General features: G+C 36.3%; 5 protein-coding genes and 1 pseudogene across 6 annotated transcripts; 2 read left to right on the top strand and 4 right to left on the bottom strand.

Moving 5' to 3' along the window:
• Window positions 1–26,504: 26,504 nt before the first annotated feature.
• LOC144998356 (putative sugar phosphate/phosphate translocator At2g25520 pseudogene) lies at window positions 26,505–27,939 on the bottom strand (annotated as a pseudogene).
• A 25,925-nt stretch (window positions 27,940–53,864) lies between these two features.
• Window positions 53,865–54,740, top strand: LOC145046120 (uncharacterized). The gene is made up of 2 exons (XM_078994403.1): window positions 53,865–54,170; window positions 54,414–54,740. Exons 1-2 carry the CDS (start codon window positions 53,865–53,867, stop codon window positions 54,738–54,740), a joined length of 633 nt encoding a protein of 210 aa, XP_078850529.1.
• Window positions 54,741–60,724: 5,984 nt separating this feature from the next.
• EMB3142 (nuclear pore complex protein (DUF3414)) lies at window positions 60,725–72,095 on the top strand. Of its 2 annotated transcripts, none has more exons than XM_078958140.1 (43): window positions 60,725–61,005; window positions 61,363–61,458; window positions 61,550–61,624; window positions 61,713–61,817; window positions 61,937–62,047; window positions 62,545–62,704; window positions 62,835–62,920; window positions 63,000–63,122; window positions 63,204–63,416; window positions 63,517–63,606; window positions 63,690–63,851; window positions 63,957–64,073; window positions 64,146–64,454; window positions 64,530–64,819; window positions 65,643–65,762; window positions 65,850–65,970; window positions 66,049–66,246; window positions 66,353–66,471; window positions 66,554–66,704; window positions 66,816–66,928; window positions 67,008–67,089; window positions 67,173–67,259; window positions 67,331–67,408; window positions 67,499–67,684; window positions 67,774–67,866; window positions 67,948–68,061; window positions 68,147–68,317; window positions 68,542–68,597; window positions 68,698–68,770; window positions 68,849–69,039; window positions 69,126–69,252; window positions 69,328–69,405; window positions 69,500–69,664; window positions 69,787–69,957; window positions 70,035–70,175; window positions 70,252–70,395; window positions 70,478–70,585; window positions 70,699–70,794; window positions 70,926–71,063; window positions 71,156–71,256; window positions 71,391–71,510; window positions 71,610–71,730; window positions 71,818–72,095. In XM_078958140.1, the coding sequence occupies exons 1-43, from the start codon at window positions 60,865–60,867 to the stop codon at window positions 71,908–71,910; spliced, it is 5,634 nt and encodes a 1,877-aa protein (XP_078814266.1). In that variant the 5' UTR covers window positions 60,725–60,864; the 3' UTR covers window positions 71,911–72,095. The 2 variants fall into 2 exon arrangements, with proteins under 2 accessions (XP_078814266.1, XP_078814265.1); XM_078958139.1 differs by having other exon boundaries at window positions 70,690–70,794.
• Window positions 72,096–76,045: 3,950 nt separating this feature from the next.
• Window positions 76,046–77,849, bottom strand: LOC144998353 (uncharacterized). Its single transcript, XM_078958138.1, has 8 exons — window positions 77,693–77,849; window positions 77,365–77,492; window positions 77,163–77,250; window positions 77,002–77,084; window positions 76,756–76,794; window positions 76,539–76,609; window positions 76,342–76,456; window positions 76,046–76,257 (listed from the first exon to the last, which is right to left on the bottom strand). Exons 1-8 carry the CDS (start codon window positions 77,736–77,738, stop codon window positions 76,189–76,191), a joined length of 639 nt encoding a protein of 212 aa, XP_078814264.1. The 5' UTR covers window positions 77,739–77,849; the 3' UTR covers window positions 76,046–76,188.
• A 121-nt stretch (window positions 77,850–77,970) lies between these two features.
• Window positions 77,971–80,224, bottom strand: LOC144998352 (peroxidase superfamily protein). The gene is made up of 4 exons (XM_078958136.1): window positions 79,997–80,224; window positions 79,743–79,922; window positions 79,358–79,520; window positions 77,971–78,513 (listed from the first exon to the last, which is right to left on the bottom strand). The coding sequence occupies exons 1-4, from the start codon at window positions 80,204–80,206 to the stop codon at window positions 78,092–78,094; spliced, it is 975 nt and encodes a 324-aa protein (XP_078814262.1). The 5' UTR covers window positions 80,207–80,224; the 3' UTR covers window positions 77,971–78,091.
• Window positions 80,225–99,580: 19,356 nt separating this feature from the next.
• Window positions 99,581–101,826, bottom strand: LOC144998345 (SPX domain-containing protein 1-like). The gene is made up of 3 exons (XM_078958131.1): window positions 101,380–101,826; window positions 100,267–100,393; window positions 99,581–100,178 (listed from the first exon to the last, which is right to left on the bottom strand). The coding sequence occupies exons 1-3, from the start codon at window positions 101,680–101,682 to the stop codon at window positions 99,727–99,729; spliced, it is 882 nt and encodes a 293-aa protein (XP_078814257.1). The 5' UTR covers window positions 101,683–101,826; the 3' UTR covers window positions 99,581–99,726.
• Window positions 101,827–144,179: the final 42,353 nt, after the last annotated feature.

The raw sequence follows: 144,179 nt of genomic DNA, 5'->3' as shown, positions 1-144,179 counted from the left end.
AAAGATCACAAAAATAGTTTTCCCCGAGTGTGTGTACGATCACGTCGGCGCCTTCCCACGGTCCTCGCTAGTACCTAAAACACATAACACAACAACTGTAAGCATAAATTCTTAGTGAGTTTCCCCAAAATACAACCTACGCACATACGCCTTTCCAGGCCCTGACCTTCCGGTCCATGTGTCTCAGGGGACTTCCGTCCCGACTGGTTAAACCTTCCGGTCCTACCCACGTCAACCTTACTGTCCACATTACAACGCCTTCCGGCCCGTAACATATTCGCCTTCTGGCCCATAACATAACGCCTTCCGGCCCATATCAAGCATATCATACATGGCACATATAACGATTAACTTGTCACACATAATGCATATATCTCATATCATATTCGACCTTCCGGTCACACAGTCATACCCTTCCGGGTACAGTATAGTGAGAAGACTCACCTCGTATATCTCGATAACTCGCGAACCCTGGAAATCACTCGTGCTCGAACCCCCAAGCTATAATCCTCCTATAACATCATATATCTCTAATTAACACTTTTACCACTAAGGTTGACTATCCCTATCAAGTCAACACTGGTCAACTCTGGTCAACAATCAATGGTCAATTTGACCGGACTCGGCGAGTGCACTAGAGCGACTCGGTGAGTCTAAGCGTTTTCACCAACTCGCAAGGATTTCCCTTTGACACATCGAGTACTCCCCTGACTCGACGAGTTCCACCTGGTCATGAATCGCAGGGCCACCGCGACTCAACTCGCCGAGTCGCAAGGACAACTCGGCGAGTTCCAGCTCGACTCATTCCACCTGTCAATCCCTCTCTAACTCCTTGTGACTCACTGAGTCAACCATAACTCGGTAGGACCACTCACTAAGTGGTTAAGGACAATGTTCATGCTACTCGCCGAGTCTGTTCTTCAAACTCGGCGAGTCCATGCCATGCATCGACTTAAACTTGCTTCTGAGGTCAGATCTGCTCCATAAACTCATATATCTGGCCCTCCTAAGCTCATTTATCACGTAAAGTCATAGTCTTGGCCACCATGCAACACTTACAAGGTTCTTTTTGGAGAAATGACCACTAATATGGCAACCCTAGCCTCCAACCCAAAAGGAAGGACATAAAGCATAGCATTTGGGACTTTCTGGACCTGCTAAGGTCCAGATCTAGGTACCATATCTCCATGGGACCTCTCACACTTCAATTACAAAGCAAATAAGGGAAGAAGAAACCCTAGATTTGACCATATCAACATAAAAACAGAAATAAGCTCTGAAAGATACCTCAAGAAGCTTCCCTTGGCGAAATGGAAGTAGATCCAAGCTTCCAACTCTTCTAGCTTGACTTTCCCCCGTCCTTTCTTGCAAAAACACACAAATTTGGTGAACAATAGCCTCTTATCTCACTCACAGGAACCCTTAGCTGCTTTGGTGCTCTCAAGGATCAAGGTGGCCGCAATGAAGGGCCATAAGGTCCTTTAAATAGAGCTTAGGATCGGAAATGTAGGGTTTCATCAAACTGCGCGGACTCGCCGAGTCCAGGCGCGAACCCGCATCCAGAACCGCGACCCTACTCGGCGAGTTCGAGCTCCAACTCGCCGAGTCCCCTCACAAAACACCAAAAATATGCGAATAAAAGATACCTGAAAATCCGGGCTATTACATCTTATCTCTGATCGATTTCTCAATTTGATTTTGATTTCCTAAAATCCGATTGGGAACCTGTGAGTACCGATTCTAAGTCCCTCAATATCGACTGTGACTGCGAGTCCAGAACTTTGATTCCAATTTCATGAATAGCGAAGAAATATCGGTTTAGTTTAAGAAATCTGGATGATTCTTGAAGGTTGGGGGAAAAATTTTGATGATGAACGAACAGTTATCGAATTTTCTATAGTTACGTATTTGAGATTGAAGGTTATTACGATATTTACAAGTTTGCCACCGTATCTTTTATGCTTAGATTAAATAAGTGACTGAGAATGATTCTCCCATTCTCAACCTTTTTTATTCTCTCAATTGAACCCACCTATATATATATATATATATATATATATATATATATATATATATATATATATATATATATATATATATATATATATATATATATATATATATATATATATAGGTGGATGTGCTTCGGTCATCAGAATTTCGGTATCTCTGGTTCGGACGTCACTACCTCGGTAGAGATGGGTCGGTATCTGCCGGTTCGAGCATCTACGGTTCGGGCATACACGGTACATCTCTACTTTGGGCATCTGAACTTCGGCCATCAATACTTCGGTCATTTGTTCTTCGGTCATTTGTGGTTCGCTATTTATGGCTTGGTATACATTGATCGATACTCATTTGTAATCGTCACCTACAACTGAAAGACTAGCATCGTCGATTGGTTACTTTATCCGGTCGATTAGTTACTTCAAATCATGAGAACCGTCAATCTCCATGTCCAACCGACGACCTTCAATCTCCTTGCAGCCCCGTTGACAGCCTCATCATATATAGCCGCAATCGGAGATTAGACTCAACCAGGGCCTAAGGGAGAAGCTAACCAAATCTAAAGTAAATGTTAAGCCACCACGTTCTTCTGCGTATTCCTCATAGCTAACAAGGGCTGTTACCAATTCAAATGCATTCTGATTAGTTAAGCAACAAAAATGCATTTTCTCACCTTTATTTCGCTTCCTAAGCCCGATAACTCAACCTACGTGTTCTTCCGTCCGTTTACTGAAGTAGATAGTGAAGAAAGGAATGCATCCAACTAATGTCCAAACTAAAAGAATGAAGGATGAGTAATGCACAAAAGATGCTCGATGGAATGCCTGTGGGAGTAATTTTGATTATTATTGATTATTCCACCTATCGCCCTAAGCTGTAAGTGGTAATGTATCTGTCGGATAATATGCATCGAGCACATGTGCAACCGAGGTTGGGCATCTCTACTTCTATCTTCTTCTTTTTCTACTATATTTTATCAGCTTCCATACTTCAAACCTGCGTACACTCGCTGTTTATTTAACTACATCAACATGTAGATCTTCCTAGAGATACATCATACTTCTTTAGTTATTCTGGCGTTTTTTTAATTTTACCACAACCTCAAATGAAGCAATGAAGAATCGATTTCACCAACCAAAAGGGTCTTGGTTCTTTTTGACTCCACCCAGCGAATTCAAAATAATCCAACAAAAATCGAAAATAAAGGAATTCATGCATTTACCTGTCATCGTTGACTTGTTTCCTACTGGTCCAATATTATAACATTTATAGTCAAGCGGTGGCTTGACAATATTGATTTAGATCACCAATTTGATTCTCAGTTGCTACATTCTAACTTTAGTTCAGATACCAAACGAACATAGAAGCTTTAGCTATATTCCATGTGAGTCTCTGCGCACCTTCGTATATTCACATGTCGAAGCATTGTAAGCTTCCAAGCCTTGGTTACCAGATACATATACACCTTCCTATTTCACATATACATGGTTTGGTTAATTCAGTCTTCAAGTCACTCTCGACACTGACATCATATTTGCAACTTCAAAATATATGAATATTAAAGTTAAGACGGTCGTTTACAAGGTTCTCTTACCGATCACTCAAAAACATGAAAAGGTCTATTACTTCCTAAAAATATATGTTCATTTAATTGTTCATTTCAAAATGCTCCACTCATCTATGTTTAAGCGCACAAAAGAAAATAATTTATTGGTATAGAATGTATTATTTTATTCATGACTATACAAACGCGCAAAGATAGATACGAGGCATATACAATGAATTAATTCAACTTTCAAAATTACATTTATGAACCTCGTTTGATCATCACCGAATTCATATTACTCTCATATGATACAAAACTGGAAAAGGATAAAGGCACAAATGAAACTTTTGTTTATGCATTTGTTTGTTTATAATGTATACATGTCAAGACCTGATTGTTTACATTGATATTGTTTGTAATGACATATACAAATGAACAAGACACAAACATGTAAAAGCAAACCAATAAGCACGAAGCATTGCAACGATCAAGATTTTTAAACCGCTTTGGCGTTAGGTTGTTCACATGATTCGCCGGGTTCTATATAAACGAACATATATATATGCTTCCGGTCTTACCTAGTCTTATCCAAAGAGAACCTCTCTCCAAAGAACCCTACTAATGGCTCAGAATAAACTTTTTGTTCGACCAATGCATCATCCTTCTATGAGTTGAGTTAAGCTACTTTCCGATAAAGCACTTCATACTTCAAACCATGTACCACACCACGAAAAAATTTAGGTACAATTTTACATATTCTGCATGCGAAAATTTATGATAAACAAATATAAATTTACAGGAATATAATGTAAATTGTATCACATGTTTGTCACAAAAAGAGGATTTTCGTGTGGATTGACAATATGTTATATTATGTTATATTTTGTTCTGTCATAATTGGTCACATGAATCACAACTTTGGATTGGTTTGACCGGCCATCTTTAAGTTTAAAATGGATGATATGGTTCGTTAAACACTAATTTTCGGATCGGTTACATATTTTTAGTCCATTCAACGGGACTCCGAGGTTGATCAAACTTGATATCACCTCTCATAAAGCCTAAGTGAAAACTTAGCACTACGAACCATAAGCCAACGTCATATTTATTAAAACGAATTTTACGAAGATAACAATTATCGAAACAACGACTACCGCAACTAGTCGAAAAATAATCGGATAACAAATATAAAAACGACTAGTATCGCAACTAGTCGAAAAAGCTATCGAATAATATTGGGCTACACCCGATGTCATACAATTGCTAAAACGACTTTTATTGAAATCACAATCGTCGAAATCAACACGTGACGAATATCGACGAATTATACATGTATAAACGAACATTGTGCTTCGTAATATCCATAGAAACTGAATGTTGATGTTGTGTGTAAACCAACATTAATTTATTGCTTGGCAACATTCATAAAAAACGCGAAAACAATATCTATCATATTAACAACTTTCAAAACGAAATTTATTGAAATCCATAGAAACTGAATGTTGATGTTGTGTGTAAACCAAAGTCTGGAACTACTGCTAACTAAACGGGTCGGTATTGTGGTCGTAGACCCGTTCCTACTAAAATGAAAAGTCACCTCGTAACGTTGGTTGCTGAGATGCTATATCTGAAACTGGTTGACTGCTGCTCCGGAACTCCCCGGCTACAAATTCCATAGATACTAAATCAAATACTGATAACTGTTCTCAGGGTAAAATAACTAATTTACCCCTGGTCAAAGTCAACCTCCTGGTCAAAGTCAACTTTCAGTTAACCGGACTCACCGAGTTTGGCCGCCAACTCGCTGAGTCATTAACATCTTTTCTAATCCTCTACTCGCTTCAACTCGTCGAGTTTGGCAACAACTCAACAAGTTCTTTTTCCGAGTTAACATCGAATCTAACTTCATCCGACTCGCCGAGTTGTATGAACAACTTGTCGAGTTCTCCTTCATCATATGAACACGTCCAGACTGTGACTCGTCGAGTTGTATGAACAACTCGTCGAGTTTGTTCTTGAGGCAAGAAGATTGCCTTGGACTCACCGAGTCACGGAGTGGACTCGCCGAGTCTCCTGCATGCCACTACTATACAGTCACTTCTAGTCTGTCTCAGTGCATCCAATTCATAGATTTGGGCTTCTAGGGCTGGTTTTGCACGTAAAGTTTCCAACTTTACGTGCATGCACACGTGAATGGGGCTAAAACACCAAAATCATCCAACACTAAGCACTTAGGGTTTGGAACAAGGCTATATTTGCATAAAGGTAGCCATATTGAGTTTCTAGAGCTCAATAACATCCAGATATGTGGTCTCCATCCTAAGGAGAGCTCAAATCTCGAGTTTGAATCATATAAGGCTCCAAAAGAGATATAAACAAGCAATAAAGAGGGTTTAAGGAAAGAATAAGCAAGGTAATAACTTTATTACCAGAATATAAAGCAGATGGAAGCTAGTTCTTGGATCTCCTTCCTCTTGTATTGATCCTCTTTCCTTCCTTCTCTTCTACAACTCCCAAGCTATCACAAAACACTCAAGCTCACCAATGGGGATTAGGGTTTTACAGAGAAATGCTCTAAAGGTACTGGAGGCTGGGGTAGGAGGCTATAATGACGTTTAAATAGGGTGCAAACCCTGGGATTTAAGGTTTCATCCAGACTAGCGGACTCACCGAGTCTGGGATACAGACTCGTCGAGTCGCCTACTAAAGACGCGTGCAAATCCCGCCTCTACTCGACGAGTTAGGCTATTGACTCGTTGAGTACCTCTTAAGAAAGGAAAAATACTTTATTTAAATTACATACCAGAAATGGGGCGTTACATCTTAAAACCTAATTATCTTTGTCCTTTTTATCAACGGTTGTGTTGCAAGGAAGATTCCTCTTTCGAAGATATTCGTGGTCACAATGGTGTCCGTCTACAGTGGGGAAGAAAATCCATTTATTTTTCATTTCTTTTTGTGTTTGGTCACCGGTGGTAATGGTTCCTAACATTTTCTTTGAATTTCAGATTTGTAGTTTATCGTCTTTTGGTACCTAATTCTCCGTCGACAGAGATTCATCCTCCTCCCCTTCCACTCATCTGGTCGATAAAGGTTTGTTTTTAATTTTATGTTTATTCTAAATCAATTGGTATTCTATACAGTAGAAGGTGCTTCATCTTCCTCTTCCACTTATCAATTGTTTTTGTTTATGCTTGTTTGAGTAATAATGGTTTATGATCATCAGATGTGTCTATTGCCATGATCATCAAACCTGGGTCGATGGTTGATTTTTTTATTGCAAATCAAAACGTGAAAGATCCCTATTTTGTTAACTATGCATAGGTAAATTCATATTAAAAGTTTGTGTGGTGTCAAATCAAGAAAATCGTACAGTAAAGAATCTGAGTGTGAAAACCAGCCCTACCAATATTGAATACAAGATAACAGGTTTGAGTGAGAAGACATGCAATGAGAAAATGTATGCTTTCTTTTTATGTTATGTGTTGGTATGATGGAATCATAGAAGGAATGGAATGGGTGATTCAATTGGAATGAAAAAAAAAAAAAAAACTTTTGTTTTCCTTAATGGAGTGGAATTGACCATTCCTGAATCCATTTGATTCTTTCCATTTATGTAATTTAGTGACATTGTTTTTAAAAACAAAACTTTGTTATTTTAAACAAAGAAAAAATTACTTTTATTTAGGATTTAGTGAGCTATTTTTATGTTTATTTTTTATTTCTGTAAATAAAAGTTTGTTAATTACAATTAAGAGAATTATATGAAAATGCATTCCATCCCAACATGATTTTGGAATGTAATAAGAACTGATTCCATCCATATGTCATTTTATAATATCATTTTTTTTTCTTATAGATAGATATAATAGTTTTTTGTTTTGGCAAAGGAAAATACCTTTCATTGAATTTCAACGAAGGTTGAAGTTTCTATATATAGTTTTTTTTTTAAACTAAAACGACGCTCAAATAGAAGGTAATAAATAGACCTGGCAATCTGTGTGTGTGTGTCGTGTATTCGTGTCAAACACGAAGTAACACGACACAGATTTGTTAAACACAAACACGAATTATAAAACGTGTATGGGGTATCAAACACGAACACGAAACATAAAAAATTCGTGTGACACGTGACATGACACGAAGAAACACGGTTTTTAACCGTGTTACACGGAAACACGAATAAACACGTTTTAATGCCTTTTTTAAACCTAGTGTTATAAACTAATTATTGACTCTTAAGAAATTGGTCCCTAATATTTTATAAATATAAAATTTAACCCTAAAGTATATATGTGTATATAGTTGTTATACGTGTTAATAGGTGTCACGTGTCAACACGAATTTGTATCGTGTCTTATACGTGTTTAAACAGGTAAATTCGTGTTTGATATGTGTAAGACACGAAACACGAATTTAAAATACGTTTCAGACACGAATAAATACGAAGCACGAATTTCTAAAATACATATTCGGAAAACTCGTATCGTATTAATCGTGTCGTGTATGAAATTGTCAGGTTTAGTAATAAATGAATGATTTAAATACTAAATATGGCCACAATTTTTATCACTATGAATTTAAAGTACAAGATTAATATACACATTTATATAGCTTTTTGACTTTATAAACAAATACTTTAATACTACATCATTTGATTCCAACCTATCTTGATTATCATGTATTCGCCAAATAATTTATATATTTTTCTAACCGTAAATTGAACGGAAGGAAGTTATATGAAATACATATTTCATCCTGATGTAAAAAAGACACATTTTTGTAAAATGTGTTTTTAATTTTCAAATACCCTTATGTTAGTTCTTGATTTTTTAAGTATAAGGGTATACGGGTCATAAAAGATTACTACATGTGAATAATGGTTACAACAAAGTATTTTGTTGCCATGATTTTCAATAACGATTCTATAAAAGTACTTTATTATATTAATCAAGTTTGTCAAATATAGCATCTTACTGTGATTGTGTAATAAGAAAAATATAATCTGGTAATAAGAATGTTTGTTTCAACACCATCTCTACACACTTATTTCAATATAAAATAGAGTAAATTACACGAATAGTCCCTATAGTTTGGAGTGATTTGTAGGTTTGATCCTTAATTGTTACTAAGTATGTGTGTATCTTAATGAATTTTGTCTATGTTAACACATGTTTTAAGCGGTTATTTATATTTTTCAGAATTATAAATTTGCCTACCAAATTAGAGATGTTATATCCATTTCTTTTAATGTTTTTTATATTAAAACAAATTTCTAACTAATCATATAAATATAAATTATTTTAGATATAATCAAAATTAGTTGCTATATAAGTTTTACTAACCATTTAACAATGAAAAATTTAACATACACCTTGATAATTCATTTGATTTTAATTTGTGAACCTCTTTGTTTGGCAACAAAGTTATCGGTGGCTCTTTTAATATCTTCTAATTGGATTTTAAGATGTTGAAGCTTCTTAATGAAGTGCATTGATTTTCGATCAAAATATAAGAAAATTCAAATCTATGTATTTTAAGCGATTGCAAGTACTCTAATACTTAAAAGGATATTTTTATATACATCTAGAATACCAAACTTCACCATTTTGTTTTCACTAACAACAAATGTTATTCTTAGTAAAGTCCTTTTTAAACAATGCAATGCTTCTATTCGTGTGATAAAATATCTTATTATACAAACACTCCTTATCAAACATCAAACAATGCAACTGCTTCTATTCATTTAATAAAATATCTTATTATACAAATGTAAATTGGATACTCAATGTATGAATTAAATTTAAAATAAAATTTTAAACTTAACGATAAAACATATATCTTTGTAAATTAATCACTTTTTATAAATATTTAATTAGTCATTATAATTAATATTTTTTTATTAACCGTGGTTTCCATATATATATATATATATATATATATATATATATATATATATATATATATATATATATATATATATATATATATATATATATATATATATATAGATAGAGAGAGAGAGAGATGTGCTTCGGTCATCAGAATTTCTGGTTCGGACGTCACTACCTCGGGTATCTATGGTTCGGGCATACACAGTACATCTCTGCTTCGGGCATCTGAACTTCGGTCATCAATACTTCGGTCGTTTGTTCTTCGGTCATTTGTGGTTCGCTATTTATGGCGTGGTATACATTGATCGATACTCATTTGTAATCGTCACCTACAACTGAAAGACTAGCATCGTCGATTGGTTACTTTATCCAGTCGATTAGTTACTTCAAATCATGAGAACCGTCAATCTCCATGTCCAACCGACGACCTTCAATCTCCTTGCAGCCCCGTTGACAGCCTCATCATATATAGCCGCAATCGGAGATTAGACTCAACCAGGGCCTAAGGGAGAAGCTAACCAAATCTAAAGTAAATGTTAAGCCACCACGTTCTTCTGCGTATTCCTCATAGCTAACAAGGGCTGTTACCAATTCAAATGCATTCTGATTAGTTAAGCAACAAAAATGCATTTTCTCACCTTGATTTCGCTTCCTAAGCCCCATAACTCAACCTACGTGTTCTTCATTCCGTTTACTGAAGTATATAGTGAAGAAAGGAATGCACCCAACTTATGTCCAAACTAAAAGAATGAAGGATGAGTAGTGCACAGAAGATGCTCGATGGAATGCCTGTGGGAATAATTTTGATTATTATTGATTATTCCACCTATCGCCCTAAGCTGTAAGTAGTAATGTATCTGTTGGAGAATATGCATCGAGCACATATGCAACCGAGGTGCGGCATCTCTACTTCTATCTTCTTCTTTTTCTACAATATTTTTATCAGCTTCCCACTTACGGTCTTCACATACTTCAAACCTGCATACACTCGTTGTTTATTTAACTACATCAACATGTAGATCGATTTCACCAACCAAAAGGGTCTTGGCTCTTTTTGACTCCACCCAGCGAAGTCAAAACAACCCAACAAAAATCAAAAATAATGGAATTCATGCATTTACCTGTCATCGTTGACTTGTTTCCTACTGGTCCAATATTATAACATTTATAGTCAAGCGGTGGCTTGACAATGTTGATTTGGATCACCAATTTGATTCTCAGTAGCTACATTCATGACTATACAAACGCACAAGGATAGATACGAGGCATATACCATGAACAAATGCAACTTTCAAAATTACATGTATGAACCTCGTTTGATCATCACCAAATTCATATTACTCTCATATGATACAAAACTGGAAAAGGATAAAGGCACAAATGAAATTTTTTTTATGCATATGTTTGTTTATAATGTATACATGTCAAGACTTGTACTTACTTCTATTGTTTACAATGATATTGTTTGTAATGACATGTACAAATGAACGAGACACAAATATGTAAAAGAAAACCAATAAGCACGAAGCATCGCAATGATCAGGATTTCTAAACCACTTTAGGTTCTATATAAACGGACATATATAGGCTTCTAGTCTTACCCAGTCTTATCCAAAGAGAACCTCTCTCCAAAGAACCCTACTAATGGCTCGGTATAAACTTTTTGTTTGACCAATGCCTCATCCTTCTATGAGTTGAGTTAAGCTACTTTCTGATAAAGCACTTCATACTTCAAACCATGTACCACATCACGAAAAATTTTAAGTACAATTTTACATATTTTTCATGCGATAATTTATGATAAACGAATATAAATTCACAGGAATATAATGCAAATTGTATCACATGTTTGTCACAAAAAGAACACTTTCATGTGGATTGACAATATGTGATATTTTGTTCTGCCATAATTGGTCACATGAATCACAACTTTGGATTGGTTCGACCGGCCATCTTTAAGTTTAAAATGGATGATATGGTTCATTAAACACTAATTTTCGGATCGGTTACATATTTTTAGTCCATTCAGCGGGACTCCAAGGTTGATCAAACTTGATATCACCTCTCATAAAGCCTAAGTGAAAACTTAGCACTACGAACCATAAGCCAATGTCATATTTATTGAAACGGATTTTACCAAGATAACAATTATCGAAATGAATACCACAACTAGTCAAAAAATAATCGGATAACAAATATAAAAACAACTAGTATCGCAACTAGTCGAAAAAACTATCGAATAATATTGGGCTACACCCGATATCATACAATTGCTAAAAACAACTTTTATTGAAATCACAATCATCGAAATGGAATATCAATGAATTATACATGTATAAACGAACACCGTACTTCGTAAGATCCATAGAAACTGAATGTTGATGTTGTGTGTAAACCAACATCAATTTATTGCTTTGAAACATTTATAAAAAAACGTGAAAACAATGTTTAGTGAATTAACAACTTTCGAAACAAAATCTATCGAAATAACACTTATCAAATCGACAGTAAACAACACTGAATGGGCCCATATACAATATGAACATACATGTTTAACTTTTCTATGATTAATAATTAATCGAAAGTCATGGTTAACACCGTAACTAACCAAAATCATGACTCGCGCTATAAGTCGTTGTAGTATAAGTCTGAAGCAAGACCGAACAATGAATAGCTCCTACTTCAGACTGGGGGGGGGGGGGGGGGGGGGGCTTATTAGACAAATCCCTTTTTAAGGAAATTCGGACATTAGTTTTTTCGACACATCAGTCGTATGTGACACCTTCGATTTACTAAAGCTTCATGACGATACGAGGTCATAAGAATAAATGTTAACAAAGTTGGTATAAATGTAAACTCGTTTACATGTACTTGAAGACATTTGATTGCATATGCATGCTACGATAAGTCCGAAGCAGGACTAGACATCGACTCGCTCCTACTTCAAACTTGGGGACTTGTTGATATGTATATCTCATCGACCTTGTAGGGAGTTTGGTCACTTCTAGGAAGTTCGACCAGTTCTAGGAAGTTCGGTCACTTCTAGGAAGTTCGATTTCCGTCACTTCTAAGAAGTTTGGCAGTTCTAGGAAGTTTGGTCGGTTCTAGGCAGTTCGGTCGGTTCTAGGAAGTTTGGCCGGTTTTAGTAAGTTCGACCAGTGTTGGCTTGCTCCTTCCTGAGGCGAAAAGTACATCTGATTATACTATATATACACCTCTCAATACACTTCAAATTAGGTTCCAATTCTCTCTCTCTCTCTCTCTCTCCCCCCATATAATCGGGTTCCTTCCACTCAAAGGATCCGACCTCGTTTCGTATCGATACTAACTTGACCTTCGGAGGCCGCTCCCGGGACGCAAGTCCTGGGGCGGCTCTAACGATCTCGTTTGTGAGTGTAACAGGAATCAAATCAGGGCTCGCTAGCGGCAACCAAGCAGACATCCAAGATATCGACTCATTCAGCCCCGTGATGATTTTTATGTTACACCAGTATTTATTTTATGTAATATATGTTTTTTATGTATATAAAAATACGTTTCCATATAATACGTTTTTACGTTGTTATAATCCTAAAATATACCTTTATGTTATGTTAACGTCTTTGGAAATATAAACCAAATTTGCCTTTAGCTAAGTGGTTTAGGGTTTTGGTTGACGAGGGCGTGGGGGAGGAGGTCCCAAGTTCGAATCCTCCTCCCTTCATTTTCTTCATTTCTTCTATTTAAGACAAATTACAAAAATGGTCCATGTGGTTTACCAAATATCACGAATTGAGTCATTGTTATACTTGAAAAGACCAAAATACTCTTATATTTTAGGCATGTGATAAGTCATAATAGCTGAAAATGGACGACGTGAGTAAAAATGACCTTTCATGCAAGTTTTGTAACTACAAGGACTATTGTAACGCCTGTGTTTCTGGGTTTGCCATTTTTAGCAATGTAATGGTCTAGGTTAACCTTTGTAACCCGTTTTGAAATAATAAGATTGTATTATTTGAGTATTATGTGTTTTGTGCTTAATTGCTTAATTATGTGGTTTGATTAATTAAGAATAAAAAAAAGCATCAAAATTTAAGTGTAAAATAAACTTGATATCTTTAGATAATGTTGTACTAGTTGAAACAAGGTTTCCGAAGATATAAAGAATGCCGAAATCCGAGTTATAACGAGGAAGTTATGACCTGTCGAAGTTTCGCGACAGAACCGGCACCGCTGATTAACGTAAAAAGTGAAATTTACGTTAGAGCGATATTTAGCCTTAGTGATCTAAACGAGAATCGAAGATCTCGTTGTTAGTATCAAAGCAATAAAAAGTTAGGCGAGAACGGACGTCAAACGAAGAAGTTATGAATTTATAACGAAAATTTTTGTCCCGGCCTATTAAAAATAAATAATAAAAAATAAAGTCAAAATTAGCCGATGGAGTCTAAACAAAAGTTGTAGAGCGTAGTCTCACCTTTCTGTGGATATAAAGAACGTCAAAAACGGAGTTCGTATGATGAAGATATGAATTTCCAAATTTTATTAAATAATTTGTATTTATTTTTAATTGAAAATTCGGAAGCATTATCCGAAGACGAGTCACAAATCTGATCCGAGGTACGCGCCGTGTACTCGAGTACGCCCCGCGTACATCTAGAGTGTCGACACGTCGGATGACGCATGCAGTGACGCATTTCGGAAGCAGTACGCGTTGCGTACTACAGTACTCCCCGCGTACTCCGAGGCTCCAGCCTCCTATAAATAGGATGCGAAGGCAGCCGAGTCTTTTGCCAATTTCTTCTCTTCTCTCTCCCGTTTTGCATCGTTTTGCGTGCCAAAAATACCCCGAAGCCCTGGTAATATTCCCGAGTCCCGAGATCCCAAAGATCCCGAGAAGTGCGGTTTCCGAGCCGAAGCTCTGCCCGCGAGAAGTTCGATTTTTGTAGAGATCTTCCAGATCTGCTGAGGATTACTACTTCTGCAAGCCGTAGTGCTGTCCGATCATCTTTTGATCAAGTGAGTGTGTAGTTACTTTCTTCTAACGCATAATTATGAAGTATTTTATATGAAATACGTGTTATGTGTATAATTTTGTTGTTATGTGCGTGAATGTATATTCAATCTCATACATCTGAATTGTTTTCTATGAAATACGTGTTATGTGGGTATGCCTCATCTATTATGTGGAATATGTATTGAATGAAAATGCTATACAGGTTTTAAACTATGTATAAAAATATATATTTTATCTACTAATATGTTGGGTAGAACATGGGTAGATAGTTGGTGTGTAATAAACAGATGAGAGACCTCGATGTTGTTGTTGTTGTTGTTGACCTAGTTATTCAGCGGAGTATGGATAACGACCACAAACTCCTTCTAGACAGTCTCGTGGAACGCTAGCAGGTTCATAACCTGTAGGTGTTGTGAATGATGTGTTCACCGGTGTACTCTATCCCCCTCATGGTTGCCTTAGGATATCTATTGTTGAGGAAACCCCTTGGCTGTAATGTCCGTCCCGATGAAAATCCTAGATTAGGTCCCTCGAGATAGATGTTGTTTTAGGGACGTAAAGTGAGGATAACGGGAATGGGTAATCGGGATAGTGATTGGTTTGTGAAATTAAATATAATTTATTTATTGTGGGTTGAAAACCCTATATGCTCACCAGGCTCCCAAGCTTGACCCACTCAGTTTTATTTGTATTGAAGGAAGTGGCGCAAGGGCGTAAAATGGACGAACCATCAAGTTGTTTTGTTTACAAGTCTGTATATGTATATATTTGTTGAATGACTTGTAATGTTATTGTTTATGCTTAATGGTCTGTATCGGAACATGACACCCCGAGTTTTAATTATATAATGAAAATGCATCTCTTGATGAAATGCTTTGATAAATATTATTTTATCATGTTTTGTTTTGGGAACAAATTACGCAACTCTTTCAAATCAAAAGGATTTACTCTGAATTTATTTTAAAAGCATAAATGAAAAGCGGTCTTTTATGGCCGTGATTTTGGGGATGTCACAGTTGGTATCAAAGCATTAGTTTAAGCGAACTAGGAATTTGTAGGATTTCTAAACTTAAACTTAGAATGCTAAGTGGAATTTGAGATGTGTGTCTGTTGGATTTTAGACACAAGCACTAGTTTATTTTAGGAACGTTGCCTAAAATGCTTTTATGTGCTAAATGTTATATGTTGCCATATATGATATTATTTGTTCGGATCTACGGTTTGTTGCCAACCGGATCTGAAGGTTTATGTGTTTAGGATTCTAAGCGTATGTATACGATATTAGAACTAGCATGTAATCGTTTCGGAGTGATAAGGATGATTTGAAATCTATCATGAACGAAGATCTAAATTTCACCTTATTCGGTGTGTAGATCAAAAATGGTGAGAACAAGGAGTGGCGTTGGAAACGCGGATGAAAACAAGAATCAACCGCCAGTGATTGAGCAAATACCTATTGTAGCAGCAGCACCAGAACAAATCACCATGGCTGGAGTACAAGCCATGATTCGGGCTATGTTAGCCGAACAAAGGGAGGAGATGCGACAAATGTTGCATAATAATAGGGACGAACCTATCATACCTATTAAGGAACCTGAATTGATTCCCGAGCAATCGGAAGAAGGGAACAATAGTCGCATTTTGAGTCAAGTTGGGACTCAAGAAGAACAAAGGAACAATCCGGAAAGGAGAAACAACAACGATGGGCGAATGTACAAGAATTTCTTGGGCGCCAAACCGCCAAGACTTTCTGGGAGCCCAAAGCCTGTTGAAATAATGGATTGGATCTCCGAAATGGAGATGGTATTTGAAAGTTGCGACTGTAGCAACAAACAGAAGACTGTCTTTGCAGTCAGACAACTGAAGACTGGAGTATTAAGTTGGTGGAAGTTGTTGGCAGATACTATGCCACAAGGGAAAGCCTTGAAAATTTCATGGAAGGAGTTCTTGGAACAGTTAAGGGTGCAATATTGTTCAGAGATAGATCTTATTGATCTGAACAATGAGTTCCAAAACTTGAAGAATGGGAGGATGAGCGTAGACGACTATGCTATGGCATTCACTGATGTAACATCCTGAAATATCAAGAGTAGAGTTGAAGGGCTAAAAGAGTAAATTGGCAAAGAGTGACTCGGCGAGTAGAGTCGCGACTTGGTTGCGTGTTAAGTGGCCGACTCGGCGAGTAGGCACTGAGTGGAGAAAACCCTAATTCTCGGGGTTGAGCCTTATATAAAGATCACTATGTTTTCCTCCTAGCCTCTTTATCACCCCTTGAGCCCCAGAAAACCCTAAATCACGGAGAAGCACCATTGTTGAGTGGATTGGAGCTTGGAGAAGTAATGGTTGAAGAAATTTTGGGAAGATTGAAGGCTTGGAGCAAGGGGCTTTGCTTGAATTCGAATTTCATTGCAGTTGGGGCATCACTTAGAGGTAATATCTCGTTATTGACCTGTTGTTATGTTGTTTCTTCATTTTGGGGTTCGTGAGAAATTGTCTATGGATGAAATGGGAAGTCTAGAGGTTAGATCTGAGGTCTCTACCTCAGATCTGGAAGGCAGAAGAATCAGAGAGCATGAAAGTCCCTGTGTTGGAGTGTTTAGTGAAGCTTACATGTCCCAAACCCTAGCCCCAATGTGCAAACAACTTAGATCTCTTTGGATTCACGTAAAGTTTGCCACTTTATGTGATGGATGAGTGGTAGGAGACTAGATCTATGTTTTGGATCAATTGCATGGCCTGAGACGCTTCTGTATGGATTCAGACCGGTGGTACTCGACGAGTCACATGGGGCGACTCGACGAGTTGCTTGAAGATGGCCTGGAACTCGACGAGTTGGAAGAACAACTCGGCAAGTAGGTTGAAGATAGCCTTGGACTCGGCGAGTCTTGTCGAAGAGTCCCAAATATTCTCTGGTTGAGTCGAGAATCGGTGAGTCGAGGGATGACTCGGTGAGTCGTGTGCGAGTGGACTCAGAGTTGTTGGACTCGGCGAGTCTCGGGGTGACTCGGCGAGTTAGGTCGCAGATTGAGTGAAGTTCTGATTATGGGAACTCGACGAGTCACAGGGTTGACTCGGCGAGTAGGGTCAGTCAGGGGTTGACTTAGACTAAGGACTTTGATTTCAACCAAGGGTTGGCCGTTGACTTTTAGGGTTTGGTCAGCGATGTGGCCTTTGGGCCAAGAGAAAGGTAAAATAGTCTTTTACCCATAAGAGGGTGTTATGAGAGGATTTATTCTAGTCTCGAGAGTTATATTCACGAGAGTATTTGCCTTACGTGTTAGGCGATGGCGAGTTCGAGATTCAAGTGTGGGGATATCTGCTTTCTGCTTGCCAGGTGAGTCTTCTCACTATACATTACCTTGAGTAGGTAACCAGAGTTATGTGATCAGAGTATTTGTATGCTATATGTACGTGATGTGTTGTACTGCATTATTTCTATGTGATTTATATTGTGCATGTTTATAGAGTTGGAACCGGAAGGTTCCCAGAGTTAGAACCTGAGGGTTCACAGAGTTTGGGTGCATGGACCCATAGAGTTATAGCCTCGAGTGGCTAATATGTGTTATGTGTGGTACTTTGGGGAACTCACTAAGCTTCGTGCTTACAGTGTTTTGTGTGATGTTTTTCAGGTTTTTTTCAGTATCACGGGACGGCACCGGCTTGATTGTACACACCAGAGAAAGAGTCATATTTTGGAGGATCCTGGTTTTCTATGCAAGTGAAAATGGAGTCATGTTTTGTAAATCGACTATGAATGAGATTTTAAACAAGTGTTTCTAAGAATAAAATGATTATTTTAAATGAAAATTTTGTCTTGAAATTTACGGTGTTACAACTGAGAAAATGAAATTATTTCCGTACCTAGTGCCAACGGAACTCTCCAAGATTGAGAGGTTTGCTAATGGACTGCCTGCCGACTTTGGTCCGACAGTCAAGATGGCAACTACTCTGAAAACGGTTGTTCGTGCAGCTAAGAATGTGGAGGCCTAGCAGAAGGAAAAAGGTCTTGAAAGGATAGAAGTTGGTGAGAAGAGGAAGTTCGATGGAACTTCAGGGTCTAATAAGAAAAACAAGTTCTCGAAGTCTGGTTCGAGGGGAAGTGGAGGCAAAGCGAAATGGTGCGACAAATGTAAGAAGAAGCATCATGGAAAATGTGAGGTAGTGGCCACATGCTACAAGTGTGGAAAGCCAGGTCTCTATGCTAATGAATGTACCCTCACTAAGAAAGTTTGTTATGGTTGTGGTGAGGAGGGACACATGTCGAGGGACTGGCCGAAGAAGAAGGAGGCAGCTAGACCCAACATTCCGCCAAAGCCAAAGGCGAGAGCATTCCAGATGACACTGGAAGCTGCTAAAGATGAAGCTGATGTCGCTTCAGGTACCTTTCTCGTTAACAATTTTCCTACCCAAATTTTATTTGATTCTGGAGCCAACTACTCCTTTATATCGCATGAATATGGTAGAAAACTAGCCTTGCCTGTTGATAGACTAGGTAATGCCTTATTCGTCGAAGTTGCTAGTGGCAAGTTTGTACCTGTTAGCCATCGTATGAAAAACATCTTAATTGACTTGAATGGGAATAAGTTCCGCGAGGAATTATTGCCTATCGAACTTAACGGTTTCGACATCGTGTTGGGAATGGATTGGCTCAGCGCCAATGATGCCGAAATTTTATGCAAGAAGAAGATTGTTAAAGTAAACCCGCTTGGAAAAGATTCGTTTATGGTGTATGGGGACAAACGCCGAGTAAATTCTGGAATCATTTCTCTAATTAAAGCCAGAAAATGTTTGACCAAGGGGTGTACATCATACTTAGCATTTGTGATCGATGCTAAGAAGGAAAAGAAGGTAATGCAAAATATTCCTGTTGTGTGTGATTATCCGGAAGTATTTCCCGAAGATCTTCCTGGATTACCGCCTCATCGACAAGTGGAATTCCGTATTGACTTGTTACCAGGAACCACGCCAATAGCAAAAGCACCTTATCGATTAGCACCGACGGATATGAAGGAGCTGATGATGCAACTTCAGGAGTTATTGGACAAAGGTTTCATTAGACCTAGTTCATCACCCTGGGGAGCTCCGGTGTTATTCGTGAAGAAGAAAGATGGAAGTATGAGAATGTGCATTGATTACCGAGAGCTGAATAAGGCAACAATAAAGAATAGATATCCATTGCCGAGGATTGATGACCTATTCAATCAACTACAAGGTTCGAGCTATTTCTCGAAGATCGACCTAAGGTCAGGATATCATCAGCTGAAAGTAAGAGAGCAGGATATAGAGAAGACTGCGTTCAGAACTAGATATGGACACTACGAGTTCTTGGTTATGTCGTTTGGACTAACCAATGCTCCGGCAGCATTCATGGATTTAATGAATAGGGTTTGTAATTTGTTCCTTGATAAATCTGTGATAGTGTTCATAGATGACATTCTGATTTACTCAAAAAGTCAGGAGGATCATGGCAGAAACTTGCGAGAAGTGTTAGAAGTCTTGAAGAAGGAGAAGTTGTATGCTAAGTTCTCCAAATGTGATTTTTGGATTCGTGAAGTCCAACTCTTGGGTCACGTGGTCAACCAAGAAGGGATAATGGTTGATCCAGCGAAGATCGAAGCTGTGATGAAGTGGGAACAACCGAAAAGTCCCACGGAGATCCGAAGCTTTTTAGGATTAGCCGGATATTACCGAAGGTTTATCCAAGGCTTTTCTTCGATTGCTACTCCATTGACAGCTTTGACCCACAAAGGAGCTACTTATGCTTGGAGTGAGAAGCATAAAGAAGCATTCGAGAAGCTAAAGAAGAAACTATGCGAGGCACCGATACTTTCTCTACCCGATGGAGTTGAAGACTTCGCGGTTTATAGCGATGCGTCTGGGGTTGGATTGGGTTGTGTTTTGACCCAAAGAGAAAAGGTGATAGCATATGCGTCTCGACAACTAAAAGAGCATGAAAAGAACTACCCGACTCATGATTTGGAGTTGGCAGCGGTAGTTTTCGCTTTGAAAATATGGAGGCATTACCTCTATTGCACGAAGTGCAAACTTTTCACCGATCATAAGAGTCTCCAATATCACTTTAATCAGAAGGAATTGAATATGAGGCAACGACGCTGGCTGGAATTACTTAAGGACTACGACTGTGAGATACTTTACCATCCCGGTAAAGCTAATGTTGTTGCTGATGCCCTCAGTCGGAAAGTCAATCTTGAAAGGAAAAGGCCAAGAGCGTTGATAATTGAAGTTGTCTCGACTATTTTAGAAAGTATAAAGAAAGCTCAAAGCGAAGCTTCTGAAAAGAATGACCGAAAGGAGGAACGTTTGGGCAAAACGTTGGTGTTCGGTGTGAACAATCATGGACTGAAGGTGTTCCAGGATCGGATTTGGATACCGAAGTCAGGGGGAATCAGAGATCTTCTGATGGAAGAAGCTCACAAGACCATGTACTCAATTCATCCCAGTAGCACTAAAATGTATAGGGACCTGAAACCTTACTACTGGTGGCCGACAATGAAGCTTGACATTGCGAAGTATGTAGCTGAGTGTGTGACTTGTGCGAGAGTCAAGACACAACATCAGAAACCGTATGGGAGTTTAGAACCATTGCCTGTGCCTATGGGTAAGTGGGAAGACATTGCTATGGATTTTGTCACTAAACTACCCAGAACGAAGAATGGTCACGACATGATTTGGGTGGTCGTCGATCGATTCACTAAGAGTGCGCATTTCATAGCAGCCAGGGAGAAATGGTCTATGGAAAAGCTCGCGAATTCTTATGTGAAGGAAATTGTGAGACTTCACGGTGTTCCGCTAACAATTGTGTCGGATCGTGATAGTCGTTTCACCTCAAGGTTTTGGAAATGTCTACAAGAGGAAATGGGTACCAAGTTATGTTTAAGTACAGCTTACCATCCGCAGACTGATGGTCAGAGTGAAAGAACGATACAAACACTTGAAGATATGCTGAGAGCATGTACCTTGGAATTCCTAGGTAATTGGGATGAACAATTACCATTGGTAGAATTTTCCTATAACAATAGTTTTCACTCGAGCATTAAGATGGCACCTTATCAAGCTTTGTATGGACAAAAGTGTCGTACGCCGTCTTGTTGGCTTGAGGCTGGGGAAAAACAGTTTATGGGACCGGAGATGGTTCATCAAACTGCTGAAAAGTTAAAAATAATTAGGGAAAGAATGTTAGCAGCTCAAGATCGTCAAAAGAGTTATGCTGACAAAAAGCGAAGACCGATGACTTTTGAAGTTGGGGATTCGGTTTTGCTTAAAGTCTCGACGTGGAAAGGACTTATAAGATTTGGTAAAAGAGGAAAGTTGAGTCCAAGGTTTATTGGACCGTTTAAAGTTCTTCAGAGGATTGGGAACCAAGCTTACAAGCTCGAACTACCAGAAGAACTAAATGGAATTCATAACACTTCTCATGTGTGTTATTTACGGAAGTTCACGGGGGAAGTTCCCGACATGATTCCACTTTCGGAGTTGAGAATCGATGAGAACAAAAGGTTGATTGAAGAACCAGAAGCAATTGTTGACCGAAAGACTAAGAAGTTGCGACGCAAGATGGTCAAGTTAGTGCTTGTCCGATGGAAACACACGAATGGGCCGAATCTCACCTGGGAGACGGAGAGTGACATGTTGAGTCGCTATCCGCATTTGATTGTTGATGTGTGATTCCGGGGACGGAATCATTCTAAGGTGGAGAGAATTGTAACGCCTATGTTTCTGGGTTTGCCATTTTTAGCAATGTAATGGTCTAGGTTAACCTTTGTAACCCGTTTTGAAATAATAAGATTGTATTATTTGAGTATTATGTGTTTTGTGCTTAATTGCTTAATTATGTGGTTTGATTAATTAAGAATAAAAATAAGCGTCAAACTTTAAGTGTAAAATAAAATTGATATCTTTAGATAATGTTGTAGTAGTTGAAACAAGGTTTCCGAAGATATAAAGAATGCCGAAATCCGAGTTATAACGAGGAAGTTATGACCTGTCGAAGTTTCGCGACAGAACCGGCACCGCTAATTAACGTAAAAAGTGAAATTTACGTTAGAGCGATATTTAGCCTTAGTGATCTAAACGAGAATCGAAGATCTCATTGTTAGTATCAAAGCGATAAAAAGTTAGGCGAGAACGGACGTCAAACGAAGAAGTTATGAATTTATAACGAAAATTTATGTCCCGGCCTATTAAAAATAAATAAAAAAAATAAAGTCAAAATTAGCCGACGGAGTCTAAACGAAAGTTGTAGAGCGTAGTCTCACCCTTCCGTGGATATAAAGAACATCGAAAACGGAGTTCGTATGATGAAGATATGAATTTCCGAAGTTTATTAAATAATTTGTATTTATTTTTAATTGAAAATTCGGAAGCATTATCCGAAGACGAGTCACAAATCTGATCCGAGGTACGCGCCGCGTACTCGAGTACGCCCCGCGTACAGCCAGAGTGTCGACACTTCGGATGACGCATGCAGTGACGCATTTCAGAAGCAGTACGCGCTGCGTACTGCAGTACGCCCCGCGTACTGCAGTACGCCCCGCGTACTCCGAGGCTCCAGCCTCCTATAAATAGGATGCGAAGGCAGCCGAGTCTTTTGCCAATTTCTTCTCTTCTCTCTCCCGTTTTGCATCGTTTTGCATGCCAGAAATACCCTGAAGCCCCGGTAATATTCCCGAGATCCCGAAGATCCCGAGAAGTGCGGTTTCCGAGCCGAAGTTCTGCCCGCGAGAAGTTCGATTTTTGTAGAGATCTTCCAGATCTGCTGAGGATTACTACTTCTGCAAGCCGTAGTGTTGTCCGATCATCTTCTGATCAAGTGAGTGTGTAGTTACTTTCTTCTAACGCATAATTATGAAGTATTTTATATGAAATACGTGTTATGTGTATAATTTTGTTGTTATGTGCGTGAATGTATATTCAATCTCATAGATCTGAATTGTTTTCTATGAAATACGTGTTATGTGGGTATGCCTCATCTGTTATGTGGAATATGTATTGAATGAAAATGCTATACAGGTTTTAAACTATGTATAAAAATATATATTTTATCTACTAATATGTTGGGTAGAACATGGGTAGATAGTTGGTGTGTAATAAACAGATGAGAGATCTCGATGTTGTTGTTGTTGTTGACCTAGTTATTCAGCGGAGTATGGATAACGACCACAGACTCCTTCTAGACAGTCTCGTGGAACGCTAGCAGGTTCATAACCTGTAGGTGTTGTGAACGATGTGTTCACCGGTGTACTCTATCCCCCTCATGGTTGCCTTAGGATATCTATTGTTGAGGAAACCCCTTGGCTATAATGTCCTTCCCGATGAAAATCCTAGATTAGGTCCCTCGAGATAGATGTTGTTTTAGGGACGTAAAGTGAGGATAACGGGAATGGGTAATCGGGATAGTGATTGGTTTGTGAAATTAAATATAATTTATTTATTGTGGGTTGAAAACCCTATATGCTCACCAGGCTCCCAAGCCTGGCCCACTCAGTTTTATTTGTATTACAGGAAGTGGCGCAAGGGCGTAAGATGGACGAACCATCAAGTTGTTTTGTTTACAAGTCTGTATATGTATATATTTGTTGAATGACTTGTAATGTTATTGTTTATGCTTAATGGTCTGTATCGGAACATGACACCTCGAGTTTTAATTATATAATGAAAATGCATCTCTTGATGAAATGCTTTGATAAATATTATTTTATCATGTTTTGTTTTGGGAACAAATTTTGCAACTCTTTCAAATCAAAAGGATTTACTCTGAATTTATTTTAAAAGCATAAATGAAAAGCGGTCTTTTCTGGCCGTGATTTTAGGGATGTCACAACTATTTGCAAAAAAAAAAAAAAAAAAAAAAAAAAAAAATCCTCCCTTTATTTTCTTGCATTTCTTCTATTTTAAGACAAATTACAAAAATGATCACTATGGTTTCCCAAATGTCACGAATTCAGTTCATGTTATACCTGAAAAGACTGAAATACCCTCATATGTTAGGTGCACGAGATGCCCTAACGACTGAAAATGGATAACATGAGTAAAATGGACCTTCCATGCAAGGTTTTGCAAACCACAAGGACCATTTGCATCAAGAAAATTAGCATGAATTATATGACCATTTATATAATTTATCTAGTTAACATTTCATTGAATTATTTTTATAAGTACATATAAGATATATTATATTGAATGAAAGTTTCCAATAATTAAAAAAAATAATAATAAGTTTATGAATAATTATATATATATATATATATATATATATATATATATATATATATATATATATATTAAAAATAAATAATAAGTTGTTATTCGATTTTTTTTGGATTATTCGGTTCTTATTTTATAAACCGAACCAATCCAAAATAACATTTCAATTTTATTGAAAACTTATCAAAAAATTGAGATATTTGAATCAAATAGTCTGATCGAAATTATCTAATTGGAGAATAGGATTTTATCCAATAATAATAAAGAGTCTTGGTCCCATCATCCCAATTGTACCCCACACTTCATATTTTCCACTTCTCCTCCAACACAAGAGCTATCATCTCTTTTCCGACGAGACTATCGTCACCTTGCCGAGATGCTGATGGTGACCCTCCTCCTCTCCTTTCACACAACGATCATCTTTCCCACCCTTAAAACCACTATTGCTTAATGGTTTCATTTTGCTCGCTTCATCGACACCTCGTTCCAAGTCATATTTTTGTGTGAATGGTGACTGGGGGAGAAATTATATCACCTGTTATTAATCTTAAGTGCATACATGTTTAAATCTAAAGAGATATTTGAAAGAGATCATGTGGAAAAGAAATGAACACAAATCCAAAAGATAAAACTATAATCCTTAGTTTCCATGTCACATACTTCCTGTTAGAAACAATGGACTAAAGATCCCAAAGATTTAAGAGTTCGGATTTAATCAAGTATGAGTTCCATTTCTTGAAATCAAGATCTTTGTTTTTCATTCGTCTTCCTGTCATCCACTTCCTGTTTGGGACAATGGATTTAAGGCATGCAACATACATGTTGAAGAAAGAGACAATTACCAACTTCAACAACTAGGGAGGAAGAAATATCCTCATAGATGAAAGCTTAATGGAGAGAGAAAGAAGGTTTTATGTTTACGTTCCCGAGATCACTAAAAGAAAGAAAAGAAATAAACATGATCATCTTCTTTCTTTCCTTTCTCTCCAATTTCTCTTGATTTGTGAGGACAATTTATAAGTAAGATTAGTACAAATCTTCCTTCCAATAACTAAAATGAGGACCAATGATTTTTTACCAATTATATGCTTCTTCTTTTTTTTTTTTTTCTCCTTAAATGAAACTCCAGTTTATAGAAAGAAAAAGGAAAAAAAGAAGGGACAATAGGGATCAGAATGCAAGCGTTTAGATGGTGTGACCACTTGACTTAGACAAGGATAAGTGTTAAAACAAATTAAGGACCAACCTATTCCTGACCATATAGACATGTCCACCACATAGACCATTGTGTAATTTACTCTTTTTATTAATAGTCCTATTTAATTTTTAAATGGTTTTTAAACCAAAATATACATAGTCGACATTCCTTTTTTATTCTTATACCACACAATATGCTTCATTTCCGGATGCACGTTCATGCTGATTGACTTCTGCCAATTACAAAAGACAAAACAACGATATACACATCTTTTATTTAAACCAAAATATGCATTAAACCATTATTTTTTTATTTTTATACCACGAAACATGCTTACTTTTTAATTTCATTATAACTATTGTTTAATTAGCTCGTATTTCAACCAATTATTTCATTTTATTTAACTTTCGTATCAAACTTATTTAACTTTCGTAACAAACTTATTTTACTACCCAAATTAACAAAAAATAAATAAGTTGATTACTATATCAAATATCAATCAATCAACCCATTTTTCTATTGTTATTTTAGCGTTTCATGAATCCAATAATCAAGCGTCATAAACAAGAAAAATACAATATATCAAGAACCCATCATCAAGCACCCAAATTTCCAGTTATCTATCAAGAAAAAAAGTCTTAAAAGTTAAAATCCATTTATATAAACCAACAAAGAAAAACATAATTTATATAAAAAAAAAAAGTGAGATCGTGTTAAATGCCTAAAACTTATAGAAATCCTACATCATCAGCCATGAAAATCAAAAACCCATCTTTAATCATTTATCAGACTCACTCTTTCTTGCTGATTTTTCATCTTTTTGGTCCAATAACTTGCCCGATTCATCATCAAGATCAAATTGAGTCGCCTTCTTCTCTGCTTCTTTAGCCTTAAGGGCCTGTAACTTGGCATGATTATAATAAGCAACACCCATGAAAGCAATCAAGTAACCAAACAGATTGATCGGAGTTACTGTATCCTTGATCACCGACCACGAAAAAGCAATCAGCAACCAATCTTTAACAACCCCAGCAACATTCATCGTTAACGCAGATGTCTTCCCAACAAGCAAGAACACAGCAAGATTCAAAGCAAAAGCACAAATCGAATTCGTCCCAAAGATGAAGTAATCAAAGTGGAAACTAGAAGTATCCCTCAATTTGGGAAGCTCCACGATAATCCATGGAACAGATAAGAAAACCAAACAACAAGGGGCGACATAGTAGAGAGATGTTATCGGATTAAACGTAATCCCTTTCGATGTCAACAGCATTTGAATCAAAACCAAACGGGTAGCTTCGAACGCAACAGCACCAAGTTGTAACGTAACTCCCCATGAATTATACTTGGCTTCGCCATAAGCAGCAATCGCAACCCCAAAAGAGATCGAAAGCATGTTACTCATGGTTTGGCCTTTAAACCCTTCTTTTTTGAACAAAACACCGATGGAGTAAACGGCGACAGGCATTAAGGCTTTGAGCATTTGGATAAACGAAACAGAAAGGTAAATGTAAGCGGAATTGGAGAGCCATAAGCTAAGAGAGTAAAGGAAACCGATTGGGACGACGGATTTGAGATACACATCGAGGGTCATTTGAACTGGTTCGACGACTTTGAGTACACTGACGAGAATGTAAGCTAATGAAGAACAGAAACCCATGTGAATCATGGTGAGTGAGATTGGGTAAGGCCAGTTGTACATATTGCGATCGAGTATGTATTTGTTGTAGACGATGACAGTGAAGCTGAGGAAGATCCATATGGCGACGTAGCTGTAGGAGAGGATGATCTTCTTCAAAACACTTTCGCTTAGGGCTCCTCCTCTTCCCATTTTAGTTGGATTGGATCTGAGGTGGTTGATGGGTGAATTGATCAATGTAGTTGAAGGAGGAAGAAACCCAAAAGGGGAATTAGGGATTTAGTATGGAAATATAGAGAATTGATATGGGCATTGCAGGTTTGAAGAAATTACATAATTTGGGGGATTAGGTCAGATGCAGAGGTTGAACTTCTATGGCATGTGTCGCCTTTCTGTCAAATGCCGGTCGATATAAAACAGAGCATTCATAATTATTAAATTCTTTGTACAATATATTTCTTTTTGTTACATTATCTTTTCACAAAAACAAATCTACTTAAATAACTTCTTTCTAAATTAATTATTTTTTAACTAATAATCATTTTGCTAGCTCGTCAGGACCACCCCCTAAGCTTCGCTAGATGACTCGCCATGCTAAGATCGCTGCCTGGTTAACGAGAGGAAAGAGAAAAAAGATAAGACAATAAGGATTCTGATCGACTATTTTTCATTTGGATTTTATAATTTTTTTTAATTCTAAAATCCAATTGTATATAAAATATAGGTGGCAGATAAAAATGTGATGCGACAAGCTGCTAATAGGGGTGTGCAAAAAAACCGCAAAACCGAAAAACCGAGCCGAACCGGCCAATCCGAAACCGAAAAAAACCGTAACCGAAAAAAACCGAAACCGAAAAAACCGGATGTCAACGGGTCGGTTTTTGGTTTTCATATTTAGGTATCCGCGGATACCCGAACCGTTTGATAATATATATATATATATATATATATATATATATATATATATATATATATATATATATATATATATATAAGTAAAAAAAATATTATTTCATTAGTATTATTTTGATTGATCTACCAGTTCAATAACCTAAATAAAAATCCATATCGACAACTCCAATTTTGTAATTCTAAATTCATTTAATTTTCTTGTTATTTTTATTATTGTATTTAGTATACAAATTATAAGATATGATATTTAAACTTCATTATGTTTTTTTTAAACTCTTTGACTTACTAATTTTAAAAAAGAGATAACTAAATTGGAGTTTGTAGTTTCAATTTAATTTAATTTTTTATATTTTACCGGGTATCCGTGAACCGCACTGTGGTTACCCGCTTTCATACGGGTCGGGTCGGGTCGGGTTTTTTGTTAATACGGTTCGGTTTCGGTTAGTGTGCATCAGGTATCCGCTCCGTGGTCACGGTTCACAATTTTATTACTATCCGAACCGAACCGCCCCGTGAACATCCCTAGGTGCTAAGATCTATCGGCATGCATACGTTGAAACATCCCAAAAATATCATCCAAAAAATTTTGTTTGAAAACTTTACTAAACCATAATATCAATTACCAAAAGATAAAAACCATGAATCATGTATCTCAAAATATCATAATAAATTTATCAAATTGAAACTAGTGTCAAAATCGTATCAGAATATCAAAGTCTATCTCCCAGGCTAAACTGTGGTGTGTGTCATGGCATCATCCCGAGCCCTTCCCTTTGCTAGTCGGGGTACCTGAAATCAAAAAGTGAAACTGTAAGCACGAAGCTTAGTGGGCTCCCCCAAACTACCACATATCATACAATAACACATAAAGCAACTACTGGGCCTTGCCCACTGCATCGGACGGAAGTCCGGAAACTGCATCGAAGCAAAGTCCATAACTAACCAGGATCTTGCCCTCTGCATCGGACCGAAGTTCGGAAATTGCATCAGACCGAAGTCCGGAACTAATCAGGGCCTTCGCTCTCTGCATCGGACCGAATTCCGGAACTAACCAGGGTCTTTCCCTCTGCATCGGACCGAAGTCCGGAAACTTACTGAACATAGCATGGCATAACATAACTACTAGCATAAACACATATAAGGCATATTGCATCGGATCGAAGTCCGGAACACATAACACAAAGACATTAAGCACACTAAGCTACTGCATCGGACCAAAGTCTGGAACTACTACTAACTAAATAGGTCGGTATTGTGGCCGTAGACCCGTTCCTACTGAAAGGCAACTCACCTCGTAACGCTGGCTACTGAGATGCTAAGTCTGAAACTGTCTGCCTGCTGCTCCTAAACTCCCCGGCTACAAATCCCATAAACACTAAATCAAATATTGATAACTAATCTTGGGGTAAAAAGACTATTTTACCCCTGGTTAAAGTCAACATCCTGGTCAAAGTCATCTTTCAATTGACCGGACTCGTCGAGTTGGGCCGCCAACTCGCCGGGTCTCTAGCATTCTTTCTGATCCTCTACCCACTTCTACTCGTCGAGTTTGGCAAAGACTCGACGAGTTCTTCTTCGATACTAACATCGAGTCTAACTTCATCCGACTCGCCGAGTTGTATGAACAACTCGTCGAGTTCTCCTTCATCATATGAACTCGTCCAGTCTGTGACTCACCGCGTTGTATAAACAACTCGTCGAGTCTATTCTTGAGGCAAGAAGATTGCCTAAGGACGACTCGTCGAGTCTCACGCATGTCATTACTATACAGTCAATTATAGTCGATTTCAGTGCATCCAATCCATAGATATGGGCTTCCAGGGTTGGTTTTACACGTAAAGTTAACTTTACGTGCATGCACAAGAGAATGGGGCTAAAACACCAAAATCATCCAACAATAAGCACTTACGGTTTGGAACAAGGCTATATTTGCATAAAGGTAGCTACATTGAGCTCCTAGAGTTCAATAACATCCAGATCTATGGTTTCCATCCTAAGGAGAGTTCAATTATCGAGTTTGAATCATATAAAGTTCCAAGAGAAACATAAACAAGCATAAAAGAGGGTTTTAATGGAAGAATAAGCAAGGTGATAACTTTATTACCAGAATATGTAGCAAATGGAAGCTAGATTATGGATCTCCTTTTTCTTTTATTGGTCTTCTTTCCTTCCTTCTCTTCTACAACTTCCAATCTAGCACAAAACACTCAAGCTCAACAATGGGGACTATGGTTTACAGAGAAATGATCTAGAGGTGTTGGAGGCTGGGATGGGAGGCTATAATGATGTTTAAATAGAGTACAAACCCTGGGATTTAAGGTTTCTTCCAGACAGGCGGACTCACCGAGTCCAGAATATGGACTCGTCGAGCCGCCCGCTAAAAACACGTGCAAATCTCGCCTCTACTCGACGAGTTGGGCTACTGACTCGTCGAGTACCTCTTAAGAAAGGAAAATACTTTATTTAAATTACATACCAGAAATGGGGCGTTACAATTCTCCCCTACTTATCTTAGACTTCGTACTCAAATTCTGTTGTTACTGATCCTGAAAATAACTCTGTATAGTGCTCCCTCATCTCTTCCTTAGTCTTCCACGTCCACTCTAAACCCTTCCAGTGTTGCCACTGCACCTTCACTAACTGAACTACCTTGTTCCTCAAGGTCTTCGTCTTCCGATCTAGGATCGCAACTGGTCTCTCGATATAATTCAGGCTGCTATCAACCTAATTATCTTCCAGTGGTACCACCGCTGACTCATCCACCAAACACTTTCGTAACTGAGAAACGTGGAATGTGTTGTGGATCTGGCTAAGCTCTGTTGGAAGATCCAAATGGTAAGCAACCCGACCCACCCGAGCCAAAAGCCTAAAGAGACTAATGAACATGGGGCCCAGCTTGCCCCTCTTCCAGAACCTGATTGTCCCTTCCAGGGGGACACTTTCAGGAGGACCATATCGCCCATCTGAACGCCTCCTGTCGGCGTAACTCTTCTACCGACTATGCGCAGTCTGCAGTCTGCTACGGACCTGCTGGATCAACTCTGTGGTCTTGAGCACCACCTCAATACTCCCGATGACTCTCTGACTGACCCCGCCCCAACAAATCGGGGTCCTACACTTCCTCCCATAGAGCTTCTCGAAGGGAGGGTGGTCAATTCTAGCTTGGAAACTGTTGTTATACGAAAATTCCGCTAACGGAAGATACATATCCCAACTGCCACCAAAGTCTAGGACGCATGCTCGAAACATTTCCTCGAGATTCTGAATCGTCCTCTCGCTCTGCCCATCCATATGAGAGTGGAAAGCGGTGCGGAAGTGAAGACGAGTCCCCATCTCGTCATGAAACCGCTTCCAAAACCTGGATGTGAACCGGACGTCTCAATCTGATACTATTGATACAGACACTCCATGTCGTGCCACTACCTCGCGCACATAAATATCGACTAGCTTCTCGGTCAATATGCTCTCCTGAATCGGTATGAAATGCGCGCTCTTGGTCAGCCGATCCACTATGACCCAAATCGAATCAACTCCACGTGCGGTTCTGGGAAGCTTAGTGATGAAATCCATAGTGATATCCTCCCATTTCCACACGGGAATGTCTAATGGTTGCATCTTGTTGTGGGGTCTATGATGCTCCGCCTTGACCTTCCTGCAGGTCAGGTATCTCTCCACGTACCAAGCTACGTCCCGCTTCATGCAAGGCCACAAATAATTGGGTCGAAGATCTCTGTACATCTTTGTCGCCCCTGGGTGGATGGAGAACCGAGACCTGTGAGCCTCGTCCATCAACACCTGCCGTACTCCACTCCAGTACGGTACCCAAACTCTCCCATGAAGGGTCAACAATCCTCGACTGTCATAGTCAAAGGAAGCTACTCGGCCTACAATCCTCTCACACTTCTACCTCTCCTCCTCCAGGACCTCAACATGTGCCTCTCTAATCTGCTCCAACAATGGAGTAATCACTGTCATCCTCAGACCTATATCCCTGATCGGGGTTGCTACTGCCTTGCGGCTCAGGGCGTCGGCCACTACGTTAGCCTTGCCCGGATGATAAAGGATTTCACAGTCATAATCCTTTACCATGTCTAACCATTGGTGCTGCCTCATGTTCATATTCGGATGATCCATGAGGTACCTCAGACTCTTGTGATCCGTGTAAATGGTACAACGGACTCCATAGAGGTAATGTCGCCAAATTTTGAAGGCAAACACTACTGCCCCCAGCTCTAAGTCATGTGTCGAATAGTTAGCCTCGTGAGGCTTCAACTGTCTAGAGGCATAAGTTATCACATGCCCTCGTTGCATCAACACTGCTCCCATACCTGTGATCGAAGCATCACAGTAGACTACAAAATCATTCACTCCCTCTGGTAAGGTAAGAATCAGTGCCTCACACAATCTATATCTAAGGGTCTCAAATGTTGCCTGCTGCTAAGGCCCCTAGCGAAACACCACCGACTTCTTGGTCAGTCGAGTGAGCTGAACTGTTATCTTGGAGAAATCCTGGATGAATCTCCTGTAGTATCTTGCCAACCCTAGGAAGCTCTGAATCTCAGATGGAGACCTCGGGACCTCCCACTGCATCACGGCCTCTATCTTGGTCGGATCTACTAGTATACCCTTCTGGTTGACGAGGTTTCCAAGGAACTACACCTCACGCAACCAGAACTTACACTTGGAGAACTTCGTGAAAAGTCTCTCCCTCCTCAGTGTCTCTATCACCTCTCTCAGGTGCTCCTCGTGCAGCTCCTGAGTCTTGGAATAAACCAAGATGTCATCAATGAACACTATCACAGACCGATCCAGCATCAATCTGCATACGTGGTTCATGAGATCCATGAACACTGTTGGAGCATTAGTGAGCCCGAAGGGCATCACTACAAACACATAGTGACCATAGCGGGTCCTAAAAGCGGTACTCTGCACATACTCATCCCTGACCCGCATCTGGTGATATCTTAACCGTAGATCAATCTTGGAGAACCAAGGTGCTCCCTAAAACTGGTCAAATAAGTCGTCTATCCTCGGGAGTGGGTAACGGTTCTTCACTGTTACCTTGTTCAACTCCCTGTAATCTATGCACATACGGTGCGACCCATCCTTCTTTCTTACAAACAAGATCGGGGCTCCCCATGGTGAACTACTCGGCCTGATGAAACCCTTGTCTAGCAGCTCCTGCAGCTGCGTAGACAACTCCTGCATCTCTGGAGGAGCCAACCAACATGGTGCCTTGGCTATCGGAGCCGCACCCGGAACCAGGTCAATCCGAAACTCGACCTATCTTTTCGGAGGTATCCAAGGTAAGTCCTCTGGGAATACGTCTGGATACTCTCGCACTACTGGTACATCGTTCAATATCACCTTACCCTTCTCCCGGGCATCTATAATATAGGCGACGTACCATACGCAACCCTGCTGAACGTAGTGTCTCGCTCTCGCCGCTGAACAAAGGACTGGTCCGTGTTGTGGCCTCTCGCCCTGAATCACTAACTCTCCCCCACTGGGAGTGCGAACCCTCACTAACTGCAACTCACAATCAATCACTGCCCTATTGGGGCTCAGCTAATCCATACCCACTATAACTTTATTCCCTCGCAGGGGAATACGAACTAAGTCCACTGAAAACTGCTCATCAAATAACTGCAGCGAACACCCCCTATGTGCTCTCGTGACCCTGACGGTCCTGTCATCTGCTATCTCAACCTCAAGTGGGCAATCCAGCTCCCCCGGAGCTCTGCTAAACCTCTTGCTAAGCGCAAGTGAAACAAATGATCGGGTAGCCCCCGAGTCAAACAATATTGTAGCTGAAATGTCGTTCACTAAGAACGACCCTATACAAAAACATGTAACCATGAGAAACAATCAATATCAATAAAAAGATAAAAGGAAAATACATACCCGCTACCACATCAAGATTCGCTCGCGCCTCCTCTGCTGTCACCTGGAAAGCTCTACTCTTCGCCACTGGTGCCTCACCCCGGCCCTGACGGCCATCTGTAATCCTCAAAGTAGCAGGGGCAAGTGCCACCACCTTCCCTACTGCTGCCAAACTCGGACACTGGGACTTTTTATGTCCCCTCTTATTGCAATGGAAGCAAATCAGTCAGATGTTGTTGTTGTGGTGGTGGTAGCTATACAATCTCTACACATATTCCCGGTCCGGCCGCACTTGTAGCAACCAGGACTCCCTGCCTTGCACGCCCCATCGTGAAATCTCCCACACTTGCCACACCAATTGTGGCTCTGCTGTCCCCTGGACCTATGATCCAATACCTTGGGCCTTTTGCCCGAACTCCCCGTACCAGTAGCCACCTCTGACTTCCTCTTCCTCTCCATCTCCAGATCTATCTCCCTCTCTTGAGCCCTCACAATCATATCATCCAGCGTTTTACAGCTAGACCGGCTCACAAACTGACGGATATCACTCCGCAACATATCATGATAACGCGCCTTCTTCATTTCCTCACCAGCTGCATACTGAGTAACGAGAAGAGCCCTCTCCCTGAACTTGGCGGTAATCTCTGCCATTGTCTCCGTAGTCTGAGTGAGGTCCTGAAACTCCCTAGCTAACTGTTGCACCTCAATAACCAGTGCAAACTCGACTCTGAACCTGGTAGTAAAATCAGCCCAGGTCATCGCATCAAGAGCTGCATCATCCCCAATGGTATGCCTGATCTCCTCCCACTAGTCTCGTGCCCTGTCCTTCAGAAGTCAGTATGCTAGTCTGACCTTGTCCCCCTCGGGGACATCTGCTGGTGCGGAATGCGTTGGCGACATCTGCCAACCACCTAGTACTCACTATGCGATCCCGCGCCCCATGGTAGTCTGGAGCTCCACATGCTTTGAATTCCCTGAAAGTGAGGGTACGTGACCCCATCATTGTAACATCCCCAAAATCACGGCCAGGAAAGACCGATTTCATTTATGCTTTTTAAGATAATCTCAGAGTAAATCCTTTTTGATTTAAAAGTGTTGCGGAATTTGTTCCCAAAACAAAACATGATAAAATAATATTTATCAAAGCATTTCATCAAGAGATGCATTTTCATTATATAATTAAAAATCGGGGTGTCATGTTCCGATACAGACCATTAAGCATAAACAATAACATTACAAGTCATTCAACAAATATATACATATACAGACTTGTAAACAAAACAACTTGATGGTTCGTCCATCTTATGCCCTTGCGCCACTTCCTGTAATACAAATAAAACTGAGTGGGCCAGGCTTGGGAGCCTGGTGAGCATATAGGGTTTTCAACCCACAATAAATAAATTATATTTAATTTCACCAACCAATCACTATCCCGATTACCCATTCCCGTTATCCTCACTTTACGTCCCTAAAACAACATCTATCTCGAGGGACCTAATCTAGGATTTTCATCGGGACGGACATTATAGCCAAGGGGTTTCCTCAACAATAGATATCCTAAGGCAACCATGAGGGGGATAGAGTACACCGGTGAACACATCGTTCACAACACCTACAGGTTATGAACCTGCTAGCGTTCCACGAGACTGTCTAGAAGGAGTCTGTGGTCGTTATCCATACTCCGCTGAATAACTAGGTCAACAACAACAACAACATCGAGATCTCTCATCTGTTTATTACACACCAACTATCTACCCATGTTCTACCCAACATATTAGTAGATAAAATATATATTTTTATACATAGTTTAAAACCTGTATAGCATTTTCATTCAATACATATTCCACATAACAGATGAGGCATACCCACATAACACGTATTTCATAGAAAACAAATCGGATCTATGAGATTAAAGAGAGTGAATATACATTCACGTACATAACAACAAAACTATACACATAACACGTATTTCGTATAAAATACTTCATAATTATGCGTTAGAAGAAAGTAACTACACACTCACACGTATAAACAACAATATACTTAATACACTCAAACCATACTTGTATTATTATTGCGTTTATGAAAGGTAGTATACACTCACTTGATCAGAAGATGATCGGACAGCACTACGGCTTGCAGAAGTCGTAATCCTCAGCAGATCTGGAAGATCTCTACGAAAATCGAACTTCTCGCGGGTAGAGCTTCGGCTCGGAAACCGCACTTCTCGGGATCTTCGGGATCTCAGGACTTGCTTCGGGACTCGGGAATATTACCGGGGCTTCGGGGTGGCTTCGGGGGTAAAAACTCAGAGCTTCGGCACAAAGAGGAGAAGAAATTAGCAATTAAACCCGGACCCCTCGCATCCTATTTATAGGAGGCTGGAACCTCCTCGTACGCGGGGCGTACGGGCTCCGAAATGCGTCACTGCATGCGTCATCCGAAGTGTCGACACTCTGGCTGTACGCGGGGCGTACTCGAGTATGCTGGGCGTACTCCGGATGAGTCCGGTGACTCGTCTTCGGATAAGGCCAGATTTTATAATTAAATTTAATTATAAATTATTTAATAAACTTCGAAAATTCATATCTCCTTCATACGAGCTCCGTTTTTGACGTTCTTTATATCCACGCGAAGGTGAGACTACGCTCTTCAACTTTTGTTTAGACTCCGTCGGCTAATTTTGACTTTATTTTTATTATTTATTTTTAATAAGTCGGGACAGAAATTTTCGTTATAAATTCATAACTTCTTCGTTTGACGTCCGTTATCGCCTAACTTTTTATCGATTTGATACTAACAACGAGATCTTCGATTCTCGTTTAGATCGCTAAGTCTAAATATCGCTCTAACGTAAATTTCACTTTTTACGTTACTCAGCGTTGCCGGTTCTGTCGTGAAACTTCGACAGGTCATAACTTCCTCGTTATAACTCGGATTTCGGCATTCTTTATATCTTCGGAAACCTTGTTTCAACTACTACAACATTATCTAAAGATATCGAGTTTATTTTACACTTAAATTTTGACGCTTATTTTTATTCTTAATTAATCAAACCACATAATTAAGCAATTAAGCACAAAACACATAATACTCAAATAATACACTTCTATTATTTTAAAACGGGTTACAAAGGTTAACCTAGAATATCACATTGCTAAAAATGGCAAGCCCAGAAACACAGGCGTTACAATCATGGTCGTCATCTCAGCATGGAATGTGTTCAACCTCTCGTCCATCAGCTCCAAAATACCCTCCTTGATTGAACCGAAGATCACAGGAGTCTGCTCGAGTATGATGTGAGTAACCTCTGAAGAGAGAAACTCCCTAGTCTGCTCATCCAAATGCTCGGCCCCCGAGTCTAATCCCGATCCCTCACCGGCACCTGAACTGCCGACTGTTGGTCTAGGGCGTAAAACCACCATTCTGAAAACACACAATGACAAACGTCAGGAATACAAATATATCTCGAGGGATCGCTACTATTACAGTTTCCTGGTCTCATCTCAGCCTTCCTCGATTCAATTACGGATCCTCTTCTTTTAGTAGTACGGGCCCATACTACCTTCCACATCTATCCGTACTTTCCTCAAAAACTTCCTTGACTCCACCAAGTCACTTCTACTGCCACTAATCTCTGCTACTCTCATCCTAGGCTTTCCCTAGGGAAATTTATGACTCTCCCAAAAACCAGTCCTCAGCTGCTGAAGGCCTCATTGTAATGCTAATTAGCCACCATATGGATACCATCACATGCAATGAGGCTCCGATAATCCTTCGGGTAAGGGACTCATCCCTACAACGGTTAGGACTTAAACAAGAGTTGCACAATAGGTTCAAATCCAACACTCTGAGATTATTCAAACCTGATTGCATGTGACTAAACATATCCACCTAATAGCTAACTCCCATCACTCCGAGTCCCACAAGGCACAAAGCAAGCAACATTCAGATAAAGGAAACTACTCAAGCAAATCTATCCTCATAACAAGAGACTGTACTAGCATACAATGCTAAGCTCATACTATCAGGCATAACCTAAACATGGTATTCTACTACTGTCTACTCGATACTAGCATGAAATTCTCATAAAGTTGAAACATATATAGTAGGCACATAAGGCATCCTCCTAGATCCTTAGTCCTATTCTAGTATGTTGTTCTACTGTAACTGATAACTGATAATCATAACATAAACTTGTATGGGTAATTTGAGAGTACTTACTTGAGCTTGGTTGATCGCATGAACCACACCTTTTTCTTTGCTTTCTCAAAAACTCTTATTTTTAAGTCTACTTTTCAAAAGTTTCTTTCGAAAATGTTTTTATTTTGAAAACCTTATACCAATTCCTTAGTTTGAGTTCAGACACACCCGAGAGTGTGCCCGAATCCCTTAAACCACGGCTTTGATACCAACTTGAAACATCCCAAAAATACCACCCAAAAATTCTTGTTTGAAAACTTTACTAGACCATAATATCAATTACCAAAAGATAAAAACCATGAATCATGTATCTCAAAATGTCATAATAAATTAATTAATTCGAAACTAGTGTCAAAATCATATCAGAATATCAGAGTCTATCTCCCATGCTAAACTGTGGTGTGTATCATGCCATCATCCCGGGCCCTTCTTTTTGCTAGCTGGGGTACCTGAAATCAAAAACTGAAACTGTAAGCACGAAGCTTAGTGAGCTCCCCCAAACTACCACATACCATACAATAACACATAAAGCAACTACTGGGCCTTGCCCACTGCATCGGACCGAAGTCCGGAAACTGCATTGGACCGAAGTCCAGAACTAACTAGGGCCTTGCCCTTTGCATCGGACCGAAGTCCGAAAACTGCATCGGACCGAAGTTCAGAACTAACCAGGGCCTTGCCCTTTGCATCGGACCGAAGTCCGAAAACTGCATCGGACCGAAGTTCAGAACTAACCAGGGCCTTGCCCTCTGCATCGGACCGAATTCTGGAACTAACCAGGGCCTTGCCCTCTGCATCGGACTGAAGTCCGAAAACTGACTGAACATAGCATGGCATAACATAACTACTAGCATAAACACATATAAGGCATACTACATCGGACCGAAGTCTGGAACACATAACACAAAAACATGCTTGAATCACAAAGAAATCAAGCACACTAAGCTATTGCATCGGACCAAAGTTGTAGACCCGTTCCTACTGGAAGGAAACCCACCTCGTAACGTTGGCTACTGAGATGCTAAGTCTGAAACTGTCTGACTGCTACTCCTGAACTCCCCGGCTACAAATCCCATAAACACTAAATCAAATACTGATAACTAATCTCGGGGTAAAAATACTATTTTACCCCTGGTCAAAGTCAACATCCTGGTCAAAGTCATCTTTCAATTGACCGAACTCACCGAGTTAGGTCGCCAACTCACCGAGTCCCTAGCATTCTTTCTGATCCTCTACCCGCTTCTACTCGTCGAGTTTGGCAAAGACTTGACGAGTTCTTCTTCGATACTAACATCGAGTTTAACTTCATCCGACTCACCGAGTTGTATGAACAACTCATCGAGTTCTCCTTCATCATATGAACTCGTCTAGTCTGGGACTCGTCGGGTTGTATGAACAACTCGTCGAGTATGTTCTTGAGGAAAGAAGATTGCCTTGGACTCGCCGAGTCCTAAGGACGAATCGTCAAGTCTCACGCATGCCATTACTATACAATCAATTATAGTCGATTTCTGTGCATCCAATCCATAGATCTGGGCTTCCAGGGCTGGTTTTACACGTAAAGTTTCCATCTTTACGTGCATGCACAAGAGAATGGGGCTAAAACACCAAAATCATCCAACAATGAGCACTTTGGATTTGGAACAAGGCTATATTTGCATAAAGGTAGCTACATTGAGCACCTAGAGTTCAATAACATCCAGATCTATGGTGTCCATCCTAAGGAGAGTTCAATTATCAAGTTTGAATCATATAAAGTTCCAAGAGAAACATAAACAAGCATAAAAGAGGGTTTTAATGGAAGAATAAGCAAGGTGATAACTTTATTACCAGAATATGTAGTAAATGGAAGCTAGATTCTGGATCTCCTTTCTCTTTTATTTGGTCTTCTTTCCTTCTTTCTCTTCTATAACTTCCAAGCTAGCACAAAACACTCAGGCTCAACAATGAGGACTATGGTTTACAGAGAAATTCTCTAGAGGTGTTGGAGGCTGGGATGGGAGGCTATAATGGCGTTTAAATAGAGTACAAACCCTGGGATTTAGGGTTTCTTTCAGACAGGCGGACTCACCGAGTCTGGAATATGGACTCATCGAGTCGCCCACTAAAAACGCGTGCAAATCTCGCCTCTACTCGATGAGTTGGGCTACTGACTCGTCGAGTACCTCTTAAGAAAGGAAAATACTTTATTTAAATTACATACAAGAAATGGGGCGTTACATTTGTGGTACATATGGAAACGAACAACGGTCGTGCACACTGGCCCACCCGTTTGTAGGGGAGCAATTTTGTGGTGTTATGTGGTGGACATCACAAATGTAAATGGACAATGGTCATCTTCTTCCTTCCCAACTTCTTCTTCTCTCTCTTTTTTCTTTCTCTTCTCTCTCTTCTTTCCGGTGGTTGAGAGTATCACAGTGGTTCGTGGTGGCCTGAGGCGGTTGACTTGGAAGCTCTCCACAACCCTTGGCATGGAGAGTATACATGATGGCCTAAGCATGCTACTACTCCCTAAAGCCTAAGATTGACGTTTAACTCTTGTCTGAAATATTGGTAGATCCATAATTTCATAAGTAGTTTACAAGTAGATCAAAATGTGAATCGTCATTGTTGCATTATTTTTTAGAAAAGAGAATATGCAACATTGTTGCATTATTTTTTAGAACGACAATGATGTTATTAAAAAATGCTAGCAAGTAGCTATACAAAACACAAAAAATGTCACATTACATAACTGCGACCACATGATTTTGTAAGCAACTCACCCAATCAAAAGTACACACACGCTTATTATTACACTAAAGAAAAGCTTGAGTGACAATGTTATAAAAAATAATCGCCTTTTAATGTTGTTCCTTACCAAACATCACCTTGTTATGGAACAACCAAATAACACACCATATCAAGGTCGACCTTATGTATTAAAAATATAAGTTAGGGCTTAGGGACCCTTTTGGTAAAGGGTCCACTTAACTCAAAGCCTCTAATGTTGATTATTTCGATATTCCATACCTTCTCAGCTTCTCTTCTCCGTTTCTGTATTCATTGATACATTGCACACCTCAAATCAAAACGACGATTACACTTCTGTTCTTCTTCCTTCTGTCTCCATTCTTGCAGACTTGTACTCTAAATCTATGATTGACTAATTCTCTGTTCTCGATTCTAGTATGCTTCTCCAATCTTATTCTTGAACTGATGAACAATGAAAGAAAGGTTGCTTGATTTGGTGATTCCTGAGTTGTTGAAATAGCTTATGCCTTCTCTATTCTCGACGTCTATGAAGACTCTGATGATTCAAGGTATGTGCGTTGTTGGTATCTTCCGGTATCTATTAGGGTTAATAGTCAATTTTTCCATTATCTGTTTCTGTTTTCACTTGATTCCTTCTATTCTAGATTTTGTTTGTTTGATTTTGATTTTTGAGTTAGTGTTTATACTCATTTTTTGCGTTGTTGGTATCTTTAGGAATATCATAGAAGGTTAAAGGTTTCCTGCATCATTAAAAGGTATTACAATTTATATGATACCTTAATCTATTTTCATTATCTGTTTTCACTTGATGCCTTAGTTTGTTTACATCTTGCGTTTTTGTAAATTTGTGTTTACTGAAATGACTGTAACTGCTGTTTTAAGTATAGTAAAACCAAATGGCTCCAAATTTTTGGTTGCTTAGAGCCTTCGAATTGGTTGAGCTGTCCATGCACCATATAACATAAAGATTCCCTCCAAGACATCATTAAGGCCCTTCCTAAGCATGAGCCCAACATATCAAACCAAATCGACTACACCATATTATTGTTTAATTGGTTTGAGCATAAATTTTGTAAACAAAAAGTTAGTTGGGTTGTTTGGCTTCAAAACCAAGTTATAGTTTTACTTTGTAAATATCTTTTTCCTAACGTTTTCATAGTTATATATAATTCAACCATCCAAAAAAAAACTCTAACATATAAAATAATCTACACAAAAATTGAAACATGAAGATTGACATGTCGCTACATTTTCACGATTTGTAACTTTTCACAAACCAACAAATGAATGAATATGAATAAATAACTTTGGGGAGAGAGTAAGCTAGAACATATGACATAAAATTCAATGGTCTTGGTGATATTTATTTATACAAATTGTTTGCGAAACGCATGATCATGTTTTGAAAATCGTTGAAAATAAGATTATTTTAGGGAGAGCAAGCTAGAACATGTTAAATAATGGTCTTTACAATTTTTTATTGCAACTTGTTTGGGAAATGCATGATCATGTTTTGATAATAGTTGAAAATCAGATTTATGCTGTTATAATAGACCCTCTCTTTTGTATTTTTGTGATTGGCCATATTCAGAAAAACATATATACTTGTTATATATATATATATATATCGTAAATCTAATATAATCTTAAACTACTCTTAAATATCATATATGTATCTAACAATACTTGAACCTCGACCCTAATGATGAGGACAACACATAATACCATTGTGTACTAGAAGCCTTTGATAAACTCATAAACATATTAAGTTATTAACCAAATGTTTTACCGTGAAAGTTGAGAAGTTTAATCGTATGTTAAAAGTAAAACCATTAGTACAATATTTTCTTGTGTAGAATTATTATTCTATGCTATTGTAATTTATAATTATTTATTATTGATGTTTAAAACTTTCAAAATACGTAGCAATAAATTGGACATAGCGTTTGTAAATTGCTTTTGGAATGTAAAATATTAAGACGTACGTGCTTTTCAGTTTTCACATAGCATATTTGATTTATGTGAAGTTTATATCAAACTCTTCAAGACGGTAGTTTCTTGGCGTTTTCATGAAAAGCCAACGATTTGTAAAGTTTGTTGTATAATAGTTAAAAAAACATATAATATGTAAACTCTAATATAAAACAATATTATTTCTTTCATAAATAACTAAAAATGGATCCTGTTTTACTTGACATGATATAGGAATATAAGTTATAAAATACGCTGTTTTTGTTAAGTTACAATTATGACTAAATATATATGAAAAATTAATGACTTTATATTAAACAAATCAAGGATTATCTTATTATTATTATATGATTTTTACCCTTTACCTTTATAATTGAGCATAGTAGGTGTCTTAATAAAATAAAATTATAAATCTTGATAGATATTGAGTTTGTTGTCATCGGTATTCTAACAATAGATATATTAGATGATTTTGTAATACATATATGAAGAGTATTTAAAAACGCATGGAATATGTGAGGCGAATGTAAGACGTAATAACTAATAAGAGGACACAAGTTGTACCAAAAATAGAATGGTCAACATCGACATTTCAGGAAAGACACCCGTCAAATTTTAAAACTTTCCAAGAAGGAACCTCATCCGCAATTTCATACTTGTCATGTGATTTTGTCTACTTTAGTTGTTTTTAAATAGGTGCTGATTCTTCCACTTGCAACTATTAATCCATCGACTTAAATTTATATATATATTTCCAATTTTAACCTTATTTAATTAGCCAATTTAATAGGGGATGATTCTTACTTATCATTTTTAATAAACCATTTAAAAAACTTGTAAACTACCTTGTTTTTCCTATATTTGTTACTCTCATTAAAATGATGTAAACTAATCTTTTTTTCTTTCTTCTTTGTTATTATTTACATCACAAACTCATTTTATATTTATTTTTCTAGTACCTAATTCCTTTTATGAAGTAAAGATCGACTCTCATTTTAGTAAAAAAAGAAATTCTAAATTACTTTTTTTAAATATATTAATTAGATAAAACTACGATACATCCAATCACTTAGCAAAATTAACACAACTTCAATTACTACATATAAGTTCACAAATAAAATATTATTGGAGAGTGGGTGGAATGAACTATTGAAAAAGAAATTTTGATATGCATTAATTTGAATATTTTTATTAGACAATATTATATATTTAATTTTATATATTTTAGTTTAAAGTTGTAATCTTTTGTTGACTGGTTGACTGATTGACTATGTAATAGTTTTATCAAATTAATATATTTATAACACCTTTTAAAAAGTAGAAATGGTGGTATAAAAATGATCAAAAAAGCAAAAGAAAATTAAGCATTAAAATAAAAAATAGATCTTTTAGTTCATAAAAAAGGTTAAATATAAAATAATACTTGTGTAAATAATGACAAAGATGAAAAAATAAATTAATCTATATGATTTAAATGAGGGGCGCTACCTGTGAAAAAACAAAAGGCAATTTACAAGATTTTAGCGTAATGTATGCAGGTATAGAAACATATTTATTATCTTTAATTCGTATAAATTTCAGTGGGCAAAATTTATAATTCGTATAAATTTCAGTGGACTAAGCAAAAGTTAACAGTGGAAAAATCAACCAACCCCATTTTAAATTCATTATTATTAATTCTAACACATCTACTCTAAAAAAAAAAAAAAAAAAAAAAAAAAAAAAAAAAAAAATTGTCACATCACACTATTATTAAAATTGTCAAATATCATTTTATGGTTATTTTGAATTAATTTCTTTTCCACATATCATTTTATGAGTTTTTTCATTTTAATAAATTTCACATAATATTTTAATGTAATAATTACAATAAATGTAATAATAAATGAATATCAATTTTATTTTATTTTTAACAGCAAAATATATTGAAAAAAGCAAAAACCAACAGTGGCTGGAATAGTACAGAACCAAAACAGGAATGATCGAAAACAAAAACAAAACAAAATGAAGCTAAACTACAAGGCTAACAACACCAAGTATAGAACGACAGGTTGCTATCACTAGAATGTTATCATTGAAGGAACTTTCGCCCACAGTACCCATCGAATAGAGTGACCAACCTTCGAAGTTTCTCAAATCAAAATCAGGACCTATTGTTTAGCTATCACCCGGAGAGGTTATGTCAACATTCTCCAACCCAACATCAAGGGCAAAATTATCAAGATTCACCCTTTAAATTTTTTTTGGAGATAACCAGGAAAGAGTGGGAGTTACACACTTTTGAGGAACCAACTATCCACACATATGCAATCACGCTACCCATAGCAAGAAACCGACCGAAGACAAATAGACAAAGACCCCATCCATTCCATGAATTCCATAGCAAAGGCAGGATCAACGGAACAAGATTGTTTCGGAATTTCAGCTTTTGAAAAGCACAACCAGCTTTAAGCACAACAACATTATGCAATCATAGCTAAGAGACTTGATATTGCTCCTTGATGACCGATCCATTCGAGACGACACTCCAAAAAATTAGGAGGAAAACGAATCTCACAACAACCAAAAAAGAAAGAAACATACTCACGCCCAAAGGAAATACCCGAACCCACTCACACACCCATGAATGAAGATACACGAAGGAAGTGCAACTACTTGCAGACAACGCACCTATAGAAGACTACCCATAAGAACGGAAACACACGCCAAACGTACACCTGTCTGCAAGAACGCATAATGGATTTACCTTCTTATTTCAAAATTCTCAAATTAAAGCTTATTAGTTTATTTTGTTTATTTATTTAAATTTAAAAAATAAAAAAATCAATTTTGATAATTCATTATTTTTTTTTATTTTCTTATAAATCTAAAGTTCTTAAATATTTAGATTTTTTTTTAATCAACTCATGTAATACATGGATCATACACCTATTTTACATTATAAAAAAAATATATATATATATATATATATATATATATATATATATATATATATATATATATATATATATATATATATATTTTCAAGTTTCTAAGGACTTTCGTATTAAAGAATTGCATTAATAAAACCTGCCAATCGAATTTATGTTAAAAAATCGATCAAATTACTTAATTAAGGATTTGGTTATGAAAGAAATAAATTTTATAGATAAATAAATTAACTCGATACATGCATTGCTTGATGACTCCTATACGGAGCCCTATATAAAACGTAATTCACCTCCTCTTTTGTAGCTAACTACAATCTAGTCAATAATTAATGCTTCATTTTGTGAACCTCTTGATGACATATCCACTTTTAGCTCTAGATGAGGAAACATAATTGAGTGACATCTATTAGTGGTGGGCTTTGTTTACATCTTCAATATATCCCAATCACCTTTCCATGCACTTTTAAAATTGCAAATTAGCCTTTAATATTAAATGTGTTAATAATAAGACATCTCTTAGATATCTCATTAACCACATTTTAAAAAGTCAATCAATAATTAACTGCTTATAAACAATACAATTTCATTTAATAAAAATATTTAAAAAATTAATTAGGGTGTCCATATTGCAATATGGGATATCTTTTTAATCAACCCCTTAATAAATCACGACCCTTTTAACATATAATTATGAAAAATAGTAGACCTATTAAAACAGTACGGCCCACATGGATGTAAATCGTAGAACATTAATTATCAATAAGTGGATGTGTCTTTGAATTATTTACCTCCTTCGTAGTAGTCAAACCATGTACATTAGAGGAAGAAATATTATTGAGTGACATCTAAGGGTGTCAAATCGAATAGATGTCTCGTGTTTTAGCTAACACAATAGTTTTTATATAACACGAATATGATATGATGTCATGTCTTGTATTATTAACACGAAAACGATCCAATTAAAACACGTTAAAAACAACCAACACGACAAACATGAAATGGATAAAAAAAATAAAAAAAATTAGCTTATTTAATTTAAAATTAATTTTACAAAACACGACAAACACATGTAAATATTGTGTCAATTTTGTGTTGAATATTGAACACGAATACGATATATTTTTTACATTTGACGCGAACATAACACAAATACAATTTCAATTTCATTTCGTGTCATATATTTTTGTCGTATTTTATCATGAAATGTCGCCCCTATTGACATCTATTAACATGTAAACTGGCACTTAATGTATTTTTGTCGTATTTTAATAAATGCATGCCCCTCACTTTTCCACTTTTCAATTTGTAAATTGGCACTTAATATATCCATGAGCCTTTAACATACAATTATGAAAACCTTGTAGCAAAAATGTCCCCTCCGTTATCATGCGTTTTATTTAACACTCTAGTATGCGCCAACGTAATGTCGACTAGAGTAAATACGTATTTTTTTATAATGAAATAAACATTATAAGAGTTGTGAAGTATGGTGTTGGTTTCGAGATGACATGTTGACGAATGGTATACCTATGAGATATTAGGTTTATGATAAAGATTATTGTCGATATAAATTTTACATGTATTACAATAAATGTTTCCATATTTGGTTCATTCATGACAATATATGATAAAGGAAAGGGATGAAACATCCCATGGAGATTATAATGAAGAAAAAAGGTAACAAGGGTGATAAGACATTATTCTGGATAGATATATGGGAAGGAAACGAAACACTAAAGGCAAAGTTCCCGAACCTATATGAATTGAAAAGAAAAAAAAAAGATGCATTGTGGAGGATAGAGTGAAGATTACTGGATTGGAATGGAATTGGAAAAATAGTTTGAACATCACTGACCTTGCAGCTCTCTACTATTCCATGGGACAATTTCAGCCATCAACAGCTAGAGATAAATGGAGTTGTGAATTATTAGGAGACGGCATATATCATGTTGATATAGTTAGGCATTTGATTGATTGGAATACAAATCTGGTACCTCAAGTCAAAATGGAATGGATGAAAGAAATTCTTATTAAAGTTCTCTACTTTATATGGAAAGCAAATTTAGGAAGGATACCGACAACCACTGAACTAGCCAAGAGAGGCATAACCGTAGAATCAACCCAATGTGGATATTGTATGACAATGGATGAAAGCCCATATCATATCCTACTCAACTGCAACTTTGCGAAAACTGTATGGGAATGGATCTAGAAATGGTGCCACATGCCTCAAGTTCAACTTAACACGGTGAGAGCTGATCGGATATGCAACAAAACAGGGCACATGTAAGAAGAAGAGGAAGATCATAATCGGCATATGATACGGTACAATGTAGGGGATTTGGAAGGCTAGGAGTGAAAGGATATTCAAAAGACTTATCACTACCCCACACGGGTAGCTGATAACATCCAAATGACGGTATACACTTGGATGAAATATAGGATCTCGACAATAGTTTATGACTGGGCCACTTGGTGCTCATGTCCTTTTATTTAATTGAATTCCAATTGGAGCGCAGTATGATACAAGAATTATGTAAACCTAAATGTATGCTCCATCTAGCTCCTTGCTAGTCAGGGCTTTTTTTATTTTATTATAATATATTTTCCAGTTCCAAAAAATATCTATCGTATTAAAAAATATTGTTATCTTTTAAAATATTTAATCATTTTTAAAATCTTCGAGTCCCAAAAACTCAAGTTAAATAGTTTAAGTTCAAAAGTTTCAAACACAAAGGTATTCAATCAAATATGATAACAAAACAAAGGGTATTCAATAAATATTATAACAAAATTTTAAAATGAACCACTACATATTTGTCGCCTTTTAGTTAATCTTATAAGCTCCATTTTCTAACATGAACACATATCAAAATAGTACATTAAATATTGAGAATATCTAATGAGTAAACCTGAAATTAGGAATGGAATTGGATAATTATAATAATCTAATTCCTGAGTCGTAATTTCCAAAACATTTTAAGACCATGCTCATAATTCTCAAAACCATTTCATAACATTTCTCAAACACTCAAAACCATTTCCAAACACTTCTCAGGCTTTCAAAACCATTTCTAAACATTTCTCAAACTCTCAAACCATTTTTTGTCATTTCTCAACGTAATATACAAGGTTCTAAAAAACTCGTCATGGCACGCCACGATTCCAAGGTTTGCACATGCCGCCAAGCTTTGCCAAAACGTTGTCTTAACTCATATATGTGTATAAAAATGAATAACAATTGAAAATACATATAAAAATATTAACTATATAGAAAATTGCCGCCTTAAGTCACGCCTTACAAACGTCATGACTCGCCAAGGTTCGGAAAAGCTTAAGGTTTGACATTGTCGCCAAGTCACGCCTTATGTGATTTAGAACATTGATAATATATAAGAGTTAAATGTAATCATATAATAAAAAAACAATGGAATGTACGTGCATCTAAGTCTTACCCCAAGTTGTCTACTCCTGAAGAAGCTTTCTCTCATACTAAGTTATGTTCTAGATTCTCTGTAACATCCCGTTTATTAAATAAAAAAATAGATAAAAATTTTAATAAATGAATAGTAGTCCTAAAATCCATAATATTTAGCGGGATGTTGGTTTTGGGGAGCCAAATGATATAATTTTGATTTTCGGTGGTTAAAGTGTAATTTCAAGATTTATTTTACAAAGATTTTCAGAAGTTAGGGGGTGTTTGGTAAATATTGGACCTGAATTGAAATGAGTTTGGATTGCTGAGGGCTGAATTGGTAAATGTTGGATTTGTGTTGAAAGGAATTAAGATGGAGGGGTTGGAATTGTAAATATGGGGGAAGCTGCAAAGTGACCATGCATATAACCCGTCACCCTCGTCCCACAACCTTAACCCTAGTAGTATTCACCAGCCGCCACCCTCCTTATGCCTCCCTTCACCTCTGGTCGCCGCCATCGTTGTTGGAGCCCGAAAACCACCAGTCAAGCGTCGTTATCTCCGGCCGTTAGCGCCACTACTGCTGTTGTTTTGTGTCATTGCCGCTCCGCTGCCAATGACGTTGGAAATTGTCGGTCAACGTCGAGTGGTGGACCGTCATGGCCACCGTTCTTCTCTCTAGTTGAAGCGCCCCACCCCCTTCGTTGTTTCTTCTTTGTTTGTATCATTGTGACGACCCGCCTCTGCTTCGCAACCGTTGAAGATGAAGTTGCCGCTAACGTCGACGGTTAGCGCTATTGTTGCCCGCCATTCCGAGTTGTTGACGTCGCCGTAAGTGTAACATCCCGACTCCCAGGTATAAGATTTAATTAATTTATTTTCATATTTTCAGAGCAACTCGACGAGTTGGATGTCCCAACTCGCCGAGTAGAAGAGTTAATTGGCCGTGTGATTCTAGAGTCTACTCGGCGAGTTGGAGGACCCCAACTCGACAAGTAGGTGTTGAATGAGAAAATCCTACTTTTTAGGGTTTGTGTGCTATTTAAAGGACCTTAAGCCCTCATTTCCGCCACCCTTGTCGCCCTAATACCCTGTGAGAGACCCTAATCATGAGTATTTTCTTGTAAGAGAGAGAGAGAGAGAGAGAGAGAGAGGAGCTAACTTTGGGTGTTCTAGTGCATATTTGGAAGAGGATTGAAGAGCATCAATCCTTGGAACAATAAGAGGCTTTTGGTTCAAGAGTTTTTTGTGTTAGCTTCCGTTTGGAGGTAAAAAGCTACCACTTTGAGCAATCCCTTTTATAAATCTCCTTCTAGGGAGTTTTAGGATTTTTCCCCCTTATCTTGTAGTTTTGAGTTGCTGGAGCTTGTCAAAAGAAGGTCCCAAATTTGGACAAAAGAAGGTCCCATGAGCCCAAAGATCCAATCTTTTTCAAGCTTTGGACAAGTCTCTATGCATGAAACCCCTTATGGAGCTTGTTATGGCATTTTGAGCCCTAGATACCATGCATGACCGTAAAGCTTCTAGCTTTACGTGATAAGTGAGCCTTAGAGGGTTAGATCCAAAGTATGAGACGTCATTTCTGCCTAAAAGAGTCTGAATGAGGAAAGGGTCTAAAGGGACTCGACGAGTCGGCTAGGATTTTCCCCGACGAGTTTCGACACGATGTGACTGGGCGAGTTGATGAGACAACTCGACGAGTTGAGTTGGACTTTCACAATTTTCTGAGAAAACGAAGGAACTCGACGAGTCGCATAGATGCATTCGACGAGTTGAGTCAGCATGGATTGTTGACTTTAGTGTTGACTTTCGTTGACTTTTAGGGTTTGGTCAACTGTGGACTTTAGAGGTCATGGAGGGGTAAAATGGTCTTTTAACCCTTTTGAGATATAATGGAGGGGCTAGTTTAGCATCGCGGAGTTGTTGTTACAAATTTCTTATGAGAAGATTATATTATGTAGGCAGAGTCTAGATTGTTCGTGGGGTGCTAGATCAACTTGTTTACTTTCCGAGGAGAGTTTTCTCACTATACTTACCATGAGTGGTATCATTGTGTGACCGAAGGGTCTTGTATGCTTATGTTGGGAATTGTGACATCCTGAATTATGTCTTTGTGATTTATGTTGTGTATTATCCCGAGCTTTATTGAGTTAGGATCGGAGGGTCCAACCCGAATTGTTGGACCGGTGGGTTCCCACTGAGACACATTGATCAGAGGGTCTTTATCGAGATATATATACATGAGAGGCTAATGTGATGTGTTTGGTATTTTGGGGAACTCACTAAGCTTTATGCTTATCGTGTTATGTGATGTGTGTTTTAGGTACTTCTCAGGATCACGGGAAGGTGTCGGCTTGATTGTACACACGAGATGAAGTTTATGTTTTAGAGGATCCTGGATTATTAGCAAACAATTATTTATTTGCGTTTTTGTGATAATTTAAACAATTATGGTTTTTGAAAAGTGATCACTTGAAATCATGTGATTTTGGAAATGAAAATTTATAGTGTTACAAGTTGGTATCAGAGCCTTGGTTTGACGGATTCGGATGTACTCTCGGGTATGTCTGGACTCAAACTAAGGAATTGAGACATTTTTATAAAGAAAAATGATTTTCTAAACCAAGTAAGAGTTTTAAAGAGAAAATGAGACGGAGCAGTGTGTACAATCAGCCAGATCCCGAACGGTGATTTCACAAAATACCATTATTTGTTTATATTATGAAATATTTATGAGATATTAGAGTTGCATGCTAGAGGATAGGCTAGGTACTTCATAATTTAGGGCTAAAGTTGACTGATTCATGATGCCTTAGTCTAGGTTATGCTATTGATCAATGTATTATGTTATTTGCCTTGAGTATGTGTTGAGTGGGAGTACGTAGCGGGAATTTCTTAGAAAGAGTTCTGAGTTGAGGGATAATCTAGGAGAGATACCTAGATGGGACATAAGAGGAGCCTACCGAGAGATTAGTGTGATACTAGTGAGAGATAGAGTAGTTGTGAATGAATTAGGATCCTGGGAGGAGGACTTGGGGTGACTCGGGTTGGTGTATAAGGTAGTATTGGGTCCGTACTACTAAAAGCATCGGATCTATATGCGACCCAAGTAAGAATCCTTAGGATACTAAGGAGCATGTAGGGATGGGAAATCGAGTGTGGATATGCTCAAACGAGTCTCTGATGATTTTCGTGTTGTGTTTTGGAGACATTATGGTGGGTACACGTCACAACCCCGAGAGTAGTAGTGCCAGTGACTAGGAGATCTGAATGGACCATTCAGCAACTATCAGAGAGGCCATACCAGAGATGTTCGGGTTTATTAAGACCACACTAATTGAGACTTTCGACGAGCGATACATTGTTGTTAAGGAGTCTGCTGCTACTGTAGCCACCGCAGCCGTAGCTGCTGCTAGGCCACAGGGAGGTGACTCGTTGTTGTTTTGGGAGTTCATCAACACAAAGCCACCAGAGTTTGATGGGACACAGGACCCGATTGCTGTCATGAGATGGATCTCCGACATTGAGGGATGTTTCTATACATGTTCATGCCCAGATCACATGAGTGTTCGGTTTGCGCCGAACCAGCTTTGCTTGGGAGCGAAGGACTGGTAGAAGTTCGTGACTACTAGTTTTACTCCTGCAGACCATGTTGTAGTGACATGGGAGAGGTTTACATAGTTGTTCCAAGATGAGTATGTTCCCCGAGTAGAGAAGGAACAGTTAGCTCCGGAATGTCTCTTGAAGACATTATCAAATCCCAACCAAGTAGCTCCAAAATGTCTTTTGAAGACATTATCAAATCCCTAGCTACTAGTACCCAACAATTCCAAAAAGAGATAAGGACTAGTATCTCCAATCTTGAAGCACAAATGGGAGATATAGTTACATCCATAAGCAAGTTGGAGTCCCGTGGTAAACTCCCTTATTAATATGAAAAGAACCCAAATGTCAATGTGGTGACCCTGAGAAGTGGCAAACAAACTAGAGAAAGTAGTTCAAAGAAGAAGCCAAGGGGTGAAGAGGAGGAAATAGAAGTCATTCCCGTTGAAGAATCTATAGTCAAGGACGATGCACAATTCGGAGTCCCAAGGAAGACTAGCCTTCTAGTGACTCCAATAGCTACTCAACCGTCATTCCCCTCCCGACTTGCAACTTCAAAGAAGAACATGGAAGAGAAATAGATTTTATACACCTTCCGAAAGGTGGAGTTAAACATTCATTTACTCAATGCAATCAAACAAATTCCTAGATATGCAAAGTTCTTGAAAGAGCTTTGCACCAATAAGATGAAGTTGAAGAGAAATAAGAAGATCTCAATGAACGAAAATGCATCCAGGGTTTTACAAAGGAAGCTTCCTCCTAAGTGCAAAGATTTTGGAATGTTTACGGTTCCTTGCAAGATAGGAGATGTCACTTTTAGTAGTGTCATGATTGAACTTGGTGCTTCTATTAATGTCATGCCCTATTCGGTGTATGAATCATTGAATCTTGTTCCTTTAAGTGAAATCGGTTTCATAATCTCTCTTGCGGATAAATCAAGTGTCTTTCCTAGAGGTGTTTTGGAAGATGTCCTAGTGCAACTAAACCAATTGGTTAACCGGCGGATTTCTAAGTGATTGATCTAGATGAACAAGTATCCTCAAAGTCGAGTATAATTTTACTTGGGAGACAATTTTTGAAGAGGGCTAGAACGAATATTGATGTGTATGTGGGAAGCTTAATGATGGAGTTTGATGGGGGAAACAATAAGTTTCAATATCTATGATGCTATGAGATATCCTAATGATGTTTCATCTTTGTGTTTTGTTGATGTTATTGAACCATTAACCCAATAGATATTCGAGTTGTCTAATGGTGACATGTTGGAGATGGTTTTGAGCAAAGGGTTTGATTATGGAAAATTAGCCAAGAAGTTGAAGATCTACTCACTAGACCTCGAAGTTGAAAGATTGGTTAACAATTTGGAGATCAAGAAAACCACTAAATTTAGTGTGAAGCAAATTGAGTTACCTCAAACTCACACAAGATTACCACCCTACCTTGTTCAACCACCGAAATTAGAATTGAATGTCCTTCCTCAACATTTGAAGTATGCGTACTTGGGAAACAACGAGACTCTTCCGGTCATCATTTCAACTCACTTAACCGAATTTGAAGAATAGCAACTCCTCAAAGTGTTGAAGGAACATAAAGAATCAATGGGTTGGATGATTGTGGATATCAAAGGGTTGAGTCCCTCCACTTGTATGCACAAGATCTTGATGGAGGATGAATGCAATCCGAGTCGGGATGCGCAAAGAAGGTTGAACCCGCCAATGATGGAAGTGGTAAAGAAAGAGATTTTGAAGCTCCTAGATGTGGGAATGATCTATCCAATCACGGATAGCAAATGGGTGAGCCCGATGCAAGTGGTACCGAAGAACACGAGGATCACGGTGGTCGAGAACAACAAACGTATGATGGTCCCCACCCGTGTGCAAAACGGGTGGAGAGTATGTATTGACTACCGCAAACTCAATGCAAGCACAATAAAATATCACTTCCCATTACCTTTCATTGACCAAATGTTAGAAAGATTGGCCGGGAAATCCCATTATTGCTGTCACACCCCAAAACCAAGAACGGCGGAAACGTTCTGGGGCGGAGGACGTCATGTAAAGTATCACAACACAATAAATGTAAATAAGCAAACAACATCATCCATTGCATTAAATATATAATTTTAATACAAGCGTGTTCTGTACAGTTATAGACACCAAAAATAATGTAAATCAAAATAATAAGATGAGTCTTGGATGCGCTCCATCTTCTCAAAAGTTGGCCTCGGTACCTGTCTACTGATGACCTGAGAATACAAGTTATTTTGAAAGAGTTTATCAACATTAAGCTGGGGAGTTCATAAGTATTTTAGTGTCGGTATTTGTCATCCAAAAACGTTTGAACATGTCTCAAGTGTAAGTTTGTAAAATGTAAGTAAATGTTTGTAAGTGTTTGTACAAGTTTGAAATCTCTCAGAATAACCTATATTTTCTATTAAAGTAGCCTTCTACCAAGGCTTAACTGTTTTGTATGCTCGTTTGTTGTAAAAGTGTGTAATTTCCCAAGTGTAACTATCATTTAACAAAATATAGTTTGTACATTAAAGTTTAAGTGAAACAATCACTAAAAGTATGTAATGGGTAAATTATTGTAGCACTGTAGTGTTGTATTATAGGAACTACTGCTGTACTAACTACCTTAAACCGGATTTATATTAAGGTATCATGTGATAAATTGCACCATACTATCGACTGGTAACAACGACATACGAATGGTCGTAATAACGGAATGACGTTTGGCACTCGCAGACATGCAGGTCCGGCTGTAGCTAGCAGCAAGGTGTAAGATAGTCAATCCAGTATAGATCTATACGCAAACTCACGCTCTCCCTCCAAGAGAATTCTGGCTACAACTCAGGCCATGACATTTAAGGCATGCTCCGATACACTGGATCACAATTGTTGACGTGTTCTTGTATATGTAATGTAATGAACTGTTCTAGTATAGTTGTATATGTTCTTCCTCTAGTATGGTTGTATATGTTCTCTGTCTAGTATAGTTGTATATGTTCTCTTTCTAGTATAGTTGTATAAGTACTCGTAGTAATAAGTATTGACTTATGAATGAACTGACTCATTTATCTAGAAATTGTACTAGTATGATCCTATGTTACCCCGATGGTAACTTATTGATGATGTACTGATAAGTATGAATAAGGAAGTACTTTTATGTCTATACATGTATATTTGATATATAACTAATATTGAAACGACCTTCGGACGACTACCTGAAATCCCACCAGACCACATCTCAAGCGCGAAAAGGAAATAGGGTGGATGGCCTTCCTAAGCCCTTTAAACATTTCTTATATATCTATACATATATAGGCATGCAATTTATAAGAAGTAAAACAAGTTTAATAAAAGCATTTGATAAGTAAAAGAGTTTGTAAAACATTTTGAAGTAAAACAGTTTGATAAACAGTTTGAACAGTGATAAAATCATTGGTTTTCTAGTTATTAATCGCATGTGATTGATGTAATAACTATAAGTATTTAACTTGTATTCCCCCCATAAAGTATTTAAAACGTTTAAAAGCATTTCAAAGGTTAATTAAAGGGGTATGAACTCACTTGTGGTGAGTGGATTGGATTGAAGTATCAGATACTGTGCTAGGTGGCAAACGGAGACTTGTTCACACGCACGAGCCTAGTTATCATATAATTAGCATATTTATAACTAATTAGCCCAATAATAACTTAATAAAAAAAAGTTGGGACACTCAGGAACATGTAAACACTTTGTATAAGTGTTATAGGTCCTAAGGGTTGCTTATAGGTTGTTATGGGACAAGGCTAAAGGGGTGTAAAGCTTTCAAGGACCTTGTATAAGTGTTTACTACTCATTAAACTCCACACAAGGAGTTTACGATCGTAAACCCTTGAGTTTACGGCCGTGAACTCCAATCTTGGTGGTTTTTGGTGTTTTGAAGTGCTAAATGATTTCTAAAATAAGCCTAGCTTGGTGGTTTAATCCTTTGGGTAGTTTAGGGCCTTAAAATACTCATTTGAGGAGTTTACGGCCAAAAGACCATTTATTTTGGAGTTTACAACCGTAAACTCTCAAGGGATGGGTGTTTTAATTCTTTCAAGTCTATTGCACAAGTAGGATAACTTCTAGGCTTTTGTTTAAGGCTAAAGAGGACCCTAGGCACACTTTGGTGCTCTTACTTGGTGTTTACGGCCCAAGAGTAATTCCTTGGCCGTAAACTCCCTTTAAGGGGTGTTCTTGATGTTTAAAAGTCCATAAATTAGCTAGGATTAAATGGGTATTAAAGTCTAGAGCCTTAGGAGTAATTAGGACACATTTTGTCCCTTGAATTTGGAGTTTACGACCTAAGACTTTCTTGGGCCGTGAACTCCTAAATCTATGTGTTCTTGATTGTTTTCTAGTCTCAAATATGCATACATAATACCCTAATCTAGTTAGTTATCAAGGAAATGGGACTAGATAGCCTTTAAGCCTCGTTTTGGAGTTTACTCCCCAAGAACGTTCTTGGGCGGTAAACTCCCGAATCTCATATATTTGACATGTAATCTATGTTATTAAGCATATAACAAGCATTAAATAACAACTAGAGAAGTGTACTCACGATTTGGGACGAAAACCCGAAGATCCGTGAGAGAGAAAATGGATTTTCTCTAGTTGGAATTGTGAATAATGAATGAATTTAGTTCAGAAATCTATTTATAGTCCTGAGATATTTTTGACAGAAATATTTTTATTCATGAAATGATTTCCAATTTAACGGGGTGTTGGAATAACAGTGTTGCACAAAACCGTAGTTCATCCACTATCCTCATATTTACTGAAGTGAAAACCCTAAATTACTCCAACTTATACGAAAAGTCTGAAAATCGACTATGACTGTTATAACTTCTATTGAAGTGATACTGTTTGTATAGAATGGAATTTCGGGTTGTCACAATTGCTGTCTAGACGGGTACTCCGATTTTCACCAAATCCCGGTGGCACCGGAAGACCAGGAAAAGACAACATTTACATGTCCACTTGACACTTTTGCATACCGGAGAATGTCATTCGGATTATGTAACGCCCTAACCACTTTCCAACATTGCATGGTTAGTATCTTTTCGGAATATGTTGAAAATATAATTGAAGTTTTCATGAACGATTTTACGGTATATGGAAACTCCTTTTCAAGAGTGTTTGACCAATCTCACCAAAATTTTGAAAAGATGTATTGAAACAAATTTGGTTTTAAATTTTGAAAAATGCCATTTTATGGTGAGTCGATGTATTATTTTGGGTCACATTGTGTCAAAGAAAGGAATTGAGGTATATAAGGCCAAGATTGATGTTATTCAAAGCTTTCCTTACCCAACTTGTGTTGGGGAAGTTCGTTATTTTTTGGGTCATGTAGGTTTCTACCGGATATTCATCAAGGACTTTTCAAAGATAACAAGACCAGTGTGCCAACTCTTGAAAAAGGATGTTGATTTCGAGTTCAATGAGGCGTGCAAAGAAGCTTTCGACAAGCTCAAAGAGTTGTTTACATCCGCTCCCATCATGCAAGCACCAAATTGGGATCTCCCCTTTGAGATCAGGTGTGATGCAAGCAAGTATGCAATCGGTGTTGTTTTGGGTCAAAAGAATGGAAGAGCCTCCCATGTGATCTACCATGCATCGAGAACACTAGACAATGCTCAATGCAACTACTCTACCACAGAGAATGAGCATTTGGCCATAGTGTTCGCTTTTGAGAAGTGTAGGCAATATCTACTTGGCACCAAAGTTATTGTGTATTCGGATCACGAAGCTCTCAAGTACTTAATGACAAGTAAAGATGCAAAGCCAAGACTCATCCAGTGGATTTTACTATTACAAGAAACACTTAACCTTAATCGTCATTTTATGCGAATCCCTAATTTAACTAGGGTCTTTCCATTGGGCTTTGGCATATGGTTTATTAATGGGCCATCCAAGAATAACTAAATGGATTAGAGTAATTAGTTAGGCTTTAGAGTAAGGCCCATATGAAGGATTGGGCCCGATTTGGAAAATTGGGCCATAGTCCGGGCCTTGATGATTATGAGATGTTAGACTATGAGAATGTCAAGTGTTGGACTAAGAATGAATGTTTGGGCCTTTGATCAAGACCATGTAGAGACTTGGGCCCAATTGGGAAAATTGGGCCATATATGGGCCATAGTTGGGCCTTGGTCCATCATTAGAATTTTGGGCCTTTGGTTGGGCCTTGGGCTTAAGTCAAGCTAAGATAGGGGTAAAGTAGTCTTTTACCCCAAGCATGGACGTATGAGTATATGTGTTGGGACCCAATTACTAACTGGGTGTTATTTTGATATTGACAGATCGGGAATCTGTCATCTAGCAGTTAGAGTCGAGTCTGCGGGACTTCAGCAGTGTGGGATTGAGTCTGCGGAACTTCAGCAGTGTGAGGTGAGTTTCCTTCCAGTAGGAATGGGTCTAAGGCCACAATGCCGACCCGTTTAGCTAGTAGTACTTTCTGGATTTCGGTCCGATGCAATTTTTAATATGTTTGATGCCTTCGTGGCTCAGACAGGATTTATGTGTTATGTGTTCCGGGCTTCGGTTCGATGCAGTATGTAGTATATGTGTTCATGCTAGTTGATATGTTTATGTTATATTCAGTCAGTTCCGGACTTCGGTCCGATGCAGGGGACAAGGTCCCAATCAGTTCCGGACTTCGGTCTGATGCAGTTAGTTCCGGACTTTGGTCCGATGCAGAGGGCAAGGCCTTGGTTAGTTTCCGGACTTCGGTCCGATGCAGAGGGCAAGGCCCAGTAGATGCTTTATATGTTATTGTATGGTATGTGGTAGTTTGGGGGAGCTCAATAAACTTCGTGTTTACGGTTTTATGTTTTGGTTTCAGGTACTCAGTTTTCAAAAGAGGAGCTCGGGAAGATTGCAATACACACACTATTTGTTCAGCCTGTGATGTTTATACTCGGATATACTTGACAGTTGTTACAATATTTTGAGATAAATTGCTTATGAGTTTGAAATGAGGTTTATTAACTATGGTTTTTATTATTAAATAATCGAGGTGTTACACTTTAATCTGCATATAATCATTTGATAAAAAAACTAATGCATTATATTGTATAGTGATGCTACACAACATCCAACTTTAATCATAGTCTTTAGTAAGAAGTTGGATGCTTTTATGTTTTATTAGTAGTTAGTTTATTTGAGCTTGTTTTTATCGATTTCTAGTTTTTTATTTGTGTATAATGAATTGAAATAACATCTTGATGTCCCTATTTAATTTGCCTTCGTTTTTTCTTATGGTTAATTTGTTATTACTCCTTATATTTTATCGGGGAAAAATTATGCTACCCTTAACATAAATTTACAGTTCATCCCCTGAGCAATGAACACTCACATATTCTTGTGATGGAAAACTCTAATAAGGACCATATTTGTAAAAGGCCTCATTTATGGACCCGATAAAAAAAACAACTTAAACGCAAGGACCAAACTTGTAATTTAGTCTCTAAATGATATACATTCGTTTAAACAACACGCTACAATACCACACCACCGGGCACTGCCGCACTGGTGTCAAAACTCTAAACCCAAAACCCAATACCCAATACCCTCTAAAGATCTCAATCAAACTAGGGCAATTCCCGCCTTTCTACCTTCTTGAAGCTTTTCTCTACGACTGCGCCGGAATCGGCAATGGTGTCAGCTAAGCAACTCCTCTCTACCATCGAGTCCACGCTCTTGGGCACCACTGCCCCTTCGGCTTCGCAGAGGATTGAGCTCATCCACGCTCTTCGTTCTTCTCTGTCCTCTCTCCAGTCTCTCTTGTCAATTTCGGTACCAATTTCTGTTTGAACTTACTGTATACATATATTTGTTGTCGCATTTGTATTTTGATTGTAGCCTTGTGTCTTGCAATGGGGATATGCGTTAAGTTTACAACTTTAGAAAACTTGGTATGGATTTTAAGCATTTGCGAGACAAAAATCGCTAATTACAACGAGTTTATAGCAAGTACTATGGACAAAAATTACTTAAACAGTAGACTGATTTAGTTAACCATGTAGTTTACCGAGCTAAATCTTCGTGAATACTGTATGTTTATTGATTCATATCAAGTTAGACTTGTAACTTGTACGTTTTCTTTGTTTGCTCACTCACTGTTGTATAATCTGTATTTTAAAAATTGTGTAGCCTCCAAAGCCTTCTGACAGAGCACAAGTTCAATCCAAAGAAGTTAGGCTTCCTGATTCAGGATCAATTCCACTTGACGATCAAGATGTTCATATTGTTAGTTTACATACTTCCAACTATTGTTCTCTTTTAACTTTCTTGTAGAAAAGAAAATTGACTTTTTTTCATCTCACCACTTTTAATTTAGGCTATTAAGCTGAGTGATGATCTCCATCTCAATGAAATAGACTGTGTACAACTGCTTGTTTCTGCCAACCAAGAGGTAGACTTTCTCTTACCATCTATTCAGTCAATGTTGCTTGAGTTGGATTCTCATATCTGAATATTATAAATGCATCACTTTCATGTAGTGGGGATTACAAGGGCGAACACCATTGGACATTCTAAGACTTGCAGGGGGACTTTGGTATACAGAGAGAAGAGATTTAATAACAGCACTTTATACACTCTTACGGGTATCTTTTCATTTTCCATTTCATACCAAAATTACCCTTCTCACCTTGGAGTTGCCGAGTTGGACATTGTTCTTGCTATAGTATGAGTCATTATCTATGTGATTACTTTTGCATTGTAGGCAATTGTGCTTGATCAAGGACTTGAGGCGGATCTTCAAGCTGATATTTTGAAATATGTTGAAGATCTAATTAATGGTGGGCTTCGACAACGGCTAATTACTCTTATAAAGGTATTTCTTTCTACCCTTTTGTTATTATTATTATCATCATATGTTGCACTTTGCCTATAGGTGTTTTGCACACTGCTTTGAGGACTCTTTTTTCAATTTCATTATTGAAACACCATGAATTTCCTACACAAAGAGTAAATGATACTAAGAAGAAAAGCAGGCCAACTAAACATACATACAACACAAATTATGCAGTTTTTTGAGGTTGAAATATGGATGACACTTAAGATGTGTTAGATTCTTTATATTGACATTCTTTTGTACCTACCTCTACTTATCCATTCACTCTACAATCTATATATTCTTTACTTTGTTGCAAGAGTTTTATTAAACTAAAAGTACCCACAACCTAGAAAATAAAAGTATGATAATTGAAAAGGACCGTTTTATTATCGTATGGACTTTCAACATTTTAGAGTTTGATTCAGATTGATCAAAATTCATCAATGCAAATGACAATTATCTATGAATCACAATGTTTGTGTTTACACTTTTAGGAACTTAATCGAGAGGAGCCAGCTGGCGTTGGTGGGCCCACTTCAGAGCGATATATTCTTGACTCACGAGGTGCTCTTGTGGAAAGGAGAGCTGTTGTTTGTAGGGAAAGACTTATTCTTGGACACTGTCTTGTTTTATCCCTGTTGGTTGTACGTGCAAGTAAGCTATTTAACAATACTTTCTAGTTTCTACTCTTTTGATTCCTTCTTATCTTTTCTTATGCTTGAAATCTTTACTTGTTTCACCTAAAAGAACATGTTTTATAATTGTTTAAGTGCTTTCTTTTCAGGCCCAAAAGATGTAAAAGATATTTTTTCAAGTTTGAAAGATAGTGCAGGGGACATCGGTGGAAGTACTGACATTGTAAAGAACCAGGTATACTTTGTGTTTAAATTCCATTAACTTTATTTTTTACTTATCAACTCACTGACCTTTTATCTTTTTTCTTTTGTAGATCGCGTATAGCCTTCTTTTTTCTCTTATAATTTCTTTGATATCAGATGCTCTCAGTGCATCACCAGAGAGAATGTCTATCTTGTCACAAGATGCTTCATTTAAGCATGATTTCCATGAAACTGTAAGCACAAATGACAAACCCTATTTGTTCTTTTTACTCAATAACTTGGGTCTTTTTAAACACGTTGTGTTTCTTCAATAGGTTATGGCTATTGGTAATAATCAGATGATTGAGGGGTGTATGCACTGTGTTAGACTTGCATGGGCTGTGCACTTGATGATTATACTTGATGTAACTGATGCAAGAGAGACAAATAATGATGTGAGAAACATTACTTCTTGTTTGGAGCTTGTTTTCTCAAACAATGTTTTCCAGTTTTTGCTCAACTCAGTGCTTCGAACACCAGCTTATCAGGTTTGTTTCTGTGTTAAATGTTAAGTTTCATGACTTCTATTTGTTTAATTATTTATTTATGAATGTGGGTTGATATGAATTGTGATTATATGTTTTACAGAATGATGATGAGGATATGATCTACATGTATAACGCATACTTGCACAAGCTGATAACATCCTTTCTATCTCACCCACTTGCTAGAGACAAGGTTAGTTATGTCTTTTTGCTTTTGTTTTGTATCAACCATGTATTTACAATTCTGCCCTTTGAAATGATAAACACAATTGCTAGGTGAAAGAAACAAAGGAGAAGGCTATGACTGCTCTTAGTCCATACAAAATATCTAGTTCATATGATTATGTTCTTGATGGCAACATGCCACCTCAGCAAGTTTCCGAATCTGCCCCTCAAACTTTTGTTTCTCTCCTGGAGTTTGTTAGTGAAATCTATGAGGTCAATACACTTTCTCATTTGTTTTTTCATTTAAAATTTCACATGAATAGATTCATACATCATCTGTATTGAATTATTGATACCACTTTTTAATGTTTAACACAGAAAGAACCTGAACTTTTATCTGGGAATGATGTTTTATGGACATTTGTAACGTTTGCTGGAGAGGATCACACTAATTTCCAGACACTTGTGGCATTCTTGAAAATGCTTAGTACACTGGTGGGTATATTTGTAATTTAGTATCTTTTAACATTGTATAGTCAGATATATATTTGACTTGTCAGCTTTCAGGCTTCAAGCGAAGAGGGTGCTTCAAAAGTTTATGAATTACTACAAGGAAGAACATTTCGCTCCATTTCATGGGCCACTTTATTTGATTGTTTATCAATTTATGAAGAGAAATTCAAACAATCACTTCAAAATTCAGGGCTGATATTACCAGAGTTTCAAGAAGGAGATGCAAAAGCACTTGTTGCTTATCTATGTGTTCTTCGCAAGGTTATGGAAAATGGAAACCCTATTGAAAGAAAGACATGGTTTCCTGATATTGAGCCATTATTTAAACTTCTAAGTTACGAAAATGTCCCTCCTTATCTCAAGGTTGGTTTCCTGCTATAATGGCTTCTGGAATTTGATCTTTCACCATTTTTAACATGTTTTTTTATTGAATTGTAGGGTGCTTTGCGTGATTCGATATCAACTTTTATTCATATTTCACCAAATTTGAAAGATACTGTTTGGGGGTTTCTTGAGCAATATGATTTACCTGTAGTTGTTGCACCTCAAATTGCACATGGTGGTAGTAGTAGTAGTACACAGATAATGACTTCTCAGGTTTATGATATGAGATTTGAGCTGAATGAAGTGGAAGCAAGAAGTGAGCATTATCCATCAACAATCTCATTCCTTAATCTGTTAAATGCTCTCATTGCTGAAGAAAGGGATGCAACTGATAGGGGACGTAGGTAATGATTTAAATTCTAGAGTAAATTATAAAAATGGCCCCTGAGTTTAGCTGGTATTTTCAATTTTGGTCTAAAAAGTTCTCTTTTGCAAAATTTGGCTTTATTTGTGGTTTTTGTAACGTTTTGGTCCATGTTTCGAGTAAAATAATTATATTACCCTTTTCAGATTCATTCTTTAAATATCTGTTATCTTAATTTAAATTTAAGTAATTACTAGATTGAGGGTAGTATAGTCATTTTACTTGGAACAAGGACCAAAACAACGATAAACGTTACAAAAACCTCAAATAAGAACCAAAGTTACAAGAGAGTAAATTACTGAAACCATCCCTATGGTTTGGTCAAAATTGCACGTTTGATCCCTAACTTTTTTTTTGCACTCGGATCGTCCTTGTGGTTTGATTTTGTTACTGAAATTGTCCCTATGGTTTGGTCAAAATTGCATGTTTGGTCCCTAACTTTATGTAAGGGACGAAAAAGCAACAAAATCAAACCACAGGGATGATCTGAGTGCAAAAAAAAAAGTTAGGGATCAAACGTGCAATTTTGACCAAACCGTAGGGGACAATTTCAGTAATTTACTCAACTTTTTTTTGGTACCAAAGTTGCAAAAATTCAGGGACGAAAAAATCATTATTAGATAAAGGGTGGTTTACTCATTCTACTTAAAACAGGGATCACATTCGTTGGGATTTTTCAAAATAAGAACAATAAACCTCACAAAAAACTCAAAACATGGACCAAAATTACAAAAATCAGCTAAAATCTATGACATTTTCCTGTTTATTTCTCATTTTCACTGAACTTAAGTAATGTTTGGCAGATTTATAGGCATCTTCCGGTTTATATATGATCATGTGTTTGGGCCATTTCCACAAAGGGCATATGCAGATCCTTCTGAGAAATGGCAATTAGTTGTTGCATGTCTCCAACATTTTCAGATGTAAGTTGATGTTTTTAGTTGAATTCAAGTTTTTTCTACAGATAAAATTTTGCTGATGTTTCACATATTTTCTTTATATAAATGCAGGATATTGAGTATGTATGACATAAAAGATGAAGATATTGACATTGTGGCTACTCAATCTCAGCTTGTAGCACCACAATCAACTCCACTCCAGATGCAACTTCCTGTCATAGAATTACTCAAGGTAAACTAATTTATATAATCCTTGTTACCCTTTAAATTAAATTATATTACATTTCAACACTTGTTTAATGGTTTTCAGGACTTTATGAGTGGAAAAACCGTATTTCGAAATATTATGGGCATTCTTTTACCTGGAGTGGATTCCATAATTGCTGATCGAACCAATCAGACTTATGGTTTGCTTCTAGAAAAATCAATTCTTCTATCTCTTGAAATCATAATCCTTGTTTTGGAAAAAGATTCATCAGTTTCTGACTTTTGGAGACCCCTTTACCAGGTTTTTATGCATATTTTAAAAAAAATTCACTCGTTATTATAATATTATCATTTTTTCTTATTGTTTTACTTATAGTTATATGTAATTGTTGGTTGTTCATGTGTAGCCTTTTGATGTTATACTTTCTCAAGATCATAATCAGATTGTAGCTTTATTGGAATACATCAGATATGATTTTCACCCACAAATTCAACAACGCTCCATAAAAATAATGAGCATCTTAAGGTACCCTTTTCACTTTTGACATCTTTTAATTTTGATTTTCTTTTTTATTGTTGATTTATTTGGCATGTTTTTTTGCATGCAGTTCTCGCATGGTTGGGCTTGTACCTTTACTACTGAAATCAAACTCTTCTAGTCTTCTGGTTGAAGATTATGCTGCTTGTTTGGAGCTAAGATCTGAAGGGTGTCAGATCATAGAAAACACATCTGATGATCCTGGTGTCCTTATTTTGCAAGTAAGTATATATATATATATATATATATATATATATATATATATATATTTTGTTTATTTTATTCTGTTGAAATTTATGTATATAATATATGTTTCTTTCTTCACATTGCAGCTTTTAATTGATAACATTAGTCGCCCAGCTCCTAACATAACACATTTCCTTCTGAGATTTGATCTTGATTCACCTGTAGAGAGGACAGTGTTGCAACCAAAGTTTAACTACAGGTACCCTTTTAGTTGGTTTCAGGTTTAGTTTCTTTTAATTTGTCTTTATGTTATTGAATTTACTTTTGTTATATATCAGTTGTTTGAAGGTTATTCTTGATATTCTGGAAATGCTACCAAAGCCTGATGTCAATGCAATGCTTCATGAATTCGGATTCCAGGTTTGTATTCTCAACTAATTTTAGATTTCTTAGTTTCTGTTATTTTTGTGTTTTTTAAGGACAAGTTTTATGTTTTCCTACAGCTGCTTTATGAATTATGTTCGGATCCTCTTACATGTGGGCCCACCATTGATCTGCTTAGTACCAAAAAGTATCAATTTTTTGTCAAGGTACAAAATTCTTGTACTATATTTCCATTGATAGTACCAAAATGTCTGATTTACCCCTGGTATCACAACAGCATCTGGATAACATTGGTATCGCACCACTACCAAAAAGAAACAACACTCAGCCACTTCGAATTAGCTCTCTTCATCAGGTAACGTTTGGCATTTTATCATTAAATCAAAACATTTATTTTGACTTAATGTCTTCACTTGAATATAACTTTTTTTTTTCTTTGATTTAGAGAGCTTGGCTTTTGAAGCTTTTAGCCCTGGAATTACATGTTGGAAATGTGACTACTTCCAATCATCGAGAAGTGTGTCAAAACATTGTTGCTCATCTATTTGGAGAAAGTGAATATGATATTGACAATAATATTCTTCATATTACTCTTGAAGATCCTGCAAACAGAGCCATTGGTAGGAGCAAGGTATGTTTTTTTTTTTCCTTGATGTTATATATTTTCATTATAATAATAATGTTTCTACTTTGTAATAATAATAATTATTTATTATGCAGGTGTTAGAGTTGCTTGAAATAATCCAGTTTAGGTCTCCAGATACAACAATGAAGCATTCTGAGTTTCTTTCCCACACAAAATTTGGACCAGTGGTACAATCCAACTTTGACTTTCAATTCCCAAAACATATTTTTATTATAACAAAATCATGATTTTTTTTTTTTTTTTTGTAGGCTGATGATATACTTGGGAATCCATCAACTTATGAAAAGGGAGGAGTGTATTACTACTCTGAACGAGGGGATCGATTGATTGACCTAAATGCATTTCGTGACACCCTTTGGCAGGTATATAAGTTTGCATCATTAAATATTCTTGGACCATATTACCCTTCTTACGCGAATTGACTTTGTGGCTTATTTTCTTCTTCAGAAGTGCAATTTTGAGAATCCACAGCTGAGTACCTTTGGGAGTGAAGCTGAGCTTGAAGAAGTAAGAAATACTGTTCAGCAGCTTCTGAGATGGGCATGGAAACACAACAAGAACCTTGAAGAACAAGCTGCTCAACTCCATATGTTAACTGGTTGGGCGCAAATTGTTGAGGTAAATTCAAGAAATAGCAATCTACTTTCATTTCTTTCTATTACATCATTATACTTCCAAATTTCTTCTTAAAAAATTGACTTGTATATATTTGACATTGCTATAATTGGAAGAAATAAAAGATGCTATAATAAACAAAGCAATGAAAGTTAGTTTAGTTGCTTTTTCTTGCATTTAACCCTAATCTAAATCAATTCTGTCTGTATGTGTGTTATCTTTATCAGATTTCAGCTTCTAGAAGGTTATCCTCCATGGAAAATCGATCAGAAATATTATTTCAGTGCGTTTTTTCTCTCTCTCTCTCTCTCTCTCTCTCTCTCTCTTCCCCTGAAATATTTTTGTAATATCTTTTTGTTAACATTTTTTGTCTTTGGCAACAGGTTGCTTGATGCATCTTTAAATGCTTCTAGCTCTCCAGATTGTTCGTTAAAGATGGCAGGAATGTTAACTCAGGTAACATAAATTAGTATTTTTTTTTTAATTTGCTGTTGAGTTGTTAAATGATTTTTTTTTTTAAAAAAAAAAATGAAGGTTTCAATTACATGCATGGCTAAACTACGGGATGAGAGGTTTATTAACCCAAGTGTGTTGAACTCGGATACTGTGACATGTCTTGATGTTATTATGACAAGGCGAATGTCAAATGGTGCATGTCACTCTATCCTCTATAAGATTATGATGGCAATTCTCAAACATGACACATCAGAAGCATTAAGGAGAAGGTAACTATGCTTATAATTGCAAATTCACAATTATCTTTTTTTTTTTTTGGTATATAATGCCTCTTGTTAATATGATCAAAATTTAGGCAATACACTTTGCTTTTAAGCTACTTCCAATATTGTCAGCACATACTGGATCCAGATGTTCCTACTACTGTTCTTCAATCTTTGTTAGTGGAAGAACAAGAAAGTGGTGATTTGGATCTTGAAAAGGTGACAACTTTCTAAATCAATGATTACTTCAGATTCTAATTCCTTTGAAATAATAACTTTTACTTTTGCGTTCAGATTGACCAGGATCAGGCTGAGCTGGCACGTGCAAACTTATCTATCCTAAGAAAAGAAGCTCAATCAATTCTAGATTTGGTATATATTCCATGATGTTGTATATTGTTATTATCATATCCACTTTACTTTATTAGTATTATTACAATAACAGTAATTATTATTATTTTTAAAGGCTATAAAAGATGCAACTCAAGGCAGTGAGTCTGGAAAGATAATGGCTTTCTTTGTTCTTGATGCATTGATATGCATTGATCATGAAAAGTTTTTCTTAAGTCAACTTCAAAGCAGAGGCTTTTTGAGGTCTTCTCTCATGAGTATCAGCAGTGTTTCGTATCAGGTTTCTATTCTATCTCCCTCAGTTATATATATATATATATATATATATATATATATATATTCTTTTCATTAATTTAATAAAATCTTTTAATTTTTAAATTTTTTTTTTTTATCATTATAAAGGATAGCACACATTCCATAGATCCATTACAACGACTGTGTGCTCTTGAGGCACACCTTGCTTTACTATTAAGAATCAGCTACAAATATGGTAAAGCTGGAGCTCAAATTCTTTTCACCATGGGTGCATTTGAGCATATTGCATCATGCTTGCTACACAACATGCAGATCAAGGTCAGTTTTGTAATTTTCTTAATTCTTATTATATAAGTTAAATCCAAACTAAAAAAGTAAAAAAAAAAATCCCACAGGGGAACAGCATAAGACGTTTTGACACTAGTTTTGGGAAAGATTCCTTTGCTGATGTTCATAGACAAAGAATGGTTGTTTCTCCATTACTGAGATTGGTTTTCTCTTTGACCTCATTGGTTGAAACATCTGACTTTTTCGAGGTAAGTTTCTTTTTCTTTTTTATTTTTTTATAACATTCTTGATATCTGGTATTTGATTATTTAAATGGTTTTATAGGTGAAGAATAAAATTGTTCGTGAAGCAGTGGATTTTGTGAAAGGTCATCAGTTACTTTTTGATCAAGTTCTTCGCCAAGATGTTTCTGATGCTGATGAATTGGCAATGGAACAAATGAATCTTGTTGTTGGCATACTCAGCAAGGTTTTCAATTTTTGCACTTTTCCTTTACTATTATTATTAACTCTTCATGGATCCTCAACATTTTGTCTTTTTTACCCTTTAGGTTTGGCCATATGAGGAAGGTGGAGAGTATGGATTTGTTCAAGGCCTTTTTGGATTGATGCACACTCTTTTTTCACGTGACTCATCGTTTCTTTCTTCACCTCAATCAGTAAGTTCTAATTTTATAATCAACCATTATTAAATCATCAATTAAATTTAAACTTTCACTAGAAATATATATATTTTTTAAATATCTGTCTTCCCTTCATGAAGGATTTGCAGAAACAGAAGAAATCAGAATTGAGTGTGTTGCGTCTTTGCTTTAGCCTGAGCTCTTATCTCTATTTCCTTGTCACAAAGAAATCTTTGAGACTTCAGGTTTGTTTGTATATAATATATATATATATATATATATATATATATATATATATATATATATATATATATATATTTTTTTCACCAATTTTTTTTAATCATGTGCATCTCTTAAACTACAATGGTGTAACCAGGTTTCCAACAATTCGACCAATTATAATGCGCCAGCTGGACAGCAGCAACCGACATTAAGCCTACTTGGTTTTCTTCTTAACACGGTGACCACTGCCCTTGAAAATGCTGCAGAGGAAAAATCTATATTACTTAACAAGGTAACTAACTAACTATTCTTATTCTTAATGATAGATTTATATTTTATTGCCACGTCAGCAAACAGCTGGATTTGATTCGTTTTGTGGCTCAGATTCAAGATATAAATGAATTAGCACGACAAGAAGTGGATGAAATTATTAACATGTGTGCTCTTGAAGGTCAAGTTGCATCCTCAGACAACATTCAGAAAAGGTACTTTGAAATATTATAGCATTCTACTTTTCATTTTCTTTTTCCTTATTAAGGCATTATATTTATATAAACAAATAAATGAAAGTAGGTTGCTATTTCTTGCATTTAACACTTTATTTTACATGGTTTTGCAGGAGATATGTTGCAATGGTGGAAATGTGCAGGGTAGCAGGAAACAGGGATCGGCTTATAACTTTGGTGCTTCTGCTTGCAGAAAACTTGCTCAACATTTTCCTCATCCATTTTCAAAACAGGTATTTAATATTTATTCTTTCATATTCATGAATTAGTGAAAATACATTGTGTTTAATATTTAGTTGATTTGACACTTTTTTTTTTTTTTTTCTTTGTAGCTCTCTATCTGATTCCAGTGAAGCTTTTAAGGCACTTACGTATGGAGATGTTGGAGAAGACCTAAATTCATTTTGTTCAAAACTGGTTCCAATTTTAGAAAGACTTGAAGTGCTAAGAGAGGTATTTATTTTTAGTATTATTATTATTGTTACATGGGATATTAGTTTTATAATAATGCTAATAAATAAATGGGTGTTGTTGGTGAAGGATAAGGTGGGTCATAACCTGAAGGTGTTCCAGAGATTAGTTACTTCTCTCAAGGAATTGACGATTCAAAGATTAGATTCTGAGAGGGGGTGATTTTCCTTTTATGCCCTTGGGATGGTGCTGGAATTATTGTATTTGTATGGCATATTAGGATGTGTATTAAGAAGCTGTATGTGATTGATTGTGTGGTGAAAAATGGTGTCAGTTTTGTCAAGTTAGGTGGATATAAGTTTAGGTTCTTGAAAAGTAATATATAATAGCACCAATGCATTTTTCAATTTCTAAGGTTGCAAAGCTAAAGAATGATATTCAACACTCTAACCACAATTCCATATGATACATCCGACATTTGATTAAAACAACAATTACGTAGTATTTTTGAAAACTCCAATCTAGACAATCTATTTTCAAAGTTAGCCATCATAACAAACATCTTCCCATTCCTTCATCAATTCAGTGCTCTATAACACAATTCCATCAAAGTATCGTCAAATCTTAATCAACCAAATACAAGGTGAAGTGTTGTAAAATCGAGAGTGTAGCTCCATTTGAGCTTCAACATAATGACAATGAACGTACAATTTTTTTTACCAAGGGATTAATCTTTCATCATGTGTGTGTCCGAATTAGTTGTGAGATCTATGTATTATATGAGTTAAGTTATTTTTTTTAAAATATAAATGTTTAAATATTTGAGAATTTTGAATTTATAAGAAAATAAGAAAAATAATGAAAATGTTTTTTATCTTTTAAATTTGGGATAATGATTTAAAATGGTAATATATTTTTCGATTTGTACATATTTGGTCATTGAGTTTTTTTCGTCTATATTTACCCATTCAACTTGTTAAATTGTATACGTCTAGTTCTTATGACCGATTATTCTAGGTTAGCCGGGAAAAATGACTTATTAGGATAATATATTTTTCATTTTGTACACATTTAATCCTTAATATTTTTGTACATATTTAAAACTTTTTTTTTTTTCTCTCAAAATAAGTCTCTTTTTGTTTTTGTACTATCTAGTAGTTATGAATGATTTATTTAGGGTTTTTCTCACGACATCTTACGTGAGACAATCATTGATGAGGTGTTTAGGGCTGTTGATGCTTATGTCAATCGCGACCCCGACTGCTTGGTTGCATAAGTTTTGTGGCTCGACTTAGGTTTTGTGTTCCAAACATCGTAACTTCTTCATATGATATCTGATTTTAACGATCTTTATATTCACGTGTTCATTTTTTGAGTCTAATATAACTTTCGTTACGATTACTCCCGTTAAAATATAATATATTTTATTTATAAAAAAACATCCATTCATGCATTCATAAAAAACGTATGGATATAAAGATTGTAAGTAAAAAATATATTACTTTTTAATGAGAGTAATCTAAACGAAAGTTGTAGTAGACTAAAATACGATCACATGGATATAAAGATCGTTAAAATCTGACATAGTTAGAAAAAGTTATGACATTCAAAACACATGAACTAAGCAACCAAGTTGTCGAGATCGCGATAGACATAAGCATCAAAAGCCCAAAACATCTCATTAATGATTGTTCCACGTAAGATGTTGTGAGAAAACCTAAATAAATCATTCATAAATACTGAATGAGTACAAAAACAAAAATAAATTATTTTGCACAAAAAAGGACTAAATGTGTACAAAGTGAGAAATACATTACCATATTAAGTCATTTTAACGGGCTAACCTAGAATAGCAGCTCATAAGGACTAAATGTGTATAAATCGAAAAATTGACAAAACAAACTCAATGACCAAATATGTACAAATCGAAAAATATATTACCCTTTTAAGTTATTATCCCTTTAAATTTAAACAAATAATTTAAATAAATAAACAAAAAAACTAATGAGGTTTAATTTTGAGAATATTGAAATTAAAATGCAAGTCCATTAATGAAATTGATATTCATTTATTACTACATTTATTGTAATTATTATCTTAAAGTATTATAAGGAATTTATTAAAATAGAAAAACCCATAAAACAACATGTGGAAAAGAAATTAATTCAAAATAATTACAAAATGACATTTAACAAATTGAATGAAAATGTGACATGTGGTAAAAAAAACCCTTCATTTATTAGCAAGGTTGTAGAACTCGCTACTCGGTATGTGCTCGGCCGACTGGGGAGTAGCGAGTACTCGGGAGTACTTGGATTCGGTAATTCATTTAGAAATATTTTTTGGAAAATTATATATGTCAAAATTATAAGTTAAAATCATAATTTGATTGAAATATATAACCAAAATTAGATACATGTGAATACATAAAAACTGAAATACACATAACTGTCTCACTCCGTGGATAATTCCTAAAAATTTAAGATATGTATGTAGTAATAATCACATGTTTGTGTTAAATAAAAAATCATTAAGTGCATTATACATATTAATCTTGAAATTCTTGATTTTTTTTCTCTTTTTATGACAATTTTGACCCTTTGACCGAGTTTGACCGAGTTGGCCGAGTTTGACCGAGTAGGCCCGAGTAAGATCGAGTTTGTCCGATTTTTGACCGAGTTTGACTGATTTTTGACCGATTTTGACTAAATCTCAGTTTTTTTGGCCGAGTTGACATTACTCGCCTCGGTGGGGGGTCGATTCCGAGTAATCGGCCGAGTAGGCCGAGTTTTGCAATACTGTTTATTAGAATATATATATATATATATATATATATATATATATATATATATATATATATATATATATATATATATATATATATATATAGAGAGAGAGAGAGAGAGAGAGAGAGAGAGAGTTAGGTTCATATATAAACACTATATATTATGTGATTGTATAACCAATTTTTGACCAATCATTTAAAAAAGGTATGATACTAATTAACATATAAATCAATAAATGCATTTTCCGTTATAATTTTATAATTATTGTAACTCATTTCATTTAACTTTGCTCCTCTAATTTTGGTATGTAGTTTAAATTGAATTCTTTTATATACGTATCAACAAAGTTGGTGACTAAAACTCAGATATAGTGCCGAATCGAATGTTCATTCTTTCAGAATTCATACAAAGAATATATTAGTTTATTGCATATTCTTTAAGATTGTGTTACACATTGTAACATATGTTTTTTTTGTAAAAATAATATTTTGTTATTCTTCAAAAATTTTTAGTTGCTCTATAGTTTTGATGAATATGTGTAAAAAGAATATTGCATATAATTTAAAAAAATATATGTTATAAAGTATTAATGGATCGTTCTAAAAGAATGAAATTTTTTTCCCACATATCTTACTAGTTTTACGACAGTAGGTCAAAAATATTTATTAGTCAATGCATTTTTAAAGAATGAAATAAGTTTCAAGTAAATTCTTGATTTTTAAAGAATACAACCGTTCAATTCTTTAATTTTGTACTTTCTGAACATTGTATAAAAACATTTTGTAAATATTTTTTTAAAACTAATAGTGAAATCGTGTAATTATTATAGTAAGAAATATGTTATGAAACTAAGTAATTTTTAAAGAATGAAATCTATTTCGTTTTATGTGATTATCGTATAAAAAAACATTGCAAAATTTTCAAACGTGATTTTCTGTGATTTGGTTTTGAAAATAATAATATGGATTTTGTTAATATATTTGACTTACTTTCCTAAAATATAGTTACTTCTCTTTTATCTCATTTAATAAAATGTCATAATTACTCTTTAATAACCTTAGAATTAATTGAATGTAATTATATAGTAATTGCTATCCTACATTAATACAATGCACCCAAAAACCATAGTCATTATTTTTTTTAATCCAATGATCATAATTTGATCACACATTCACACAATATTTTGAGTTCACATTTAATCCTAACCCTATATATATATATATATATATATATATATATATATATATATATATATATATATATATATATATATATATATATATATATATATATATATATAGTGTTAAGTTAAATAATCAATAGAAATAAAACATTTCCTAACTCTCCATAATGTTAAACGTTTTTGTTTCCTAAAATTATGAAATACACAATGTCATATTGTCATCCAAATAAAAAAAAATAGCATCATACTTTGATTTTTTCCTGTAAAAACATTGTGTTTTGAAAAAATCTACCAAATTATGGCAATGTCATATTGTCACACAAATAAAAAGCAATATTTGCTGTTATACTTAGATATAATTTTGAAAGTACAATGTCCTAATAAGAAATAACTGAAAATACAATACTATAAATGCACAGACTTTTTCAAAGTACAATTACTTAATAAGGAAAAAAATTGATAGTACAATACTATAATAAAAAGAAATGAAAACATGATGGTATTAGTAAACAAATAAATCTAAGTATGTTACTAATTTGGGCCACTAGTCTTTGAAGGGCCCGCTCGTTCCACCATAACATCGTATAACTGTTTCCCATTCTAATTATCACACAAAAAAAAACATATTAAAAATAAATGTTTATTATAAAATCACAAATATATTCATATAATTTAAATACTCACAAAAATCACTGGGAAAAAGTGGATTTGTCCTTCAGGCTTTGTTTGTGTTTCTTTGAAGTAAACCAAAATCGGGAAATTTGGCCACCAAAGCTCCCAGTTTACAAATGATGAGTATCTGTTATCGATGTTAGTTTATTTTACTCATTTGTTTATTTCTACTTTAAATTAAAAAAAAAAAGGAGTAGAAAAACACTCACTTCCAACGGTTTTTGCCACCAACAAAGACATTTTCACCCGATTCATCCAGCTCTTCTCCCACTTTCACTTCCTTCAATCGTAAGTAAAATACAAGACATATATTAGTTAAAAGCAATTAAAGATTTACTTAAAATTAAAATTTAGTTTTCCATAAATGGAAATCAAAAATTTCATTTTATGTGTTGATAATATAATAAAGAGGGTTAAGGCACAAACCAGAGCTTCATCATCGAAGACAAACTTCACTCTAGTCGTCTGTTAAAAAAAAAAAAGAGATAGTAAAAAAATCAGCTTTCCTAATTACTCGGTTTAATATTAGGGCGAAATACAGAAAAAAATACAAAGTATTTCAATTTAACCAAAGAAAAATATAATAGTTTAATAACTACTGAAAATAATTAAATAATTACAACGAAAAACGGCAAAAGTATTTTTTTAATTTGCGATTCTTGATATGATCACCTGAAAGAGTAGAAGTAAGCCAAGTAGACCAACAGGAGCAGCTGCTAATAGATTATCTCCATACACTAAACCCCCAGCAAAACCTGTATTGATTTGGGGTTTAGGGTTTTAATCACATGAACAAATTTGGCATACGAAAAGATTATGGAACCAGTACAAACCAAGAAGAACAATCGGTATTCTATAATCTGGATCTGGGATAACAGTCTCTCTCTTGATTGTCTTCACCTTCTTCTTCCCAAGTGAAAACTATAAAAAAAACACAAAAGATAGTTTTTTTTTACATATTTAGCTCCTCAACAACAAAAACCCTCACGATTACATAATCTCGAATCACAAAACTGGAAGGAGAAGTAGAATTACCAACGAAGTGATCTTAGAGATGCTTTTATGGTTGGTATATGCATCAGTTCTCGTAAATTCCACAATAGCTATCGATTTGCCACAAAATGAGCTCTGAAATTGCCTTACATTGCTGCGAAATTCTCTGCCTGAATGAAGAATCAATCACTTAACCGACATTACTCACAGAACTTTGCTTTATTTACACAATTCGGGTCATCAGATTAGGGTTTAGTAGGACCCGATTTCAATGTTTCTCGATTTCCTAAGTTCACAATCTGATTCTTGAAGCTTATAACGTAACCATTTAAAAGAACCCAGAAAGATTTTGAAGCTTAAAGATACTTACTTGGATTGGAAACTAATTTGGGCGCCAACAAGAGGGCGCTCTCCATTTCTTTTTCTTGAATTTATGAGTTTTTCTGTCGAAAGTGCAAAAACAGAGGATTGTTTAACGAGGAAATATGTGGATGATGGGTTGAGCTTTCATGGGTATTGTTTCGACACGTCAATTGACATTAATAGCCTTTCAACTATGTGCTTCCATGATAGCCAATAAAATGACTTTCTGAGGGTATTTTTGGCAAACAATAAATTTCCTATTCGGTTTTATGTTTTTACTCGCAATAACTAAACTGATAACTTTTACAATCCAATACCGTTTAAAAAGGGTTATCCACAAACATTTCGACTTTCACATACACAATAACACTATTCAATACATATAAAATTACCATATTGCACTTGCTTAATTAAACTTGGAACAAATCTTTCTAATCTCTCCTTGTGTACCCGTTTTTACTTCAATGCTACTCATCTTAACCATGGATTTCTTGAACTCAAAATCAAATCTAAGTCCCAACAACCCTCGTAAGGTTCCCGCGTACTTTTGTACAATGTCACGTGTCGTGGGATCGCCCCACAACCTTTGATCGGACTCTAAAACACCATTCCCATCACGCACGTTCTTGAAATAGTTCACGTCAAACTTCAACTGGCTGTCCTTGTCCAATGCCACTCGCTCCGTGCCATCACTGCTCCTTGGACACTGCTTTTGAAAATCGGTTAGAGTCGATTGGCTCAAAGTCGGATCCGAGTTCCCGGTTGTCGTGAAGTTGTATAAACGATATCTAAAGAATCTACAATCCGTTTGGCCAATCGTATGTGCACCTACATAACAAAATACTATCTTAAACATATTCGCAGAATAATTATTCTTTCAACAACCCAAGAGTTGGTCCCACACTATCCTACTATGTAAGTTAGATACACATCCCCATTGGTGAATAGCTCACGATCGCTCACCCAAAAAAATTAAAAAAAATAAATAAAAAGAAAAGAAAGGGTGTGAACGGATTGCCCACACAACCTAGCTCACCATAGTTCACCATCTCTCTCTCTTATTTCATTTATTTTATAAAAATATTAATTTTAAAATTAAATAAAATATATTAAAATACATAAAAAAGAATTCTCTACACAATGAGACTAATGTTGATATATTTTTTGAATGTTTTTTAAAAATAAAATAATGGATTGGGTTGGGTTGCTAATATGGATAGAAGTTTATGCTTAGTTAGTTTGTGTATGTGGAAGATAAAGAATATAGTTTTTTAATAGATATTTTGGTTGGGTTGGATTAGAAATAAGGATAGTCTAAGAGCCTAATAGCTAGAAGTAGGTCAATCCACATTGGAATTGGAGCACCCACAAAGTACAATGTTGTTGCTGGCTCAAACCTTCACATGTTTCTGCAAAGATACCACTTTTGAATAGGAGCACACTTTCATAATAGGAGTGACATAGAAAATTTAAGTAGTGACACAATAGTAGAAAAAAAAAAATTCGAAATTTTTTAGCTACGTACGGAAAAATCAGGCGTTGCTGCTGCCACTACGAGCACCATAACAAAACCTCCCCTGCTTTTGAATCAAGTGCGCTACTCTATGTGGCTATTGTCTTGACTATCATAAACACAACTTTTAGAGTAGCAAAGTAATATTTCTTGACATACCGGCTAATGTCACCAAATCACGATCATCAAGGCCTTTAGCCGCAAATTTTTGCCTTTGGGCGTCAATAGAATCTAACGGTGATGGTAAGTTTGATGCTTTAGACGCCAATGAGACTCTACCATCACGTCTCCCTGTTGGTACTGCCCAGTTTGGACCACTACTCTACAAACACGTGACATAAAGCATGCTAGGTGTGAGTTAGAGTTAAGATGTTGTATTGTGTTTGGTGTGCAATATACTGACACTTAAACCGATGTGAGTGAGTAAGAATTTGGAATTTTTTCTCTGACAAAAAGTTGTTAGAAATTAATCCAGTTCAGTTCAGTTCGGTTCAGTTTTGTCCATTGTGTCACGTGTACAAATGTAGCCTAGCTAAGTGATTACCAAATCAACTGAATCACGAGCAGCCAAGGCCAAAATATCCGCACAAGACACGACACCAGGGCACAAAGATTCTAATTGTGACTTAGCATCATCAATGACTTCAAATCCTCTTAATCCAAGATTAGGCACTGCATTAATCTCAGCAGAACCACCCTTAATCAAGATTGACCCATCACAACCCTAACAAGGAAAACCCATTAATAAAGTTAAAAAATTTATCGATTACGAAAATACCATTTTAAGTAATTTAGTACCTCAACAAAGCAATCATGAAAATGGAGCCTGAGAAGTGCAGCAGCAACAGTAGGATCATTCTTGAAGTGTGTTTCAACAGTAGACCTCACAGTAGCTTCAGCTTTGGGACACGTAGAAGAGTAAAACCCTGATTGCAATTGAGATTTAGCAACTGGGATTAAGATTAAACTCAAAGTAACGATGATTAGCAAAGTAATCTTAATCTCCATTTCTGCATATATGATCGTTGTATCCTATGGGTTTATATATAGTAGTAGCTGAGACCATTTTAATGGTAGTAAAAGCATAGATTCTTTTGTTTAATATTAGTGGAGCTCGACTCATCACACCATTAAATCAAGAAAAAGGAGAAAATGAAGAATTTAGTAACCAGATATATTTGCATTTACGCGGTTTTATCTTCTTGGAGTGAATGTTGTATCTTTTTTTTTTAATTGTCAATGAGTTCACATTAGCTTTTTGAGAGTTTTAGTGAATTCATCGATCAGCTTGCATGATCATCTATATTATTGATTATTATATATGGTATGCAGGGATTATGTTCCACGCGAAGAATGGGTAATTTCCAACTATCTGTTTGGTTTATTAAAGTATTATGCTTATATTAGCATAGACATAATTTAGATACATAGACATAATTTAGATACATTTTGTAGTAGTGGTTTGAATATGGAACGTGCGTTAAAAGTATTATGCTTATATTAGCATAGACATAATTTAGATATATATAGGTTTAGGTTCATTTGAGACCATTCTAATTTTGTGAGACCGTGAGATCAAATCTAAAAATAATTTTAAAATGCAAAATAAATGGAAAAATCCAAAAATTCTTTTTTTAAATATTATTTTCGGAACTTGAATTAACTAAAAAAAATTTAAAAAAAAAAAATTCTATTTTTTTTGAAAAATACGTGAAATATTCTAAATAGAATATTACACTGTGCATATTCTAAAAATAATTTTAAAATGCAAAATAAATGGAAAAATCAAAAAATTCTTTTTTTAAATATTATTTTCGGAACATGAATTAACTAAAAAAAATAAAAAAAATAAAAAAAAATAAAAAAATGCGTCTCACGGTCTCACAAAATATAGGTGGTCTCAAATGAACCTAACCCTATATATATATATATATATATATATATATATATATATATATATATATATATATATATATTGTTTTTCATAAGGACCCTAAACAATGTTTTTTATTCGTTTTATGATTATGCATTTGCTTAATTGTTTATATTAAATTGTATTTTTTAAATATTTTTAAAGATTGGGTGTCTAACATAAAAATTGTCTTTATTCCTTTTATGATTATGCATTTACTCAATTGTTCTTACTAAATTGTTTTCAAATAACCTTTTGCAGGCAAGAGACACCGATAGGAACATGTGCGAGCCAGCCACATCCGGTTGAAAATGATGCAACACCTCCAAGTCAAGATGATGTTGTGTGAATATGATGTTTTATTTTAAAAGAGTTATTGATGTAACAATTATTACAATGCTATAAAATGTTCACGTGAACAATATTATGAAACAAAATATAAAAATTAAACATTTACAAATAAGGGTGAAAAGAGACACTTACATAGTCACACACACATATGCACTGCATGCATGCTGTGTAAATGTGTTTGTTACTATGTGTGGTTATGTGTATATTTGACCTTTGATTAATCTGACCTCTAACCCCAAGACTTATTGTATAATTATAATATCATACTTTCAATAGCATTCATTATAGCATTGTACTTTCATTTTTTTCCAAAGTACAATGCTCTTACATGAAAAGTAAAAGAACGATGCTATGAATTTTATACTTTGACCTTATATTAAAAATAATTAAATTCGTAACTTTTAAAAAACCAATAACATAATTTCTATTTTCATATTTTCATATTTTGTGATATTGGTCTGAGTAAATTTGGAAATAGATATTAAATATCTTCTTATTTTTGTTCTACAAATCCTCCTACCTAATTAAATGATGATATGTATCATATTAATATATTTAAATATCATTAAATGAGAATTAAATATTACATATATCACTATTTAATTAGGTAGGAAAATTTGTAGGAACAAAAAATAGGAGAAGATTTAATTTTTCATTTGGAAAATCATAAATTGAATACCTCTAAAATAACAAAGTGACTTGCTATACGAAATGCAAATATTTCTGCACCCTCTAATCTAGCACTATTAAGACATACATATTCTCCTGGCATAAACTATAAACTCCAACATCAACTCATTCAATTATGGGGTGAGAGCTGGTTACATAACAAGAAAGTTTATATTTTTTGGATCCAATATACAGTAATTATGTGTAACAAAAGGATAATCACGACTTTTACAATTTCTAGTGGTATGTACTAAAATCGATAATAACAGTAATAAATATTACATTTTTGTAATATTTTATGTTTATGAACCCAAAATATTAGTGTAACAAAGAAACACCTATATACACTTTATGTTTACCAATGTTAATGATTTTTTTTTTTCTGTGATAGATTTGTCCAAATTATGTTTTACGATTTTACCCTTACTTATTACATCTTGATGATGTTCTGGTGACCTCAGTGCACTTCATTCATCGGATGGTTTTTGAACATTTCAACCTCCTAATGCAAGCAATATATGTATTCTTTCTTCAAACTTTCTTTGAAACAATTTAGGGACTTGAATTCATCAACTTAAGAATATCTTCTTTACATATACATTAACAATTAGTTATCTTTTCATGTGATTATTTTTTGTATTAGATGGAAATATATGATATAGTTCTGAATCTATCGAAGTGGAAAGCACTTTATTTTTAATTTAGTGTCAGTGCTATATGTTGTTTGTTTGTTGCTGATACAAGTTTTAACTTTTTCAAATAGATTCAGAGTTTTTTTTTTAACTACTAGCATCTGGGAATACTCAATCAACTTTTTTTATCCATATATTCTGATGTGCATGTTATTATTGCTGAGGAAAAAGTGAAAAATTAAAAACTATTAAACATCATACATGTTCTAAAAATGACACTTTTTATAAGTTTGGTAGTAACGATTGATTTACCCTGATTAGATGGTGTATTCTGACAATAACAAATCCTTAGATCCTTTTGTGGTAAGCAGATATATCAGTTAAATTAGTGTTATATTTAATTCTTTTCATGTCTTATTATTATTATTTGTAATCAAGGTATGTAGGATTAAAACTCAAAACCCCAAAATTTTCAATCTAGGGTTTTGTTTTGTTTGATGTAAATAATCACGAATGAATCAATTGAGTATTTTTATGATTGTCAGTAAGGTACTTGTGTTGATTCATCTAAATTCTTCATGGGTTTTGTTTAATCAAATTATGATTTTTTTTTTTTTTTTTTTTTTTTTTCTGTCCAGTTCGAATTACATGGAGACAGAATTCAGAAGCCAATTTTAAGGCATCATTTGTTCGCACCAGTGTGATAACAAAATAAAATCACAATTTCTGATGATCTTATTCAAGAATAATGAGGCCTTTTATAGGCATTACAAGCTGAAAATAAACAACAGAAAACAACTGGAAATACTGAAAAACAAACGGAATTGCAACGTTCCCTAATTTTGCGTTCAACACAAAGAAGAAGGGTGAGACACCAAGTAATCCGGGTTACTAAGTCTTCGACTCTTGGCATGGGTCTTATTTCTAGCAGACTCAACTAAACTTGGGCTAACCCAAACACGAGGATTGACCCAATAGGGTTGAGGCAAAGTAATACACGGATCTTGCATGTTGTATCTGTTTCTTGTGTTTTCTTTACACTGTTAAATCTGCTTTTGAGGTAAATTGATTTATCTACTTCAACTTATTTTCATGGTAAATTAGTTTATCTCCTTATAAACTTGTTGAATTAATATGGGATTGTGATAGTTGCACCCCTTTCATTAGTGTTGCAATAAAAGAAAATAAGGTAAATGATACAAAAAACACTATTTTTACACAGAAATTCGATTTTGACACCGTGTTATTTTTTGTGTCAATTTTGATACTGTGTTTTCCAATTTGTTACAATTCTGACCACTTGACCGGTTAACCAGGTTACATGCTGACGTGTCAAAATTGAATTTTTTTTCTCACAAAAAACACTAAGTTTTCATTTTTTTCGATTTTGACACTAAGTTTAATTTTTTCTTTCAACTTTGACACTATGTATTTTTGTTCCAAATCGAACATCATTTTTTCCAATTTTGTTCAATGTTGACAAGTTTCTATTTGAAATCGTATAAATATTCTTTAATACATTTAAACCGTATAAATATGTTTTTTTTTTCATTTAAAAACCATAGTTTTGTATAAATACATTTTTTTACACTCAAACCATATTTTTATATATAAGTATGTATTAGTTATATAAAAATTGTATTTTATATTAAATATGCAACTTTAAAATGTGTTTGGAGGTTTGGAGGCGTGTAGTCGATCAAAACTCAAATATCAAGTTTGCAACCCATCAAATTTTTACAGCTTATTAGAAGTTTATGGTTAGTTTGATTCTCATGATATAACTAATGTTTTGAATGTAAGAAAAAAAAATCTTGTATTTAAATAAAAATGTGGTTTTTAAACGAAAAAAAATATGTTTATACGGTTTAAAATGTAATAAAAAAATATATTTATACGGTTTCAAATGAAAAATAGACAAAATTGAAAAAATTGATAAATTGTAACACAGTGTCAAAATTGACATAAAAAATTGATAAAATGTAACCTGGTTAACCGGTCAAGTGGTCAAAATTGTAACAAATTGGAAAACACAGTGTCAAAATTGACATAAAAAAAACATGGTGTCAAAATCGAATTTCTGTGTAAAAAAAGTCTTTTTTGAAGTGGGCTTGTCTTTTGTTTTGGTCTATTAAATAATTGGGCTTCAGCACAACTTGTTTGTTAATTAGTTGGTTTTTGTAACGCCCGCAGATCCGGGCTAGTTAATTTAGAGGCAATAGGGGTCAAAAATGACTTTTCAACAAAAGATTATTTAGAATGAATATTCTTAACCAAGTTTTAGAATATGTCACAAGGTTTCCGTACGTATAAAGAACGCCGAAATCAGAGTTATAACGAAGAAGTTATGGCCCGCCGAAGTTTTACGGCAAAACCAGCACGGCACCGGAAGACGTAAATAGTGAATTTACGATAGAAGACTTTTTAGCCTTAGCAATCTAAACAAAAGTCGTAGAATATGTTAAACTAAGAGCGTCGATGAAAAGAACGCCCAAATCTGACTTCGTATGAGGAAGTTATGATTTTTCTAAGATTCGGCTTAGCAGTGTACAGCCCGAAACTTGAATTTTAGTTCGAGCGGTTTTTGGCTTACGTGAAATAAATGAGAGTTGAAGATCTCATTAATAGGAACTCAACGGTAAAAAGACAGACGAAAACGGAGTCCGTATGAAGGAGTTACGAATTCTTCACGGTCATTTAACAATCTAAACGCCTCGTACTGTTAAATTTAAGATCGGTCGAGAATTAGCCGACGGAGTCAAAATGAAAGTTGTAGATATTATTTTTACCTACGCGTGGATATAAAGAACGTCAAAAACGGAGGTCGTATGTGAAAGTTACGGATTTTAGAAGTCGGAAGTATGTTGTGCGAAAATGGGTGATGTGGCACAATCTTGGCCATTGCTTTCTCCCCAAGTCTTGCCACTAGATGGTGACATGTGGCACCAAGTTCAGCCATTTTCACCCTATAAATACCACCTCTCCCACCCTCATTTTCTTCACACCTTTCCCATTCTTTCTTCTCTTTACTCTCTCTCTAGAACCTCTCTCTAGCCCCGAAATCCCCCGAAAAGCCTAGGGAACCTCCCTAGCACGAGGCGGAAGCCCCGGAGTGCTCGACGGCTCCGAGAAGAAGAGCTTTTCGGCTCGGAAACGCTGCTCCAAGCAAAGCCTGGTTTTCTATAAAACCCGCTGTAAGTGAGCTACGCCTACACTATTTTTAATATAGTTTTTATTTAATTATATTAACGTTATTAAGGACATATAATAAATACTTGGGCTTTTATTATGGGTTATATAAGTATTTTTTTTAACGCTTATATAATAGTAATAATAGCTAGACTATTAATTAGTCTCGGCGAATAATAGACTAAAATCTATTGGTGATAATACTAGGTTTCGTCGAAGGAAATTATTTTAAAGTAAACGAAGCGCTGTCCGAGTACCGAGTCACCACCTTCTCGGGTGAGTACATAGTCCCTTTCATGAACATGATTTTAATACAAGTATTGATTGAAATATTAATTATATGTTTATGTGCGAGTTAATTGATGTTGCTTGAAATTCGTGTTAAAGAACATACCTGATTATATTTGATAATTTAGGATAAAGAGTAGACCTAAATTAAATATGAGGAATATTGGGTAGTATATTCTTACGAGTACAAGTGAGTTAAACTCAGAGAATAGAAGTTAGTATATGTCACTTATTCGGGAGTATGGATTAGACATAGTCATTGTCCCTAGTCCGAGAATATGGATTAGTCATAATCATTTGTCGTTAATCCGAGAGTATGGATTAGCTATTGTCCCTAGTCCGAGAGTATGGATTAGGCATAATCATTCATCTTTAATCCGAGAGTATGGATTAGTCATTCGTCCCTAGTCCGAGAGTATGGATTTGGTAAATTCGTTCATTTCTGATCCGAGAGTATGGAGTAGGTAAAACGACTAATCTTAGGTCCGAGAGTATGGATAGCCTCGTTGCGAGGATCGACGGGGTGGGATAAGAGTTGTTTATATATATGTATGGTGAAATTGTATATTTTGTGAATTTTAAACTATATATATGGTATAACATTGTGGGATTGAAATCCCTATGTGCTCACCAGGTTTCCCAACCTGACCCACTCAGTTTATTTATATCACAGGTGTTGATATGAAGTGACATTACACTGAGAGATTTAAAGAGATGTAGACCACTAGTGTGAATAATTGTAAGTTATGTTTATGCTTATGTTCCTGTATTAACGATGACGTCCCAAACGTTTTAAAATGAAATAAATACGTTTCTTCGAAAATGTTTTAATAACGTATTTACCATATTTTTCTGGGAACAAATTCCGCAACCTTTTTATAAAATGAAGTACTCTGATTTTTATAAAGCATAAACAAAATCGGTCTTTTCTGGCCGTGATTTTGGGGATGTCACAGTTGGTATCAGAGCATTAGTTTAAGCGAACTAGGAATATGGATTTATTTCTAGACTTAAACTTAGAATGCTAAGCGATGATTGTGAGGTGTGAGCACTAGATTATTTTAGGAATTGTGCCTAAAATGTTTTTATGTGCTAAATACTTGTGCCTGATATGCTGTTAGTTGTTCGGATCTATGGTCTGTTGCCGACCGGATCTGGAAACCTTATGTGTTTAGGATTCTAAACGTACGACTACGATATTAGAACTAGCATATAAACGTTTCGGAGTGATAAGGATGATTTAACCGTCAATCCTAAGTAAAGATCTAGATTCACCTTATTCGGTGTATAGATCAAGATGGCAAGAACCCGTAGTGGAAACGTGAATGCAAATGGGAACAGAAACCAACCCCCAGTGATTGAGCAAATACCGGTGATGGAAGCCGCCCCTGAGTCAGTCACAATGGCCGGAGTGCAAGCGATGATCCAAGCGATGTTGGATCGTCAAATGGAGGAAACTAGACGTTTGCTCCAGCAAAATCGTGAGGAAGCCACTATTCAGATCGAACAGCCCGAGTTGAACGAAGGGCAGACTGAGGAAGGAAACTACAGTGGGACTGTTGGTCAAGTCAACCCACCAATAGTTCGACAAAACAACCAAGATGACGAGGTCGAGAGGAATGGATGCAAGTACAAGGATTTTCTGACTTGCAAGCCATCGACTTTCACTGGAAAGGAGGATCCGATCGGGGTCATGGATTGGATCTCGGAGATGGAGTTAGCCTTCATGACATGTGGTTGTAGAGGGAAGCTACAGACCACATTTGCAGTGCGTCAGTTTCGAGGAGGCGCTGTACGTTGGTGGAATACCTTGGGGAAGACTCTGAACCCTAATGAGCCTCTGCAACTGACATGGGCAGAATTTCTGGTGCAATTCAAACGAAAGTACTGCTCAGCTCAAAACCTGCTTGAGCTAGAGAACCAGTTTCTAACCCTGAAGAAGGGAAGCATGTCAATCGATGAATACACCAACAACTTCACAGAGAAGATGGAGTTCGCCTTGCGTCTTGTTCCGGATGAGCTGACGAAAATCGACAAGTACGCAAAGGGACTTCCATGGGAGTACGCGGTGCCAGTGCGTCAAGCACCTACTCTAGAGGCAGCTATCTGGGCTGCCAAGTCTGTCGAAGATATGATCAAGGGAAGAGCCTCCAGCAAGATGGAGGTTGGCGAGAAGAGAAAGTTTGAAGGATCTTCAAGGTCCAGCGAGAAGAGAAAATTCTCGAAGTTTGAAGAAGGAACGCAATGGTGTGACAAGTGTAGAAAGAAGCACATCGGGAAATGCTCTAAATATACGACATGCTTTAAATGCGGGAAGACTAGTCATTACGCCAGCGAATGCACAACCAAGAGAGAAGTCTGCTTTAAGTGTGGAGAAGAAGGACACTTCAAACAAGACTGCCCAAAGAGAGAAGGGGCTACAAAGCCAAATGTGCCACCAAAGCCAAAGGCGAGAGCATTTCAAATGATCCTTGACGAAGCAGATGACAATGCAAGGATTCAAGAGTGAAGGCTTGACATCCGAGGATCGAGTTATGGAGTAATCGTGTAGATAGTACCTCACGATGTAGCCCGTTAGAGGCATAGTCTAGGGTGAACTTGAACACCTATGTAATAGTTTCAAGAAATAATATAAAACCTTTGTTTTGTTATCTGATGTGTTAAGTTGTTGTATGGTTTTCTTGTATGGTGACTTGGAAAAACTGCGGGACAATACTTGGGACGAGTATGAGTAGGTGTGAATGGTAGTAGAGGCCTATACTACCGGAAGCACAGGACTCACACTTGGATCAGGGAAAGTCACAAGGTTACCAAGAAGCCAGTAATTGATTTCGTTTTATTCAAGTATGCCGTTACCATTGTTTCGGTAATGACTAAGAAGCTTGTTGTTATCCCGACCCTAGTGGTCATATCACCTTGAGTCCGACTACGATGAGTAGGTTACGTGGTTCAGAGAACCAAGTTTGATATAGTGTCCAACTTAAATCAAACGATTAATAATCAAAGCGGTCAATAGAAGTATCGCGCTCGTTGGTAACTAGAAATGCTACATGTTAAAGTATGATTATATCACATTAGAATATGAAGGAAGGCTTAGTCTGTTTTAGAATTTAAGAGACCTAAGTCTAAACGTACATCACATGATGATAGGTCATAATTTGGAGTCTAATATGAGGTAGAGAGCAGGTGCACGATCAAGTATTGCTTACAGTCAATAAGTCTAAGAGATAGACTTGAAGGAATAAAGAAGTTATAATTATTACCTAGGATGAAGAGATGACGTATGGAGTCATTATACGATCCTTGTTTCGTTGATGATTCTGGGACGTAATCATCCTAAGGGGGAGATAATTGTAACGCCCGCAGATCCGGGCTAGTCAATTTAGAGGCAATAGGGGTCAAAAATGACTTTTCAACAAAAGATTATTCAGAATGAATATTCTTAACCAAGTTTTAGAATATGTCACAAGGTTTCCGTACATATAAAGAACGCCGAAATCCGAGTTATAACGAAGAAGTTATGGCCCGCCGAAGTTTTACGGCAAAACCGGCACGGCACCGGAAGACGTAAATAGTGAATTTATGATAGAAGACTTTTTAGCCTTAGCAATCTAAACAAAAGTCGTAGAATATGTTAAACTAAGAGCGTCGATAAAAAGAACGCCCAAATCTGACTTCGTATGAGGAAGTTATGATTTTTCTAAGATTCGGCTTAGCAGTGTACAGCCCGAAACTCGAATTTTAGTTCGAGCGGTTTTTGGCTTATGTGAAATAAATGAGAGTTGAAGATCTCATTAATAGGAACTCAACGGTAAAAAGACAGACGAAAACGGAGTCCGTATGAAGGAGTTACGAATTCTTCACGGTCATTTAACAGTCTAAACGCCTCGTACTGTTAAATTTAAGATCGGTCGAGAATTAGCCGATGGAGTCAAAATGAAAGTTGTAGATATTATTTTTACCTACGCGTGGATATAAATAACGTCAAAAACGGAGGTCGTATGTGAAAGTTACGGATTTTAGAAGTCGGAAGTATGTTGTGCGAAAATGGGTGATGTGGCACAATCTTGGCCATTGCTTTCTCCCCAAGTCTTGCCACTAGATGGTGACATGTGGCACCAAGTTCAGCCATTTTCACCCTATAAATACCACCTCTCCCACCCTCATTTTCTTCACACCTTTCCCATTCTTTCTTCTCTTTACTCTCTCTCTAGAACCTCTCTCTAGCCCCGAAATCCCCCGAAAAGCCTAGGGAACCTCCCTAGCACGAGGCGGAAGCCCCGGAGTGCTCGACGGCTCCGAGAAGAAGAGCTTTTCGGCTCGGAAACGCTGCTCCAAGCAAAGCCTGGTTTTCTATAAAACCCGCTGTAAGTGAGCTACGCCTACACTATTTTTAATATAGTTTTTATTTAATTATATTAACGTTATTAAGGACATATAATAAATACTTGGGCTATTATTATGGGTTATATAAGTATTTTTTTTAACGCTTATATAATAGTAATAATAGCTAGACTATTAATTAGTCTCGGCGAATAATAGACTAAAATCTATTGGTGATAATACTAGGTTTCGTCGAAGGAAATTATTTTAAAGTAAACGAAGCGCTGTCCGAGTACCGAGTCACCACCTTCTCGGGTGAGTACATAGTCCCTTTCATGAACATGATTTTAATACAAGTATTGATTGAAATATTAATTATATGTTTATGTGCGAGTTAATTGATGTTGCTTGAAATTCGTGTTAAAGAACATACCTGATTATATTTGATAATTTAGGATAAAGAGTAGACCTAAATTAAATATGAGGAATATTGGGTAGTATATTCTTACGAGTACAAGTGAGTTAAACTCAGAGAATAGAAGTTAGTATATGTCACTTATCCGAGAGTATGGATTAGACATAGTCATTATCCCTAGTCCGAGAATATGGATTAGTCATAATCATTTGTCGTTAATCCGAGAGTATGGATTAGCTATTGTCCCTAGTCCGAGAGTATGGATTAGGCATAATCATTCATCTTTAATCCGAGAGTATGGATTAGTCATTCGTCCCTAGTCCGAGAGTATGGATTTGGTAAATTCGTTCATTTCTGATCCGAGAGTATGGAGTAGGTAAAACGACTAATCTTAGGTCCGAGAGTATGGATAGCCTCGTTGCGAGGATCGACGGGGTGGGATAAGAGTTGTTTATATATATGTATGGTGAAATTGTATATTTTGTGAATTTTAAACTATATATATGGTATAACATTGTGGGATTGAAATCCCTATGTGCTCACCAGGTTTCCCAACCTGACCCACTCAGTTTATTTATATCACAGGTGTTGATATGAAGTGACATTACACTGAGAGATTTAAAGAGATGTAGACCACTAGTGTGAATAATTGTAAGTTCTGTTTATGCTTATGTTCCTGTATTAACGATGACGTCCCAAACGTTTTAAAATGAAATAAATACGTTTCTTCGAAAATGTTTTAATAACGTATTTACCATGTTTTTCTGGGAACAAATTCCGCAACCTTTTTATAAAATGAAGTACTCTGATTTTTATAAAACATAAACAAAATCGGTCTTTTCTGGCCGTGATTTTGGGGATGTCACAGTTTTGGTGATCGAGTCTTTTGATTTTTCTTGGGTTTAAGGAGTCATGAGTTATGTCTGTTTAGCTTCTTCAGTTATCATCTCATGTAAGCTATTTATAACTGCTTTTGTTCATCAAATAATAGACAAGAAAACTTGAGTGATTCATATTCTCTGATATTTGCCACTTTACAAGTGGTATCAGAGCAACCTGGGAGCAACTTTGAGGGTAATCAATGGCGGCAGAGAATGCAATCTTTCAAGTCCCTAGCGTCCCAAAGTTTGACGGGGATTACGAGCATTGGAGTATGCTGATGAAGACGCTGCTGAAATCAAAAGAGTATTGGGTAGTAATTGAGCCGGGGTACACCGAACCTCGAGAAGGAACAGTACTCACGGTTGCTCAACAGACGGATTTAGATGCTCTGCGTCTCAAGGATTTGAAGGCTCAAAACTACTTGTTTCAGTCGATTGACAAACAGATTTTAAAGACTATGACTCACAAAGAGACTGCCAAACAGATCTAGGACGCTATGAAGAGCAAATATCAAGGCAACATAAGAGTGAAGAAGGCGCAATTACAAAGATTACGAAGGGAGTTCGAAATCCTAGAAATGAAAGAAGGTGAAAGCGTCACAGATTACTTTGGCCGGGTGATGTCCACAGCCAATGAAATGAGAAATTTTGGAGAAGAGATAACAGATGTAATGATTGTTGAGAAGATCCTCAGATCTCTAACTGAAAATTTTAATTATGTGGTGTGTTCCATTGAAGAATCAAAGGACACTGATGCGATGTCAGTGGATGAGTTGCAAAGTTCTTTGCTTGTGCATGAGCAAAAACTTTTGAAGAAACCTAGTGATGATCAAGTATTAAGCGCAGAACTTGATCCGATTGGAAGACGAGGTTGGGGGCGTGGTAGAAGCCCATTCAACAGAGGACGTGGTCGCGGTCGAGGAAGATCAAGACCTGATTTCGATAAGTCAGCCATAGAGTGTTATAAATGCCATCATCTTGGGCATTTTGCCTACGAATGTACTCAGGGAGACAAGCCGGTTAATTACACCGAATTTGACGAAGGAGAAGATTTACTTCTGATGACTCATGCAGAAGTAAAGAAAGAATGCAAAGAAGGAATCTGGTTTCTTGATTCGGCTTGTTCGAATCATATGACTGGAACACGAGAACGGTTTGTCAACTTAGATGAAGGATTCAAACACTCCGTAAAACTGGGAAATGATCTTCGACTTACGGTTAAAGGAATCGGTGAGGTGAGGTTCGAAGCTGAAGGCATAACTCAGATTATCAGTCGTGTGTACTATGTTCCTGAACTCACTTCAAATTTACTAAGCATTGGGCAGCTACAAGAGAAAGATCTGACTGTTGTTATTCGAAGAGGTGTGTGCAAGATTCTTCATCCTCAACGGGGTGTGATAACTACTTCAAGAATGATAAGAAACAGAATGTTCCTAGTGAATGCAAGGATGAAACCCATCGAAGGTCGATGCTTGAAGCTAGAAGGAGATGGTAATGAACAGATTTGGTATAGACGACTTGGGCACGTGAACAACAAGTCATTGAGAACCATGCAATTCAAACAAATGGTGAAGGGGCTTCCTAAGCTAGCTGAGTCTAGCAAAGTTTGTGAAGTATGCAATTTGGGAAAACAATAAAGAGTCGGCATTCCTAAGAGGAGTAATTGGAGAGCATCAAACCGACTAGAACTCATCCACACTGACCTATGTGGGCCAATCAAACCTGAATCGCCAAGTGGGAAAATGTATGTTATGGTGTTGATTGATGATTTTTCTAGAAAAGGATGGGTATATTTTTTGTCAAAGAAAAGTGAGAGCTTTGAAACTTTCAAAAGGTTTAAGTCTATGGTTGAAAATGAAACGGGGCTGACCATTAAAGGGATAAGAAGTGACCGAGGAGGGGAGTTCACTTCAAAGAAATTTGATGATTTCTGTGGGGAGTTTGGAATTAAAAGACAATTGACGACGGCGTATACTCCGCAGCAAAATGGAGTAGCTGAACGTCGTAACAGAACTTTAATGAATATGGTTAGATGTCTCTTGCTTGAGAAAAACATGCCCAAATGGTTTTGGTCAGAAGCAGCCAATTGGGCCTGTTTCATTCTAAACAGATGTGCTACTACTTCTATAGAAGATAAAGTCCCTGAAGAAGCTTGGTCAGGTCATACACCAAATGTTGACTTTCTCAAGATATTTGGTTGTATTGGCTATGTCCATGTGCCCACTCAGCTAAGAACCAAGCTTGACAACAAAAGCATTAAGTGTATCTTCTTGGGTATTAGTACAGAATCAAAAGCATATAGGATGTATGACCCTGTACAACAAAAGGTTATCATAAGCAAGGATGTAGTTTTCTCAGAAAATGAAGCATGGGTGTGGGACGCAGAAGTGTTTGGTAGTGAAGATTTGTTAATTCCTGATGGTGATGGGGAAGAAAATCAGGAAGAAAAACTTGATGTGTTACAATCCGATGTGACAGGTCCTACATTGGATACTAACGTGAATCAAAGTCCCTCTAGAACTGCAGAGAGTGCAGATGAAGTACAGGGGGATAATACCCCTCGGTCTGTCACACCTCCTTTTGTCGTGGATCCTAGGGACCGAAATGAAGGCAACAGTTGTGTAAGGCCTAAAAGGAACATATCAAAAAGGACAACTAATGCCCCTATTTGGATGAAAGACTATGAGAGTGGGGAAGGATTGTCAGACGATGAAGCAGACTTTGCTATGTACAGCTACGATGAGGTTGACTTTGCTATGTATAGTTCATTTGAGGACCCCACAAGTTATGAAGAAGCAATCAAAGAACCCAAGTGGATTTAGGCGATGGAGCAAGAAATGGAGTCTATAAAGAAAAATAAAACTTAGGAATTGGTGGATAGGCCAGAAGGCATAAAACCAATTGGGGTTAAATGGTTATTTAAAACAAAGTTAAATGAGAAAGGGAAAGTGGATAAATATAAGGCTCGCTTGGTTGTGAAAGGATATTCACAAAAAAGAGGTATAGACTACAATGAAGTTTATGCACCAGTGGCAAGATGGGATACAGTTCGAAGCATTGTTGCAGTGGCTGCTCAAAAGGGATGGAAGATAAACCAACTTGATGTAAAGTGTGCTTTCTTAAATGGGGAGTTGAAAGAAACAGTGTTTATAGAGCAACCACAAGGCTTTGTTAAAAATGGAGAAGAACTCAAGGTGTGCAGATTAAAAAGGGCTCTTTATGGTTTAAAACAGGCACCACGTGCCTGGTTTAACCGCATTGAAAACTACTTCATGAAGGATGGTTTTGAGAAGAGTCATTATGATCATATTCTTTTTATTAAGAAAACAACAAAAGGAGTGGTGATTGTGAGTTTGTATGTTGACGACCTAATTTATACAGGTGATAATGAGGTGATATGTGGAGAGTTTAAAGAGTTAATGATGCAGGAGTTCGAAATGACAGACCTAGGTGCTATGAAATATTTCTTAGGTGTGGAGGTGATTCAAGACACTGCCGGGATAAGTATGTGCCAAAAGAAGTATGCCAAGGAACTGCTAGAACGGTTTCACATGTGGGAATGTAATGTTGTGAAAAACCCCATAGTTCCTGGAACCGCGGTCACGAAGGCGGGAAAGGGAAGCAAGGTGAACGAAACAGAGTATAAAAGCTTGGTGGGAAGTCTCATGTACCTCACGGTCACGAGACCAGACCTTATGTATTCAATTTGCTTTATTTCCCGATTCATGGCTGATCCTCATGAAGAACACATGGCATTGGCTAAGAGAATTCTCAGATATGTCAAGGGAACCTATGGTTTTGGGTTATTTTATGTTCGAAATCCTGTATCAAAGTTGAAGGTTTATACGGACAGTGACTATGCACGTGATGTGGAAGATAGAAAAAGCACGTCTGGGTATGCATGCATTCTGAGCAACGCATCAATATGTTGGAGTTCTAGGAAACAGGATATTGTTACACTTTCGTCTACTGAAGCCGAGTACGTGGCTGCTACAACATGTGCATGTCACTGTGTTTGGCTCAAAGGATTATTGGAAGAAATAAGAAATGAAGAGATTGGTACCATTGAGATTCATTGTGACAATAGTTCTACTATCAAGCTGTCGAAGAATCCTGTTTTACACAGAAGGACCAAGCACATCGATGTGCGGTTTCATTACTTGAGAAGCTTAGTAAATAAAGGAAAGGTGCAGTTGTCATTTTTCCCTTCATCTGACCAGGTGGCTGATGTCATGACCAAACCCGTAAAGTTAGATGTGTTTGAAAAAATGAGGAAGCTGCTTGGCGTTGAAGATTTGAATGGTTAAACTGAATGGTAAACCTTGTTCAGTTTAAGGGAAGGATTTGAAGTGGGTTTGTCTTTTGTTTTGGTCTATTAAATAATTGGGCTTCAGCACAACTTGTTTGTTAGTTGGTTTTGGTGATCGAGTCTTTTGATTTTTCTTGGGTTTAAGGAGTCATGAGTTATGTCTGTTTAGCTTCTTCAGTTATCATCTCATGTAAGCTATTTATAGCTGCTTTTGTTCATCAAATAATAGACAAGAAAACTTGAGTGATTCATATTCTCTGATATTTGCCACTTTACATTTTTTTGTACCATTTACCCTAAAAAATATTAGGAATGAGTCATGAGTGTCCTAAAAACACTAAATAAATTTTATATGGCTCCAAATTACGCGAATACTGACATTTTAAATGTAAAAAAGTGATATTTATAGAAGCAGCCGCTTGAAGGGATTCTACTTGATTGATTTATTTGTTTCTTGATCGATTAATACGTATATCTCTTATTTTAATTTTATGCATTTAAAGGGATAGTTTTTATATTCTTCTATTTGTTTCCATTAAGAGACTAATGGAACTTGTATTTCTTTCACAGACTACCGGAAGCATTACAAAGTAGGTGGCAAAATTATACAAAAAGTAAAAGACAATAAATATTGGGAAACATAAAGAACTTAGAACAAAGATTAGAGAAAAAAGGAACCTGGAACAAAGTTATAAAAGCAAACATCAGTCAGCAATTAATTAAAATTGGGATACTATAAAATCAAAAGAAAAATTAGCGGCTTTTTCATATGGAAACATATTAATTAAATAATTTTAAATTTGAAATTGAATAGATATCATCCTAATTTAAAGTTTATCAATCTACAAAAAAATCCGGCCAAATTTTAAAAAGGTAAAATCAGTCAAATCTTTAAAATACCACATTTTCAGCAAGATATGATTTCGAATGCAATTCAATCGTCATATTGCGAACATATGGAAACATATTAACTACAACCTTTTAATTTTGAAATTTAATAAATATTTATGTTTTTAATATCTTTTTGGGGGAAAGCGATATTCCATGGAACACCATTTGAGAGTAGATAGGTTTGTACTCTGTAAAGTGTCATCATTTGGCATATAGACATTTTTATTTAATATATTAGGTTAAAACTCGTTGAAACTATATTGTTTCTAAATTAAAATAATATAGATTAAAAAAAACAAAAACATAATTGTTTTGTGAGACTAATATCTTTTACATCCATGATTCTTTATTTGAGAATAACACTTTAATTTTTGTTTAAATGCAACAAAGGGGACAAATTGAAAGTATGCTGATATGATAAGCATACATATTATATAAAATGCATTTGTATGATTTTGTTTATTTTACAAACAAGCAAAAACACAAACACATGAACCATTCATGTCAATTATAGCAATGTACTTTCAAAGTACATTGTTATTTTAGGCTTATTTTGTGATTTTTTTAATTAGCAACTTAAATCTATTTTATAGCAAGAAATAGTAATAGGAACCATTATTGTTAATTATTAAAGTACATTGTTAATTTACATCATATTCAACAGATAAATGTTTAACTTTTATCAAAAAATAGGAAAAAATCACTCACAAAATAAACAAAATTTAAAATACAATTCAAAAAAGGTTTACCAAATCAATATAAAAAAGTCAACATATTTATTTGGATTTAACCATAAACCGGACTTACTAAACGGAGCTTTATTCATAATTTTTTTGAACTAAAAAAAACCAATTAAACTGAAACGAACAAAGCGAGAACCGATTAATCCAACCGAATAACATTATTATCTTTAAGTGACCTATTTGTTGCCTGTTTACCCTCCATTACAAACTTATATTTAGGCATCTAATAAAATGATATTTCCAGAAAAAAAAAATACATCTAAATCTAATCACAAGGTAAATAGACATACTACAAGGTTTAAACACTTGGTTTAATAAAATTAATACATCCAGCTAAGTTTTTGGCCTTTCGGTTCATGTATATTGGTGTTAATTTTCTCTTATCCTCAATATTACTTTTAAGATAAAATCATTATTAGAACTCACTAACAATTTTTCTTCTCCTTGATAGCCTACTAAAAAACATAAAATTTTATTTGAAAATTGAAACCCACAAATTCATATAAAAAAATGGACAGCCTTTGCCAAGAAATTATACATGGTTCTATTACTTGTCCAAAGCTTTATGATACAACGAAATGAAAGTATAAAAAATCAACTTCATCTCAAACAAAAAAAATAACCAAATTAATTCCATAAATATATACAAAATGTCAAAATCAATCGCATCTCAAACAAAACATTCCACAAATATAAAACAACCATGTGAAAATGAATCTCGCCAAACATTTAAAGTCGATTACAATATTATTATAACTATTTTCGTTTAAATAAGGCTAGAGTGTATATTGTTCAAACATTTCTGATTTAAATATTCAAGCTGATCCACTGTACACTTGTTCATGGATATACCATGTGAAAGAGGAGGAGAAACAGTTAGAAAAAATTAAGGTGCTACCAGGTTGCCTCATTGTTCTTTTCGTTGTCTCGGATATTCCAAAATAACAGTAAAATGAAAATAGAGCCAATTTTACATTTATGCAACATTGTTTTGTCTTGAAAAATAACTTGAGATGAGAGTTGAAAACCAAAATAATTAACGTAATGAAAGAGATAAATATGAATCCGATTCATAATATAAAGTTACCTATTTATGGGTAAGTAACTTTTTTAGTAGCGATAGTGAAGGGTATCCGTATTCTTCTTTAAATTCTTCATTTTCGCCATTCTTCAAATTTATTGTGTTTACCTTCGGCATGATTACTTTATATTTGACATGAATTGAAACCACTAAAATCAATATGTAAAACGGAGGGTGTAGATACACATATTTTGACCCCAAACTTAATATACCAACACTATGGTTATGTCTTATGTGCATGTGCCGAAATAAACATAAAATTAGTAAACAATACGACTTCATAATTCAAACCTCAAACTAAAAGTGATAACATTTGTTTCATTATGAAAAGCACATTCTTTTTAATTAAAGTTCACGACCTTTTCACCGTTTGATTACACTTTTTTTCTTATTAGAATTATTTGCTAACTACAAACTCTATACATCCCATCCTTACTCATTGCTCGCTATAATTATAAACTTAATGTTATCTTCGTTTGGCTTATTGCCCATCAATTACATTTTAATTTCAAACATAATATAAAATTAAGAGATAAATAGCAATCTAATTTCATAATATTAAATTATATAATACGATTTTATATTGCAATATGAGATGCAAGTGCAAAATTGCCTTTCATATGGAATACCTATATAATCATCAACTTGCATTCAAACACACATAAACAAGGATAGTTTTCAAGGGTAGAAAGGGGAAAGACTACAAAAGATACAAAATTTCTATTGTTAAATATCATTATCTATTATATTTTACAACCATCTAAACACAAATCACAATTGGCACATTAAAAGGTAAAACATGTAAAACACATTCCATGTTCAAAACAACAAACAATATTTATCTTTATTTTGCTAGTTGCTCATGAAAAGGAACTTTACTCCAAGTTTCATCTATCCCACTAACTTGCAAAGGCGGCAACGAAAACACACTAACCGTAGAACTTTTACTGCGAATTTCCTTTAACGCCCTCAAAGCCGAAATTGTACTCTTTGTGTACAAACTCTTCATGTACTCCAACTCAGCAAGCTCTTTAGCTTTCAACGGCCCTTCACTGGCCGCAACACTAGTGGTAGGCTCATTGCTACCACTAGTGTTGCCATCGCCAGTTCCATCAACAGATGGAACTGGCGATTCGATTAGTGGGAAGTGGCGGTCTAGCATCGCCTCACATTCCTTCACTAGCTTGTAAAGCAAGTCGGTTGTGAAAAACGGTTGTTGCAGGACTTTTTGAATGAAGGGTAAACGTAAGAGTGCGCCTGTTCTTTTATCGTACTTTTTCAGTATCTTCACTATTCCTGTTTAAAATAGTACAATAGTACAAGATTAACTTTAATATCTTTGAAGTTATGTATTTAAGTATAAAGTACAAAGTACAAAAAATACCTGTGTAGTTAAGTGCGCTATAGTTTTCTAATAAAACCATCTCTCCGTGAAAATCGACTATTTCTTTTCGGATTTTGATCATCTCTTCGTGTGAATCTTGGGATTTCATTAAACTATCTTGTAATTCCTATATTAAGAAACAAAATAAATAAATAAAAGGTTGACTTGAAATGATGATTTTGACTTATGATATTGACTCTTGTGTATCATATCCACCACTTGAAAGGACTGAAGGGTTGTTTTTTTGTGGTTGAGAATATAAAGAATAAAAGAATATTTTAAAAAGGACAAAAACCACTGTCAAGTGTTAAGTGAAGTTCCCTTTTGAGATTGTGTAATGGGAGATTTATAATATTCCATCAGTCAATTTACTATCACTTACATATTCTTCACCACAATAAGAAAATCTTGATATTCGATAACAATACTATTAATTCTTGATAAGATAAGAATGGACAAATGCGATTTTAATATTCTAAGAAACTGGAAAGGTATAATTCTCTAGTGGACATTTTGATCAAGAATAGCAAGTGATATGAGAATTATGGACTTTCTTTGTATAAACAAAAGTTGAAATTTCAAAATTTTCAACAGTGGAAACAAATAGCAACATAAAAGATACACTTATGTAATATGAATGCAAACAAAGTTATTAGAAGTACTGTTTCTGATAGTATGTAGTGATATAATCATATAAACACATTAAGTAAAATGATTTGTTCTTATATTGATCTGGTTTTAGACATAGATAAAATGCACACAGTCTATCTTTAATGTTACTAAGAAGGATGCATAGCAGCTCGAATGGGAAAAAGTAAGAGGATTTTGTTTGTTGTTGATTGTTATTGTTCTTGATAAGATCATGAATCCAAACTCTAGCATTGTCATGTTCATAGTTGATCCTTCATACTATACACTACTCAAATCATAATTGCAAAACATGAGCTACTGAATCATAGAAGATGTTCAAAATATCAGCGAACTAGGTTTTGAATCTAAGATGGGCATGGCATAAAAACAGCTAATTTTGGTATAAAGTAAAAACACGGATTAACAAAAGCAACGTAGTTGAACAGATCTACGAGTAATTAAAATGGAATCCAGATTCAATACCTTCAATTTGATGATATACTCTTCCTCTTTCTCAACGAAGAAGGAATTGAATTTCTCGACTTCCTGTTCCAGCAACTCAAGAAAATCAACTTCTTCGCTCGACATCTCTACACCACCAGCAATCGAACAGTCTTCGCATGAAATCCTGGTCCTCTTAGCTGGTCTGTTGCAGTCATCACCGGATTTGTCTTGAGGTTTAATAAGCTTCAACCGCTTTTTGAGTTCTTTGTAAGACAGGAACTTGTCTCGCCATTCGGGCAGAGTTTCCTCGATTTGATTGCTTAAGCTCTTTCCGAATTTCATGATTCTTGTTGAATGAGTCTCGATTCGTTGAAAGAAGATGATGCGGAGGAGGAGGAGTAACGGGAGAGGGAGGAGGAATATAAGTTGGAAGGGGAAGAATATGCGGTGGAGGGAAAAGGCATATTCTGGAGAATATTTTCGGTTTTATTCTCCGGGAACAGAGAGAAAATGACGGTGGTGGCTTCAAGTCGACGCTACTTCATTATTTTTGGCTAGCTAACTAATTTTTAGAGGAGCTTATAAGCATGCCAAATTAAAATAGCATAAATAATGTATAATAATTAATTGCTAGGATAAGTAACAAAATTTTAATTTATATAGATAAATAAAAATAAGAACCAACCATTGAATTAATATTTTCCAACCCGGGTCAATCCAATGGGTGGAACCTTATAGACCATGAACCAATGAAAAGACCGGATCAAATAAAAACAAATTTTGGCCTATTTATGAACCGAATCAAACCAGTCGGTTTTATTATAAAACTGAATGAACTGCTGACTCGGGTTGTTACAAAAATCCGATTTAACTTAATAAAAAAATATCACAATGTTACATACTTATATTTATCTTCTATTATTATCAACATGCACATATTCATAACTTATAATTGTTGGATATTTTGGGACTACTAATAAATGTATATAAATAATGTTATCATTAATTTTATATTATTATGGAGATTATATAAAATTATGGACCGATTTTATTAATAAATAAAGATATACATTTACCATGTTTATTTTGTGGTTTGAGTTTCCGGTTTGACTCAAGATCTCCTAAATCCCTAATATCTCTCAAATTCGGTTATATCTCCATTGATATAAATACGTGATGAGAAACAGATTTACAACATACGAAAATACATACAAGAAAATTGGTTTAGGGTTTGCTGTGAGATTTAGAGAGTGCTCTTGAGATCAACTGGAAAACTCTCCTAGTCTCTAAATTAGAAAATCTCAATGGAACAAGGTATGCAATCATTCTTTGATGTTTAAGTTTTCTTTTAATTAGATTCGAGATTAAAGATTTTCATATCATGCTTCCGTGTTTTACATTTTGGTTATGAAAATAACCAATAATTGGTATCAGAACCTACTCGAATTTGTTAAAAGAATTTTTATGATTGGTTTAAAATATCATAATGAAAATGCCTATTTCTTGAGCTTCTGCCGTCATCGGAATTATATACATGAACATTTGACAACAAAAATCAATTTGTATTATCGTTGGGTTTTGTGATAAAACCAACGTCGGTCGTGAATTTATCCAATTCAATTCGGTGGTATTTAATAAGCATTATTTGTTTTAATAATAATAATTAATCTTCGTATGAATAGTGGGCTAGTTTCTTACTTTAAACGAAATGCCCTTAAACAATAATGTTGAAATACCACCACTACATTAAGATTTATTTCTTAAACCATAATGAAACCAGATTTTGTTTATGTACAACTATAATTATTTTATATTGTTGTGAAATTATAACAAGGCATGGAATCCGTTTTTTTTTACCATTGCATACGGATTTCAAACGGATTAATTTTGAGCAAATACGATTATACGGGGATATTATTATGATATATTTTGATTTTATTTAATTGATATAAAGTATTATGGGCATTTAAGGAAATTATTTGATAACATCTTTTGTTATATCAATTTGACACCATTTCATGTATGTTTCTCTTTTATTTGTAGTTATAAATAAATTCGGTTATGATATTATTTATTTTCTTGGAAAATTTAGTGACACGATATTGCCAAAGTGATCCGTTTTTTTTTTTTTTTTTTTTTTTTTTTTTTTTTTTTTTTTTGTAGAAATTAATTTTTTAAGAATCCAAATTTTGTGGTTTGTATTTATTAATGCGGATATTAATCGACCCAAAGGTAGGTTAATATTTTCCCGGATAAATACATGTTTGATGATAAATATGCGACAATTATAGGTTACATGTCATCAATAAGTCAATCCAAAGAGGAACTTATTTTTTATTAACAAAATTCATAGTTTATTTGTTTATATATACGGATATTAGCCGACCCAAAGGTAGACTGATATTTGGATGAATAAACATATATGTGGTGATAAACATGTGACGATTTTTTGATTCCATGTGATTAATAAGTCAATCCAAAGAGGGGCTTGTTAATTGACATGATTTATTGTCAACGTTTATCTCTAAAATAAGGATATCTCTTGCAAGTTAGTATTACTGTTCAAAGACTTGATATTAATGTTGTGTTGATACCTTATAAAAATATCATAAATTGAATTTATTGATTACGGTTTATGGATTAATGAGCATAAAAAAATAGATTTGCTTTTGTTCTCAAAACAACAAATTTGAATTATGGTATTATATTTGCTAACATTGATCATATTTATGATTCATGTACTCAATGAGATTAACTTTAAGGAATGGAACGAGGACATTATGTTAGTTCTCAATTGCATGGATATTGACCTTACATTTTGGATAGAGCAACATTCTTTGAGGATGTTGAGTTTGGGGGAGAAACAAGGTAAAACATTGTCCTTAAGGAGGAATCAATCTTGATTCCTATTATTGTTTTCGATAGTATGCAAACTATGGATCAGTGATTGAAAATGTTATTCAATCTCCTATTCTGAATACACAAACTCAACAACCTCAACTTTGGATATCCTATGCGTGGTACCACATTTTCATCATTTTTTTTTATCTCTTTTTGTTTTGAGGTAAATACAGTAGATGATTTTGTGTATCACAGATTAAGTGGGAGTAAATTTATCGTTATGGTTTTAGGCAGATATCTACACAACCCAAGTTTTGATCATAAGAAACAACCAAATGAATTTTGAGAAACCTATATATAACAAAAGGACTATATGCTCAACTATAGGAAATCAGATGTTTTGGAGATCATTTTTATTAAGAATCTGATTTATTAGATGCCAAAATGGTTACATTTTAGCATGATGAGCCATTTCATGGAATAGACTTGGTAGCTTCTTCCATAATGGCAACATAATTTGTAGCATGGAATATGGTTGCAGAAATTTATCACGAGGCTACACATTATTGGTATTGAAAGACCACTAAAGTTGTGATGATAAGTCAGCAATGTTACATTCCAACAACAGAAGTTCGATTAAGTCAAATCATATTGACGTCAAGTTTTCTTCTATTAACACAATAGTGCAAAATGGAAATATATATAGCACATATGAACAAACTCCATGAAAGCGGATCCGCTCATAAAGGGATTACCTCCTAAGGTCTTTCATGAGCATACTACACATGTTGGTGTGATATTTAGTTTTAGTGGGAGTTTTATGGTGCTATATGTTTTGTTTAAGAACAATTATGTTTTCTGTACAAAATTAAGAATTTGGTTAACTCCATTATTAGTAGCACTTATTTGAAGTTTGATCTCACTTCAATCTAAAGAGGAACTCGTTGGAAATCTATTTAGATTTTAAAACCACACATCATGTTTAATCTATGTTGTTAGTTATATATGTATATGTGACCATTGATAGGTTTAGTTACGTAAATTGTAACGAATGTCGCTTTGATCCTATACTTGTATGATTAATGGACGAGATTGTTTAAGGGTACCAATACTATGATAAGATTCATTAAAGCGCTTATACAATTATATAGACATTTATGCATTCGTGGTCCAGTGAGAGATTGTTGGATATTTTGGGACCACTAATAAATGTATATGAATAATGTTATCATTAATTTTGTATTATTATGGAAATTATATAAAATTGTTGATTGACCGATTTTATTAATAAATAAAGATAAAGATATACATTTACTATGTTTATCTTGTGGGTTGAGTTCCCGGTTTGACTCAAGATCTTCTAAATCCCTAATATCTCTCACATTCGGTTATATCTCCATCTATATAAATACGTGATGAGAAGCAAATTTACAACATACGAAAATACATACAAGAAAATTGGTTTAGGGTTTGCTGTGAGATTTTGAGAGGGTTCTTGAGATCAACTGGAAAACTCTTCCTAGTCTCTAGATCAGAAAATCTCAATGGAACAAGGTATGCAATCATTGTTTGATGCAATCATTCGAGATTAAAGATCTTCATATTATGCTTCCGCGTTTTACGTTTTGGTTATGAAAATAACCAACAACAATTTCTTAATAAATAAATAAATAAATAACTTGTTGTGAAACAAAATTTCAAACGATTTTTGATTTAATATTTCATTGTTTTTTTTTTTTTTTTTTTTTTTCATTCGCTATTTTATACGTCCTATGTTGAGCCCATTATTCTTGTTATTTGAAACATTAATATTTTTGTATTAAGTAAATTTTTTTTTATTAAATTTACATATTTTATTTCAATAAACAGTAGTAGAGATGTGATGGATTTAAGGTGTTAAGTAATTGGATTCAAAATGTTAAGTAATGCATTTATGACATTTGTAACACATAGTTCCTGGTACACTTTTATTTGTCAGGTTGCTTATCTTTACAAGAATTGTGGGTTGAAATTGGGCTTGGCATGACACGTTCATTCTTGCATGCAGAGTGTGTGGGTCACGATACGTATATCTTTGGGCGCGATGTGTCCCAGCTGGCAACCGAAACCCTAATTTTTGGGCCTTGAGCCTTGTTTAATGGCTCTAACTCCTAAGGTTCCTTATTTGTGCAATCTCCTCACTCCATATACCTTACGCCTTGTTCCCCAATTTTTTTTGTAAATTCATTAAAGGAAAGGGAAGGAAAATTTTGACCGAAAGAAAGGGAGGAGAAGGAAAATATTTGTTATACCGTGTTTCCAAGTTCGAAGGAAATGAAAAAAAATGAAAGGAAAATTTTAAGTTTTTGTGTTCCCGAGTTAGGAGGAAAAAGAAAATAAAACTTGAAATTTTCCTTCCCCTCACTTTCTTCCCAAATCTGCCCACTTTGGAAGGAAAATATGACTCCAAAATCATTCACCTCCCCTCACTTTCCTTCCATTAATGAAACTCGGGAACATGATTTTCTTTCGACACCCCTCACTTTCCCTCTGTATCCTCTCATTTCCCTCCATAAGTAGAACTCGGGAACAAGGCGTTAGAGAGCAAACCTTATCCTCCTCCTTTGGCATTTATGTGATTTTGGTGCATTTTATGTGAACCTTAAAGAAGAAGTAATGTGTTGGTGCATTGAAACAAGATCCATAAGAGTTTTAACATTCTCTTCTTATTTTGGACAATTGTAAGTGATAAAGTTCCAAGCTTTATGTGTTTCATTCATATATCTAGTGTATAGAAGAGTTTGTATCCACTTTGGCCCTTTTTGCAAGATGTCCTTGGAGTTTTGGGAACTTCACATTATTGATTTGTAGGATAATTCTTGATCATTTTATAGAGTCAATAGTACTTGCATTAGCTCTCTTTACCTCATGCAACAAGATATAGCCATTTTCGGGCACACTTTAGATTTAGGGTCTGTATTAATGATGTTAGAGGCTTATTTGTGTTAAAGTTGGAAAACTTATACATTAAGAACTTCAATTGATAGTTTTTGGAAAGTTTGGGCTTATGTGTTAAAGGATTAAAAACTGCACAAAGGAGGTTATTAAGTCGGTAGACACAACCTGTTTCTTTGAGGGTTGCAACACGTCTCATAAGATCCAATCGCGACTATTTTGCCATTTGGTGGACGCGTCACGTTTATCTTTTGGTGTGACGTGACGATGCGTTGATCGTTGATATATTTGACCAGTTTGACTTTTGATCTAACTTTGATGGATTGAAGTATTAAATTTAGGATTGGTCTCTGTTTGACATTAGGTGGTTTGTGTTAGTTGTTTCATGTGCGGGGGACTTATTCGAGGTTGTGGTTGCTAGATTCAGATAAGTATTCTTATCATACTATATATGTGGTAGTACTATTTGAGTACAAATGTATGCTAAACTAGTATACTCTTTTGTATGTTGATTGATAGTCGTATGATATATTCTTATGACTGGTATGCAATGATGGCCAATCAACGAAAGTCTGTGAGTCTACAAACAATGACTGATCGATGAAAGTTGTGAATGGTGATGATGGATCGATGATAGACAATAATTGTACAAGTGATCACAGATCGATGATAAGTCGTGAGTCTGATAGATCGACGAAAGTTCGCGATTCAACAGGTGGTATGCATTGTATGTCAACTTTGACCATAAATAACTTTATTTGTGTTTCCAAATCACATTATGTAAATTGCAAATGTTATTTTCGAAATCTCCGAGGAATGATTTCTTAGATCTCATCTATGATTTCGCATATGAGATACCAGAAAACACACATTTTCATAACTGAAATATTTTATTTATTTATTTTTCAGATGAGAAAATGCCTTCGATTTTTCTCTTAAATAGTAAACTTTTTTTCGTAGATCTCACGTCGCCATTTCGCAAATGTCATCTTTAAAATTGATTATTTGATAATTTTTAATTAAATTTTGGAAAAGGTTAATGACATTGATATGGTTTATCTCTATTATTAAATACATTTCCCCTGTTATTAAAAAAAAACACATTAACTTTTTTTACTTGAGTATTTTACATATTTTGTCTTGTTAATTAATGATGTATAACATTATCATTCATGTCTATTAAGTTTTGAAAGAAAAAAGTGGTAGGTTTACTATCATCATAATAATATATGATTAAATATTTAAAATATTTCTTGATAAATATAGATCCAACAAACCGATAAATCAAGAAAAGTCTCTCTAGTCATCGCAACTCCACATATCCCATATGAAATCATATTCATTTTGATCCGAACTCGTGTTGGCTTAATTATCTAACTCCTATTTTGCCCCATCTATTTGAAACATATTGGTGATTGTCAAATAGCCTCATGAAATTGAATTCACACTACAGTAGAAATTTAACCAAATGAATATAATATCTCGATGGAAGAGTATATTACGAAAGATGCTTTTATGGTGACAAATTTTCAAAGTGAGTTGGCTTTTAAAAAGCATCCAAAGAAAAAGGGAGATAAGGGCATATTCTAAGGCTTGGTTCTTTTGTGCTCTTTGCTTATCCCACATATTAATATACATTACCCGATAGCGACTTGTTCAAATTTGTTTTTGCTTGAAACTTTCTTTTTTCAATTGCTTGTTTTTTAAAGAAAAATAAAATAAACTAACAACATTACGATTTTAAACAAATCTTAATGTCCGGTTTACATTAAATATATTCATGATGATAACAAAGCTCACCACCATGGAGTTTTAAAGAAAATCTGTCTACTTTATTTTTTCCAATTTCTTATTTGTTTGTGTCATCTTCACCAATAATTGTAGCTCAACGTGTCTTCTATATTAACTTTTAAGAAAAGCACTTCTATCCATTTCATATTTTATTCTCTTCTTGCTACTAAACGAGCTGAATAAAATAAAATATTACGATGATACAAAAAGTCAAATGGTAGAAAAGGGTCCGGTCAGATCTATAAAAAATTAATAGGATTTAAATTGTAGATGTATTTAAATTCGCAACCCCGGATTTAATCCAATTAGAATACAAATAACCAACAAATACAATCATAGGATGTTTTAAGTATATTGATGAATAGGGTTCATTTGGTGGTGTAGGATGTGAAAATCGGGATTTATTGTCACTATATGTATCCACATAAGCGTATCCAAACATATTTTAGACTTTCGGTTAATGAAAACAGCTTCACATTTCTTGGATACTTGTGAATTGTGATCATCGACCTCGAAGAAATGGAGCCGCCAAGTGTAGGAGGGAGGGGAGAAATTTATTATTCGAGTTTTTCACAAAATTGACCAGGCTTTGATCATATTTCTAGGTAATCATCAAAATCTCATTTATCCATAAACAATCACAATCCATGTGAAACAAGGTTCATTAACTCGTAAATACATGTTTACCAAGTGAATTTTCTAGATTGTTTCGTGAGCGGAATTTACTCTTTGCATAGTTAGTATTACATTGTAACAAGGCTTGTGAAAGCTATCGTAATGATTTGCGATATCCATATTATAAGTACATATATACGATGAGATGAAGGAGAATAAAACCCACTACAACAACATCATATATTCTCATAACATTCATAAATGATGTCTTTTGATGAAGACAACAAAGATGAAGATGGTGATATAATGTTTAATATGGATTACATCAAAGTAAGTTTATAAATAATCTTCAATTTTATATTGTTTCTTTGTATTAACGGATATCATGTATATTGAAATAGTATATTTGGTTGTGATCTCTTCCTAGAATAGAGGGATACTAGTTTATTATATTTATACTCAATTGGATTTAATGGCAAAATAGGGGAAATACGTTTTGTATTATGATATCTAATTTATTGAGGGTATAAAGTTCCTACCTTGATGATTCATCTCTTAGTTCTAGATAGTTAGGGGTTTTGGGTTATTTTGGTCCCTTAAGGTGTTTCTTGAGAGTATAAGCTACTCCAGAAGGTTATGATGATAGATCTTAGTGTAATACGTTTTGTATTATGATATCTAATTTATTGAAGGTATAAAGTTTCTACCTTGATGATTCATCTCTTAGTTCTAGATAGTTAGGGGTTTTGGGTTATTTTGGTCCCTTAAGGTGTTTCTTGAGAGTATAAGCTACTCCACAAGGTTATGATGATAGATCTTAGTGTCTTTGATGTTCCGTGTGCATAAAAATAGTGTCTTGATGGTTTAAGCTCAACCATGCAAGGGTTGAGGGTTGTTTCATGAAGTTAGTATGTTAAAAGCCAAGATTTGACCTTTTTAAGCCATGCAAAAGCATAAAGTTTGCAACTTTATGGCTTAATACATTTCAAGGAGCTTAGATCCGAAGTTGGACGTTAGGTCTTAAAGAATTAAGACCTTAAAAGTAAACCATGGCCAACTGGAGTGTACGTGATTGTTCACTGAGCATACGCACCTGGAGTTTCGACCCTGCGAAGCACTCGAGTATGCCAGGCGTACTAATTGTACGCTTAGTGTACTCAACAGAGAGGTTTTTAGGCTTTTGGTTTCGGGCCACTTTTGGGCTTAGGGATTTGGGCCCTTGTTGCGCTGCAAGCCTTGCTGTGTTGGGCCTTTATGGATTTAGGCCCATATTGGGCTTGGAATGCCTTTGTGGACTTTAGGCTAGTTTGGATTTGGTGATGGGTTTTAGCCATAAGAACTTTCCTATGTGCGCATGTGTAACGCCTGTGTTTCTGGGCTTGCCATTTTTAGCAATGTAATAGTCTAGGTTAACCTTTGTAACTCAACTTGAAATAATAAGAATGTATTATTTGTGAATTATGTGAATTATGTGATTTATGTGTTTATTTTCTTGATTTTTATAATTTAATGAATTAAGAATGAAATAAGCGTCAAAATTAAAGTGTGAGATACGCCCGATATCTTTGCATAAAGTTGCAGTGGTCGAAACAAGGATTTCGGAGATATAAGGAATGCCAAAATCCGAGTTATAACGAAGAAGTTATGACCTGTCGAAGTTTCGAGACAGAACCGGCACGACGCCGAGTGACGTAAAATATGAATTTAAGATAGAACGATATTTAGCCTTAGCGATCTAAACGAAAGTCGTAGATTTCGTTAAACCGAGAGCGTGCATAAAAGGAACGCCCAAATCTGACTTCGTATGAGGAAGTTATGATTTTCTGAAGTTTCGACGTGGCAGTATGCAGCCCGAATACTCGATTTGAGATCGAGCGGTTTTTAGCTGAAACAATCTAAATGAGAATCGAAGATCTTGTTGTTAGTAGCGAAGCAATGAAAAGTTAGGCGAGAACGGACGTCAGACGAAGAAGTTATGAATTTATAACGAAGTTTTTCTGTCCCGGCCTTCTAAAAATAAATAATAAAAATAAAAGTCAAAATTAGCCGATGGAGTCTAAATGAAAGTTGTAGAGTACGGTCTGACCTTCGCGTGGATATAAAGAACGTCGAAAACGGAGCTCGTATGCGAAAGTTACGCAATTTAGAAAATTGACAAGTCAATTACGCCCCGCGTAATTTGAGTACGCCCCGCGTACTCAGTCGGATGCAACTTGTCTGACCAATACTCGAGTGCCACCAGTCGACGCACGCAGTGACGTCAAAGTATGCCCCGCGTAACCCGAGTACGCCCCGCGTAATCCCAGACCCAGCAGCCTATAAATAGAACTCGAATTCAGCCATTTTCTCTTGTTCAAACTCTTCTCTCTCTCTAATTTTTGCCTCGTTTTGCGTGCCGTTTATACCCCGAAGCCCCGGTAATATTCCCGAGCCCTGAAGCAAGATCCGAAGCCCCGAGAATCCCGAAGAGCGTTATTCCCGAGCCGAAACGCTGCCCGCGAGGAGCCCGGTTTTGTGAAGATCTTCCAGATCTACGGAGAAACACCTCTTCTGCAAGCCGTAGTGCTGCCCGATCATCTTCTGATCAAGTGAGTGTGTAGTTACTTTCATTCCAACACAATATTATGAAGTATTTCCTATAAAATACGTGTTATGTGTATATATTTGGTTGTTATACGTGTGAGTGTATATTCACTCTCTTCTATCTTATAGATCTGAAGTATTCTCTATGAAATACGTGTTATGTGTGTATGCCTCATCTGTTATGTGAAAAATGTTTTGATTGAGCATGCTATACAGGTTTTGAAACTACGTATAAAAATGTATATTTTATCTACTAATATGTTGGGTAGAATATGGGTAGATAGTTGGTGTGTAATAAACAGATGAGAGGCCTCGATGTTGTTTTGATCCAGTCATCTAGCGGAATTTAGATGACGACCACGGACTTTTCTAGACAGTCCAGTGGAACGCTAGCAGGCTCATAACCTGTAGGTGTTAATGAACTTGGGTGTTCATTCGCTGTATTCCATCCCCCCCCCCCCCCCCCCCCCCATGGTTGCCTTATTTGACTTATATTGCTGAGGAACCCCCGAAGCATGTGTAGTCGCCCCGATGAAATATTCTTAGACTAGGTCCCTTGTGTTAGTTATTTTAGGGACATAAAGTGAGAATAACGGGAATGGGTAACTGGGTTATTGTTGGTTGATAATAATTAATTAAATTATTTATTGTGGGTTGAAAACCCTACATGCTCACCAGGCTCCCAAGCCTGACCCACTCAGTTGATTTATTTTACAGGAAGTGGCGCAAGAGCTTAAGATGGGCGAACATCAAGTTGTTTTGTTTACAAGTCTGTATATGTATATATTTGTTGAAAGACTTGTAATGCTATCGTTTATGCTTTATGATCTGTATCGGAACATGACATCCCGACTTTTGATTATGAAATGAAATCATATTTCTTTATGAAATGTTTTGATAAATATCTAATCTATCATGTTTTGTTTTTGGGAACAAATTCCGCATCTCTTTTAAAATTAAAAGGATTTACTCTGAAAATTATTTTAAAAAGCATAAATGAAATCGGTCTTTTCGGGCCGAGATTTTGGGGATGTCACAGCATGCAAAACCCTAATGCTCGGATCTAGGCTTTCTAATTAAACATGCTTTGAATCCAAGACTTCTAATGGCTAATTAGGTTAAATAACAACATTGAAATAGATCTAGAACCATACCTTTGAATTCCTTGTTGATCTTGTTGTCTTGGAGCTTCTAGAGTCACAAATGTCACTCCTCTAATGGCTTACAAACACCAATAGCAAGAAAGATGATTTAAGAGAGAGGAGAGGGGAGGAATTCGGCTAGAGTATCGTGAATAAGGATCTAATTTCACCTTATTCGGTGTGTAGATCAAAAATGGTGAGAACAAGAAGTGGAGTTGGAAATGCTGATGAAAACAGGAATCAACCATCAAGCAGCAGCACCTGAGCCAATAACCATGGCTGGTGTGCAATTAATGATTCAGACGATGTTGGATCGTCAGATGGAGGAAACTAGACGGTTGCTTCAACAAAATCGTGAAGAACTGTCGATTCGTGTGGAAGAGCCTGAATTAAATGAAGGGCACTCGGAAGGTGGAAACTTCAGTGGATCGGTTGGTCAAGCCAACCCACCGATAGTTAGGCAAGATAACCGCGATGGAAGGAATGATGGAATGGGATGCAAGTACAAGGACTTTTTGACTTGCAAACCATCGACCTTCAATGGAAAGGAGGATCCGATTGGGGTTATGGATTGGATCTCCGAAATGGAGCTAGCCTTCATGACGTGTGGCTGCAGAGGTAAGTTGCAAACCATCTATGCCGTGCGTCAATTCCGAGGTGGAGCCGTTCGTTGGTGGAACACTCTTGGGAAGACTTTGAGCCCTAATGAGCCACTGCAATTGTCATGGGCAGAGTTCTTGGTGCAGTTTAAGCGCAAGTTCTGCTCGGCTCAAAATCTATTGGAGTTGGAGAACAAGTTCCTGACATTGACTAAGGGCAGTATGTCAGTTGATGAATACACCAATAACTTCACCGATAAGATGGAGTTTGCCTTGCGTATCGTTCCAGACGAGCTGACGAAGGTGGACCGGTATGCGAAGGGACTCCCATGGGAGTATGGGTTTTTAGCTCATAATTACAGAAGAAACAAGCTCAAAAACGAAATCAATTGGTAAAAACATAGTTCAAACAAGAGATTAGGTAAGAGTAAACTTGATTTTGACTTGATTCTCCTTAAAATTGAATGTAGGGTTGATTCCCTTGCTTCCCACGCTCTAGCAGCACCTTTAGTCGACAATTGGCCTCCAAGGGTTCATCTATATGCTAGGGTATCGATCTGAAAGTCCCTTTATATAGATTTTCACAAAACAAGGGCTACTCGGTGATTCCAGTGACCTACTCGGCGAGTCCATCACTTAAAACCCGTGTACGGCAAGTCAGCGCATCCAGAATCGCGAAAGTTCGATACAACTCGCCGAGTAATCGAACCTACTCGCCAAGTACGTTTCGAATCAGCATTTTCTCAAAACACGAAAGTCATCCGAAATTGTGTCTACTTTTCAGAACATTTTGAATGTCGTCAATCGAAGTTACAGTTCATGAGATATGGCCAAAACACTGATGAGGGGTCAAGCTGTGCAGCAACATCCTTCTTTCTTCAAAATCCAAGATCCAAGCATCCAATCGCTAGTTCCGCTTCCTTTTCCATCTGAGCATGTCATTGTTGCTGAAAAATGAAATTATAAACTAATTAAGCACCTTTTGTTCATTATTTGAGATAAAATTAACATAAAGTATTAAGATCATGCATGAATTTTATAACTAAATATGCCCATATCAATGATACACTCTTGGTTGTTTTGACATGACTATTGGATGTTTGAAATGAAAATTTTTGTCTGGAAAATTTGGAATGTTACATAAAAATCCTATTTTGCTTCTCTCATACAACGCTTCTTCTACCGCCAATTACACCCTCTATTCTTATTATCTTCTTCCACTATGAGGGGAACACATGCAACTGATGATTCTTCTTCCTCAGTCTACAAAACACCTTTTCACCCAACACTAATATTTGAAAAATTCTTGAAAATTTTAAACTTTTGAAATAATCACAAACCATCATTTATTACAATTGGTTTTTCAAAATAAGTTTCACGTTAGAGTTTTCCCAAAAATCATAACACAAAACACAAGGAGGTGCACGATCAAGTCTTCGCCTTCTTGCGATCATTTGGGGTACCTGAAATATAATCAAAATGTAACATCCATAAAAATCATGCCAATTTTAAACTTTTTAAAACATTTCGAAACCAATGATTATTACAAAACTTGTTTTCAAAATAGTATAATGTCAGAGTATCCCAGAATCAAATCATAAAATCATGAAATATGAAGAGATGTACGATCACCCCTTCGCCTTCCCGCGATCATCAGAGGTACTTGCAAGATAATCAACAACTGTAAGCTCGAAGCTTAGTGAGTTTCCTCCAAAATACCAATGTCATACAAATTTATAACCATATCGTATAAACAAATACAACATGCATAATGAACCATCAATCTGACTGGACCGCCTCATAGCCCATCAGTCTATCTGGGCTGCTCTCCGATCCTTCGGCACGTCTGGACCGCCCCTTAGGGCCTTCAGCCTAACCGCTCGTCGATCCTTTGGCCTGACTAATTTTCCCTACCCAGGTCTGCAATCTATCCGGTCCGCCCTGGGTGTCTTGGCTTACAACACACAGCAGGACCTGCCTCAACCCAATCCCCAAACCAACACTCATGTGCACATAAAATCATATGCTAGCATGTATATAACAGATAATCATACAGATATAAGAGATCACTAACATGGAAACCATCCTATAACTAGGATACCGACCTAACAGGTCACTAAGCATATTGCCATCCTAACTACTAGGATGTAAATCAATAAACATATTATGCAATAAACCCGGATACAAATCTGATAAGGGCCGAAATTTGTGCCTTTGACCCTGTTAGTATAGTGAGGCCAACCCACCTCTTAAGTAGCTCGTAAATGATAATATCAACCTCCTCCAAAATACAGCTCCAACACCAACACCTACGCCCATCAATGATCTAACTCCATAAATTCTCAAATTTCCAAAATAACCCTAGAAGTCAAACTGGTCAACCCTTGGTCAAAGGCAAAGTCAACAGTCAAGGTCAACCTGACTCGTCGAGTGCAGCATACTGACTCATGGAGTTCATCTACAACTCGCAAAGTCATGAAACCCTAGTCAACTGGTCGAGCTTCCAGGAAACTCGTCAAGTTCAAATGTGTCCAAATGTCGGGAAAACCTTCCATATAACTCATCGACTCGCCTAACCGACTCGCCAAGTCCATGCAGAAACTTAGAACGGGAAAACCCTCCCCAACTCACCGAGTTGGATTATCCTACTTATCGATTTCATGCAATCCATTCCATTTCCATGTGATTCTAAGCTACCCCAATGCTCTAAATAGTAGATCTAGCCTCTTAGAGCACTTTTTCCATGTAAAGTTGCAAACTTTATGTGCATGCAAGGCCCTACTCCTCAAAACCAAGGTAGATAAGGGGTTTAAGGGATGAAGAAAGGCCAAGGCATGCCAAATTTGATGCTTTTATGACAATAGAGACCTAGGGAAAACCAGATCTTACGTTACAACTTCAGATCTTACTCCGAAACCCGAAATGATCCCCAAACATGATAAAGTTGGCCTTAATCCCAACAAGGAGAAGATATAGCTAATGAAAAGCTAAGGTAACAACTTGTTACCTCCAAAACAATGCTTAGATGAAGTAGGACTCGGATCCACAACCTCTTATTGTTCCAAGATCTAGTACTTCAAGCTCTTCTCACCACAATCCACCTTCAAAGCTTAATATCACACAACACGAAGAGTAAACATCGATTTAGGGTTTCTGGACTCAAAAGAGGGTTGTAAGGGAGGCCAAGGGGAGAAATGAACCTTAAATAAGGTGTAAAACCCCGGGGATTAGGGTTTTCTCATTCCAGCTCCAACTCGTCGAGTTGGACACTTAAACCACGTGGCCAAACCCGTCCCTACACGATGAGTCGACACACCAACTCATCAAGTAGATCTCCTTAGGTGAGCATAAAAATTGTAAAATTAAATACCTAGGAGTCGGGGTGTTACACAAAAACTGTAAGGCCAAAGCTTAGTGAGTCTTCCCCCAAAAGACCACCACAATACATAATAATAACTATCATGCAACAACACGTATACAGAACCTTCAATATGTGTGGAATACCACATCGGGCCTACAACCTGTTTGGACCGTTCACCGGGCCTTAGGCCTGATTGGTCCACCTTGCAGGCCTTCAGTCTATCCAGGCCGCCTTGGGTCTGTTGGCCTTCAGCACAAAGCAAGACCGCCTCAACCCCACCACACATATGTCAACATATACATAACTCATAAACACATAATCAATCAACAAACAAGCACAAATCATACAGATCAATAAGCATAGCAGCATCCTATCTACCAGGATTCAGATCTAACCGATCACTACACTACTCAATCATACGATAACCAGGATAATAATCCAAAGGGACAGCATTGGTGCCTTCGACTCATAAGTACAGTGAGGAAAAATCACCTCAAAAGTAGTGCCAAACTGATAAGGTCTGACTCCGAGTTTTAGCTCCCGAATCAATGCCTACAACCATCATGACCCGAACCATCAAAATCCCGAAATACCCAAAATGCCTTCAAAAGTCCAACTTAGTCAACCATGGTCAAAGTCAAAGTTAAACGATCAAGGTCAACAATCCATGTTGACTCAACTCGTCGAGTGCACCTCGTGAACTCGTCGAGTTCTACAGTACTCAAAAAGTCTAGGAAAACCCTATCCAACTCGCTGAGTTTTCCCCAGCTTAACTCATACAACTGATTCTTCGATTCCAGAGACTCTAAGGTTCAGATCTAAACTCTGAATGTGTCTAAAAGGATAAAGTTTCCAACTTTATCCTTTGGGGCTACTCCAAATGCTCAAAAACCCTTCCACAAGGCTTGGAAACTCAAAGACTTAATCATTAAGCACAAAATCCTTAAGATCTGGAAATCAAACTTTTCCAAAAGAGATTCAAGCCTCAAAACATCCCAAAGGTGGGTGCTTTATAGACATGCATGTCCACTGCATGTCTTGAACCAAAAATGGGTCAAAAAGGGGAAATATGACCTAAACTCCATGCATGGAATCAAATCTAGACTAAAGACCAGATCTAACCCACTCTAAGGTCATCTTGACCTGGAGATTCATAAAGTTGAAAATTTTATGAAGTCCATCCATTACAACATCCAAGAATAAGGAGAAAAAGGGACAAAACTCAAGATCTAGCTACATAGATAGATAAAAATTGGATTTTGAATACTTACAATGGTCCAAAAGAGTGTCGAATTGAAGATGAGGGCTTAGCTTGCTAGATACTTGCCTTCTTCTCTCAATCTTCTCCTTTTTTTTGCTCCAAAATGCCACACTAACTCACAATATGAGATGGAATGAAGATTAGGGTTCATAAAGCTGATACTAGGGTTTGGAGACTGATAAAATATCAGCCTCAAGGACTTAAGTAGATTATATAGGGTGCAAACCCTAAAGTTTAACATGTAACAACGTGAATTTTCCTCACCAACTCGTCGAGTTAGTCCAAAAAGATGTGCGACCCAAAAGCATTCAACATGTAACAATGTGAATTTTCAAAACAATTTTTCATTTTTCAAATAACATACAACTTATTCAATATTCTGAAATTCTCAAGTTTAACAATGTCATCATGATAAAAATATATCCGAAGATCATAAAATAAATCTTCTGCCAGTGTGTACGGATCATGCCGGCGCCTTCCCGCGATCATCGCTAGTACCTGAAACACATAACACTTAACACTGTATGCCTAAATGCTTAGTGAGTTCCCCAAAATACCACATACAACACATACACCACTTAAGGCCATAACTCTACAGGACCTTCCGGTCCACGTGTCTCAGGGAACTTCCGTCCCAACCCTGGTAGACCTTTCGGTCCTACCCGTATGACCTTCCGGTCCTCATCATCTTGACCTTACGGTCTATACACTGTTGACCTTCCGATCCATATCATGGTACTCATAACATATCATAAAAGATATATATCACATAGCAACATATATCACATACTCCGTATAGCATATAAGACCTTCTGGTCACACATAGTTACCACTCTAGGTAAAGTATAGTGAGAAAACTAACCTTGTATGCTGTCTAGTAACTCACGTGCTCGGTATCCCTGAACCTCGTAACAATGACCTAGCCCTGCCTAAACACATAAGCAATCATCTCAAATCAATAACGACTCTCCAGGCTAGACTAGTCTGTTCCAATGTTCTCTCAGAAGGCTAAAAGACCATTTTACCCTTCTAATGGTCCAAAAGTCCAAGTGTTGACCCAACCCTAAAAGTCAACGAAAGTAAACTGTAGTCAATGGTCAAACTTTGACCATACTCGTCGAGTGCACTCGTGTGACTCGGCGAGTCCAGGCATACCCTGAATCCTCATTGATCCTTCCTCGGCTCGTCGAGTTAACCCTTCACTCGACGGGCTACTACTGGTCATGAATTGGGGGCAACCCAACTCGACTCGTCGAGTCCCCTTATGGACTCAACATGTTCCCTCCATGGCAACACTAAAACGACCTTATGAGGTCAGATCTGCTTCTCTAACTAGTACATCTACCCTTCTAGCACTCAAAAGTCACATAAAGGTTTAAACTTTACGTTCATGCAACACACACAAGGCCATAAATGGAGAAATAACCTTCAAAATGATAACCTACTCTCAAAACTCTCATGAAACAGCATAAAGCTGGAAGGTTGGGACTTTTTGGACCTCTCATGGTCCTGATCCAACATCTACACCACCTTGGTGATGGGTTTTGGTCATAAGACATCCTATGTGCTCATACAAACCCTAATGCTTGGATCTAGGTTTCTCTATTGTACATGCTTTGAATCCAAGACTATAAACCCTAATTCTAGCATATGGAAATCGATATTAACATATAATTATGTTTTAGATGTTACCTTGATTGTTATGTAGCAATAACAATCACAAATCTCCTTGTATTGACTTTAGAAAGCTTAGAGTCACAATTATCACTCCTCTAATGGTTCACAAGCACCATAAGCAAGAGGATGAAGAGGAGAGAGGATGGAGGCTGCCCAAAAACGTGTGAAACCCTAGAAAGATCATTAGCCACGTTTTTTGGGTCATAAGGGTCTTATATATAGTAAGGCTATTAGGGGTATCTAACAAGGAAACCCTAATTTGGATGCTTAAGCCCTAAGCAACCCATGGATCCCTTTCCTTAAGGCCTTGGACGATTTCATATGGGCTTCCCCCTAGAATTTGTCCACCTTATAATATAAGGCAATCCATGGCCCAAATTGCAATTATCTTATAATTATGATTCCAGTCCCTTAAGTTTAATTAATCTCTTTTAGTCACAAAACTAATTACCAATTAATTATTGACTAATATTAATTAAACAATATGATTTCTCCTTTAATATATTATTCCCATAATATATTAATAAATCATATTTAGTCCTTTCTCTCCATAATTCATCCTATCAAGTTGCTTTGGTGAAGGCAACCCAAAAGGACCATGCACCATCGGGTCAAGTACATACCAAAATAGTTATGGACTTAGACACTAATCCAACAGTCTCCCACTTGGATAAGTCTAATAACTATTCTGCGTATGACTTCAGATCCTGATCTGCAATCGTGGCTTTCCAAAGCCGCTATCAACTCTGATCCTATCAGATACGCGTGTCCTTAGATAAGGGATCATATATTCCTCCATTCTAGATATCGTACGAGATATGATTTCTAATCATTCTCTTTGTACTATATCTCGATTTCCGATTTATGACGACTGACTAATTAAACAAATCAAATTAGCCCTAGCCCGGCCGAGCATTTACGTTTGTCATCACTAAACCATCAAGGGGCCCAAAGATATCACTTTTATCTTACTTTGGATAAATGGAACGGATAAACTTTGATACAATGCTTGCTTGCACTCACTCATCAAATCACACACAACAATATGTTTTATAACACCAAGTTACTAGTGCGTTTTCGTATTATCAATGTGCAACCGATTAGTAAGATACAACTCACACATCTCAGTTTCAAGAATATAAGATGTTATTGTCTCACCAATCACTCGTGATACAATTCATGGAGTGATCCAAGTGAGCGTCGGTTTAATCCAATGCTCAAATTCATATTCATAAGCACTCATGAACGTTGCAGCAAACATTTGCTTATGTCTAATACTCTTTTAGACAATCCACACACCAATTCACGACAGTCTTCATTCATATCTACTTCCAACATATGAACGACTGTGGCCCGTTCGAATAATTTGATTATTCTTAATAAACTCAATTATTCTGGAAGTCAAAACATGCAAAGTGAAACACAAGAATAATACTAATCCCATATGGCCTCAACCCTTTGAGCATAAATAAAACACCTTTTATTTATCACCATATCGATTACTCATTATTTGTCATTTCGGGTACTCAACTTCTTACTTGAATTATTACACTTGTCCCATGCTCCTAGCATGCACACAATGTTTACCTATGGTTCTTACTTTGTGAAATAGATCACATTGAACACATTTCCAATCATTCTCATTTCACAACTCCAAATCCTTTTTCATAAGTGAAAGAATATCAAATTCTTGCTACTTATAGAATATGCTAGATTCTAACATTCTATGCAATGATTCTTTCGTAATGTCACTGCACCAAAGTCACAAAGACTATTGCCAATGATATTACAAAGTCCTCTATCGGAGATTGTTACAAGACAATTCCTTAGATATGATGTCTCTCTCTCAAAGTACATTCCTTTGAACATCCTTTTGCATAAAGGTTTCTAATCTAATCATAAATTTCCAATATTTACTTCCCAGTATGGACACGCTTCCATATGTTCCATATGACGACTCATTTCTTAATAGAATCTTATCTATTCAAAATAATGTCGATATGGTCCATCCAATATGGAAACATTTCCATATTTTCCAATGATATACTTCCAACTACTCACAAACGACCAATCCTCGTCGAACTTTGGATTGTCCTTTGATAGTTGTTTAATTATTTTAGTCAAAACCAATTCTAGTCCCTTTTCCCTCTAAATGCGCTAGACATTTGGAAAATTTTAGAATGGTCAAAAATTAAAGCATTTGCAATCGATCCTATACCCGAAGCGTATGGGACACTATGCACAATGTTTTATTTGCTATGATCTCAAAATTCGAATTGTGAAAAGGAATTCCGTAATCATAATCGAAATTTTAAGAACACACTATGTACCTTTGATTAAATTTATTAACATTTCTCAACCTAAGCCTTTAGATTTGAAATGAAGCATAATATTCTCTCCCTTAATTATAGCAAAACAACTATACAACCCTTACGACTTTGCAAGGTATAACTCTTGTTTTTCTATAATTAATATTGCCAACTTGCAAAACTTTCCATAATAATCATACAATCATAACTTTTATGCTCCCACTATCATGATGATTACTATAAAACATAACACTTATGCTCCCACTAGCTTCGACATGTATTCATAAACATCTTAACTTTCAGAAAGACAATACCTATTGAATTTCTTAAGTCCATGTTTCTAATACTTAGTGCTTTGATAATCTTTTATCAAAGCTTCTTGAACTTATACACCTTTGCCTTAGATAGTTCATATGTGTGTCTTAATAATTAAGACTAATTGCCAAACCTCACAATTCAAATTATGGAAAGGGATACCGTAACCATGATCGAATTCAAGAATGCAATTTTACAATCACTATCTTTTTAAAATCTTTCTTAGTGAAAGCATTTCCTCACAATCATTTTCATGAAGGAGGAAATCTTATAACACTTAGATGTAAATGGTGTATTTGTTCCTATCCATGTGAATTTGTTAAAACCAAATTTTACGACAAATTCAAACTTATATGGACTGAACTTTCTTAATCTTGATTTCTTGCCTTATGGTAGCACAGCTGCCCACCACGTCTTCCAAGTAGTTAAGCATCTCACCTTTTTCCTATCAATGGACCTTTCATTGATCAAGGTGCTTTACCTTTTATGCATTCAAAATGAGAACTCATAGAACTCACATGCATAATTAACTCAATTTGAATGACATAGAAACAAAATGACGTCAACACGATAGGTTGTAAACCTCAACTCGTGTGCTAGTGATGATCGATAAGGTTTATTTGATTTGTTCTTGAAACTTTTCGAGACCATTAAGACTCCCACTGACTCCTTGACATATAAGATTATTTTGTCAATAAACATTTCTTGACAAACAAATTTTCAAGAGTTAGTGTAGCTTGTATCAAAACATTTCATAAATTGGTCCTAGTTGGTCTTTGTCTTATCCAAGACATCACAACTTTCCACATTTGATGAATGTTATAAACCTTTAATACTTTTCACTCATTGTCACAGTCTTAACTTTAAGACTTGTTATTGGAACGAAGTATGATAGAATTCTTGATTTAACCATTTCTTCAATCCTTGATTCCTCTTCTTAAACATAAAATTGTACTAAGACTTACTTAGAGGATCAATTGAGATATAGTTCTTAATCATTAAGACCCATTATAAGGCATAAAAGCTACTCTCCCTTCTTCTTAGAATGGAGAAACTTTTATCTTTCTGCCTACTTGATTCTTCTTATTCGTTCTACTATTGATCTAAACCCTTTTATCAATTCAGAATTACACTTAATCTTGTAAGTGTAATCATATTTACTAAGCCTTTAGTAAATCATGACGAATATCTTTGTTACTCTTATGGTGAACTTGATCAACACACAACTTTGTGTACTCGATCTCCTAGTCCTTCACTTGACACTTTGTCAACGAATTTGTCTAATTTCCAAATATGAAATTTCTCATTCATCATGCAACCAAGTTGCGTGATTCCAAATTTCAGTCCAATTGAAATTTGGGCGATGAGAAACTCTCCCTATTTGGTAAATTCTCGACATTTCCATAAATAACATAACTAAGAATTATATCCATTTGTTGTAGAAATATTCAAACATCAATTTTCATAACGATTTCATTGCAAGGAAGTAAACAAATAAATAAATAAGTCAAAATTTATTTTATTTATAAAAGCACCGGAAAACCATTTGTCCTTACAATGCAAAATCTATTGAAAACTATGTAAAAGGAAAATTTCTAACAACTCTATCATAACTATCTAAGCTCAAAATCCAATCTTCAAGTCCATGCGATCGAGATCCATCTCTTGTGATTAGATTCATGTTGCTCTCTTATTAAGCTTCCTTTTCTTTTCACCGATCCTGTACAACATTCAAATGCAATCTTATCATATCATGGATTAAGAATCAATGAATAGGAACTTAACGGAGTTAGATAGTGGATTTTACCTGAAGCGTAGTCATACTTTTGACTCTCCCATCTCTTAGATCTCTTAGGTAAATAGGGCAACTTCATCTCCAATGCCCCTTCTCTTGGCAATAAGAGCAAATTGACTCTTTTGGAACAACACATGGAACTACTTTAGACATTGCCTTTCTCTTATGATCAAACTTTTCGATCATTGCATGTCTTTCATTGCCATTGTCTATATCCATAGAGGTCTTGAAGGCAGATTCACCAATCAACTTTGCTTTTCTATTGCGCCAAACCATTGCTGATTCAGCAGCAATAAGCACATATGTGAGATCAATAAGGGTCACGTCGTGAGTCATCATATAGTACTCTCTTACGAACTCACTATACGAGTTAGGAAGTGACTGAAGAACCCAATCAACAGCCATCTCTTCACCGACAACAGATCCCATCATTCTTAACCTATCAATGTGTGACTTCATCCCTAAGACGTGTGCACACACCGACTTTCCTTCTTTATGTTTACTTGCCTAAAGGGCTTGAGTGATATTGAACCTTTTAATTTTACAATCTTGTGGGTTAGGGAGAATAATTGGAGGAGGAGGAGGAAGTGAAGCATGATTTCTTGTTCCTCGATCGAATCATGGAATATCATCTTCATGTGGAATGCATGTTCCATGGGATTTGGGAAGACCATAGTTGTCGAACTTTGACATCTACAAAACGGGAGAATACAAATTCAAGTTAGTTGATCGATTGAGTCCTTAGTAAATCACCCAAATGAGATATTAAGGCTAGGACCCAACACAATACGCTACAACCTAGAAAAGGGATGCCATAATCTAGTTGCAGAATATTTGAAGGTAAGTGAATGACGATTCACTAATTTCCACCATGAAAAACAAAAAAGAAATTTAAGTTTTAAATCTATGAAAACTCCTAGATCCGTTGAGATTCATTGAACATTTCAATGGCATGTTTAAATCTCGATATGCCCCTCTTATTTGTGACTGGGATGCCGAGGATCACAAAGCGGGTGTGAATAACCATGCAAACTTACATGGTGCCCTCACATGTTACAATCACCTATTCGTTGTGCCGGTAAACCACACACGCTCCACCGAGCTATGACAAACATTGAGTCACCCTTTGCTACCTTTGCTTAGAACCATTTAGTGTGTCGGTAAACCACACTTGCTCCACTAACGTCTTCGCAAGGGCACAAAGTGTAATTTCATGGAATTGCATCAATTCACTTTTGCCTAAGTAACTAAGATTGGGAATTTGAAAAACATTTAGTTACTTTTGTGCTTCACTATACTTATAATGGAAGGTTTCATCCTATCCTACCCGTTCGGCTAACGACCCTCCACTAGTCAAGAGTGCGGTGGGTAAGAGTGGATACCCATTCAATCGCCATATTATAGGCAATTTCCTTAAACACCCCTTATAGACCAGCTTCGTGAATGAGGCCTACTAACGGTAAGACAGACTTTTACTCATACATATATATAATGTTAGACTTTTAATGTTATATATAGTATAGGGTGTATTTTACACTTTTTAAATACTAGGTGGTCAAATTTAACAATTATACTTTTAATTCAATTAAATTGTAAACCTAAACTTTTGTGGATTTATTAAACCTCTTTTAATTATACACTTTAATTAATTAATAAAACCACAAGGGTGTGATTTGAACTTTTCAAAACATTACTAGGGTTTTAGAATTTAACATTCCTAATTAAACTTTTAATCAACTTTTAAATTCCAAAACTTGAGGGCATGTTTTAAAACATTTCAAAACATTAGGGTTTCAACTATTTAAATTTCAAAACAACAAACTTTTGGGTTCAAATTTAAACTATAAAACCTAAGGGAAAAATATGAAACTTTTCATAACAACAAGGATCAAATAAAAAATAATCTAAAATTAACAATTAATCACATAATTATCTATATTTGATTTATTTAATGATTTCTTGCAAAATAATTTATCAACTTAATCAAAATAATCAATCAATTATCACATAAGGAAACAATTATCTTATTAATTGATAAATATCTTCAATTAGATCAAGAATATAGTCATATATATCATAAAATCGGATTTATATTGATCTAATATGATAAGGTAACTATCCATAAGCAAAAACAACAAGAAATCCCGGATATACCTCTGTCTGACGCTCGAACTCGCCGAGTACCACACTGTACTCGCCAAGTTGAGGTCTACTCGCCGAGTACACTGTGGTACTCGCCGAGTTCCTCAGCCAGAAAGCCAAAAAATCGATTTTGCAAACATATCAAGCAACAATACAATAGAAACCAATCATGGCTCTGATACCACTGATGGGTTTTGGTCATAAGACATCCTATGTGCTCATACAAACCCTAATGCTTGGATCTAGGTTTCTCTATTGTACATGCTTTGAATCCAAGACTATAAACCCTAATTCTAGCATATGGAAATCGATATTAACATATAATTAGGTTTTAGATGTTACCTTGATTGTTATGTAGCAATAACAATCACAAATCTCCTTGTATTGACTTTAGAAAGCTTAGAGTCACAATTGTCACTCCTCTAATGGTTCACAAGCACCATAAGCAAGAGGATGAAGAGGAGAGAGGATGGAGGCTGCCTAAAAACGTGTGAAACCCTAGAAAGATCATTAGCCACATTTTTTGGGTCATAAGGGTCTTATATATAGTAAGGCTATTAGGGTTATCTAACAAGGAAACCCTAATTTGGATGCTTAAGCCCTAAGCAACCCATGGATCCCTTTCCTTATGGCCTTGGACGATTTCATATGGGCTTCCCCCTAGAATTCGTCCACCTTATAATATAAGGCAATCCATGGCCAAAATTGTAGTTATCTTATAATTACGATTCCAGTCCCTTAAGTTTAATTAATCTCTTTTAGTCACAAAACTAATTACCAATTAATTATTGACTAATATTAATTAAACAATATGATTTCTCCTTTAATATATTATTCCCATAATATATTAATAAATCATATTTAGTCATTTCTCTCCATAATTCATCCTATCAAGTTGCTTTTGTGAAGGCAACCCAAAATGGCCATGCACCATCAGGTCAAGTACATACCAAAATAGTTATGGACTTAGACACTAAATCAACACTTGGAACATCACATGCTTCATAATCCAACTCAAAATGATGCAAAGAAACCCTAGATTCAAGAAATATATTAAATACACGAAATGGGAAAGGATTTGTACCTCCAAAAGCGAATCTCATTATGAATAACACAAATCCAAGCTCCACAATCGATCTAGCTTGGACTTTCCCACTCCTTCTTGCAAGAACACAACAAAAAGGATGATGAATTAGCCTTTCCTTTGCTCTCTAAGATCTCTTCGCTCTCTAGGGTTTCTCAAGGGTGTAAGTGGCCACAAATGAAGGCCATAAGGACCTTTAAATAGGTCCTAAACCTGAGAAATTAGGGTTTTCTTCATCAGCATCGACTTGTCGAGTCAGATACCCGACTCGTCGAGTCCCGTCGCTAAAACGCGTCAAAAATCACGAACCTACTCAACGAGTTGAGGCACCAACTCATCGATTCCCTGCAATAACTCCAAAAAAATTAAATGATTAAATAATCAAAATAGGATACCTGCAATTCCAGATGTTACACAATACGTCATGTTGAGACCATTAACTCGACGAGTTCCAAGGAAAACTTGCTTTTTTAAGGAATAAATCTCATACCTGGAAATCACGATATTACAACTCTCCCCCACTTAGACTAGGCTTCGTCCTCGAAGCCTATTGTAGTGAACAAATCCAGATAATGCTCCCGCATCTTAGCCTCCGGCTCCCAGGTCCACTCAGATCCCCACCCCCCCCCCCTCGGCCAATGCTGCCACTGTAGCTTTACCAAAGATATCCCCTTGCTATGCAGAACCTTTACCTTCCTCTCCAGAATAGCTACCGGCCTCTTGAAATAGTTCAGGCACTCATCAACCTGAATATCACCCAATGATACCACTACATCCTCGTCGAATACGCACTTTTGTAGCTGCGAAACATGGAAAGTGCTATGAATCTGGCTGAGCTCCTCCGAGAGATCCAATCTAAAAGCAACCTTACCAACCTTGGAAATAACCCGGAATGGCCCAATAAATCGGGGACCTAACTTCCACCTCTTCCTGAAGCAAATCACAACTTTCCAAGGTGAGACCTTTAGCAACACCATGTCACCAACCTGAAACTCCAACTGAGATCAGCATCGGTCAGCATAGCTCTTCGTCCGACTCTGAGCAGTCTACATTCTCTACCTGATCTGTTGCATCATCTTTGTAGTCTGCAGAACTACCTCGGTCTAACCCATGACCCTGTGACCAACCTACCCTAACAGACTAGGGTACAACATCGCCACCCACACAAGAGCTCAAAAGGCGGAGCACCAATGCTAGAATGGAAACCGTTTTTTAGGAGAACTTTGCAAGAGATAGGTAGGAGTCCCAACTCCCACCAAAATAAATAACGCATGCTCACAACATATCCTTGAGAGTTTTAATGGGCCACTTACTCTAACCGTTGGTCTTCGGATGATAAGTTATACTGAAGTGTAGCCTCATGCCTAGTTCCTCATGGAACTTTTGCCAAAATCAGGAGGTGAACCAAACATCACGGTCTGAAACAACAGAGACGGGAATCCCATGGTGAGCGAAGATATCACGAATATGCACATCAACCAACTTCTCGGCAGGCGAACTCTCCCGAATTTCCAGAAAGTGGGCACTATTGGTCAATCGTTCCACGATGACCCAAATAGCATCATAGCCCTTTGTCTTCTTCGACAACATGGTGATGAAGTCCATCGAAATCTGCTCCCATTTCCATATGGGAACCTCCAAAGGCTGCAGCTTGCCATGCGGTCTCTGATGCTCGGTCTTGATCATCCTATAGGTCAAGTACCTCTCGACGTACCAGTCAATCTCCCTCTTCATGCACGACCACCAATAACTCAAGCTTAGATCTCAATACATCTTGGTGACCTCGGATGGATAGAAAAGCAAGACTTATGAGCCTCCTCCAGCACAATCTGCTTGACCCTACTAGAAACGGGAACCCATGCCCGACCACAACGGGTGAACAAACCACGACTGTCCAGAACAAATCTGGTAATCTCACCCCTGATCCTCTAAATCTTCCCATTCTCCTCTCGAACACCCTCAGTCTGACCCTCCCTAATCAAACTCACAAGTAAAGAATCCACAAATATCCTCATACATGTCACCAGAACAAAAGATCCAACCAACTTGCAGCTCAGGGCATCCACTACCACATTCACTTTACATGGATGGTAAAGGATCATGCACTTATAATCCTTGACTACGTCCAGCTACCTGCGTTGCCTCATTTTCAAATTCGGATGATCCATAATATACACCAAACTCTTGTGATCCGTGTAGTTAGTACAATAAACCCCATAAAGGTAATGCCTCCAAATATTGAGGGCAAAAACCACCGCCCCCAACTCAAGATCATGCGTGGGATATCATGTCTCATGCGGCTTCAACTGTCGCAAATCATAAGCTATCACTCGTCGTCTCTGCATGAGGACTACTCTCAAACGGATGATAGATGCATCATAGAAAACCACAAAATCCTCAATTCCCTCATAGAGGGTCAAAACTAGGGCCTCACAAAATCTCTGTCGAAGGGTCTCAATTGATGACTGCGGCTTAGGGCCCCACCGGAAATCCACCCCTTCCTCGTCAGATGAGTGAAGGGTACTGCAATCTTGGAGAAATCCTAAATAAATCTTCGGTAGTACCCTGCCAAACCCAGAAAACTCTTGATATCCGAGGGAGATCTCGGAACCTTCCACTGCATCACCGCCTTGTTTTGGCCGGATCGACCAAAATCCCATCTTGTTAACGAGGTGTCCAAGGAACTAAACCTCTCGCAACCAAAACTCGCATTTCGAGAACTTAGCATAAAGCATTTCTTGCCTAAAAACCCCCAGAAGCTCGCGAAGATGCTCCTCATGTTGTTATCTGGTCTTGGAATGCACCAATATTTCATCAATAAACATGATAACTAAACGATCAAGCATTTCCCTGCATACCCGATTCATCAAATCCATAAATATCGCAGATGCATTGCTGAACCCGAATAACATAACCACGAACTTGTAATGCCCATAGCGAGTCTAGAACGTTGTATTTTCCACATCCTCCTCTCTCACCCTGACCAGATGGTACCCATACCTCAAGTCTATCTTAGAGAACCAAGATGCTCCCTGGAGCTGATCAAAGAGGTCATCAATCCGTGGAAGGGGATAACAGTTCTTCACCGTTAACTTGTTCAGCTCCCTATAATTGATGCACATCCGGTGCGAACCATCCTTCTTTCTGACAAATAGAATCAGCGCTCCCCATGAAGAACAACTCGGACAGATGAACTAATTGCCTAGCAGCTCCTATAGCTGAGATGACAACTCCTGCATCTCAGGCGGTGCCAATCGGTATGGCACCTTGGCAATAGGGCCACACCTGGCACAAGGTTAATCATGAACTCGACCTGCCTCTCAGGAGGCACACCGGGTGACTCCTATGGGAATACATCAGTGAACTCCCTGACAACTGGAACATCAGCAACCGACACCTGATCCCCAACCCGTGTATCCACCACATAAGCCAAATAACCAGCACACCCGTGCTGAATATATTACCGAGCCCTGGCTACCAAACAAAACCCTGAACCCAACCTGGTGCCCTCTCCATAAATAACCAGTTCTCCCCCACTTGGGGTTCAAACTATCACGCGTTGACCCTCGCATTCGATCATAGCCCCAGAATGGCACAGCCAATCCATACCCGCTATCATGCAGACATCCCCCGTAGGAATAGGAATCAAGTCGATAGAGAAGGATACTCCGTAGATCTCCAGAATACAATCCTGATAAATCAAAGTAGGAGAAACCCCATGTTCATTGGCGATATAAACTCGCAACGAACACTTTAATTCCCCTATGTGAAAAGCAAACTAACTACTAAAAGACTGAGAGACAAAGGACCAAATTGCAGCTGAGTCAAACAATACAATAGTAGGCAAGGAGTTCACTAATAACGTACCTAACAGAGGTACAAACATATGAGCATAAAACAAACATAATCAATAAGATAAGGGATACAAACATACCATTCACAACATCTAGTGTTACCCTGGCCTCCTCGGAAGTAATTTGGAAAGCATGACCTCAAGCCCTAGGGGGATTCTCCCTGCCCTGACTCCCACCAGTGATTCTCAAAGTAGCCGGCGCTGGAGCCTGCGCCAACTTGGCAGCGAGCAACGAATATTTGACCTTCACATGACCAACCTGATCATAATGATAGCAAATCCTCATACTCTGAACCGGGGATGACTAGATGCAGTCCGTTGCATAATGATCCTCCTTACCATATTTGTGGCACATACTGCTAGATCGACATGCTCCGACATGAACATTTCTGCACTTCCCACGAGCGTGGCCTCGCTGACCTCCAAACCTAGAATCAGCGGATTTGAACAGCTTTGGCGCCGGCTGCGATTGTATCAGGGTCTACCTCTGCTCTCTCAACTGAAACTCTATCTCAAGCTCACGCCATCGGGTGGCAGCCTGCAACTCCAAAAAAGCATCATACCATTAAGTAGAAACAAACTGCCTGATATCCATCTTGAGCATGCTCAGATAACAGGTCATATGAGCTTGATCTAAAGTAAACTAAGGGAAAAACATATCCCTCTCAGTAAATATTCGGGTGGTCTTCGTCACCAACTCTGATCCCTACCTCATGTCTAAAAACTCCTGAGCCAACCTCTCTCGCATGACCTAAGGAATGTAGCGAGTACGAAACATCTCCATGAACTGATCCCAAGATATTGCAACCCTCTGCATAGTAGAATACTATCCTGTAACAAGTCTCCACTAATCCTATGCTCCAGGCCTCAGAAGGTTCAGAGCTAAAGGGGGTGATTGTAAAGATTTAAGAAGATGGGGACTGAAGGGTAACTGTTGGGATTTTATTTGACAGAAAAAGGAGAAGGAAGGACTAAAATTTTCATTATGGAACACTGTTTGTATGGGAGCCGGGTATACAGCTGTTCACCCCAAAACCCTAACCCTAAATGAGATATCAGCTGTCACCCTTATACCTCAAAGCCTCCGATGCCGCTACCTTTTGCCAACCTCCCTCCGCCACCGCTGTTGAAGCTGGAAACTACCTGGAAGTCCTCCGCTCTTCTCTTTCCTCCATCATCCAGCCGCCACCACTCGACTCCCTTACTTATCCGACTAACCAAGATTGCCGACGACACCCTCCATGATCGAAGATACTGAAGACCGACGGGGAATAACGGGTGAACTAGGAAATTGATGGGTTTTGGTCCTAAGAACATCCTATGTGCTCATACAAACCCTAAAGCTTTGATCTAGGTTTCTCTATTGCACATTCAAGTTATCCAAGACTATAAACCCTAATTCTAGCATTCAAATAATCATATTAGCCATAAGAATAAGTTTATAATGTTACCTTGATTGTTATGTAGCAATAACAATCCCAAATCTCTTTAAATTGACTTTGGAAGGCTTAGACTCACAAGTGTCACTCCTCTAATGGTTCACAAACACCATAAGCAAGAGGATGAAGAGGAGAGAGGTTGGAGGCTGCCCAAAAACGTGTGAAACCCTAGAAAGATCATTAGCCACGTTTTTGGATCATAAGGGTCTTATATATAGTAAGGCTATTAGGGTTATCTAACAAGGAAACCCTAAATTGGATGCTTAATCCCTAAGCAACCCATGAAGCCCTTTCCTCAAGGCCTTGGACGATTTCATATGGGCTTCCCCAAAGAATTCGTCCACCTTATCATATAAGGCAATCCATGGCCCAAATTATAATTATCTTATAATTACAATTCCAGTCCCTTAAGTTTAATTAATCTCTTTTAGTCACAAAACTAATTACCAATTAATTATTGACTAATATTAATTAAACAATATGATTTCTCCTTTAATATATTATTCTCATAATACATTAATAAATCATATTTAATCCTTTCTCTCCATAATTCATCCTATCAAGTTGCTTTGGTGAAGGCAACCCAAAAGGACCATGCACCATCAGGTCAAGTACATACCAAAATAGTTATGGACTTAGACACTAATCCAACAGTCTCCCACTTGGATAAGTCTAATAACTATTCTACGTATGACTTCAGATCCTGATCTGCAATCGTAGCTTTTCAAAGCCGATGTCAACTCTGATCCTATCAGATACGCGTGTCCTTAGATAAGGGATCATATATTCCTCCATTCTAGATATCGTAAGACATGATTTCTAATCATTCTCTTTGTACTATTTCTCGATCTCCAATTTATGACAACTGACTAATTGAACAAATCAAATTAGCCCTAGCCCGACCGAGCATTTACGTTTGTCATCACTAAATCATCGAGGGGCCCAAAGATATCGCTTTTATCCTTCTTTGGATAAAAGGAACGGATAAACTTTGATATAATGCTTTCTTGCACTCACTCACCGAATCACACACAACAATATGTTTTATAACACCAAGTTACTAGTGCGTTTTCGTATTATCAATGTGCAACCGATTAGTAAGATACAACCCACACATCTCAGTTTCAAGAATATAAGATGTTATTGTCTCACCAATCACTCATGATACAATTCATGGAGTGATCCAAGTGAGTGTGGGTTTAATCCAATGCTCAAATTCATATCCATAAGCACTCATGAACGTTGCAGCAAACATTTGCTTATGTCTAATACTATTTTAGACAATCCACACACCAATTCACGATAGTCTTCATTCATATCTACTTCCAACATATGAACGACTGTGGCCCGTTCGAATAATTTGATTGTTCTTAACCAACTAAATTATTCAGGAAGTCAAAACATGCAAAGTGAAACACAAGAATAATACTAATCCCATATGGCCTCAAACCTTTGAGTATAAATGAAACTCCTTTTATTTATCACCATATTGATTACTAATTATTTGTCGTTTCAGATAATCAACTTCTTACTTGAATTATTACACTTATCCCATGCTCATAGCATGCACACAATGTTTACCTATGGTTCTTACTTTGTGAAATAGATCAAATTGAACACATTTCCAATCATTCTCATTTCACAACTCCAAATCCTTTTTCATAAGTGAAAGAATATCAAATTCTTGCTACTTATAGTATATGCTAGATTCTAACATTCTATGCAATGATTCTTTCGTAATGTCACTGCACCAAAATCACAAAAACTATTGCCAATGATATTACAAAATCTTCTATCGGAGATTGTTACAAGACAATTCCTTAGATATGATGTCTCACACTCAAAGTACATTCCTTTGAACATCCTTTTGCATAAAAGTTTCTAATCTAGACATAGATTTTCAATATTCAATTCCTAATATGGAAACGTTTCCATATTTTCCATATGACAACTTATTCTTAATAGAATCTTTTCTATTTATAATAATGTCGATATGGTCCATTCAATACCATGTTTCCAACTACTCATAAGCAACCAATCCTCGTCGAACTTTGGATTGTCCTTTGATAGTTGTTTAATTATTTTAGTCAAAAACCGATTCTAGTCGTTTTTCCCTCTAAATGCGCTATACATTTGGAAAATTTTAGAATGGTCAAATATTAAAGCATTTGCAATCGATCCTATACCCGAAGCGTATGGGACACGATGCATAATGTTTTATTTTCTATGTTCTCAAAATTCAAAGTGTGAAGAGGAATGCCGTAATCATAATCGAAAATTTTAAGAACACACTATGTACCTTTGACTAAATTTATCAACATTTCTCAACCTAATCCTTTATATTTGAAATGAAGCATAATATTCTCTCCCTTAATTATAGCAAAACAACTTTACAACCCTTATGACTTTGCATGGTATAACTCTTGTTTTCTATAATTAATATTGCCAACTTGCAAAACTTTCCATAATAATCATACAATCATAACTTTTATGCTCCCACTATCATGATGATTACTATAAAAAACATAACACTTATGCTCCCACTAGCTTCGACATGGATTCAAAACATCTTAATTTCCATAAAAACAATACCTATTGAATTTCTTAAGTCCATGTTTCTAATACTTAATGCTTTGATAATCTTTTATCATGGCCTCTTAAGCTTATACACCTTTGCCTTAGATAGTTCATATGTGTGTCTAAACAATTAAGACTAATTGCCAAACCTCACAATTCAAATCATGGAAAGGGATACCATAACCATAATGAATTCGAGAATGCAACTTTACAATCACTATCTTCTTAAAATCTTTCTTAGTGAAAGCATTTCCTCACAATCATTTTCATGAAGGAGGAAATCTTATGACACTTAGATTTAAATGGTGTATTTGTTCCTATCCATGTGAATTTGTTAAAACCAAAGTTTACAACAAATTCAAACTTATATGGACTGAACTTTCTTAATCTTGATTTCTTGCCTTATGGTAGCACAGCTGCCCACCACGTCTTCCAAGTAGTTAAGCAGCTCACCTTTTCCTATCAATGTACCTTTCATTGATCAAGGTGCCTTGCTTTTTACGCGTTCAAAATGAGAACTCATAGAATTCACATGCATAATTAACTCAATTGGAAACAACACAGAAACAAAATAATGTTAACACGATAGGTTGTAAACCTCAACTCGTGTGCTAGTGATGATCGATAAGGTTTATTTGATTTGTTCTTGAAACCTTTCAAGACCATTAAGACTCCCACTGACTCCTTGACATATAAGATTCTCTTGTCAATAAACATTTGTTGACAACCAAATATTCAAGAGTTAGTGTAGCTTTTATCAAAACACTTCATAAATTGGTCCTAGTTGGCCTTTGTCTTATCCAAGACATCACAACTTTCCACATTTGATGAATGTTATAAACCTTCTTAATACTTGTCACTCATTGTCACAATCTTAACTTTAAGACTTGTTATTGGAACGAAGTATGATTGACCTTTTGATTTAATCATTTCTTCAATTCTTGATTCCTCTTCTTAAAAATACAATTGTACTAAGACTTACTTAGAGGATCAACTGAGATATGGTTCTTAATCATTAAGACATATCATAAAGCATAAAAGGTACTCTCCCTTCTTCTTAGAATGGAGAAACTTTTACCTTTCTGCCTACTTTATTCTTATCCGTTTTGCTATTGATTTAAACCTTTTTAATCAATTCTAAATTATACTTAATCTTATAAGTATAATCATATTTACTAAATATTTAGTAAATCATGACGAATATCTTTGTTTATCTTATGGTGGACTTGATCAACACACAACTTTGTGTGCTCGATCTCCTAGTCCTTTCACTTGACACTTTGTCAACGAATTAGTCTAATTTCCAAATATGAAATTTCTCATTCATCATGCAACCAAGTTGCGTGATTCCAAATTTCTGTCCAATTGAAATTTGGGCGATGAGAAACTCTCTCTATTTGATAAATTCTCGACATTTCCATAATCACCATAAATAAGAATAATATCCATTTGTTGTAGAAATATGCAAACATCAATTTTCATAACGCTTTCATAGCAAGGAAGTGAACAAATAAATAAATAAGTCAAACAAAATTTATTTTATTTATAAAAGCAGCGGAAAACATTTGTCCTTACAATGCAAAATCCATTGAAAACTATGTATTTCAAAAGGAAAATTTCTAACAACTCTATCATAACTATCTAAGCTCAAAATCTAATCTTCAAGTCCATGCGATTAAGATCTATTTCCTGTGATTAGATTCATCTTGCTCTTTCACCAAGCTTCCTTGCTTTTCACCGATCCTACAAAAACATTCAAGTGCAATCTTATCACATCATGTATTTTGAATCAATGAATAGGAACTTAACGAAGTTAGATAGTGGATTTTACCTGAAGCGCAGTCATACTCTTTGACTCTCCCATCTTTGGAATTTTCAGGCTCTTGGGGCAGACTTCTATCCAACGCCCTTTCTCTTGGCAGCAAACGCATGTCGCTTCTCTTAGAACGTCCTCGGAAGCATGGTCGGTTGACTCTCCCAACAAATACGCTCCATTGCTTCGCCAAATCATTTCTAATTCAGCAGCAATGAGCATGTAAGTTAGGTCAATGAGGTTGTCGTCATGATCCATCATATAATACTTTCTTTTGAACTCATTATATGATTCAAGAAGTGAATGCAAAACCCAATTTACAGCCAACTCATTCGGGAATGACACACCCAACATTATCAACCTATCAATGTGTGATTTCATTCCTAGAACGTGGGCACACACGGGCTTACCATCTTCATGTTTCATTTCCAATAGGGCTTTAGTGATATTGAACCTTTCAATTCTTCGATCTTGTGGGTTAGGGAGAACAATTGGAGGAGGAGGAGGAAGTGAAGCATGATTTCTTGTTCCTCGATCGAATCGTGGAATATCGTCTTCATGTGGAATGCTTGTTCCACGGGATTTGAGAAGACCATAGTTGTCGAACTTTGACATCTACAAAACGGGAGAAAACAAATTCAAGTTAGTTGATCGATTGAGTCCTTAGTAAATCACCCAAATGAGATATTAAGGCTAGGACCCAACACAATACGCTACAACCTAGAAAAGGGATGCCGTAATCTAGTTGCAGAATATTTGAAGGTAAGTGAATGACGATTCACTAATTTCCACCATGAAAAACAAAAAGGAAATTTAAGTTTCAAATCTATGAAAACTCCTAGATCTTTTGAGATTCATTGAACATTTCAATGGCATGTTTAAATCTCGATATGCCCCTCTTGTTTGTGACTGGGATGCCGAGGATCACAAAGCGGGTGTGAATAACCATGCAAACTTACATGGTGCCCTCACATGTTACAATCACCTATTTGTTGTGCCGGTAAACCACACACGCTCCATCGAACTATGACAAACATTGAGTCACCCTTTGCTACCTTTGCTTAGAACCATTTAGTGTGTCGGTAAAGCACACACGCTCCACTAACGTCTTCGCAAGGGCACAAAGTGTAATTTCATGGAATTGCATCAATTCACTTTTGCCTAAGTAACTAAGATTGGGAATTTGAAAAACATTTAGTTACTTTTGTGCTTCACTATACTTATAATGGAATGTTTCATCCTATCCTACCCGTTCGGCTAACGACCCTCCACTAGTCAAGAGTGCGGTGGGTAAGAGTGGATACCCATTCAATCGCCATATTATAGGCAATTTCCTTAAACACCCCTTACAGACCAGCTTCGTGAATGAGGCCTACTAACGGTAAGATAGACTTTTACTCATACATATATATAATATTAGACTTTTAATGTTATATATAGTATAGGGTGTATTTTACACTTTTAAAATACTATGTGGTTAACTTTAACAATTACACTTTTAATTCAATTAAATGGTTAACCTAAAATTTTATGGATTTATTAAATCTCTTTTAATTATACACCTTAATTAATTAATAAAACCATAAGGGAGTGATTTGAACTTTTCAAAACATTTCTAGGGTTTTAGAATTTAACATTCCTAATTAACTTTTAATCAACTTTTAAATTCCAAAACTTGAGGGAAAGTTTTGAAACATTTCAAAACATTAGGGTTTAGAATTTAAATATACATCAAAATTAAACTATTTAATCAAAATTTAAATTCCAAAACTTGAGGGCAAGTTTTGAACCTTTTCAAAACATTAGGGTTTCAACTATTTAAATTTCAAAACAACAAAACTTTTGGGTTCAAATTTAAACTATAAAACCTAAGGGGCAAAATATGAAACTTTTCACAACAACAAGGATCAAATAACAAATAATTCAAATTAACATTTAATCACATAATTATCCATATTTGATTTATTTAATGATTTCTTGCAAAACAATTTATCAATTTACTCAAAATAATTAATCAATTATCACATAAGGAAACAATTATCTTATTAATTGATAAATATCTTCAATTAGATCAAAATTATAGTCAAATATATCATATAATCGGATTAATGTTGATCTAACATGATAAGGTAACTATCCATAAGCAAAAACAACAAGAAAACCCGAGATACCCTCCATCTGACGAGTTGACTCGTCGAGTCAAGCCTGGACTCGGCAAGTTCAGCTATGGACTCGGCGAGTCCAGCCTCCAGAAACCCAAAAAACGAATTTTCCAGTTATACAATGCATTAATGCAATTGAAACCAAGCTAGACTCTGATACCACTGATGGGTTTTAGTCCTAAGAACATCCTATGTGCTCATACAAACCCTAAATCTTGGATGTAGGTTTCTCTATTGTACATGCAAGTTATCTAAGACTATAAACCCTAATTCTAGCATTCAAATAATCATATTAGCCATAAGAATAAGTTTATAATGTTACCTTGATTGTTATGTAGCAATAACAATCCCAAATCTCCTTGAATTGACTTTGGAAGGCTTAGAGTCACAAGTGTCACTCCTCTAATGGTTCACAAACACCATAAGCAAGAGGATGAAGAGGAGAGAGGTTGGAGGCTACCCAAAAACGTGTGAAACCCTAGAAAGATCATTAGCCACGTTTTTGGGTCATAAGTGTCTTATATATAGTAAGGCTATTAGGGTTATCTAACAAGGAAACCCTAAATTGGATGCTTAAGCCCTAAGCAACCCATGAAGCCCTTTCCTCAAGGCCTTGGACGATTTCATATGGACTTCCCCATAGAATTCGTCCACCTTATCATATAAGGAAATCCATGGCCCAAATTATAATTATCTTATAATTACAATTCCAGTCCCTTAAGTTTAATTAATCTCTTTTAGTCACAAAACTAATTACCAATTAATTATTGACTAATATTAATAAACAATATGATTTCTCCTTTAATATATTATTCTCATAATACATTAATAAATCATATTTAATCCTTTCTCTCCATAATTCATCCTATCAAGTTGCTTTGGTGAAGGCAACCCAAAAGGACCATGCACCATCGGGTCAAGTACATACCAAAATAGTTATGGACTTAGACACTAATCCAACAGAAATAGCCTTTGTGGTCGTTTTTCCGATGGAGGTGCAACCACCACAGTTGAAGTCAAAGACCGTCGGTCATAGCGCCGATGTGCTGCCATTGCTGGATTGTTCAAACAAGATTGTGGCATCGTCCGTGGTTTGTGATGTGGAGGCTTGTGTACATGGGTATTCTGTCGAGTAAAGCCGTGAAGAACCACCATGGAAGTCGACCATGGTGGTTGTTGCCTTCAACACCGCCGTTAGACGTCGCTGCACCGCTATAGCTACTATTTTCGTGACCATGAACCACTAGGTGGGTGGTGGTGTTACTGTTCCGGGCTTTGGGTGTGTCCCAGCCAAGGTTGTGTATGGTGTTTTGTGTGGCTGGAAAACCAAGAAGGCCACCACCACCATCGTAAGATGGTGGTTGCCACCATCTACCACCGCTGGCCACTACAAGGTGGTTATGTGTGTATGTATTTAGCATAGTGTGTGTGTGTGTGCGTGTGTGTTATTTGGGATTTGCATTGTAAAACTGTAATAGGGTAGGAATAATCAAATAAAACTCAAAAACCACCACCGTAGGGTGGTGGCTGCCGCCTCCTACCGCCATCGGCCTTCATGTTGGGTGGCGATGTGCTTTGCATGTGTTTGGGTTACTTTTGGAATGCTTGGAAACGATTATACTAGACCCCTAACCACCACCACGAGGTAGCCACCGCCGCCATGAGCCGTCATTGACCACTACTACTTGAGGTGGTAGTGGGTGGTGTCCGACTAATGAAACCCTAGTAGGCCTAATGAAACCCTAATGGGCCCAATGAAGCCATAATTGACATAAAAGCCCAACCATGTGACTAATGGGCTAGTATTAGGTAGGAAACCATAATTAGGGTTAATGTCATGAAACCATAATTTTAGGGATTTATCGGGACACACACGAAAATTATTTAATAAAACTAAGATGTTAATTAATAATCATTTTTAATTAACCTAAGGCAATATTGGACTTAATGGATAAAGTCCTTAATGGGTTAAGTATGAAACACTTAACCTTAATCGTCATTTCATGTGAAAACCCTAATTTCACTTGGGCCTTGGTGATTGGGTTATTGATGGGCTATCCAAGAACAAGTAAATGGTGTTAAAATAGTTGGATGGGCTTTAGGATAACGCCCATATGAGGGGTTGGGCCCAATTTGGAAAATTGGGCCATAGACGGGCCATAATATAGGCCTTGATGATTGTGAGATATTGGGTCATTGGTATACCAATAGTTTGGACTAGAATTATAGGATGGGCCTTAAGGAAAGACCATGTAGTGGTCTGGGCTCAATTTTCCATATGTTGGGCTTTGGCCCATTACTTGACTATTGGGCCTTTAGAGTGTGAGTTGAACCTTGGGCTTGGGACCCAATTATTAATTGGGTATTGTTAGATGTTGGCAGTTCGAGAATCTGTCAACCGGTAGCTGTAGTTTCATCCGTGGGACTTCAACAGTGCCATGTGAGTTTTCCTCACTATACTAACAGGGTCGAAGGCACCAATGCCGACCCTTTTCGGATTTGTATCCGGGTTATTGCATGTTATGCTTTATTATATGTATCCTGGTTAAAGGATGGTTGCTATGTTAGAGATCGGTTAGATTAGTATCCTTGTTAAAGGATGGTTACTATGTTAGAGATCGGTAAGATCAGTATCTTGGTTATAGTATGGTTGCTATGTTAGTGATCGGTTAGATCAGTATCTTGGTTATAGGATGGTTGCCATGATTAGTGATCTGTTAGATCTGCATGTTTACTTGTTTATATGTATTTGCACATATTTGTTGGTTTAGGGAAAGGATTGAGGCAGGTCCTGTTGTGTGTAGTAGGCCAAGACACCCTGGGCAGACCCAGTAAATTGTAGGCCCGGGCCGGGAAAATCTAGTCAGTCTGAAGGCCCAACGAGCGGTCTAGATAAGTTGAAGGCCCCGAGAGGGTGGTCCAAACGTGCCAAAGGCTTAAAGAGCGGTTCAAATAGATTGAGGGCCCGGGGAGGCGGTCTAGTCAGAATGATGGCTCATTATGCACAATGTTTGCTTATTATGTTATATAATATGGTTATATATGTATGGCATTGGTATTTTGAGAGTAACTCACTAAGCCTTTGAGCTTACATTTATCAATTATTATTTCAGGTACTTTTGAATGATCGTGCACCTCCTTATGTTTTTACTATTGATTCTGAGAAACTCTGATATTAAACCATTTTGAAAACATATTTGTAATAATTATCGGTTTTTGAATATCTTAAAAAGTTTTAAATTGGCATGATTTTTATGGATGTTACAAGTTGGTATAAGAGCCTTGGTTTGAGTGAATTGGATAAACACTTGTGTGAATCCAGTCTCAAACTAGGATCTGAGAGTTTTTGAATAAGAAATTATAATAAAAGAGTTGGGTTAGGGGTATGGGATCGATCTCTTGACATGTTCTTGTTTGATTTTTAGCTTGGGATTAGGAACGTGGACCTTGACTTAACTTTGATTTTTAAGGAGGATGCAAGTGTATGATCAGTCGGAGCTCACGGATAGGCCCCAAAATACCTTACGGTTTATTTGGTTTTGTCATATGTTAGAACAACATGCTAGTACTAGGCTGGGGATCTTCAGGAATTTCATGATAGACTTCTCTGATTATATGATGCCTGATAGCCTAGGGTTTTTCCTTATCTGAAATTGACATCATTACCGTAGTTGCTTAGTGTATGCATTACGATTGTACATAATTAAGATCTTATAGCCTGAGAATGTTTGATTTGGCCTTATTTCCTGTTCTTATTAAATGAAGGGATGATGAAACAAAGAATTGAGTATAGAATGAATTATAGAGTTAATTCAAAGTAAGTATGCAAGATTTGAACACCGATGTAAATATGATCTGTTTGGCTCTATTAAGCTTTGTCAAAGTTTGCAGAGTACAATGAATATTCTGTAAAGACTTCGTTACTAAGACACTTGTAACTTCTCCTATTTATAGAAGAGGAAAGCGTACCAAAAATATACTAAGGACTAAAACATTATGCTTCGAATATTATGCCTTAGTAAAATGAAAATATAGAAATGTTCGAAGACCCTAAATACAAACTTCGACAATTACAACACTTTGACCCTAACAATCTCCCCCTTTGGAATAAAAGTCGAAGTCTTCAGTTTGTAAGTAGAGTGATGGAGTAAAGCAAAACTCTTCGAACTTCAGTGTACCAAGAAATAATCTTCTTCATTTCCTTCTTATCGCCTTCATTATTCTTTTTATAGTGGTTCATACGAACACTTAAGTTCGCATATTGAGATGTTGAATATGTCTCCACTTCGCTGGCTTGAAACAAAAATCTCTTTACTTTTCCAGCTTTATCCTTCCCAGCAAAAACAATTCCAGATGGCTTTAAACATATTTCTCCATCTGCAAACTTCTTTAACTCAATATAAGGCCCCGTTTGATTATTTCTGACTGATAAAGTGCTGATTGGGAAAGATCTGTCTGGGTAAGAAATCTTGAATGAGTAAGAAATTATGTTGTTTGATTGTATATCTGTCTGAATGCGCTTACTAACAAAAAATGACAATTTTAC

This window comes from Lactuca saligna, chromosome 5 (genome assembly GCF_052625555.1).
Source record: "Lactuca saligna cultivar CGN05327 chromosome 5, ASM5262555v1, whole genome shotgun sequence".
NCBI lineage: Eukaryota > Viridiplantae > Streptophyta > Magnoliopsida > Asterales > Asteraceae > Lactuca > Lactuca saligna.
This window is presented reverse-complemented; position numbering and strand designations above follow the sequence as displayed.

Bases quoted from the DNA above. Each gene is read 5' to 3' on its own strand.
- EMB3142 (XM_078958139.1), top strand. From the start codon at position 60,865: ATGGTGTCAGCTAAGCAACTCCTCTCTACCATCGAGTCCACGCTCTTG. The intron at 63,123-63,203 runs GTAAGCACAAAT...TTTCTTCAATAG, and splicing joins AGCATGATTTCCATGAAACT to GTTATGGCTATTGGTAATAA. The intron at 66,247-66,352 runs GTTTTTATGCAT...GTTCATGTGTAG, and splicing joins TTTGGAGACCCCTTTACCAG to CCTTTTGATGTTATACTTTC.
- LOC144998345 (XM_078958131.1), bottom strand. From the start codon at position 101,682: ATGAAATTCGGAAAGAGCTTAAGCAATCAAATCGAGGAAACTCTGCCC. The intron at 100,394-101,379 runs GTATTGAATCTG...TTCTTAATATAG, and splicing joins AGTATATCATCAAATTGAAG to GAATTACAAGATAGTTTAAT. The intron at 100,179-100,266 runs GTATTTTTTGTA...TATTTTAAACAG, and splicing joins TAGCGCACTTAACTACACAG to GAATAGTGAAGATACTGAAA.
- LOC144998352 (XM_078958136.1), bottom strand. From the start codon at position 80,206: ATGGAGATTAAGATTACTTTGCTAATCATCGTTACTTTGAGTTTAATC. The intron at 79,923-79,996 runs GTACTAAATTAC...TTTCCTTGTTAG, and splicing joins TTCATGATTGCTTTGTTGAG to GGTTGTGATGGGTCAATCTT. The intron at 78,514-79,357 runs GTATGTCAAGAA...TTTGTTATGTAG, and splicing joins TGATTTGGTGACATTAGCCG to GTGCACATACGATTGGCCAA.
- LOC145046120 (XM_078994403.1), top strand. From the start codon at position 53,865: ATGAAGTTGAAGAGAAATAAGAAGATCTCAATGAACGAAAATGCATCC. The intron at 54,171-54,413 runs GTTAACCGGCGG...TTAACCCAATAG, and splicing joins TAGTGCAACTAAACCAATTG to ATATTCGAGTTGTCTAATGG.
- LOC144998353 (XM_078958138.1), bottom strand. From the start codon at position 77,738: ATGGAGAGCGCCCTCTTGTTGGCGCCCAAATTAGTTTCCAATCCAA. The intron at 77,085-77,162 runs GTTTGTACTGGT...AAATCAATACAG, and splicing joins AATACCGATTGTTCTTCTTG to GTTTTGCTGGGGGTTTAGTG. The intron at 76,795-77,001 runs GTGATCATATCA...TTTTTTTAACAG, and splicing joins GCTTACTTCTACTCTTTCAG to ACGACTAGAGTGAAGTTTGT.